The following is a 137086-nucleotide window of genomic DNA, read 5'->3' as shown; positions in this document are numbered from 1 at the left end:
ATATTGCTTTATAGAATAGGCAATAAAATTGCAAAGATGCAGCTGCAGCTGCAGCTGCTGAAACAAACCCAGATTATTTTACTCGGCAGTTCTGAGTCACCACAACAGGACAAATATGAAAGATTCCATAAAAGGCTGGAGACAAAGGAATGTTATATTCTGCTTTCCAATTACTCTTCCTGTTTTATTTCCCAGTGCAAAATGGATTTGGGGCACATGTTCAAAGATTAAGGTGTATTTCAGCTGAGTTGAAATGTCTCATATGCTGTCCTTCAAATTTTTTTGCGTGCTTTTTTTGCTGTTAGAGTGACTGAAAGGTCAATTGTTGCCAGTGAATACTCTTAACTATTTGCTATCTTGTGACTTTGCAGAACATTGAATCTGGCAAAACTCAACTCCTGGAATTTCAGAAATGCAGACTTGAGATAGAAGCTCTCGCAACTGAAACTTGGCTGCCTCAGAATAATCTCTAAGTTCCTCGTGGCACACTATAAGAAAAATGATGTTGAATTCCGTAGTGTTTCATAGTGGTTAATGTTTCATAGTATTGGTTCTGAGTTGTTCCAAGGGGGGGGGGGAGGGGTAACATCTCCCTGGATGACAGGAGGGAGTGATACTCTTTTACTGTGTGCAAGGACCAGTAGAAAGAGGTGCAAGTATTCCTCAATAAATTTTGTTTGCCTAGTTTGAGAGCAGGAGTATTTGTGTCAGCTTATACACCAGGGTCTTCATGTATGGTGGAGGTGGGAAGCAGCTGGGTGGGAGATACATCAGTTGTAGGTTTAATGGCTGCAGTGGGGAAGCAACAAAATAACAGATGACATCAGGTGCGAAACATGAATAAGGTGAAGCACAGCAAAGCTGTTCTTTATGCAGTGCAGGCTGGGTTTGGTTACCGAGTAGGTGTAAGCAGTTCAGAACATCTCAAAGGCCAATTAAAAATAATGTGCTAAGGATTTTGCAATTCAGTGCATGCTGCCAGCAGTACCTGCTCCTCCTCTTCCTGCGATTGCCCATTAGGCCACTATCATTTGCAGAAATACTGGTATGCCAGGAGCTGCTCCTTACTGCCTGCTGCCCTCCACTGTCACATTCCTACGCTGCCTGGTAGTCTGCAGTGTGAGCTGAAGCTCTGCCTTGCCAGCTCACCCACCTCCTGCGCCCAGGCCTCTCTCTTCCCCACCTGGCTTATCTTTGATTGCTCTGCCCCAGCACTAACTTCTGTCTAATTCTCCTATCATCGCCTGTGCTGACATTGCCTTAATTTGTATTCTGGCTTGCAAGGAGAGTGTTCTCAAGGGGCCAGTGCTTATGGAATTCACCTCTTCACTGAGTGAGACAGAGATCTATTTGGAAAGGTTATATTCAGTTTTGTGCTCCCAAAGGGGCTGTAACAGAAGTGGTTGAGCCACAGGGACTGTAGCTCGCAAGAAATATTTTGCCATTTGTGTTTTCGATTAAAAATGATGACAACAACAACAAAACCCAGCAGGTATGTGGGGAGGCTCATCTGAAATCCTGTAGCTAGTCTCTTGAAGCTGATGTTGATCAATGCTGTGGTTTTCTTTCCTTAAGTGTGTGCAACAAAAATGGAGAAAATTATCATGCACTTACACTTGCTTTCCACTACCCTCAAGGGGATTATTTCCAGAATTGTTGGCTAGAAGGACCCTGGATTTGATTACCAATTCTAGTTATTTACCTCATACTTCTAGTTACTCTGTGAAGTATATCACTTTCATGCAATCCAAGTAAATATGTGCACTTGAACACATGTTGGCTGTGGGCAAAGCCTTGAGCAAAATATTGAGGCTTCAAGTCCACAGGCCACAGATTTTTTTCTTCAAATGTCCAGGTGCCTACACGTAACTTTCAGGCAGATTGTAGAGATTTGAATAACAACAAGCACTAACCCTGGGCAGATCATGCTCATTTGCTGCTGAATATTCCCTGGAGCATCTTGATCTGGCATGGGTACTGGCAGAGTCAAAAATGTGTTTGGGTACATGTGCAGAGTGTAATGTGTCATTTTAAACTTATACTAACTGGACATATTAATATTTTCATCCGTACTGTTTACAGTTTCACTTCTCAAGAAAAGGACTGAAATCTGATTCTGTACATTGAGAAATTTAATTTTTTTTTCTGGAGCCCTAAGTAAAAATGATATCTAGTACATGAGAACTACCAGATTTCAGAATCGTAGTTCTTGTGTGCATTTTATACACCACATAATTTGACCTGAACAGAAATTCACTCTCATGCATAACTTATATATAAAGCAGAGTTAACACATCTTTACAATATATATCTCATTGATTTTATCTTTGTTTTTGTACTTTCTAAAACATGCAAGCCACATAAAAGCCATGTTTTTACAGGCTACAGCTTCTTGGAGTTTCATAAAGTAAGTTCTCAGTTTGTGATTTCATCGAAACAGTTAATAAGCAGTATAAAACCTGATTCCTAGATCATACCACTGGCATCTCTTGCTAAACACTAAATACACCTATATATTTTCATGAACATAAGCGCTAAATGTGTTAAATTTATTTCCAAATTTTCAAAATCAAGTTCTGCTTTGCAAAAACCTATAGCAGCTGCAAGCAACTTATTTTACTGGATGTAACACTGGAATACTGCTCTTGGGGAAAATATACTTGAACAAAATAACTCAGTGAAGCGTTACTGTATATAAAATATGAATCATTGTCACTGTCTTTTTTGCCCATTTTATAAAAAAATAATGAAAGCAACATGACTTACCATATACTCATCTTTCTTCTCCCAGGCACGCGAGTTGGAGTTGATTCCAAATAAGTCAAAGGAGCAGTTTCTCATGTCTGTTCTTCCTCCTTAAACTGTCCCATATGTATTTTGTTGTTGTTAGCGTGATTGACAGGCTTGGCATTCATAGTGGGTGGGAGAAAAACATTCTTAAAGTAAAAAGCTAGAATAATATCATAGTCTGAATAAGTCTAAGGAGAATGTCAGAAAACGAAGGCTTACTTACAGCTCTCTGTCTAGAAGTTTGATAAAGTTTTGCTAATTGGTTACGTCTTTATTTTTTCCTTTTTTTTTTTTTTTCATTTAACAGGAAATAAAAATAACACAATCAACAGAAATCTGGTCTGGAAGGGACCTCAGGAGATCTAGGCAGGGCTTCAGCAGAGAGGCAGGATCAAATACAACTAGATCAAAATGGCTCAGTTTTGGAAACTAGTTTGGTAACCTGTTTTTCCTACTGGGGAAACAGGTTCACCATGTCCATGGGTGGCACAGCAGGAGAAAGAACTCTAATATCTGTGCTCTGCTGCTGGAGGGTGCAAGAGAAAGTGTCTGTTTATAAGGATAATTGCTGTCTAAGCTCCAGATAGGCTGGACCTGGACATCTCTTCCCTGAAGAAGCAAACCAAATTTCATTAGCATTTGTCCATATATAGAGATTTAGGAAATTCTTGTTCAGTCTTTTCATTCTCAGCACACTCCAGTTTGGCTCCATCTTAACTGAAAAATAGGGTGGCCAAACCGATCTCAGTATGCTGTTCTTTGTCCTGCAGTAGCCACTTCTGTCTCAACAATATTCCCATGTACTTTTGAAGTATTCTTTCCGTTCAACATCCATGTTGCTAACAAAATGAATATGAGTAAGGCCAAAACAAATCCCAATGGAACCCTACTTGAAAGATGCATTGAGTATGAAAGTGATTTGCAGATATTTTCTCAATGTGAATCAGATGATCATTTAAAATGTATGGTACTTCGATCACATTTCTCTAGTTTGTGTGCAATAATTTTTATATGGGACCCCATCAAAAGCCTTAGTGATAATACATATTTTGTGTACCTTATCTACTAGTTTGCTATCGTATTGAAGAAGGAAATGAGACTGGTTTGACACAGTTTGTTCGTGATGAGTCAGTTTTTCCTGCAGTATTAAAGAAACAATTTATAAGTATACTGAGGCCCAACATTTGTAGTGTATTTGTCAGAATTGAAGTTGGGCTGACTGTTCAGTAGTTCACTGGCCTCCTTCACCCCTGTGGTGGGTTGATCCTGACTGGATGCTAGGTGTCCATCAGAGCCGCTCTATCACTCCTCCTCCACAAATGGATAGGGGAGAGAAAATATAATGAAAGGCTTGTGGGTTGAGATAAGGACAGGGAGATCACTCACCAATTACTGTCACAGGCAAAACAGACTTGACTCAAGGAAATTAGTTCCATTTCATGCCAATCAAATTAGAGCAAGATAATGAGAAACAAATCCAAATCTTAAAATACTTTCTCCTCACCCCTCACATCTTCCCGGGCTTAACTTTACTCCCAGTTTCTTTACTTCCTTCCCCCTCAATGGTGCAGGGAGATGGGGACTAGGTGGTGTTAGTTCTTCTGTCATTGTCTCTGCTGTTCCTTTCTCCTCAGGGGACGACTGCAGCGTGGGGTTCCTCCCATGGGAGACAGTTCTCCATGAACTTCTCCAATGTGAGTCCTTCCCACAGGCTGCAGTTCTTCACAAGCTGCTCCAATATGAGTCCCTTCCACGGGTCACAAGTCCTGCAGCAAACCTGCTCCATCATGGGCTGCTCTTTCCATGGGGCCACAGGTACTGCCAGGAGCCTGCTTCAGCATGGGCTGCCCATGGGGTCACAGCTCGAGTCTGGGCTCCTTCATGGGCTGCAGATGGGTGGATGCCCGACCATGGACCTCCATGGGCTGCAGGGGCACAGCCTGCCTCACCATGGTCTGCACCATGGGCTGCAGGGGAATCTCTGCTCCAGTGCCTGCAGCACCTCCTCCCCCTGCTTCTTCACTGATCCTGGTGTCTGCAGGGCTGCTTCTCTCACATATTTTCACTCCTCTGTCTGGCTGCTATTGCGCAGTTTCCCCCACTCCCACTTCTTAAATATGTGATCCCAGAGGTGCTACCACTGATGGTCTCAGCTTTGGCAAGTGGTGGGTCCATCTTAGAGCTGGCTGGCACTGACTCTATTGGACATGGGGGAAGCTTTTAGCAAATTCTCACAGAAGCCACCCTCATAGCCCCTTGACACACAAACCCAATACAGCCCCTCACCCTAAAAGATGGATGTTTGCCCATCTTTAGTTATTGTCACTTTAGTGACCTACATTATGTGCTGAATTCATACTGCTCAGAGTTCAAGAAAAATGCTTTGGCTAGTTCTATACATAATCTGTATCAAGAATTTCATTATACCATTCTTATTTAAATTTCTAACCCAGCTTAATATCGGTAATAAGTATTCTGATCCTGCTGTGCCTGCTATCAAAATTAAGCATCTGGTTGCAATCTTTTCCGGCGAAGACTAATTAAATACTTCCATTTACTCTCATATTTGTTATATATTCTTTTTTTTTTTTTTTTTTCTGTCAAAGTGTGGATCTTTAATTCCCTCCTGGTTTTCTCTTACTAATATTTCAGGAGCCACAATGACTTCGGTGGACTTTGGATGAACCTATGAGTGAGGAAAGTGTCACAGTCTTTTTGTATGATGCCACAGGTAAGTGCTTACACTGACAAAATTCTTACAAAAATGTTTCTGCAGAGAGTAATTGTGTACTTAAGATAGTTGAGTTTAATTGCAGTCTGCCATGTACTTTTATAATTTAGTTTTCAACATTTGTTTTTTGGAAGTTCTTGTTGAAATTCTAGAAGTTATGCAGCAAGAAGATGTTCAGAATCACTTCTTTGTATACAGCAGTGCTGTGTTGCTTAAAATGGACATCTGTTCTTACAATAATAAAACTGCAATGTCAAATCCATACCAACTTTTGTAATGGTGTGACCTATCTCAGAGCTTGATTTGAAACATGTCAGACTCAACAAAATTTTCCTGGTTTTGCAAGAATAGTAGGAATTAATAGCTGTACATGATTCCATATGACAACATACACTGCAGTGCTTGCAAAATATACTATTGTTTTCTGAGTTCTAGTTGCATAGGGTTTTTTTTTCTGCTATATCGTCCGGTTGCATGAGGCATGAAAATGGAATTCAAGAGTCTTGGGTTCCCTTTATGACTGAAGTAGATTTTTATTTATTTATTTAAAAAAATAGTGATTTAGATAAGTAAGTCAATTAGGGAGTTCTTCAGAGGCCAAAGGGAAATCTGCCTACATCAGTACTTCATGGATCTTTGCAAATCTTATTTTCTGTCCTGGTGTTTTCCTCCCCTTGTAGCAGAGAAAATCATAGGAAGCCTTAATATATCAATGACAGCCCAAATGTTATGAAAGCTTTCATGTTATAAAAGGATAAAATGAGCATATGAGTTTTGTAGATGTCTGTTGCTCTGGTTTTGGTGTGGGTTTTTTGTTTTGGTTTTTCTTTTTTTTTTTTTGATGTATACGTCATGTTGTTTCAGATGAATTTTAATTGTTGCCAAACGCTAGGTTTTCTGTTTTGCTTGGTTTGTCACAGAGGGTGGGTACATGGCATAAAAACTATTCTTAGGGACAGTTGCTTTTTGTTGTCACTCAGCCTTCTAAAATCTTTTTATATGTTTGCTAGTTTGACCTTCTCTTTGAATCTAGCAACAGACACTGCCAGAGAGATTTTCCCACATCTAACCATGCATCAAAAATGTACTTATTCTCACAGGTATTTGTTTGTAACCTAAATTTTGCACCTACTTTTCTTTATCTTTTCAAAAATTCATGTTTTTAACTAGTACAATAAAATACAACAGTAATAAAACCCCAACCTGCTACAAAAGTGACATTGTTCATTAGAAATTCTCTTTGATTTGTGATACTCTTCGCAAGGACTCAGTATTCTTTGCAGTTTAACTGAGCTACTTTTTGATTTTTATTCTTTTGAACACCTTGGCAAAACTTGCTGTCTGTTTCTTTTGATTCAGATACTAGCTTGAATAGTTTGCATTTACATTTTATATAGTTTCTTTATAGAAATTCTCCTTTGAAATTCATCTGTGTGTTGACTATTCTGATAAAATATAGGAAAACGTGTATGAACAGGTTTCTGCCTGGCAACATTCATATGCATTAAAATCTAGTGAGTAAATTTCAAAACAGAAAACCAATATTATTTCAGTGTCTCACCTTATAATTTAAATAATCATAGAATCATAGAATAGTTAGGGTTGGAAAGGACCTTGAGATCATCTAGTTCCAACCCCCCTGCCATGGGCAGGGACACCTCACACTAAACCGTATCACCCAAGGCCTCATCCAACCTGGCCTTGAACACTGCCAAGGATGGAGCACTCACAACCTCCCTGGGCAACCCATTCCAGTGCCTCACCACCCTCTCAGTAAAGAACTTCTTCCTCTTATATCCAATCTAAACTTCCCCTGTTTAAGTTTGAACCTGTTACCCCTTGTCCTGTCACTACAGTCCCTGATGAAGAGCCCCTCCCCAGCATCCTTGTAGGCCCCCTTCAGATACTGGAAGGCTGCTATGAGGTCTCCATGCAGCCTTCTCTTCTCCAGGCTGAACAGCCCCAACTTTCTCAGCCTGTCTTCATACGGGAGGTGCTCCAGTCCCCTAATCATCCTCGTGGCCCTCCTCTGCACTTGTTCCAACAGTTCCATCTCCTTTTTATGTTGAGGACACCAGAACTGCACACAATACTCCAAGTGAGGTCTCACGAGAGCAGAGTAGAGGGGCAGGATCACCTCCTTCGACCTGCTGGTCACGCTCCTTTTGATGCAGCCCGGGATACAGTTGGCTTTCTGGGCTGCGAGCGCACACTTTATCGGCTCATGTTCATTTTTTCATTGACCAACACCCCCAAGTCCTTCTTCGCAGGGCTGCTCTGAATCTCTTCTCTGTCCAACCTGTAGCTGTGCCTGGGATTGCTCCGACCCAGGTGTAGGACCTTGCACTTGTCATGGTTAAACTTTATAAGGTTGGCATCAGCCCACCTCACAAGTGTGTCAAGGTCCCTCTGGATGGCATCCCTTCCCTCCGGCGTATCAACCGAACCACACAGCTTGGTGTCATCAGCAAACTTGCTGAAGGCGCCCTCAATCCCACTGTCCATGTCACTGACAAAGATGTTGAACAAGACCGGTCCCAACACCGATCCCTGAGGGACACCACTCGTTACCGGTCTCCAGCCGGACCTTGAGCCATTGACCACAACTCTTTGCGGGCGGCCATCCAGCCAGTTCTTTATCCACCGCGTGGTCCACCCATCAAATTGATGTCTCTCCAATTTAGAGACAAGGATGTCATGTGGGACAGTGTCAAAGGCTTTGCACAAGTCCAGATAGATGACGTCAACTGCTCTGCCCCTGTCCATCAGTTCCGTAGCCCCATCATAGAAGGCCACCAAATTGGTCAGGCAGGATTTCCCCTTAGTGAAGCCATGCTGGCTGTCACCAAGCACCTTGTTGTTTTTCATGTGCCTTAGCATGTCTTCCAGGAGAATCTGCTCCAAGAGTTTGCCAGGCACAGAGGTGAGACTGACTGGTCTGTAATTCCCCGGGTCATCCATTTTCCCCTTCTTGAAAATGGGGGTTCTATTTCCCTTTTTCCAGTTGTCGGGAACTTCACCTGACTGCCATGATTTTTCAAATATGATGGACAGTGGCTTAGCAACTTCATCCGCCAGCTCCTTCAGGACCCGCGGATGGATGTTGTCAGGTCCCATGGACTTGTGTACGTTTAGGTTTTTAAGATGGTCTTGAACCAGATCCTCTCCTACAGTGGGCGTAGGGTCCTCATTCTCACAGTTCCTGCGTTCGCCTTCCAAGACTTGGGTGGTGCAGTCAGAGCCTTTGCCAGTGAAGATAGAGGCAAAGAAGTCATTAAGAACCTCAGCCTTCTCCAAATCCTGGGTAGCCAGTTCTCCAGATATCTTCTGAAGGGGGCCTATGTTGTCCCTAGTCTGTCTTTTACTCGCTACGTACCTATAGACTCCCTTCCTATTATCCTTAACATCCCTAGCCAAGTTCAATTCTAACTGGGCCTTAGCCTTCCTCGCCTGGTCCCTAGCTTCCCGGACAACATCCCTATATTCTTCCCAGGCTGCCTGTCCCTGCTTCCACCTTCTATAAGCCTCTTTTTTCCTTTGAATTTTCCTGAGCAGCTCCTTATCCATCCAAGGAGGTCTCCTGGCCCTCTTGCTGCACTTCCTTCTAGTTGGGATACAACACTCCTGAGCTTGGAGCAGGTGATTCTTCAATAACAACCAGCAGTCTTGGGACCCCCTGCCCTCTAGGGCTGTGTCCCATGGAACCTTACTAAGCAGGCTCCTGAAGAGGCCAAAGTCTGCTCTCTTGAAGTCCAGGGCAGTGAGCTTGCTGCATGCTCTTCTCACTGTCCTGAGGATCTCAAATTCGACCATCTCGTGGTCACTGCAACCAAGGCTGCCCTGGAGCGTCACATTTCTAACCAGCCCTTCCCTGTTGGTGAACACGAGGTCAAGCATGGCACCTCTCCTTGTCGGCTCCTCTATTACTTGCAGAAGGAAGTTGTCTTCCACACAATCGAGGAACCTCCTGGATTGCTTGTGCCGGGCCGTACCATCACTCCAGCAGATGTCAGGGTGGTTGAAGTCTCCCATAAGAACAAGGGCCTGTGAGCTTGAGGCTGTTCTTATCTGCCTATAGAGCACTTCATCCACAGATTCCTCTTGATCAGGTGGTCTGTAACAGATCCCCACAGTAATGTTCCCCATCGCTGTTCTCCATTTAACTCTGACCCACAAACTCTCTGTCGACTGCTCACCCGTCCCCAGACAGAGTTCCATACTCTCCAGCCTATCCCTAACATAAATAGCAACTCCCCCTCCCCACCTGCCAGGCCTGTCTTTTCTATAGAGCCTGTAACCTTCCATTCCAACACTCCAGTCGTAGGAGCCATCCTACCATGTTTCTGTGTTGCCTACTATATCATACTCCTGTAGTCGTGCACACATCTCTAATTCCTCTTGTTTGTTTAATAATATTCCTAGGCAGCTTGAATTTGAAAAGCTGTGGTTGCTGCTTGTTTTAAATTATTTTGTTTATGTTCTTTTGATGGATTTTGTTAGTATAATGAATTCTTAGTTAAACACTATAGATTTCTTTGAGGTTTGCACATTGATATGTGTAAAAGGTCTTTCACCATGCACATAACTCTTGATATGAGATAAATGGAAAAATGTCAAATTGATACTTCAACTCCCAGTGGGCATACTAAAGCATCATTGACCATTTTACAGTGGGAGATCTCAACATAAGCTGCCCCTGTAGGTGTTGGAATCTGCCATGAAGTTACCCTAAGGACCAGAGTGGTGGGGTTTTTTTTGCTGCATCTGCTTCCCAGGTCCAGAGTTCTCTGTCATTGAAATGAATTTGGCCAACTCCAGCTAAATGTAGTTAGAGAAAATTCCAAATGATGTTTCTAAGAAATCTGCTTTATTATGACTTCCAAAAGAAAGCTAGAATTAAATAAAACTGCACAAAGCTGTGCATTTATTTCAAGTGTCATGTATATGCGTCATGTTTCTTTGAAGTATAGGCACAGAGGTATGTCTCCATTCCCCACTTGCCCCGTACTTCCACTGTGCTCTTTTACAGCCCTCGTAACCTTTGGAACAGCCTTTGATATTACAGTTCAACCAGGTACCAAGAAGCACTTATGCTAATTTCCACAATGAACTATTACTACTCAAGTTCACTGAGATAGTGGCTTGAACCAGAAAACTTCAGTCACAACAGACATCAGAGCCATAACTGAGGTATTTATGGTTAGGATGCATTGTTAACAGGATATGTAAAATATATAATGAGAAACAGTTGCATCTGTTTTTAAGAGGTATTTCTTTCTGCTTAACATACAGGTTTGGAGAAGAAGGATAGCTATTTCTCCCATGCTCTTCCTGAGCTGGGAAACTTAGAAATATGAAAGCAATAGTGAAGCACTAATGTACCCCTGTTATAGTATCATCAGTATTAGAATGTTTGCATAGTATATAGTGTATACAATGCATATATACTTTATATTATAGTGCTATAACTAGTACTACTGACACACACGTTTCATTCAGAAAAATGTATCAGGTGAATTGACAAAGGTCATAGCCTGAGTTCTTCTATTTACTTAGAACGATTGAGATAAAACTGGACAGGGAAAACAACTGGATGGGGAAACAGGACACTGCAAAATGTAAGATTTTTCTGTAGCACAGCAAAAAGTCTGAGAGAAACTGTGGTCAATTGTCATATGAAAGAGGGAAGATCTGGGAACAGAATCAGATACAGTTGTTTGGACAATGTGTTTATTGTTTTTTGTCATAAGGACAGCAGATGGAAGGAAGCAAAAATTGATGGTTTTGGGGAGCCCAAATAGTTGAGAGGAACCTTTTATTCACTATTCAATAGGAATTGGGTGGATCATGTGTGTCAGCTGGCCAGTATCCAGATATTGTTTCAGCCAAAAACAAGCAGACCTCCTGACTTACAGTCAACAGAGCCCCGAAGATGAAGTTAGAAAAAGGAACTTCTGAGTTTGTTTAGATAAAGACATGAGAAAGGAGGAATTAAAAAGGGGAAGGGGGATTAGAAAATGGATAGAGAAATTGAAGGCATTGATAAAGGGGATGGGGTGTAGAAGTGGAAGGGTACAAAAATAAAATGAGAAAGAAGGTAATGGGGAGAAGACAAGCTGTATAACTAGAGAATATTTCTCAAGGTTTTTAGACTCATAAATAGAGCTTTTACATGTCTTGTGTCCTTAGCCTGCTGTCATAGATAAAATTTTATGAGCAAAGTTTATTTGACAGTCAACAGAGAGCACATATGATAAAATCTCAATAAATAAGAAAGACCTTAAGAGTTAAGAGATCTATACGTTTGTTTTTATTTTTTTATTCTGACTGCAGTATTTGTGGAGAACTCAAAAGTATATTTCAAGAAATACTGTGTTTATGATAATAAATTGTAAATGGAAGAGCTATCAAGAAAAAGAAGACAAAGTACTTTTAAATTTTCTCATTTGAGTCACAAAACTGAAACTGAGTAATTTCATAACCTTTTATTCTAGCTCCTTTGTTTATCATTAGGTAATGGTAATGTCATCAAACTTGTCTATCAGCATGATACTATGTGAATTAGATCTAGGTAGAACAAGCTTATAATAACAAGAAAGGTATGGAAGGAACAAGGATTCAGTGTCAAATTCTTCAAACACCAAATCTGGAGGATTCTTCTATGGATATATGCTGCATACAGTCAGAATTTATTATGGTTATGTTAAATCATTTTCCATTTTTCCTGTTAACTAGATTTTGCTTTTGTCAACCTTTCTTCTATAGCTTTAGCATCTCCAGTTCATTTGTCATAGAGACTCTCAAGAAAAGCTGTGATTATTCTCACATGTATGTTCTTTGCGCAGTGCCAAAGTTGGCTGTTGCAGTATGAATTGGTGACAGTACAGAGTTATTTCAGTTGTTATTCTTCTCTTCTCTCTTCCAAAGGCAGAAGCCATGCTAATTATGTTTATTTCCAAAGAAATATATATTGCCTATTTGAAAAATGCTGGGGCTTCTAAATACAATTAGGTAAAGAGTGAATAAAGACATGGGATGTACCAAAGGGCAGTTTTGTGGTACCATTTGGAATTAGTGGGAATGAGGGTAGTAGCTAACTGCTGTTTGTGTATGTTTTGCATGATAAAAAGTGCCATTAAAGTATATCTCAAGATTTTTGCTGTTTCTAAAGAATATGCTGGGGAATGCTGGGCTCAATATCCATGCATGTTGCAACTAAATGGAGAAAACTCCAGTAATAGCTGCTCTCGTGTCGTAAGCATTCCTCTTATAAGCTTTTAAAGGATGTAGATATGAGGTGTTCAGCATGCATCTATCTACTGATATTGTTATAAATATTATATTTCTGACCTTCAGATTTTCCCTCTTGATCTCTGGTTAAATGATACACTTGCCAGTTTGACACTGCTGACATTCTGTCTGCTTGGGTTAACATTGTTATACCATGATTCCTTGTGATCCCATTGTCATGGGAATGATATATCTCAAATGATGAATGTACTTTGAAGCAATGTAGGAAATAAATGCACTGGCTAAGCTTTATTTACAGCAAGACTTTCTGGTGCAAAATGCCTTCTTCAGTTTCCAGTATAATTGATTTATGTAATGTTGATGTATTTAGGAACACTGCTCTTTTATTAGATGAGGTAAAGGATGAGCTACTACTCAGGTGGAGACTATCTCAATTATGGTTTTAGTCAGATCCTCCCCTGCTTTTGATTTCCCATGCGCTTCATTACTGGGCTTGCAAGACAATAAACTGAACAGCAGTGGAAATAGGAGCCTCCTGTTTTCCATCAGTGGTGAATGGTGGTGTTGGAGCAAGTCCAGAGGAGGATCACGAGGATGATCAGGGAGCTGGAGCACCTCCCGTATGAAGACAGGCTGAGAAAGCTGGGGCTGTTCAGCCTGGAGAAGAGAAGGTTTCATGGAGACCTCATAGCAGTCTTCCAGTATCTGAAGGGGGCCTACAAGGATGCTGGGGAGGGACTCTTCATCAGGGACTGTAGTGACAGGACAAGGGGTAACGGGTTCAAACTTAAACAGGGGAAGTTTAGATTGGATATAAGAGGAAGAAGTTCTTTACTGTAAGGGTGGTGAGGCACTGGAATGGGTTGCCCAAGGAAGTTATGAATGCTCCATCCCTGGTGGTGTTCAAGGCCAGGTTGGACAAAGCCTTGAGTGACATGGTTTAGTGTGAGGTGTCCCTGCCCATGGCAGGAGGGTTGGAATTAGATGATCTTAAGGTCCTTTCCAACCCTAACTCTTCTATATGATTCTATGATTGTCTGGGTCAGAAGTTACAAATCAGATGATGCAGTGATGACTTCAGTCAGCTGTACCTCAGTTCATAACCGAAGCACTTAACATTCTGCATGTGTGACTGGCACATGTGAATGCAAAAACTATGGGAGAATACTCTGGCCCTGATATATCTTTTGACAAAATGAAAAGGCACAGCGTATAGCTTATAGCTCGTTACAGATTATGTCATTGTGAAATTGTTTATAACTGTAGTTTGTCTCTTCTCTTTCCTGTTGACTCAGGTGGCTGACCTTAGTTTAGTTTGGTTTACAGGCATGGAAATGGTTTTATCATTTAAAGTTAACATGCCATCACAAAGTGTGCTGGAGGCATTCTGATCCAGTGTCCCTATCACATCAGAGATGATGCCATCAGTGTTGCTTACCCTGCTAGCTCAGCTTTTGAATTTCTACTGACAGTTTACAAGTGCTTACATCAGCTCATAGAGCCATGTTTTTGTTTTTAAAGAAAGCTCAATCACATATAAAGGACAATAGCTACCAAGTAGTTTTGAGATTTATGTCTGAAAAGCCACACAATCACTTACTCATTACTTTCTTTCCTTACTGGGAATATAATTTTTTTCCCCATAACTTTATCTAGCAAGGCTTGATAAATAAATGCAGGTTTGAGCAATGCTTTGATTGAGGGATAGGAAGACTGCAGTGCTGAAAACTATTTTGCATAAAGAAGGAGTCAATAGAGATTCTGCTCTGGATGGACTGAACTCAGGGAATACTATAAATAATTTTTTTCATTTTCTTTCTTATTCTCACAATAAATGAATTGCACTCAGCCTTCTTACCTCTTGCTGTCTCTCTCACAGCATGCAAACCCCCTGTGAGTCAACACTCTGTAAGAGCAGAACAACAGGAGAGCAAGGCCAGAAAAAACACAATATTTTTGTGGGGGTTTTCTTAGGTTAGTCTCCTTCAGATTTCTTATCTGTATCTGAGGAAACTTGAGAGCAAACATACTTGTTTCTCAAGTATCAAGTGCCAAGAAACAAAAGTAGGTTGAAATGGACTCCTACACAACCCTGGTTATAGATTTCTGAGAGGGCACGGTATATCCTAGGAGGCATGTGGTGGCCAGCTTTGGCTGGCTCTCTTAAAGACTCCCTGCTACTGACAGAAAGCTGTCTGAAGAAAAAGACTCCTCATTTTGACGTAAGGCAATATATTAATAAGGATTACCTTTCTCCTTCCTTTTTTTTCTCTAAATTTCTGTCATTTTGTCTGCCTTGAGATTGCAAACTGTCTGTGGGAGTTGGGGATTGTCCCTCTTTTGAAAGATTAGAAACATCTGAACAATAAGGTGATTTTATTGTGGAAAAGCTGCTTTCTTTCTTTGTTCACCCTGTCTGAAAGGCACAGCCTTTGTATTTACGGCATTTAATACTCTAACACAAACGTCCTTGCCTGTACTACCTATAGCTAGTAAGAAAATACTCTTACAATTAGTTTTGGCTATTAACTTCAATTTTAGAAACTCTTACAAGTATTTCTGTGCAACCTCATATAGAAGAATTCTAGAGCATCTGTCCTACAAAAGCAGACTCTGTCCAAACAATCCATCTCAGAGCAAAGTTGAAATGTAGCATTTCATATAAACTTTCAGTGATGTTTGATATCTTCCTAACAGTAGAAGAGTTTAGGAGAAAAGTTGACAGGAATAACTCTCCCTGCTTCAGAAGGTAGCCACCTTCTTTAAGACCTACTTGTAAAATTTCTGCATAACAGAAAAATTTATTTTGTGGGTATGACTTTGGAAACTTGGAAAGCGAAACCAAGTGAGCTTCTTGAATAGAGCTGACCCCCCCACTATTTGATTCTTGTGCATCCTTTAATGTGCTTGTACACAATGGATCTTTAGATTCTCTCTTTGCTTCCAGAGGAGATTAAAATAGTAATGGGAACTATTTATTGAGTGTTATGAGGGAATGTCAGTATTGAGGCTTATTTTTTGGTGAGGGGATATTAGTAGGTTTTTGTCTAATTCCTCAGTGGACTGCATCTGTTGGGCTGTTCGCACACTTTGAGTGTTCTAATAAATCTTCTAAATACATATTTTCTTTTATCATTCACTCTCACAAAATATAATGCAGAAAATTGTTAATCTGATTATTTTGTTTAGAGATTTAAATTGCAAATCCATCACAGATAAACCCCATCATTTTTCTAAACTGAGTAAGCAAAGATAAAAGCACTATCAGAAAGGATGCCTTTCAGCAAACTTATCAAAATGACCCCAGAACTATTCATTTAAAGTTCAGGGAGAAGAACTTGAATCATAGAAAGTGCTGTTTATTTTCAGAGAGGATCTTAATCCTCGTGTACTTTGCTTAACATTACAGGATCTTCTGTAAGAAGTTAGCATTTGCCTTTATTTGAAGCTACCAACCGAATTCTGAAGACTTTGCAAGAGAGCAGAGCACTTTGCTGGACTGATACAGCACAAAGGTGGTGAAATTGCATTGCTGTTAATGAATGTTTTTCAGAAAGTTTTGCGAAAGTGAGTTGGAAGTAAAAAGAAGTGAAGGGATTGGTAACTACATTTCACTGGTTAAATAACTTTTCAGATAAGGATATCAACATAGTTTCTGCAGTTGCAGACATCTGTTATCACAGATTTATTGAACAAAACAGTTTCTAAGATGAGTTGCAATGCTATAGGCTTCACTTAACTTTAATGATATATATATAAAGTGTGTGTATGAGATTCTAACACTTAATCAAGAGGCACGCAGAGCATTACAATACCATGTTGTAACAGACCATAAGGGGGCGTACTTAAATACATTGAACTGTTAGAGCTTCGGCTTAGAGACTGAAAGCAGGAGTTTTAATGCAAGGCGGTTGCTGAATGTAGGTAATCAACTCTTGTTGACAATGAAAATCAATTTCCTAAAGGATGACTTTGTCAGATCTTTAGACTCAAAATAATCAAGCCACACCATGTGCATATAAAATCAAATGCTTTACTGAACCAGAACCAGTAAAATTAATTTTAAAAAATGGAGTGGCATTTTTTGGTCACTTGGAGTGTGATAGTTTCTTCATATATTTAATTGGATGGTTAATTTATTAAGTGTAAAATTTTGAATATTTACACATACAAAATTACACTTTCATTTCCCCCCTATATTTATGCAGTAAACATAGATTCTGTTTGTAATTTTTCCATAGAGAGTTGGTGCACTTCTTTTATGTTGATGTTGTTTACTAAGAGACCTTTTATTGTTACTGCTGTAACAGAGATAGGAATCTAGCCCATAGTAGACATTCATGCAGGAGACACTTGCAGCTGTCAGATAGTTGGCAGCTCATTGGCTTGTTTTGAGATCTGAGGATAAAAACCAGTGCAGATTAATGTCAAGATACAGGATTGTATTATTTTTGCTAACTGACACTTAGCATCGAAGGGGCTTAACTTGATAACTGACTGTTAGTTTATCCTAGCAAATTCTATGTGGAAGACAGCAGTAGAGTAATGCCACACTTTCGAAGGAAAATATCATAGAATCATAACGTGGAATGGTTTGGGTCCATCTGGTTCAAAACTCTCAAACTCCCTGCCATGGGCAGAGTCACCTTCCACTAGACCAAGTTGATGAAAGTGCCATCCAACCTGGCCTTGAACATTTCCAGAGATGGGGCATTCACAACTTCTCTGGGAAAACTGTTCCAATTTGCCTTTTATTTGGGAATTTTCACGTTCTTCGCAAGTGCTACTCATATAATTTAAGCAAGTCATAATTACCAAAGTTAGATGGAATTTGTAAGTTTCCCGTATTTGTCAGCAGTGGAAATATAACAAATACAATGTCAGAACTTTGCTCTGTCCAGGTGTGCAACAGATTCTCACTGTACCTGCATGAATGAAATATTGTGGCAACTCTGGAAGATATTTTTAAAATCTGCTCTTTATTGCAACAAGCATATGAAAAAAAATATTATAGTGCTCAATTTCACCTTCTCATTTGTCTGCCTAGGTGAATATTCCCAAGGTATATACATCATCTTGTAAATAGAAAATATATTCGGTTATGCCAAATTCTGGCTTTGATACACTTCTGGTGAATAGATATTTGCAGATTATATCATTTTAGGACTTAAAGTTTGTTCAGTTTGAAATGAGGTCTTAAGTGAAGGCTTTATTTGAAGATGATATACAGCCGTTGATTGTAAGCCTAATGGATTTTCTCTCTGCTTTGGATTGATTAAACAGTGATTTCTAAGTTAGAGAATTGGGAATAAGTGATATTGAACACAGACATTCCATGTACATTTTCATGCTTCAGTAAGTCAAGTTCAAAGAAGTGTGTCAACAGTATATTGGAAAAGATACCTTAATCTCAATTGAACTATCTCAGAAAATGGCCAAAGTCTGGAGAAAAATTTGTCTTAACAATGAGCAAAAGAGAGTTGTTGCATTTTTGAAAGTATTATTGTTTCTTGCTAGTGCGTTTGTGTTTAGGGGAAACGGAGTGTGTTCTCAGTCAGGGGCAGTAGTTCATATTCCTTTCTCAGGTGAACTATTTGAGCATTTGACATTTCTTCCCTTTCCCACCAAACCTAGTGATCATGAAAATGTTGGAACTTACCTGAGCTGTTCTTAGCACAGAATTGTCCTTATGTAGGATCATCATCCCCTTGTGCTGAAGTAGTTAATCCAAATAATTCACTGAGCAATTCTTTCTCCATTTTAGTTCACTGTTCATACATTTGCTGGACAAAATATTGCTAGACCTAATGCTGGAATCTGCCTTAAAAAAAAAAATAAATAAAATTTTTTTTGCTTGATTTATTTCCACCTTATGGGCAGCATGACTTGGCTTGCAAGCTTAAATTAAAAACTATGAGATTAGTTCCAGAAGAATGTACATCTAGAACAAATCTCATGAACAAAGGAATTAAACATATATGGATATTACTGTCACGAAAATAAGGGTCAAACAAGTAATCAGACTAGAATTAAATTAAGTGTCAAAAAGCATGGACTATGTTCAGGAGCTATGCAAAATATTATGGTATAATATTCTTGCCTGGATAGTATAGTAATAAATAGTTGGATGGAAAGAAAATGTGCCCCAGATTAAACATACCCCTTCAATCTCTGAATCCCGCAGGAAAAAACTGCTGTCTGGAATCTTTGGTGATATAGAACCGCTATATCCAATAAAGTAGTACCGACTGAATCATAAGTGTTTTCAACTTCAAGCATTTGGCCTACTCAACACAGACAATATGTTTTTAACATTCATAGAAGTGAAATGTGCATACATGTATGTGCACACCAGTATGCAGGCACAAAATACATTTTTCTGCACCACTTGCAGAGTAAAAGGCACAGCTCTTCTCTAGCTCTTACTGAATTTTTGTTTACCTGCTTACAGTTCTGAAAATCTTAAATGAATCCCTTATTTAAACACAAGATTTTGCCATCTATTTGATTTAGTTATACTAGCTGAAGCAGAAATAATTCAGAAGACGGCCTTAAACCAGAAATGAAAATGGAAACTACTCAGTGTAGAAGTCACAGTACTCATCTTAGTCTTCTTTTTCACAAAAACATCAGAGATTCATAAATTCATAGGCATTAAGGTGGCAAGTGACTAACAATCATCATAGTGTGACCTTTTGCATTACAGAAATTATTATTTATGTAAATAAATTCTTGCTTTATATCCTATGGCTGTAGTTGAACTAAAACATATAGTTCATAAAAAGTTTCCAGTTTTTGAAAATTTGCCACAATCTGGCTGCACAGAAATTGACAAAGGTGAATGGATCACTTCTGCCATGTATTACTGGTGAGAGCTTGAATTTATCAAGATAGCTGCATATAACTCCCTATTGGTCTAAATATATCTGAGTCTAAGGATATCCCATTATGGCTTGTCTTGATGCACCAAAATATGACTATTAAAAATCAAGATCATAGTTAAAAAAATGGTTGCAACAATAGCATATGTTTAAAAAAAAACAAACCAAAACCATCCCCTACCACAAACATTTTTCAGTGCTGTTATGAAATCTAACAAAAGCCAGAGATCCAACATATGGAACCGTTTATTCCAAGTTTCCTGTTGCTTTTGTCCATTTAAGATTTGATGTTTATGAAACTTGAGATAAGTCAATTGATGTCAGCAGGAGAGTGAGGTGCCTTCTTTTTTCTTCTCATTTAAAAATGGTATTTTAAATTAAAAATAGCCCTAAGATTGAAAAATGTAATACAGAATTAGGAAAACAAGTGTTCTGAAATTGCTTTATGTTGCCTAGCTTCATATCAAATGAAAAACATTGTTCGACCTAAACTGAATGTGGATATTTTTGGATAATTAATAGAAGGAGTTTCATTTTCAGTTGAAAGAACAATTTCAATCACAGAGAAACATTTTCGTTTCATTTCATGGAAAATGTTATGCCTTTTCTAGTGAAAGAAATGTTTCTTTCAACAATTGTCCAGCAAATGAACTGAAAAAGCTTTCTTTACCTGCTTGCATTCCTACACCACATTTGTTCTTCTGCATTTATTATAAGACACTTACCAACTTGCCATATTAAGCCAGCTGAGAAAGTTGGGGCTGTTCAGCCTGGAGAAGAGAAGGCTGCGTGGAGGCCTCATAGCAGCCTTCCAGTATCTGAAGGGGACCTACAAGGGGGCTGGGGAGGGACTCTTCATTAGGTGCTGTAGCAATAGGACAAGGGGTAGTTTAGGTTAGATATAAGGAAGAAGTTCTTTACTGTGAGGGTGGTCAGGCACTGAATGCTCCATCCCTGGCCAGTGTTCAAGGCCAGGTTGGATGGAGTCTTGGGTGACATGGTTTATTGTGAGGTGTCCCTGCCCATGGCAGGGGCATTGGAACTAGATGATCTTAAGGTTCTTTCAAACCCTAACTATTCTATGATTCTATGAACCTGAATAATTTGCCCAAGAATTATATTTAAGTTGGGGCCTAATAGGGTCACTTTACAGGATGAAAAAAAGGGTTAGAGTGAGATTAAACAGAAAAGAGGTGCAAAAGCTCAGCCAAGAGCTCTGCAGAGGGAAATTATTTCCTGTATGACCACAAAACCAAGCCAGGTGGCTTCTTCTAAGTCAGGTCTGACTCCAGTCTGTCAGATGCTGTTAGCCCAAACACAGCTGTTACCTCCCCACATATAACACACTTACACAAACAGGAAAGCTTCATAATTTGCATAGGAATTAATTAGCCATAAACCCTTTTGGCAGTGTGGATAAATAATCCCAGTAATCCCGACCCCTGCTACCCTAATATTGTACACATGCCCAGAATTGCTAGCCCAGCAATCCTTTTAGATATAGGCCATGGGATCCTATTGAATTAAACTCTTAACTCTACTGGACTCTGAACTCTAAAGATTTAACCTGTTCATTAATGTTGGAAAATTAGTCTTTTCAGCCAAATGCCAAGCACAGTTTTCAGACCCTTGCTCTCATCTGTGCTCAATCAATAGTCTCATTTCTAGACTTAGTCTAAAACATAGGCAAATGTGCTCTGTTTCCCAAAACTTCATAATTATCCTGACCTGATTATTGATATGGATATATTGCATCACTCATAATAAATTAAGGCTGCTGGCCCAGCACTAGACTAAATCTAGTCTAGTGACCCCTTTGATACTGATATCTAAGTATACATTATCTGAACTTGTTGAGATCTGAACCCTAGCCCTTATCCCAAGTTTAGGCATTCTTATCACAGCTGCCCTAAATCCAAGATTATCCTTGCTGCCCTTGATTGTAGCAAAATTGTACACCTCTTCTGGCTAAGTACAAACTCAACTTAAACCCTAATATATATTTCTGAACCTACCAAAACCCTTTTCTATTCTCTTTTTTCTCTTTCAGCTTTAGACATAACCTTTATCCAAAACATCATTCAATTCTGTTCAGCCTGGAGAAGAGAAGGCTGCATGGAGACCTCACAGCAGCCTTCCGGTATCTGAAGGGGGCCTACAAGGATGCTGGGGAGGGACTCTTCATTAGGGACTGTAGTGACAGGACAAGGGGTAACGGGTTCAAACTTAAACAGGGGAAGTTTAGATTGGATATAAGGAAGAAATTCTTTACTGAGAGGGTGGTGAGGCACTGGAATGGGTTGCCCAGGGAGGTTGTGAATGCTCCACCCCTGGCAGTGTTCAAGGCCAGGCTGGAGAGAGCCTTGGGTCACGTGGCTTAGTGTGAGGTGTCCCTGCCCATGGCAGGGGGGTTGGAACTAGATGATCTTAAGGTCCTTTCCAACCCTAACTATTCTATGATTCTATGAAAAGCACGCACTAAATTTGGTCTCAGTATAGTCCTAACTTTATCTTATCAGATCCTGCAGAAGCCAGTGCCATTGAGTTCAGGTTGACACTACTTTGGTCATGCCCATACATTTACAGTGGGAACAAAAGCAGTTCCTCAGTTCAAGATCTGTATACAGATGGGCTGAAATTTATGTTTGAGGCACAGAGTTAAGACAGTATCTCAAAAGATTATGAGGCCAGGTACTTATATCTGGGGAAAACAGGATTGCTTCCTAATAATTTGCAACATAGGCTTTCTTAAACATCTAGGTGTTAAGCTAGTGGTATTTGAGTCCTAGGACTGCTCTGGAAAAATGTGTTTTCACTGCTGAAAAAGATTGAAAAACAGTGATCTAAGCGGAAGGTGAATGAGTTTGGAGCTTCTAGTCACCTGTGAAAATAAAAAACCTCAAGAGCGCTGAGTATGCCACGTAAATATACATATGTGCCTATTTTGAAATGTGAGGAATAGGGAGGTTATCAATTACTCTTCAGGCATATTCAACATGAATTAGCATGAAAAGTGATATATAACTGCTCAGGTGTATACAGTTTGTTATAATTCTGAAGCAATCTGAAAGTTGAGCATTTTTAATGTATCCATTTAAAAGGATGCCTGTAAAATGTGCCTTCTTGGGAAAGAAGGCAACAATGCAGACTGTTTCTCATTGCTGCAATGAGAAAATATTCCCAAATTTAACAAGAAAAGAAAACCTGAGCAACCACTGTATTGCTATATGTTTTCTTTTTTGCTCTGGAGATAACTGAGGAAGCTGTATATCCTTTTCTGAAAGGTAAGTCATAAAGCAACTGTCTCTATCATATTGATTATGCGCCCTCTCAGCTGGTTCTTCTAACCTCAAATGGCTCAGGCTTTGCAAGAACAAGGTTTTTTAAGTTTTCATTCATGGTTTACAGAGTCAGGTGCAGCAATTGACTTCTTTTGGCTCAGATATTGCAGGGGGGCTGAGTTGTAAGTTTTCATGTCAAATGCCCAGTATTGGGTTGTGAGGGACAAGGTAGTAACAAATAGTAACTCCATCTGTTATATGTACTACATATTTGAAGTAGTTTATTTCTACAAATTTAATGTGTTGTTATTTTCCTAATAATATTTACTCAATGAATCTGCTAAATTGCTGTGCTAAGTAATGTAAAATAGCCTTGAGAGCATCTTACAAAAACAAACACATATGGTAGGACTGAATATGACTGAAGAGATACTGCCAGTACTTTTTCTTTCCCTAATAGTCCTTTAAACCACTTGTCCTCAGTTTCTGGCCCTCATCTTCACCCTTCTACGTTATACTGCTGTTTGTTTACACTGGTATTTGTGCTGTAGCTTGCTTGTGGTAGCACACCTGTGGAAGTAGCATGAGGTGATCTTGTGTGGTGGCTTGCTGTGGAGCAGCAGGGAGTGCGTGCTATGGCTTTGTACCTCACCACAATGACTGGTGGGGTTTGTGTTTTGTTGTCTGTTGGTTTTGACCAGTAAGTAGTGAAGAGAATATGTATAAATGGTTGCTAAAATTAGAGTGTTTGCCCCAACAATTACTACATCTAACTGTTTAGAACCGTAACTTTAATACTTTGGCAAAATGATTTTCTATGCATACATACATAATTTGCAGTTAAATGCAAATGCTCTAAAGATATTTTGGATACCTTTCAACTTTTATTTGACAATGTCTACCAGAGAATAGCTATTTAGGGTATTTGTTAATCGCCTGTATCATATGCCCTCGATATATACCTACTTCCTTGCCATCATCAAATCTTCTCTACTCAGATACCGCTCTCCTGGACAGAGCCATCTTTTTCCACTCACTGTAATAAAGTAAAGAATATAATTATCTAATATTCTCTCCTTCAAATATAATTTTTTTTACTCCCTCATGGAAACATCTATTCTTACAGTCTGATTTAGGTAGCTCCTTTAACCTTCCCCTATCAGTTTTCATCAAGAAATATTTACGTTTGGTTTCCTTCACGATGTTGTATGCAACCAGAACAGTAAGGGCTGTTGCAAAGTTTGTCTGAACTTTTTTTTTGAGCCCTGTAAACTGAGCACAATCACCCAAAGTCATGTACTCCCTGCTACCCCACCCTCTTCCCATCTTGATTCTTCAACACCTGTACAATGAGCAGGAAAGGATCTAAAAGACGTTTTAACCCATATAAGCTATATACCAGTGAAATAAGTAACCAGCAAGCCACTGAGTCTGCATAAAAGGAAAGACACACACTACGTATAATTAATTGTAACAGAGAATTTTCTGGATTTATCAGTATACAAAAATATACATGGATTTTCACTCTGCAGGTTGTGCAATATGACACATTTTGCACTTGATTAGATGCCTACAGAAGTTAATGGGCTAACTGACCAAATTTTCTGTAGATTCAAACCCACACTATTAGTAAAATGTATTTTTATCAATGTTAACTGCATGGTTTAGTGATTATGACACTTACATATGCAACTTATAATTCTTTAGTAAATTCTGTGTATATAGTTTCTATATTGCATCCCATTTTGCTTACATAAGCTTTTTCTTCTATGAAACGTGAGACACCTTGTATTACTTTCCCATACATTTAAAAACATGACTACATCTTACATGATTATTTTAATCTTAGTACTTCACTACTATAGAAGTCTATTATATTCACTACTGTAAGTCCGCTTCTCTGCAGACCTTTTCTTCTCAATACAGTTTTGATATGCATTCGGTATATGCCTGTGTTGTTATACCCGTGGCTTCTTCATTCTTTGAAGTTTATTGTGCTGGGCATGTTTTGTTGAGGTGTCCAATACCTCATGTTATGTTCAGGTGTTCTGTGTGATGAGTCGGCACAGCACAGACTGGTGAGTAAGATTTTTTTCCTTAGTGCTTCATGTAAGTAAATCAGTGGTCTGGCCTAAGTACCAAAAATCTACAGAAGATTTTCTCCAGCTCCTCCTACCTGACTTATTTGCTTTGGACAGTGAAAGCCTGGTGATAGATTGGTATCACTTCCATGGTGCTTGAATCAAGCTTGTATATGAGCAGCCTACAATAGCTGGAAATGAGCTGGTTGGGTTTTGAAAACACATATGTAGTAATTTTGTCAAAATAATTCTTCTTGGCTATATGATAACTTTGGCATCTACTGGTACCTGCCCTCCATAACCATTAGTACAGCCCCAGGATTTAGGCCTTCCTTTCCTCTAACTTGGCATGATTCTACATTTTTGTAATTCCACATATTACAATACAGATAAACAAAATAGAGGCTAAATCTGTCTATGTATCATGCTTGTATTCATGACATCTTGAATTCTAGTGCATTGTAAACATCATAATGATATGCTGACAACAAAACTATGATATTGAATTGTCTCCTTAATAACATCACATGGTGCAAAGTGACTAAATTAAAATATCTTTGAATTATAAACAGTGTGCATTTTTAGTAAATTTTTGAGTAAATTGTTTAACAAAACGGCATTCAAAATATATTCACCTGCTTTATAACCTTCCTGCAGTCATGCTTCATAATATATGATAGTAATTAGGTGGGCATGGGAATAGAAAATCAGGATATAAGATCCCTTAGTGGAAGAAAAACATTGAAGCTTTCTGAAAGAAAGTTCTCCAGGACCTTGTAATCTTCTGACTCATTTAACTATTGAATTACCAGCTCAATCTATAGTTATGTGATAGTATGTTGACTCTGACTATTCACGTAGCATAAAATTAGCTTTAATTTCGTAAAACTGAATCTTCTCTGCAGCAATAAACATGGAAAAGAGGAGTAAAGCTCATAATACAAGTATTTCAATTAGGTGGGATTATATTGTCTCTTTAAATAGTATAAAAATGTGTCAAAGCTTGTGATCGAATTTCCTAATAAGCAGGTGTGCATCATAAAATAATGGCATGAGATTTACACATGTGATTTAAGTAGACAGAAAGGTGTCTCTGAGGGCTGTCTTCTCAAAAATATCTAGGGACAGTGTGGTTTTCTTATAAACAATGATCAACATATGTTCACAACTAAGTGAGTATGCAATGCTACACTGGGACAGGGCTTGTGGGGGCTATTGCAACTTTGAATTGACTTAGTAGTTTTGAGCTTTCTGCAAGATAAATCAAATGAAGCAAACTTTGACAGAGCCTGAAAAAGCAATTGCCAGTGGCTTTGAGAAGTAAATTTTCATGCGGTTGAAAAAAATTAGCTTTCATTATAGAGAAAGGTAGAGCTATCAAATCCACACTTCAAAATAATGTTTTTTAAATTTAAGTATTTTCTGATATTCTAGGCAGCTGCCAAATTATAGACGAACTCAGTAAGACACAGAAAGGATGCTTTTGTGGAAACTGTGTCAACAGTGGCTTTGGATTAAAAAAATCCATCTGGATAAAGCAAACTCTTTCCTGTTATGAATTAATTGCCCAGCTAGGCTACTTCTGCTGTAATTAGTTCTGCATTAGTGGAACTCAGAACCTCAATAAATCAAAAAGGTGATAATTCTGCTCCATCCCATTCTGTTTTTTAGCTTCCTTCAGCTCAGATTTCTAGAATAAAAAAGGCTTCTAATTGATTTTTCCTTCGCCTGCAAAATTCACAACATGTCACTCAGATGAACATCTGTTTTGTTTTCACTCTTGAGACAGCAAGAAGATATGTGTAATCCTCATCAGCAATTCTTTCAGCTTCTCTGAGACTGGCTCTGACTTTTTTATACAGCTTATTTCAGTGCAGTTGGCAGAAAAAGCTCTGTCAGGACTCACTGTACTGTTAGCCATTGCCTGTTGCTTTTGCTCAATAGTCAGAAAGTGAAATAAACTTTCTTATCGTGGTGTTATTTGCTTAAACTTTTGAGAGGACAAGGGGACATACTCCATAATATTATTCATAAGTTTTTCTTACCTCTGCAACAACATTATCTGTGGTACTTACTCTTATTTACTTCTCTCCTATATTACCTGGTATGATTCTTTCCTTACCTTGATAATGTGGGAATTGCAAGCCAAAGAATCTTTCCTGTACTGCTGAAAATTGAGTATGTAATTGAAAGCTTTATGTGAAACATGGCAATAGCCTCTTCCCATTTTTCATTATTTTGGCTTACGTACATCTATCTTCATTAAATGCATCATGCTTTACCCTCCGTGTGGAAGTGTAGAGGGCATAAATCTTACATGTACTGCTGTTTGTATATTCTGTAATCTAAATAGGTCTAGAACTGCATTTGCAGTGTTACTGCAAGAGGCATCAATTCTACCATTAATAACTATTGTAACAACTAATTAAAAGAACATACATGAACAACTTAGTTGGTATATTAGTGATATAAAGGGTTCTTCATGAGAGAATGAAGGTGGCAGGACAAAAATTTTTGTATAATAGTGTATTCATTTCTACTATTATGTTTTTAACTTTTTTATGTAATAAGTTTCTGAAATGTCCATGGGAACATTATTTGGTCATCACTGAGAGAAAGAATCTTTTCAGCTGCCTGAATATAGGCCATGAAACACAATTTGTGTAGTACCTCATCTCTGAAAGGTTATTTGATATTTGTTAATTAACAGAAATGTCCTTAATACTGGCAATGAGATGAATGTAAGAGTCTAAATAAATGGTACTCAATATCCAGAGACTTTTACCTTTTTAAACTGTGTTTGAAAGAGATGCATAGCTCTCAAAGGACCTGCCTGACAATGTATATTGATGGTATTATGCAGATATGTCTCCACTTGTTGCTTTCGAGGTTCACAAGGCTCTCATGAGACTACAGCATAAAGAAAACCATTGATGCACCAGCACAAAAAAAATCAAAGAATAGTCCTGTAACAATCACAACAAGGAGCAGCAGCTACCATTAACAGAGTAAACAGAGAGAGAAATTGTAAGCTTTGTTACTGAACAGAGAGACTGAGGGAAGAGTGAAAATAATAGTTTCCAGGGAATATAGGCCAGTTGATGTGGGTAGGAAGTAGCTCCTGCCAGCATTTGTCACCATTACTTTTCCCCATGCTGTAAAGGGAAACCTTATTGCTCTATTTAATTATTCAGCACTGTGATATCTCTCTTCCCTAGTTTACTCCGAGGGGGCTTAGAAGAACAAACCCTTTCTGTAATAGCTGTGTATGCAGTCAATTAAAGAAGCTGTTAGCTCTTGGTGTGATTTCTACATGGGCAGTGTTTGAGATATGTTGCTAAATTCGTTCTTCTTTTTGAGCTTTACTGCCTCAATTTGGGGGGAAAAAGAAGAAATAGTAAGCAGTTATTCTGACCACATACCTCAGAAAGTTTGTACATTTGACGGCTGCAACTAGAAGATTTCATGTCCTCTCTAAGCCTACTTTATCTCATGTGCCAAACACCAGGATACAGCCAAGTAAGGATGTTCAAAGCATACTGTCAATTCATCAGTTTTTCAGAATTCTTGGTCATCTGGGTATTTTATAGAGTTTATCATCTGTGATGTGAATAACTCAAGCATGTATACTTTGAAGATGCCTCCTGAAAATGTTCTCGTAGAATATAAACACCAAAGCGGATGAGGGAGGATGGATTTTTAAAAGTATCAGTACTTACAGAATGTACTTTTCACCATTTCCTTGTCTTTAATAATAGTACATTTATCCAAAACTCTCAAATAAAGTGTAACAGCATAATGTTCTGTTTCTTTATTTTGGAGGCTAGCCAGATTGTTTTACCATGTTCATTTTGTAAGAATTTATATGTTAGTATATATAATAAATATATCTAATATACAGGGACTAAAGAAACAGATTCATGCAACATACGTTCAAAGAAGGTTTGCTGGTGCAGGTAGCAGTGTCCAGAAATTCTAGGTACTGATCCATTTTGTTCAACAGGATTGTAACATATTAAGCTTGTTGATTACCTACTGAACAATAGTGAAAACATCCCACATAATGTGACGCCTTCATGAGTCTGTATGTCACAGTTCCCTGTGACAAGCGAAGCAGAAGGTTGAAGTAAAACAAGTAAATAAATAGACGAGAACAAAGCCTGTATTTGTTTGTAAGAGATAAAACTTTACAAAAAAAAAATCTTAAATATTTTATATTTTGGTATATGTGCATCCTTCAAGTTTGTAAGTGGCACAAATACAGAAAAGTTCTATGTAATAACTTCATTTAAAAATATAATTGGATTCCACAAAACTTTTACTAAAACCAGGAAAACCACCTGTAATTATTTGTAAGCTGTGACAGATTAGTAGAACAAGTATCAATAGCAAAGGGAATGCATAGCAACCAAAAAGGTCAGAATTTAAACAAAAGCCAAGTTATGGTAATAGCTGGACAAAAACAACTATCCAAATGATTTTAAAATTTCCATGAAATCATTCATTGGAAAAGGCTGAATTACCAAAGACTTTAAAATGAAAAAGCTAAGAAAAATTAATCCTTCTGAAAAATGCATGTAATGCTGTTATGCCTGTGTGAAATCAGAAAAGGTATCCAAACAATAATTCCTGTTTTTTACTGATGGTGCTTAAGAGATGCTTTCTCTGAAGGTTAGCATATTGAGCTGTGTATTAAAAACACCTTTCACCACTCTTGACAGGGAAGCTATATAAAATGGCAAATAACATTTTATAAAATATTTACAATGCAGTTCAGATGGGAGCAGGCCATTAAAATACTATCTAACAATAATCAAAAAGTGCAGTGAAAGTATGTGTGAATACTGAAATTCAGAGTGGTGAACTGGGCTTTCCAGAAATTGTGTGTTCCTGCACTTTTCCTCCCAGCCAAACACCCTTTGAAGCCAGGTCAGTACTCTGGGCTTCAGCCTGAGGTCTGTATTAGACACTGCTTGAGAACTGCTTGGAATGCTGTTGTTGGCATCGACAGCACAGGTGATGAAAGTTTACTGAAATGCCTGTCAACATTTGTGTGCATCTTGTTTTTAATCCATGCCCTTGAAAGTGCACAAAACTGATCTACAGCAGAAACATCAGTACATGGAAATTTGTTGTAGATTTCCTCCAGGGATGTGAACTACTCTGAACTCTGGGAGATGGAAAAAACTTCTGCAAGTTTCTGTGGTTTTAGAGCACTAATCATAGCTGATGTCATGACACAGATAACAAGGTACTTTTCCTTTGTCATAAATAAGAGATGTGCACTGTATGTGCTCTCCCTCTAATGCATATTCTAGTCTTTATGTTACTATCAAATATTATAATGCAATGTTGGAGTGTAGGTTATTCACTCATCAGGGATATGTAAATCCTGTTAATTTTAGAAAGTATGTTTAATAAAATTGCATCATTGGCAGAGACCTTTTTATGATACTACACTGTGTTTCTTAGAGAAAATCCTTTGCATTAGGTTCAAAGACAAAAATTGTTTTCCAGAGGAGCTGGGTGCCTAGGCTGCTTAGGCACTTTGAAAATCACACTAGGCCTCTATTTACAGCTTTTTGGCACCTAAATACCCTCAAAAATCTGGCTTGGGAGTTATTACAGTAGCACAAAGGAATAATAACTTATGTTTTTCATGCCAGAAGGATTTTATTGGCACTGAGCATCTTGATGTTACACTGGGGGAAATTATATTTACATATTAATTATAACATAAAATAAGACTTTGTTTAACATACGTAAAGAATCTGTTCTCAAATACACTATTCCTTGTGTTTTACCAAGTGTTTTACCAAGCCTAGGAAAGCAGTAAACAGGGAGATGGCCAGTGTTCAATTAGTTGTGGTTGATTAGTAGTATGAAAACCAGACATGGAGCAACCGAACTAGGTTTCTCAGCCTTAATGCCAGATCCATCACTATTATTTTTATTTTTTCTTCCTTGCTGCTATTTTTGTCTTTCAACCTCTTAAAGTCTACTTGTCCAATTTCCTGTTCCTATGAAAATATCTCATATAATTTTAAAATATCCTTGAAGTGATACATTTTGACAATTTAATGTTATGAATCAAAAAGAGGAGCAGATATTTTGGCTTCTGGGTTATCCTTAAGCAAGGGAGGAAATGAATGGAGTCTAGTATATGTACTGAACTATGTATATATTTTCTTCATGGCCTCAGGAAGACCTCAGAGCTGAAAGCTCTGTATTAATTTTTGATGGCTAGTTTCTATTCTCATAAAACTGTTTCTATATATATATATAGTACAATTGAAGCAGCAAGAGTTATAGGGCTGGGAAAATGTCAGTAATACTTTTATAATTTAATTTTAAACTCACAGCCATAATTGCAGAAACCAGGTTTTGACTCATTTTTCCATAACTCAGGTTGTATATCCATCTGTGATAAAATGGCTGAAAATAAAGTTGATAGTTGATCTATCTTAGGCACGATTTTTCCACCTTGCTTCCTCTCTTGAACATGAGCAATGAGAATTGCAAGATATAACATTTCTGACACATTCTGAAGGACTGGTAAAATCCAAATTCTCTGCTACGCTAAAAATAAAAATCCAACTTGACATGGAAATGGGGATATTTACCACTGAAGTAGATTTGTGCTGAAATAAATGCTTGTGCTGTAAACCTGTTTGTTTGCACTCAGTTTGCACTGATGGAAATAGTGACACCTCACTGGATCCAACACAATGTCTGCAACAAACTTTAGCATAGTACTCTGATGACCAATAACCCATTCGGTAGGAAAGGAAGATACATAGTTTCCATAATCTCTCCTGTAGCTGTTTGGAGATCACTGTGTGCTTAAAAGCAGGAGGGTAGTCACCTTTTCTCTACTGTACCTGCCACAGATACCAGTACATATTAGGGCAAATAGTAGAAAGCAGTGTTGGCAGTGCACACCAAAGTTATATTTAAACACATCTCTAATGCTTTCTCTTTTTCTTTTGTTGCCTTACTATCAAAACAGCAAGGCGTTTCTTTTATTGTAAAGTCAATTTCAATAATTTATTTTTGTTTGCTCTCTTAAATCTGTTTTTTAATCAAATTAATTACACGGAAGTAGAAAGTGTACAGGTATAAATGCAGGTACAAATACAACGTATTTTTATACTGTTATTTAGTTGTATTCTAAGACATAGTTCTTAACTAACAATAAGAGGAATTATTCTTTTTTTTTTTTAATAAATTGAAAATTTTTGTGCCCTGCAATTTAGAAAATGAGATTTGGAAAAGATTTGAAAGCAGAAATTGATGGAACTGGGCCATTAATCTAGCTGAAGACCTGGCTGATATTTTCAGATAATTTTGCGATGACAAGTATTATTTGGATAAAGTCTTTACAGGTAATGGCTATTTTGAAGAACAAAAGCATTATTTGCATCTGTCTGGAGTACTTCTGTGCATGAATTCCCAGCTGGTAGAAAGCAAGTGATGTTTCTGCTTGTGTAGCACCTGGTTTTGATTTCAGAGGGGAAACAGAAGAAAATGACTTCAAGGGGTGGTGACATTAAATACAGCTGCTGTCCGCCAGAAAGCATGTTATCTCCCTTTTACCCAAGTGAAAACACTTCTACCTCACATCATGGATAAGATCAGAGCTCCAGCTGTATCCTCCCAGAGGAAGAGACAGAAAGGGATGCATACCCCTAATCTTTCTTATGGTTATGAAATAAAGTTCAATAAGTTTGTAATTTTTATTATGCAGAGGAAGATGGGCATGACCAGAAGGACATTTTTGATGGAGCTGGCAAGACGAAAAGGCTTCAGAGTAGAAAGTGAGCTAAGGTAGGAAAATATTTATATGTGTAAAAATAACATGTAGTAATGCTGCTTGAAACATTCTAATTTGATAAATGCTGTCATACAAGTGACTGTGGTTGAAGTTTTTGCCTACGTATTGGTGAGTATACTTTGCTCTTCTGACTATAAAGATGCTTCAGGATTTCAGTAGGTGTTCCTAAAGTGTGTCTTCTGGGCAGAGAGTAGGTGGAATATAAACAGCAAAATTTCTTATTTTTCCTCTCTAAAATCTGTGGTTTTAATTTGTCTTAAGTCTGTCAATTTTAACGTGTCTGCCTTTTCAGTGTGCAGCTTCTCACATGGAAAATAAAAAATGCAAGGTGTGAACTTGCAAATATTTTTCATGGGATATGTTTCTAAGTATCTGTATAGTCTCAATGGAATCAATGAGTCATGTCTTCAGCTGATTTAAATATGCTATTGTTTATTTTCCCCTGAAGTCAGATTAAGATTAATCTAAATTTAAAGACCAATTCCTGAAATGAAAAAAAGGTTAAACATATAGGAAGGGAAAATGTGTGTGTGTGTTGGGACATTTCTCTAGAACATCTCTGGTATTCTAATATTTAATCTTCCTGTGAGTAATACTCTGATGTGAGTCTCAAGGTTACTGGTTTACACTTTGGTACAATCTGGAAGAGCACTGGAGAAAAAAAATGTAGGGTGAAAATATACTCCACCTGCACATTCATCCCGTGGTGTTTTAATAACCCAACTCATTTTGAAGGAAGCCTTCTTCCAAATAGTGCTCGTCATGAGTGCTAGTTATATAGTTTTGCAGGTTTTGGAAAGATACATTATTATGTATGTTGTCTGAAAAGCTGGAAGAAAACCTAGTATTGATTGTTTCTCAGTATCTGTATGCAGATAGGACACAGCTATCCTTATAAAAGGATAGGTCCTCCTTATAAAAGCTCATTTCCACAGATTTTTCAATCCCATCAAATTTGAAAGCCTGAGGAAGAAGGGAGGATGAGATAATTTGTAAAGCAAGATTCAAGCAGGTATTGAACAGAAATAGGCAATTAGTGTCTGATACAAAACTAATTGAAGTCTCAGGGAAAAAAAATTCACTGGGCTGTTCTGAAACCTACATTAACAATCCATTGAGGACTGAGTAGAGGCTTTATCTGAGCTGCTTTGACACACAGGTGTTTATTGCTAGTATTTCAGACTTTCTGTAAATTGTATGCAAGGCAGGAGTTGCGTTTCATTTCAGCTTAGATGCTACTGGATAAAACTATTTAACTGTTGATTTTTGTTTTTTAAAATACTAGGGGAAATGCTAAATCTGTTATATTCTGTGCAAAGAAAAAAAGCACAGCTGTACAGGTACCAGAGGAAACTGGTTCACAGCAGCAACAAAACTGCTGCTGTGAGCATAGCGATGGCAAAGTTCCCAGATCTGCAGCTTGGTATAAATATATTACATATGAATATTTTATATAAAGTGAAATAAACCACAGGAAACAGAAGTTCTGTGTCCCTAACTGAATTTTATTTTTTCTACTCAACCAAAGATGTGATGGTTTAGTGACAGTCGAATCGAGCAGGGTTAAATAATAATATTAGTAGTATTTCATGGAGATTCACCTAACCTACACTTTTAACTTTTTTAGGTTAAAATAATTTGTGGGGTTATGGTTTGGTGGTTTGTTGTTTTTTTTTTTGGTTGTGTTTCTTGTTTGGTTTTTTTTTTTTGTTTGTTTGTTTGGTTTTTTTTTTTTGCAATGCGTTGTACTTTACAAGTTGTACAGCACAGAGGAAAAAAACATGATGTTTTTCATCTTTCTGAAATGTAATATATTCAATACATTTCTTATGTTTCCAAAATATAGTAGATTTTATGCATTAGAGTATTTGTCATTGTGATTTGGCAATTTAATGAAATCAGTGGTTATTGTTAGGAATCAGGGTCACAGGGTTTTGTTGGTCTCCAGGAATGCAGTTTGCTTTGAAAGGTTGTGTAGCCTGCCTTTAACAGCTACCCAGCTGTCTCTACCAGTGCTGCTCTCTCTGCTTCGACAGGTTAGTGGCTTAGTATCTTCAGGTGTTACAGAAGGGCTGCAAAGCAACCTGTTGGGTCTGTTTACTGCATGCACACAAGGCTGCCACCAGATGGGCTACCAGGAGGTTATGGAAGCTCGCAAATGGAGGTGGCTGCCATCAGGATAACTTTTATTCCAATTCTAGTCTTATTTTTTTAAAACCTAAATAAAATAATGACACTGTCTGTCTGTGCCTTTCCCTCAAGAAGTTTAGGAATCTATTTATTGATACTAGTTATTTTTGGCACATATTTTGGAGATACTGAAGTCCTACAAATTTCATGAAAATGAAGAGTTTTCTCCTTTATTTATTATCTTTGTGGGTGACAGCACCTCCCTGGGGTATTTGTGGAGGCGGAGCCCTAGGAATCACTCCGGATTTCTATCAAGTTATTAATTTTCTAAATTTGCTATGGAACACCAGCAGGTCAGGTAGAAATTTACAGATCATCCTTAATATGTGTGTAATTTTTTCTTGAAGCTTTGTCCCTGTCTCTTACCTTCCTGTGAAAGGTGAAGAACTGTATCTTTTTAATCATGAAGTATCATAGGATTCTTTCTAATGTTATTCTAGGACATCAACCCAAATTTAGTGTAATAACATTTGAGTTACTATATTTTAAGCAATGTACACCATATAATCTGATGCACAATAACTAGATCTGTAAATTTCACATTCACTAAACTAGGATAGCAGTTTTGTGAGAGGCTGGCCTCTTAGAAGCAAGGAAGTGGTCTTTAGATGGAGTGCATAATTCATAAGATTTAAGTCATGAATATTTGACAATGCCATATGTAAAGACCTTAATGTAAGTGCAGAAAAGTTAGATTTACAGAAAGATATTACTAGCTGTAAAGCTTTAAGAATTATTGTTAGCAGACTTTTTAATGCTATAAAGCTTTCATTCATTGATCAGAAATATTCGGAAGGGTCTCTTGGGTATCATAAAGCAGCCTTTTCATTATGGTACTGCTCCTACAAGCCAAATATTTTCAGAGTTGCAAAAAAATGTGTGATCGTATCTTAGGGAAGGAAAATGATGCTGAAAAAAAATGCTGCATTTACAGGGGCCGTCAGACTAAAGTCTTTCCTCAAACTAGATTCAGTGACTGTAATAGATATGTTGTGATATGAAAATGAAAATGCTTCCCGTATCCTAATGTAGAATATATACTACAGTTTTCAGGAAGTGGATGGTAAGTAAATATGAAACTAGCAGCTCTGCACATGTGTTCAGGAAAAATAAGAAAATTTCTTTTTGTGTACTTTTTGACAGTGACTCTGTCACACATATTGTGGCTGAGAACAACTCCTACCCAGAGGTGCTGGACTGGCTGAGAGGACAGGCTGTGGGCGATAGCTCCAGGTTTGAAATACTGGATATCTCCTGGTTTACAGCCTGCATGGAAGCAGGAAGACCAGTTGATTCAGAAATGAAGTATCGTCTCAAGGTAAGAGAGGTCCTTCAGTGCGAATCATAGAATAGTTAGGGTTAGAAAGGACCTTAAGATCATCTAGTTCCAACCCCCCTGCCATGGGCAGGGACACCTCACAATAAATCATCTCACCCAAGACTCCATCCAGCCTGGCCTTGAGCACTGCCACAGATGGAGCATTTACCAACTCTTTGGGCAACCTATTTCAGTGCCTCAGAACCCTCACAGAAAAGAACATCTTCGTTATATCTGACCTGAACTTCCCCTGTTTAAGTTTGAACCTGTTACCCCTTGTCCTATCACCAGAGTTCCTGATGAAGAGTCTCTTTCCAGCGTTTGTATAGGCCCCCTTCAGATACTGGAAGCCTGCTATGAGGTCTCCATGCAGCCTTCTCTTCTCCAGGCTGAACAGCCCCAACTTTCTCAGCCTGTCTTCATACGGGAGGTGCTCCAGTCCCCTGATCATTCTCGTGGCCCTCCTCTGCACTTGTTCCAACAGTTCCATGTCTTTTTTATGTTGAGGACACCAGAACTGCACACAATACTCCAAGTGAGGTCTCACGAGACCAGAGTAGAGGGACAGGATCACCTCCTTTGACCTACTGGTCACGCTCCTTTTGATGCAGCCCGGGATACAGTTGGCTTTCTGGGCTGCGAGCGCACACTGCTGGCTCATGTTTGTTTTCTCATTGACCAACACCCCCAAGTCCTTCTCTGCAGGGCTGCTCTGAATCTCTTCTCTGCCCAACCTGTAGCTGTGCCTGGGATTGCTCCGACCCAGGTGTAGGACCTTGCACTTGGCATGGTTAAACTTCATCAGGTTGGCATCAGCCCACCTCACAAGCATATCGAGGTCCCTCTGGATGGCATCCCTTCCCTCCGGCGTATCAACCGAACCACACAGCTTGGTGCCATCAGCAAACTTGCTGAGGGTGCACTCAATCCCACTGTCCATGTCACTGACAAAGATGTTGAACAAGACCGGTCCCAACACCAATCCCTGAGGGACACCACTCATTACCGGTCTCCAGCTGGACCTTGAGCCATTGACCACAACTCTTTGCGTGCAGCCATCCAGCCAGTTCTTTATCCACCGAGTGGTCCATCTATCAAAATGATTTCTCTCCAATTTAGAGACAAGGATGTCATGTGGGACAGTGTCAAAGCCTTTGCACAAGTCCAGATAGATGATGTCAACTGCTCTACCCCTGTCCATGAGTTCTGTAGCCCCATCATAGAAGGGTACCAAATTGGTCAGGCAGGATTTCCCCTTAGTGAAGCCATGCTGGCTGTCACCAAGCACCTTGTTGTTTTTTCATGTGCCTTAGCATGTCTTCCAGGAGAATCTGCTCCAAGAGTTTGCCAGGCACAGAGGTGAGACTGACTGGTCTGTAATTCCCCGGGTCATCCATTTTCCCCTTCTTGAAAATGGGGATTATATTTCCCTTTTTCCAGTTGTCGGGAACTTCACCTGACTGCCATGATTTTTCAAATAGGATGGACAGTGGCTTAGCAGCTTCATTCGCCAGCTCCTTCAGTGACATTCAAAATACTGTGACAGTACAAAATCCAAAATACAAATAAAAAATTCAAAACACAAAATACAAAAACAAAATTCAGAATACAGTGACATTCAAAATGAATGACTGTGTGATTTTTTTTTTTAACCTAAAAACATATATATTTATGCTGTGACAGCATTTCTGATTTTAAAAACTTTTTTTCCTGAAATTTATATGAGTAAGTCACATAGGTTTAATAGATGAAAAAGATTTTCCATATCTTCTATATCAGTGTCTGGTATTGCAAAGGTACTACACTGTCAGATGTTCCAAAAAAAAAAGGTGGGTGCTATTAAAGGTGAAATATCCATAATATCTATCAATGCAGCACTTGCTGTTGTTATTATACCTGTGGCATTTCGACAAATATTCCAGCATCATGGTAAATGTTCCCCTGAGAACAGTGCATTTTAACTGGCTCCTGATGGAATGCTTTGCCTCTTCAAAACAGTACAAAGTTTGCTGTTTGGAAATGATCATCTAACTGCTGGGCCATTGAAAGACCTGTGAAATGAAGGCTGCTACAGTCTGTGGATATGGATTTACAAACTTGACGTCATCAAGTGAAACTGTGCTAAGAAAAAGTGGTTTTGTTATATTGTATTATCTTTCAATGGGGGCTGTAATTCAGAGGATATTGTGAATGGCAGGCTATTTGATAAATGGTGTTTGACCTTGAAACAATGGATGTTGACATGTTTTCCTCTGATCTATATCTGATAAAAGAATGTGGTAATTTTTCAAACTGGAGCATAGTGTGAAATGGTGGCATTCAGTACCCCCAGTAGAGACTGTTAATGATGAGGGTGTGGTAGGGTTGCATGAGTGCATTGTGCACAGCTTAGTGATAGCATGTGTTGCTAGGCCGTGAAATAACCCTGCAGCACAGCAGGATGAACCTGTTCTCTTGTTCTGCACACACTTGAGCCTCACAGTGATTGATTTAATGTGCGCTGGTGAGGAAATTAATTCATACATCAGGAGAATTAAAGGTCTGATCTAAAGCTCTGTGAAGTAAAGTGAGGAATTCCTGCTGATTTCTGAAGGTTTCTGTGTGAACTGTGACCCCACTGCAAAACGGTAACTGGGAAACCCATAAACAGTGGGACCATGGCAGGATCTGCAGCATGTACTTTCCTGTGAGCCAGAGGATGCCTTAATATTTAACAACAATATTGTGCTGTTTGCTGCTTCTTCATACTGATGCTTAGATTACTAAGGATGATTCATAACTACCACCCTTCCCCAAGAAAAATTGTAGCTCCTGATTTATTTTTTTCAGTCAGCTTTCATTGCCATTTATTTTTCAGGATTTTACATGTAAGAATTGCTGTTTAATGACACTTGGCGGGGGGGAGTAGTGAATACACCAGATGGAGCTGTCGCTCTCAGACTCGGCATAATTCCATGACAGAGTATGTGTTTATATTTGCAGTCCTTCCAATAAAATATTTTTCTGGTATGTTTATACTATTTTCAGTGAATCTGCTAGAGGGAGAATAGACCAAAGAAATCGATGCAAAACAAAAAACTGAAAATCTTGTAACTACTGCATTATGTAATTGCCGGCAAAAAGGTCATAAAAATATAGCTATTCAGAATGCAAAGAAGTTCTCCAAACAAGAAACAAATCTAAAACGCGAGCAAAATCCTGTGAGTTTTGTGGATTTTCACATCACGATTAAAAGTAAACCAAATTACCCTTTATTTACATTATTAATTTCAGCAGTATGTGAAGATCTATAGATTCAGATAGCTCAGAAAATATCTTTTAATAGATTTACTTTTTTTTTTCCAAAGTAATAAATGCCTTTGTCTGTCTCCAAAATGCCTCCTAACAATGCTGAATCTTACTTTATAGAAAAAAAGAAAAGAAAAAAAATCAATGAGAAGTCCACTGCTTTAGTTTTCTTTTTATATATAAAAATCCTTCTCAAATACTGCTGGAGCAGAAACTTCTGAAAAAGGTAACAGCACTGTCAGGAGATCAGTATTATGCTTTGAGACTGGGTCTGCAAGTAGTAATTTCTGGTTTTATTGAAACATAAAGATTTCATGCTAATAAATGTAGAGTGCAATAAGCAAGCCAGTGACAGCTGTACAATTAACTTTAAAGCTTATAGTTAAGAGCAGTCTTAATTATGTAGTGGCTCTAAAGTAATAAACATTTTTGTAAAGCAAACAAGGAAGAAGGAGATAGGATTTTAGAAGTTGAGCAAATTTAAAAATTTTATTGTTGCAATGTCACCATGATTTTTTTCTTTCTTTTTTTTTTTTTTTTTTTTTAATGCCTTGAGAAATGAGGAGGGATTGAATTAAAGGTTAATTTTCTTTTTAAGTAGTAGACCGAGCTCATACATAATGTAATTTAATTGGAGCTTCACTGAAGACAAATTTGGTCCATTATGTCAGACTTGTAAAATGTGAAATGAAAGTGAATTAGCAAACTTTGAACTCAGGCTACATTGTGAAGGCTTTGAGGTAAAAGGAATGGATTACAGTTGGCTAATGTTTTGGGTGAAGTCTTGTCCACGTGTATGTTGGTGACACAATTCCTATCAATAGCAGTAAGATTTCATATTTCAGATCTGACAGTAGCCTGTTTGGAAGGTCATTCTTCATTCAGGACATTTGTAGTAAAAAGAAATGTCCTTCTCAATGCAAAACAAGGGGAACAAAGTCAGAGTCACAGACCATTAGCTAACATACTAATTGCAATTGTCACTAAAGTACATTTTTCTGCTGTTGCGAGTAATCTGAGAGATGCTCTGATGGTGTTGATTTATAGAGTATAAAAGGTTGGGTGACCAGATCGAAGATGGTCTGAATTCTTATTGATTCATTCAGTAACAGTTGACTTTTACAGTTAATAGCTATCATTTAATTTAATAGGCTATGAAAGTGTGGTAGCCAAACATCTGCTTTAAAGGGAAATTCAAACCTCTGGTGGAAGAATGCATTTGTCCAGAGACACCTTTACCACCACAAGCAGATGGGTGTTTTGGACAATAGCAGGACATGGACATTAATATGTATGCGAGGGCATCCTCACATGCTAGATAGTAGTGCTGTTCCCTGGGTAATAAAAAGAAAGGCAGAGGGAGAGCTTTCAGAGGGATAAAAACAAAGCAAGAGAGCCATAAGTGGGTTGGCATGCGCAGCAGCTTTATGAACTCTGTTGTGACTGCCTATCTTCTGCCTTTTCCTCAGTCAGAACACAGAAGTTGTTAGTTATTTTTTTAGAAAGGGAAATATTTTTATTTCCTTGAACAAGGGATTTCCCTTCATATTAGGAAAAGGAAGTAGTTAATCTTTTGATCCTTTGCCCTATCATGTGACAGGCAACTGATATGTAACGTCTCCCAGGGTGTCTTGCTCTGTTTCTTGTGAGAGAGGCTCTAACTGATGGTAGAAAGTCTTCATACTAACAGTCATTTTCCTAGAAAATAAAATGAAACTTATAAACTGGCTTCCTCGTCTTCATAAAATATTGGATATCTGCAGACTTTAGTATTTGAGCAGTGCTGTCCAGACTTCACAAAGCTGCTGGCTGTTGAATAATGTGGCCCGACACAGGCTCTAGTATCTGTACACTTTATTTACTGCTGCTCCATATTCTCTCTCTCTTATTTCCTTATGTCATTATATTTCTTTGTATTAAAAGAATAGATTGACAAAGAGTAAAGTAGTCCCCTACAAGATTAATTCTGCAACTAAGCCTTTATGCTGTACAAGCTAATGCTAGTGGTACAGGCCGGTTTTCCTGCTTATGCCATGTCGAAAATGTCACTGTGAAGGAGTGGCAGTGACATTCATTGTTACTGCAGCCTGCGTTTGGGGTACAAACTCTGACTAGCTCTAGAATTAAGTAGTCTACACATTTGGATACTTTTCAGTGGTTGCCTCTCTGCAGTGTAATGTAATTTCATTTTAATGTACTGGAGTTATCTACAAAAAAAAAAAAAAAAAGGAATTGTAATGCTTACATTTTTTTCATATCCATAGTTGTTTCTTCCGAGTATTACAAACTATTTTGAGGTAGTGTGAGTTTCCAGGACTGCTTGGTCTGCAGTGTAATTGCTACTGGATGAAACTTTAAGTTTGTCCCGTAATCTGTACAAATGATTTTATTCCATCTGGTCTTCCCACCAAAAAGCATTATCAATCCTGTTCTTTGATTCTGCTGCTGATAGAAAATCATGTCTCTAGTTGTCATGCAGGCATTGTAATATCCCCTAAAAATCAGACTATAGTAATTACTGTTTGCTAGATGATTTTGCTATTGTTTTCTAGCTGGAATTTCTTCTTTTGTTATATATAATCAAGTCCTGTTATTTAAAAGCGTAACTATTATTGATTAAGAAATGCTCAAACATCTTTGATAGGGCAGAGACAGGATGTTTATGTGCCAGTTTGTCCCCCTTTTAGACACAGAGTTTCTGTGTTAATTTTGCTCTCATACACAATGCCAGGTAATGGTACATGTAAGACTCTTGTTCTTTGTGTCGCTATGTCCTAATGAAGATAATAGCTTATTATATATTCTATTCAGTAACATTCTGTTTGTTCAGAGTCTTTGCAGCTGGCACTATAATTTCAAGTGTTGTGTTAGAACCATAGAATCAACTAGGTTGGAAAAGACCTTTAAGATCATCAAGTCCAACCATTATCCCAGGACTGCCAAGACCACCACTAAACCATACCACTGAGGGTTTCATCTACATGGCTTTTGAACACTTCCAGGGACAGTGATTCTACCACTTCCCTGGCGAGTCTGTCCTAATCACCCCCCTTTGTGAAGAAAGGTTTCCTAATATCCAGTCTAAACCTCCCTTGGTGCAGCTTGAGGCCATTACCTCTTGTCCTGTCCCTTGTTACTTAGGAGAAGAAACTGACCCGCACACCTCACTGCAATATTCTTTCAGATAGTTGCAGAGAGCGATAAGGTCCCCCCTGAGCCTTATCTTCTCCAGACTAAACAACCCCAGTTTCCTCAGCCATGCCTCATGAGACTTATTCTCCAGATCCTTCACCAGCTTTGTTGCCCTTTTCTGGACTTGCTCCTGCTGTAATCAATCATTGTTTATATGATTTTAAAATCAATTTTAAAGTATAATTCATGAATGTGTGAAAGTGGATGAGTTGTGCTGTTGATCCTGGCTGAAACCCATTTCGGTTATTCCCAAGAGTGGTCTTACACATAAAATAGCCTACTTCCTTTCAGTGTATAGTATAAAAACTGCCATATAATTCACTGCTCCTTCAGCTGTGCAAGCAAAAGCTTTTTTTTTTTTTATGTGTGTGAATACTGTTATTTAACTATTCTGTATCAAATGCAAAGGCAATTTAGCATGAAATTATATGTGGGCTCTGTGTGTGTGTGCGAAGGCACACACACATTTATAATTTTGTCTAGCACAGATTTTAGCTTTATGTGTGCATGTCTTCAGATACAGGAGAGAAAGGGCTCAACATTCCATTATTGGGGTAAAAATTTCCCTTGTGTATCTTTGTGGTATTTTTGTTGTTGAATCATTTCCCTGTGGCTTTTGGATAGTGCAATGCAATATGCTTTTGGCAGATCTGCCAAATGTCTTCAGACAAAATGACAAATAGCAAACAATACCCAGAAACACTGAGAACGTTTTCAGCATTTCCAAAGTATTTCAGATTTGGGCATTTTTAATGAAACCAAATGAATTAAAAGAGTGGGCATATAAAGGAAAAGAAAAGCTGGTGCTAGATTGTCTTTTTCTAGTTGTTGTTGAGGATTTTGAAGACTCATGCTCTTGTGCCAAAGGGGACATGACTAAGTATCTTACCTTTTGAGAGAATTCCCTTCCCACCCTACTGGGGAACTTGGTCAATTTTGCATCAGAATTAGACAAAAAGCATATGCGAATGTAGGTAGCCTGGGCATGAAAAACTCTCATGTAAGATTTGGCATCTGGGTCCTTTTCCTTGCTCAGTGAACACCTAAAAATGATATCTGAATTGGATCAACCGTGTACTGAAGGGACTGAGTGAGAAACTACATCATAAAGTGAATGCTGGCAGTTGGGTGAAGGCATTGAGGTGACTCTGGCTGTCTGTAAATGTTTCCTTAGCTTTATAATGACCCCAAAATATAACATTTAGCTTAATGAATTAAATCCAAACAAAAAATATTTTCTTTCATTTTATCTGGAAGGGGAGGGGGAAAGTGAATTTTGAAGTCATACAAACAGTTTTCCTTCAATACTGAATTCGGCTACAGATCTCAAAGTCAATTATTTGAGATTTGAGCATCTCTCTCTCTCTTCCCGCTCCCCCCCCCCCCTTGATATTATATTGAATAATCTAGTGTTTTCCAGGAAAACTCTGTTCTTTCAAGCTTATCCACTCTTAAAGCTTTCTAGTTTTTCAATCTCACTGCAATAGGATGTAGAGATACTTGCCATTTAGAGAGGCTTTTTTTTCTACTTTTTTTTTAATGACAAAGCCATTGAAAACTCCCTGCAAGAACTTACTGGAGAAAATGAAAAATTCCAGTAATCACTAGAAAAAATGGTATTGTCTGTGCAGCCAATGTGAAATTAAATGTTTTTCATAGGAAGATAGTAGGAGCAGTATTATTCTCTTGCCTTCTTTTTAAACGTACATATTCTGGGCTTGTGAAAAGTATTTTTGTAATTTTTTGAAGGTGTTTGACTGGTGTGTCATTTCCATCATTTCCATCATCACCATCATTTCCCCTGCTCCTTTTTTTTTTCTTGTTAGGACCAAAGCTATTCTCCTCCTTTGAATACACCTGAATCAGAAGCACTGCCATTTATTGCAAGCAAAGTATCTCAGTATTCATGTCAAAGGAAGACAACTTTAAATAACTGCAACAAGAAGTTCACGGTAATATTTATTCTATCCATTAAATAAAAACTAACATAAGTAAAATAATTAATACAGTACTTGCACCAATATTTTTGATACCAAATTCAAGAGTTAAACAGGCAGCACAATGTTAACAAGTTTTAAAAGTTATAAAAATGCCATACTTAAAATTGAGTGCAAGCTTAATTGCATCAAGTATTGCTGAAAGCTTAACGCAGTGGATGTTGAAATAAACTAATAGCTTGTAAACACATGAATTTTTAAAACAAATGATAGACTAACATTCTGAAAACATCTTTTAATCTTCCATCACAGTCTTTTTGAACAATTTGGAAGTAATGCTAAGCAAAACTTTGGTTTAGGTCAATCCAAGGTACTTCACAATTGTGGTGCAGTCTTCTAATTTGCCAAAATGTTTGTTTCTTCAAAATGTGGTTGTAGACTTTAGAGTTTCAAAATTGCTTAGTTATGAAAATAGATTGTGTGATCAATGTAATTACTTTAACATGACCATCCCCTCCCCCTCCTTAAATTAGGCTAGTTAAATAGAAGTCTTAGAGACTATAGTGTTGCCTATTTAATACTCATACCATGACACAGTTCAGTGGGTATGGAAGAGCCCAAGTCATCTGGCCTAAATTCCTCTTGAGCTGTTATTCTTAATGGCTCCTTTTGGCTGGCTGTAGATACTCAGTGACAACTATTCAATAGGAAACATTTGACACGGCGACTCTAATGTAATATATAGTCTGAATAAATCTAGCATAGTTACATTTATGCATTTCAACTACAACATGAAACACCTCCTCATCTTCCTAAAATGTTATTATTTATTATTATTTATAATTTTTATGCTTTTACTTTGTGTGTGTGTGCCTAGAAATACACACAAATCTTTCAAGTAAATAGTATTTGTAAGATCCATATAAAAAGAATAAAAACAGATACCAGCAATGTGAAAATAAAAAAACATTTACAAGGTAAATACTAAACCCTCTGGGAATTCAGAACTAGAGATAAACCTAAAAGCAACTCTGAAATGTCTTGATCTGGGCATTCACAGCTAAAAATTAAACAACCTGAATTTTGCCTTGTAGTGATGCTTTGAAATAATCATCAATTTTACCAAGTATATATTATACTGTTTATAGTACTCAAGTAGGTTAAACTGTTTGCTTATTTAAAAAAAAAAAAAATCTCTTTTTGAGCTACCTGATGGGAATTGAGTTTTGACCCTGCTTTGAGCCTGAGGTTGGATTAGAGACCTCCTGAGACACTTCCACCCCCAATGATTCCAACATTCCCAAAGATGCTTCTTTTGAAATGGCTACCTTGCACCACCTCCTGCTAGAAAACAAGGCTGTGAATGTTGTCATTTAACTTCTTGAAAGCTGTCACGTTTTTTTCATTTGTTACAAATACTAAATACATCCTGCCATAGTGAAGGGGTCAGATCAAATATAGTATGACCCAAAGTTTTTGTAAAACACTGTCCTTCTTGGAGAAATAGGAAATAAGTGCCTTGACTCTATACATCCTGAAAACTGTGGAATGTGAGATGGTGAATTTTCTGTAGTACGACATTTTATCAGTCATTCTAAAAGTAAAAAAGTGAAAGGAATTTTGATGGATAATGGCAAAATACAATGGCTACTCTTTGAAGGCACGAAGTTGTTGATTTTTAATTGTCATTAACATTTTGAGCACAAAAAGGTCTAGAATAAGGTAGCTCCCTTTTAAATAATACCTTTTTATTTTTTTCTTTTTTTTTTGAAACATTTAATATCTTGGAAATTTGCACAGTATTTTTAAATTTTCAGAGACTGAGTACTATAACTCTACTGAATATATAGTTTGTCTTCTAGCTGTTGAATTTCTGAATTTAGTCCAAGATTCAGTTAAAATTAAAACTATGATAGTAGAAAAATATTCATTGAGTGTTTTCTGTTATACCTGTGTTTCACAGAGAGGCAGTTCCTAAATGACTTCCAGGTTTATCATTTCAGCAATCTTAATGTCAGAGTATTTGTCTCTTGTATTTGATACATGAATCAGATTTCATACAATTATATCAAATTGATGTAGTATCAACTTGTATTTGATAAATGAACTTAGCTGAACACATAAGAAGCAGGGCAGTTTGATGACTGAAGCACTGAGACTCCCTTCTGTTATCCTATATATCAAAAGTTTCTGAGTCTGAGTACAAATTAGGTTTCATAGTGACAAAAGTGGCAGTTTTTCATTTTCATATATTGGGCGTAGCTGTTCCAAGTTGTAGTATTTTATTTCAGGAGGTGGTACTGGAAAAGTTGATAATGTGTATGAGTCTGTCTAGCATCTGCATCTTGACAGTCGTAATGTAATTCCTTAGGGCCGTTACTCTTTTCCTCACAACCAAAGCTTGCAATGACAGCTGAAGGCTTGGGTGTTTATGGACTGCAAGAGCTGGCCCATTCTCTGGAGGCCTGCCAGTTAGCCTGCCTAATGTCACAGGAGCCTGAATTTCTGTGTTTTATCAGTCTTGTATTAAACCTGTAATTCATGTTCTCAAATAAAAGTGTTCCAACAGGTTGTTACAGTGTGAGCACTTAACAAATGCACTGAAGCATTGGTATAATTCACTTGTGCATGCTGTGGGCAGCCAAACATTAAATGACAGATTTTTCCTGGATTGATGTCATACATTCTGAAAATATGGTCCAAACCACCTTGAATTATTTGTTGATGGTAGTGTTTTGTTATAACAACTTTTGTTCTGTGAGCCAGGGTGGTTCGTTTTTCTTATAGACTTTGTGTTTGGTTAGCTGAAAGATGTTTTTTGATCTTGCCTATAACAGGGTCCCAAAGCTGCTACTTGCTTATGCATTCTTACGAATGAACACATGGATTCTTCCTTTTACCAGACTTTGCCCTGATACCCTTTATCAAATTCCTCTTTCAAGTGATTATTAGTTATGTTTGAGAAAAAGTAATAGTTATGTTTGACATCTTTTAGTCTCTTCAGAAGAGCGGGTGAACAGTCACCAATAGGCAGTGATGTGTGTACAGTGAGGCTTTGAATGTGCTGATTTCTGGGGAAAGACACTTTTAGAGACTTGATTTATAGATACGTAGCGAGTAAAAGACAGATTAGAGACAACGTAGGTCCCCTTCAGAAGATATCTGGAGAACTGGCTACCCAGGATTTGGAGAAGGCTGAGGTTCTTAATGACTTCTTTGCCTCTGTCTTCACTGGCAAAGGCTCTGACTGCACCACCCAAGTCTTGGAAGGCGAAAGCAGGAACTGTGAGAATGAGGACCCTACGCCCACTGTAGGAGAGGATCTGGTTCGAGACCATCTTAAAAACCTAAACGTACACAAGTCCATAGGACCTGACAACATCCATCCGCGGGTCCTGAAGGAGCTGGCGAATGAAGTTGCTAAGCCACTGTCCATCCTATTTGAAAAATCATGGCAGTCAGGTGAAGTTCCTGACGACTGGAAAAAGGGAAATATAACCCCCATTTTCAAGAAGGGGAAAATGGATGACCTGGGGAATTACAGACCAGTCAGTCTCACCTCTGTGCCTGGCAAACTCTTGGAGCAGATTCTCCTGGAAGACATGCTAAGGCACATGAAAAACAACAAGGTGCTTGGTGACAGCCAGCATGGCTTCACTAAGGGGAAATCCTGCCTGACCAATTTGGTGGCCTTCTATGATGGGGTTATGGAACTGATGGACGGGGTAGAGCAGTTGACATCATCTACCTGGACTTGTGCAAAGGCTTTGACACTCTCCCACATGACATCCTTGTCTCTAAATTGGAGAGACATCAATTTGATGGGTGGACCACGCGGTGGATAAAGAACTGGCTGGATGGCCGCCCGCAAAGAGTTGTGGTCAATGGCTCGATGTCCGGCTGGAGACCGGTAACGAGTGGTGTTCCTCAGGGATCGGTGTTGGGACCGGTCTTGTTCAACATCTTTGTCAGTGACATGGACAGTGGGATTGAGTGCGCCCTCAGCAAGTTTGCTGATGGCACCAAGCTGTGTGGTTCGGTTGATACTCCGGAGGGAAGGGATGCCATCCAGAGGGACCTCGATACGCTTGTGAGGTGGGCTGATGCCAACCTGATGAAGTTTAACCATGCCAAGTGCAAGGTCCTACACCTGGGTCGGAGCAATCCCAGGCACAGCTACAGGTTGGGCAGAGAAGAGATTCAGAGCAGCCCTGTGGAGAAGGACATGGGGGTGTTGGTCGATGAAAAAACAAACATGAGCCGGCAGTGTGCGCTCGCAGCCCAGAAAGCCAACTGTATCCCAGGCTGCATCAAAAGGAGCATGACCAGCAGGTCGAAGGAGGTGATCCTGCCCCTCTACTCTGGCCTCGTGAGCCCTCACTTGGAGTATTGTGTGCAGTTCTGGTGTCCTCAACATAAAAAGGACATGGAACTGTTGGGACAAGTGCAGAGGAGGGCCACGAGAATGATCAGGGGACTGGAGCACCTCCTGTATGAAGACAGGCTGAGAAAGCTGGGGCTGTTCAGCCTGGAGAAGAGAAGGCTGCGTGGAGACCTCATAGCAGCCTTCCAGTATCTGAAGGGGGCCTATAAGGATGCTGGGGATGGGCTCTTCATCAGGGACTGTAGTGACAAGACAAGGGGTAACGGGTTCAAACTTAAACAGGGGAAGTTTAGATTGGATCTAAGGAAGAAATTCTTTACTGAGAGGGTGGTGAGGCACTGGAATGGGTTGCCCAGGGAGGTTGTGAATGCTCCATCCTTGGCAGTGTTCAAGGCCAGGTTGGATGAGGCCTTGGGTGGCATGGTTTAGTGTGAGGTGTCCCTGCCCATGGCAGGGGGGTTGGAACTGGATGATCTTAAGGTCCTTTCCAACCCTAACTCTTCTATGATTCTATGATTTCTGGAGAAATTGGTAGATAGTGACCAGTTTTAATCTTGGGTCCTGTTCTGTATGCATTTTACCATGAAAGACCATTTATTAAAACCAAGTGGTAGATGTATTTGATGAGAGGTCATGAGGACAATTTGGTGGTTTACCACGGTATGTGCAATTTCTGTGCTCCACTGTCCCTTGTTTCCTTTCTGTAAGAGCCAGAAAATAACTTGCAGAAAGGTGCAATAAACCAGTGTTACATTGTGGAAGAAGCTACAGAGGAGTTGGCAAAGGCTGTGCAGATGACAGTTTCATGGCTGTGGTCAGTATGGGGCAAACCCTACCTCAATTACTTTTTTATGAGCTGTTAAGTAGCAGCAAGGCCTGTTGTGTGAAGAATAGACTAAGTATGTGAAATCACATTTCAAGTTGAAGACAGTGGCATTGTGTGGTAGTTAATGTAGAAGAAATGCAACTGCTTTGGACTTGTGGGTCCTCATGCAGTCTTTGGGTCACTGTGCATCACGTACCGTAGCCTCACAGTACATAGGCTGGGAAGCACTGCCATGAGCTTAGCTGATTTGGATGATTCGTGAGGGCACCTGAACACACAGCCCTGACTCCATAGGTGAACTGTTGCTGTTCAGATGGGTAAAGATGCAAAACAAAAGGGCAGACCGTTTCACCAGAGTTCGTACCTTAGCATGTTTCCTTATTTTTTTGTCTTAAACATTAACGTTATTATAGAATATAATATTACAATACTGTTCTCTGGCTTATTTGTAAATAGCTAGTCATCCTCTTCCTCTCTCACTGAAAATATACACTTGAGGGCTGCATTGTGTTTTCTTGTGGTAAAATAAATGCAGTCATTCTGCTGTGCCCAAGAGCGGTTGTTGGATTTGAATATTAATACCAGACTGCAATAAAATTCAAAAAGACATTATTCTGTGAGAAAAATACAATTTAATTCTTACAAAGAAACTAATTAAGTCAAAGGCAAATGGTTCTGTGATTCTGAGGCTTATTGCTAATGCTACTGAATGTTACTCTGCTTCTGCTGTTACTCATCGTAATGTGAATGTGGGTGTTTAGCATGGGAAAAGATGCTTGGTTTCCTTTCCACTCTGTTAGAGGGGAAAAAAGGAAAATCCCTTTTTTATTTTCCCTTCTTTTGTGCCTGCAGAAACATGTATCAGTTATGTCTGTGGCTCAAGCATTTATTATGATTATTCCATTTTAAAATAGACCTCAGAAGAGCCTCAACTTTGATTTTATAATGAACTTGGGAATTCTACAGGTAGAAAACAACTAACTGAATGTGTTGCAGACATTGTAAATGTATGTGAAGTGTATACCTATTCAAAATGAGCTAGTGGTTTGGTCTAAGGAGGTCTATGACCTCTTCTCATTTGGAAGGTAAGTGGTAGGGTGCTCCCTAAAATACAGACAAATAATAAACGTACCTGTACCTTTCAGAAACCCTTGTATGTATACCTCAAGGCTATGCTTGCTTTCTCTCACCATTTTAAAACATGTAATATTCATTTAGCATTTTATGGTTCTTATTACACTGTGTGTTTTAATCCAGGGCAGTGTTATGTGATTGACACACTAACTGCGTTTCTGCGCTTTGTCAGTAAATCTTTATTTTTTCTTTTTTTTTCACAATTGTCTTGTTTTCTTTTACATTATGTGGAAAAATATGGAAACTTCTCCAGAGTACCACTTTTTCTGTTGTAAAAAATGAACCTGTTATTACTGGTTAATATGAGAAGCAGCTGGATCTAACAGATATTTATTTCTAGTAACAGTTTATACAAGGACCTTGGGAAAGTGATGGAACACCTTATCCTTGATGCCATCTTAAGGCATGTCAAGGATAAGAGGGTTATGAGGGGCAGTCAACATGGCTTTACCAAGGGGAAGTCATGCTTGACCAACCTCATAGCCTTTTATGAGGAAATAACATTGTGGATGGATGATGGCAGAGCGGTGGACGTGGTCTACCTTGACTTCAGCAAAGAATTTGACACAGTCTCCCACAGCATCCTCATAGCTAAACTGAGGAAGTGTGGTCTGAATGATCAGGTAGTGAGGTGGACTGCAAACTGGCTGAAGGACAGAAGCCAGAGAGAGTTGTAGTCTATGGGGCGGATTCTAGTTGGAGGCCTGTATCTAGTGGAGTGCCTCAAGGGTCAGTACTGGGACCAGTATTATTTAATATATTCATCAATGATTTAGATGAGGGAATTGAGTGTACTGTCAGCAAGTTTGCTGATGACACTAAGCTGGGAGGAGTGGCTGACACGCCAGAAGGCTGTGCTGCCATCCAGCGAGACCTGGACAGGCTGGAGAGTTGGGCAGGGAGAAACTTGATGAAATATAACAAGGGAAAGTGTAGAGTCCTGCATCTGGGCAGGAACAACCCCAGGTTCCAGTATAGGTTGGGGAACGACCTGTTAGAGAGTAGTGTAGGGGAGAGGGACCTGGGGGTCCTAGTGGACAGCAGGATGACCATGAGCCAACACTGTGCCCTTGTGACCAAGAAGGCCAATGGCATCCTGGGGTGTATTAGAAGGGGGGTGGTCAGTAGGTCGAGAGGGGTCCTCCTTCCCCTCTACTCTGCCCTGGTGAGACCGCACCTGGAATATTGTGTCCAGTTCTGGGCCCCTCAGTTCAAGAAGGACAGGGACCTGCTGGAGAGAGTCCAGCGCAGGGCGACAAAGATGATTAAGGGAGTGGAGCATCTCCCTTATGAGGAAAGGCTGAGGGAGCTGGGTCTCTATAGTTTGGAGAAGAGGAGACTGCGGGGGGACCTTATTAGTGTATATAAATATATAAAGGGGGAGTGTCACGAGGATGGAACCAGGCTCTTCTCAGTGGCAAACAATGATAGGACAAGGGGTAATGGGTACAAACTGGAACACAAGAGGTTCCACTTAAACTTGAGAAGAAACTTCTTTTCAGTGAGGGTGACAGAACACTGGAACAGGCTGCCCAGGGGGGTTGTGGAGTCTCCTTCTCTGGAGACATTCAAAACCCGCCTGGACACATTCCTGTGTAACCTTATCTAGGTGTTCCTGCTGTGGCAGGGGGATTGGACTAGATGATCTTTTGAGGTCCCTTCCAATCTCTAACATACTGTGATACTGTGATACTGTGAGATCATGCCCATCATGCTATTACTGTTATTCTCTCAGCTCCTTTGTTTCTCCAGCTGATCTAAAATGATGTGATAAAATCTTTGGACCTTGACGAGTATTGGGCCTTTCACTTCAGATATCAAAAATAAAATTTAACCTCCCTTTCCCCCAAACATCAGATTAAATAAAAGTGTATCATTTTATTTGTTTGGAAATAACTTAAGTCAACATTATAGGTTGGCTCAAATTGTTTAATTCTCCTTGAAATATGCATCTGAAAGTATTTATTTTTTCTCTCTGTGTATTCAAAAGGTATTCACATGCCCTGTGTCTCTTCTCATTGACATATGAAAGTAGGATTTACACTGGCGAAAGTGAGACGAAAAGTATTTGAATGAGATGTTCATTCTAAATCTCTTTAAAATCACTTTGGTCAATTCTGAATGGATGCCAAACACTGAAAACAGCAATGTGATGAGAACTAGGACCCAGCCTGTGGATTTATGACTTATTACGTAAATTTTAAGTAGAAAACAATGATTGAGAGGAAAAGCAATTTATCTCAAATTGCTGCTTTGCGTAAAATAATCCTTCAACCAGGTATTGTGTAGTATTTTTTTTTTTAATTCAGCACACTCAGCTATTTTAGCTCTTTGGTGGATTAAGTTCAGCTGTACAATGATATGTTGTTGTTTTTCATTTGTGCTGCAGTAGTGTTTGCAGGCTCAAGTAAGATAGAGGCCTTTTTTATAAACGATGCTGTAAAAACGCATTGTAAAAGACAATTCAAGCCCTTAAGAGTTCATAGCCCTAATAGACAGCAAATGAAAGCTAGCAAGGGAAACAATGGCAAGGAGGTTTGAAGCATCTTTCCACTAAAGTGTTATGATTTTTAGCATTTATAATATATTTTAGTATGCATCTTTATATATGCTAGATGCTTACTAATATCTTTGATTTATTAATGATATTTTATCTTATTAGGTCTTACACCAGCTATGAAATGAGCTTCAAATTTTCTTTCGGTACATCTACCCTCTTCCATATTTTCAACATAATGTAACAAAATCTTTGTGTACTTTTATACCTGACTTGCTGGGATCTGGAAGTTCATTCCATCCCCAATTTTTTCCATAGCCCAACATCAACATACATTCCACAGTTTCAGACATAGATGGAAAATTTACAATAAATGAAGAATTGAAATGTAGCCCCACTGTCTTTCACAATCAATTACAGCAGCCCCTGCAGAAGACCCCCAAGGAGTTTGAAAATCATGTTTTCAGAATTTCTAGAAATTTAGTTTTCTGTTAGACTAGTACCTTTTAAATGGGCAGTCTGAGTATTTATTTCATTGATAAATGATGACAAGGTGGTTAATGTAAAAAATATGAAGGTTTAGAATAAATGAGGGGTCAATAACTTTCCTTTTGATATCACCATAAGTAGATTTCACCAGATATCTAATAGATTCCAAGCTTTTTCCCAGCTAATATAGCAATTTCATGTGGTTTTCCCCTCTGGAGTATTATTCAGCCTGAACTATAATATTCAGTAGCTAGCAACTTCACTTGGAGATCAGTTGCTTTTTTTTTTTTAAAGTGGAAAGATTTTATCAAACAGAATGTCAAAAGCAGTTTTATGTAAATGACAGATCTGTAATTAATTGCAGCATTTGCAAGCAATGTTTTGTACAAGGAATACTGAATATTCAATACCATTTAATTGTTTATTTAAAATAGTTTAATGAGCTTTGCAAAGGCAGGAAAACACTGAAAAATGCAAACTAGAATGATAAAAATCCTTTGATTATATTTTCTTATTGGCTCTCAACAGCCTCTGAATAATATGCTACATGAGATTATCTTTTTCAATATTAGTGGTGACACAGTTTTTCTGAAAACTGCCCTCCTGCTAGTAGGAAGGGACCAATACCTCTCTAAAACAGCAGTGGTGCTGGAAGAGGCAGACACATTTATCATGATGGCTGATTATACGGTGTAGAATACATCTATTTAAATGTGCATGAGCGAGGCTACCTACTGGGGGTGAGAAAAAACATCCTTAGACTTTTTGAGCCTCCTAATCAAGAAGATGACTACATAATGCTGAGCAGGTACTTAAGAGAACTGTATTCTCTGGTTTTTGTGTATAGACTATTTTAGCAAGACAGTAGCATCTATTATCTTTTTGGTTCTGTCCCCTGATTAATCCTGCTGTTGTTATCCAGAGTAAGAAATTTCTTACCAAACGCTGCTTTCTTGAGTATTCAAGTGCACAGATTGTAAAGAGAGAAAAATAAAGCAAAAGTAATAATAATTCTGGGAGTGGAATTTTAAACCTCACTTAAAGCAAGAATTAGCATCGTCTACTCCATAGTAGAAAAGAATTTTTGAAGCTGATAAAGAGTAAGAACTTAGAACAACAAAAAAATAAACCCACAGCAGAGGAAGCGTTTAACTCCTATCACCCCACTTGTGAAAGATATTTCCCCATTTGCTTGACAATTCTGTGTATGCTGTGATTTTTTCTTCAATATGCAAGCTGGGATGAACCCATGTTGCTTGTGACCTCAAATTGGTAGTTTCCCCTTTTTCTGCACTAGTTTTATTTCTAAAAGGAAACCATAATGTGCACTTGTCTTTAACCAAAAGGTATGTAATTAAATACAACATAATCTGTCAAGCAAATAAAGATCTTGCATGTGGGGGGAAAAAGAAGAAAAAGGAATAGCAGTTGAATAAATCCCATGGTTAGCAACTGCAAGCACTTTAAAGGCAGCTGTAAGGAAGCTGTGCATTATTTTTGAAATAGAATGGTTTGTGGTGGTTTTTTTTTTTTTTTGTGGTTGTGTTTTGTCTTTTGTTTTTGTTGTTTTGTTTTGTTTTGATTTTGGTTTTTTGGTTTTTTTTTTACCTCAAAGGAGTGTTCTCCCACCTCCCATTGATTCCTTATATCCAAGGGCTATTTGAAGTAAATAGTGATAGAATATTCCAGATCAAGCATCTTGCTAAATAGCTCTCTTTCTCAAGAGGTCTTTCATGAAACGTTATGAAAGTGGAATTGCACAGCACTTGTTAATCAGGGTAGCTGATAAATAAATATTCAGCTAAGGGGAGGATTCTTTCAGTGAAATAGACAGCAGGCGACTGACTGTCAGAGCAAGGAGTGAAGTTATACTGGTGATATGGAGCAAAGCAAATCCTCTGTAACAAGCCCTAATTAATTATTTTGTACAGTTTAGCATGGCAAGATGGGGGAAAAAATATAAAACCAAGGAATGTGAAGTGAAAAGAAAAAGAGGAATTTGTTCAGCTAAGGCACCTATTTCTTCCAAAGGGATAATGTCAAAGCCAATTTAGATCTCATGGTTTTGATTTGTTAAGAGGAAAGTTTTACAGGTCTAGGCTGCTGGTTTTTACTTGGTTTTATCTTCCAATATAAAGCACATTCATGCTAAGATTAAAATCAAAGCAAAATATAAAATTATTTTTCTTTAAACTATGTAATGAAACAATTTAATTACAAAGTCATTTAAATCTGAGCCTAAACGTGAACTTTTTCCTACTGAGGGTAGGAAAAAGCTGTTTAATTTTACTCCTTCCTACTATCCACTACAGTCTTGTTCTAGTAAACCATTTTCCATCTCTTTGTCTGTATCACAAGTTGTTATCCTTATTCCGAAAATATTTCTGAACAGACACTTGGACTACAGCTCTCTGAAGTGAGAGTTGCAGGTAGATGCACACTTACAACCCCTTCTTTCTTATTTTGTAAGGGCTTTTGGTTCAAAGAAGAAACAGGAGTAAGTTGGGACATATAGCTGAAGAGTAAGAAATGGGATCTCGGACAGGAGTGCAAGACACAGTGCAGTATGGGAGCTTATGGTCTATACCTAGACTGCCCTGTGCCATTTGAATGATGCACAAGAGCATCCTGAACAATCAGGTGTGGGATTCATTTTAGATATTTTGAACAGTGAAAGTACCTTCTGAAAATTGTGCACTCTTACACATATCTTAAGAAAACAGTTTTGCAGTCATTTTTTTTTTGAGGATTTGTGCAAGGTTTCTTTAAGAATTCAGATTTCTAACTGCTGATCAGCTGCAAGCCTTCATAACTTCTTTTATTACATTATTCACACACTTCTTCTGCAGCATTTGTTCTCTCTCTCAAAACATTATATTCTGTAATAGGAAACCAACCCCCCTGCCTCTCTTCTACACCACTGTGTGATCTGTTCCCTGCATTTAATTTCTAAAAATTGCTACTCCTATATATATATATATATATATTTTTTTTTTTTTTTTTTTTTTCTGAGAGGGAGGCAGACTCCAAGGTTGCATAAATGACATATGGATAGTTCAAACAAAGATTGTACTGACAATCTCCAGGTAGTTTTGAGTGCAACATTGAATAAACCAACTCATATATCATAGAATCATAGAATAGTGAGAGTGTGAAAGGACCTTAAGATCATCTAGTTCCAACCCCCCTGCCATGGACAGGGATGTCTCACTCTAGACCATATTGCCCAAGGCTCTGTCCAACCTGTCCTGTCAGGGATGGAGCATTTACCACTTCTATGGGCAACCTGTTCCAGTACTGAAGAATCATGACAGCTGAATGAGGAAAACGAGTTGCATTGGTCATACATCTCAAAAATGAGGAAAAAGAGTTTGTTCCCTGAATTACTAAATAGGAACATGTCTACAAGTTCTAAAAGGATAAGGTGGTTTCCAGTATTGTCACAGACTCCTATTTGGTTTTGTCTGGAAATGATGTCATGTACTGACCTGCTAGATTGTGTATGCTTGGGCACAGTTCTAAAAATTATGGTACTATTTCACATTGATTTATTAGATCTGCACATTATATGGAGAGTTCATCTCAGAAAAGATTTTAAAGCTTGGCCTTGTTACAGATCAGAATCTCTTCCTACATTTAACTCTAAAACACAATTTTTATGATACTTGAAAAATTTCAAGTGGTTAGAAAATTGTTGGTTTTGTTTTTGTTTTGTTTTGTTTTTTTGTTTTTTTTTTTTTTTTTTTTTTAATATGAACTACCCTAGTGGAAAGCAGTCATTCTTGAATTAGCAGACAAAGTAACCTTTCTAAGCAGGAGTATACTGAATAGTTTAAGCTTTTATTAACCTTTAACTTTTTTCTACACCTCCCTCCACCCCAGGATGTCTTTGAGATAATGGCTGAAAATTATGAGTTCAAAGAAAATGAAATATTCTGTCTGGAATTTCTGAGGGCAGCTTCTGTGCTGAAATTTCTTCCATTTCCAGTAATCAGAATGAAAGATATACACGGGTTGCCCTGCATGGGAGACAGAGTCAGAGATGTCATTGAGGTAACGTACCTCTGAATTGTCTGTGAATTGATTCTTTTACAGATCTAGTTTTAGAGGTCACAGAGTGCAGCACTGATATCTGAGTGTATTTACACAACCCTCCGTATTTCCTGTAATAACATTATAGTATCTGTGTGACTGAGAACTCAGTGATTTCTGGAAACCTTTTGTAGTAACGTAAGGTTCTGTCATGGAACTCCTGCCCTTAGGAATAAAGATAACTAATGAATAAATACAAATTAATAAATAATGCAGTACCATCTTGGTATGTCATTTGTAAAGGCTTACACTGATTTAGATGCGTTAGGTTAACTGTTAATAGTTTTGTTCATATGACTTCTGCCACTGGCAATATCGTTTTGCTCACCTGAATGCTTTATTAGAAATACTATTTTTGCAAAGCTGGTAAATATTTTAATACTTTAATGTTAAATCCTACGTTGCTATGAGTTATAAGCAGAGCCTTTATCTAGGTGATGGATGAACTTTTACATTCTTACTGGAGCTTTGAGTTTTCCGTGCATTTTTCTTTAGCCTTTTCAGATCCCACACCGAACTTCTGTTATTCCAGCAGGCAGCTGATCAGGGGATCTCAGCTGTCTGGAGAGGTCATTGCTGAGTGATGTGACTCACTCTGGCTCCTTGTTTGCCTCACGCCACCAGAGCTTCTGAAGTGCTTTTTGTACCTACCACCTGGGGACTGGAAATTCAATTATGATGCCACAGAAAATGTTATGATTTGTTGGGAGGGGGATGTTATTGGGATGTTTTTTTGTTTGTTTGTTTGGGGTTTTTTATGTTTTATCAGAAAGGCTGAAACAACAGTACACTCAAGAAAAAAGAGATCTGTTCTTACAATGATCTTTTAAGAGAAGTAAGTTCAACAAAATAATGAAAACTAATTTTCAGGACAACTCATTGATAGCTTATGATAAATAACTGCTTTCTAGCTGTGAATTTATGAGTAAATAAATATTGTGAAATATATTCCATGGTCCCAGTTTCCACTTCATCCTTGAGTAAATTTATGAGTAAATAAGTACTGTGACATTTATTCTGTGGTTCCAATTTCTCCTTCATACTTCAGTAACTGCATTAGGATTTGATCCTAATGGAATAAAACAATATGTTCATTAAGCATGCTCTTTATGTTTGTACAGGTTGATATGCCTTTCTTTTGGATTATTTTACTAAGTCTTATTGTAATCTTGATTTTTTTTTTTAATAATGTCTTTGTTTAGGAAATTATTGAAGAAGGAGAGAGTTCTAGAGCTAAAGAAGTGTTAAATGATGAACGATACAAATCATTTAAGGTAAATCTTTTAAAGTTTATTGCTGTTGTTTAAAATTTCCCTCCATTAGTAGAGCTTAGGCATAACCGTCAATTTTATTACAAAGGAACATATAATATCAAGTATAAAGAAAGATGTTGAATAAAGAGAAAGGGAAAGAGGGAAACTGATAGAGTAAGGAATAATGGTGAAATCAGTTACCTTTCTAATTAATGTGATGCATACACAGTTGCTCTTAAGCTTGAACTAAACAATATCTTTGCTTAGAAACTAACATAATACATACACTTTGCTGTAAGCTTAACCCAATGTTTGGTTTATTTCCTCAATTGATTAACATTATAACACTGCACCATCTCATTTGGGCATTAAGAAAATACTAGATGAAGAAGATGACTCAGATCTATTTTAATTCTCTTTTGTGTAAGGCAAGATGAAGAGGACTGGAGATATTTCTTTGTTAGGCAGATTGTAGGTTCAGAGTCATGATCATATCTCATACTTACATGTAATTTAAACCAAATAAATACTGCAGTTCCCATTTCTTATATGGTCAGTGAATTATCTGGAAAATATATACTGGAATTCTTTTTCCCCAATTTTATCTGCAGTTTTGATCTCTAAAAAATATATTGTTTGTGTCTTCAGAAAAAATTAAAACAAAGAGTAAACCAAATAGAACTGATTAATTCTCTCCTTCGTTACTGACTTTCACTTCAGCTATTGAAAGGTTCTTCCATACTCTCTGACCTGTAATACAGGTATGACAGGATGTACAGTGACAGTTGTTGATGCCATCTTAGCGATAGTCAGAAAAGAGGTGCAGATTCACATGTATAGCAGGATTCAGGAACCAAACTTGCTTATTAATAGTAATGTATATCTAGGATCAGACATTAAATCTTACATTTCAGGATATAAGAACATTTCTTGGAGATTAGAATAAAAATCTATCAGGGGAAATACTATCTCAAATATGCTTTATGCTTTTTTTAGCATTTCAAATTGCAACAAACTTTTGTGGTTCTCATGTTAGCTCAGCACAGTCTCAACATTTTGGCTAAACTGGCTGTAGCCAGTTTTTCCAAATAATTTTCGTGTGTTTCTAAGAAAGCCAAGAAGAATCCCATAATATTAGTGAATTCCTAAATTTTACTGTTTAGCATGGTTCTAGTCACTGCTGCAAATCACTCATCATGACTTAAAAGATGACCACTGGTCCCAGGATCACAGTTCTCAAATGAGTGAAATAAATTACACAGTAGGGTATGACACGCACAGCTTTGCCTCCTTACAGAAGTGGGTGCTGTAGAGAACAAGTTTATATTATTCAGTTTCACCAGCTGAAAAAGAGCAATACTTGTATACACAGTTGAAGAAATGGGCTGCCTGCTACTAACACTGCACTCTGGGCAGGGTCTCTAAATTAACATCTATAAATATACTGAATAATGATGGATTTTCAAATGGAAATTAAAAAATGATGGGCTTTTTTTTTTTTTTTCTTTTTTTTTTGACACACACAAACAAAAATCTGGACAGTGGCATAAAATCCATTTTCTTTAATTCTTTATCCCAATATTAATTAAGTCTCTTGGAATCACTCTAAACTCAGTAATAGACCCTTTTGAAAATCTCTTAGCACTAGCAAAAACATTAAAAGAGAACTATCTAAGTATTTAAAAAAATCACATTCTTTCATAAACACCCACGGTTCAGACAAAGAATAGGTAATTTCATCCATTATATACGAAATGTAGGATAATTGCTATTTAATATTACCATTTTTCTCTTTTCTTTCTCTTAATTATTTCCAAGGAATTAATCTCTTTAGAAAAACACAAAATAAAGCTAGCATGGTTGGAATCCAGAGATTGCAGATTCAATGGAAAACAGCAATTATGTGTCTTACACAGCTACTCATTGAATTCTATAAAAGTACAAAGGCACTACTGACAGCTTTAGTATTGACAAATGGACTATAAGGAGTGTTCTTTTGGGCAAGCATTAAACTTTTCCCTCTTGCTTTCATATCACTGTTCATCTGAGATATTGATCCCCTGCATAAAGCTTACAACTGTGACATTTTTGCTTTATGTCCTTTCTTGGGGAATAAGTTAGTGTACAAAATTACTTTGGAATAGACAGAATATAACCATGCTAAAACTTTAGAAACTTGTACATTTGGGCTTTTTTTTTTGTTTGTTTGTTTTCTTCCTAGTGAGCAAAATAGTGAAATCTGTACTCTAAATAAGACATATAGGAATTTAGCTTGGTTCACATGAGGACTTCAGAATTGTAAGACTGTGTATAATAAGCAAGCAAACAGAAGTTACAATTTATACTTGAAATTGAATTCCATGTCGAAAACCAGTATTGAGTGTGACCTCCAAGCATATATTTTATAGAATGCAGTATAAAAATAGATTAGTTGTCTTTACGTACTTACCATCTGTTTACATGCACCATTGAGAGCCTTTGCCCAGTGCAGAATTTCAAGAGCCACAGGATTCCCACTGACCTCATCTCTTGATAGTGCAGCAACACCAACATCACGTGTACAACTACAGAGCTGGTAGTGTGTATAATACAGAATTGTAACGTCAGTCAAATTAGGACGATAGTCTTGAGACATCATTTATTCTATAAAGTCTGTGTAAGGGAATCTAGCTGCTTAACATTACTTTTGTATTTTTGTTAAGAAATGCAGTAAAAAATAAGACTACTATCCTTACCTTAAACGTTAGTTGAAAGTGCATATTTAGGTAAATTACACAAATATTCTGGAGCCACTACTGTGTTATTGTTTAAATTTCACTTTCATGTGAACTGCCCATGTACAAAACCAATCCGTTCAACATAATTTTTTAAAGAAGGGAAGCTGAATCTGTATGTTTATGTTACACTATTATCTTCAATGTAGGACAAACTCTGCCCAGATTTTTCCCTGTGAAACCTTGTTGTTACCTACTTCTTGTTAATTCACTGCTCCTTCAGAAAACAGCACTGAAATGTGTGTTCTTCTACTGACCTTTAGCAGTTTACTTCAGTCTTTGGAGTGGGAGTGAAGACATCTGAGAAATGGTACAGAATGGGGTTACGATCTCTGGAAGAGGTAAAAGCTGACAAGACCCTGAAGCTATCAAAAATGCAGAAAGCAGGTAAAGTGAAAGTTTCATAAAAACTTCTATCTAAGAATTTGATAGCAGATCAGAGGAGGCAGCAAAGTTCATTTGTACACCCATTTTCTTGCTGCGGTGACTTGAGAATATTAAATCATCAGGTTTAACCAATATTTGGATTAACAGAGCTCCTAATTAAAAATGGTGTCATTCAAAATACATGATTTTTTTAAATTGCTTGCACAGATATCCAATGAAATCTGCCATTATACACAAAATTATTAAAGGGTTATTATTGCACAAGTCATGAAAAAATTTACATTGGGAAACCAGAACTACTTTTCAGTGGAGATGTGTCTCCTCTGAGGCAGTGATAAACCAAGTTTTGTAATAAAGTACTTGTAAAATTACTTCCATAATCCTAGCACATCTTAACTTTAAACTGTTAAGGAAGGTCAAATTAATAATGTTCCTTCCCCATAGATTTTCTTTTTTGTGTGCTGTTTCCCTAAATAAAGGAATTCATTTAAACGAAGAAATCAGTTACATTAAGGAAAGGAGACTATATAAAACTACATTGAAATCACGTGGCTTTTTTATTTTTTTTGCAATAAACCCATATGTTTTATATCACCTCAGAATTCCTTGGATCAGCTTGCCCCCATCTATGCTCCTTTGGCCTTTTTGATTTTACATATAATATCCAAATGTGAAACAAGCTGCAGGACTGGGCACTTTTGATACAAGCTCTGTGAACAAACATAAAGATAGCTGAAATATTTCACATACCTCTGAGCCTTACTATTTCAAGAAGACCCACCTTTTAAAGCAGTACAATGCAATTGATGGGAACTGATAGGGAAGGCAGAGTAATTTATAAATATTCAGGTTGTCAGCAAGTGGAGCAATTATCCTGATTGGTATGTTATAAATTGTTACTGCTGTCACAATTTTAAACAAATTATAATGTCTTAAAAATTATAGATAAACTATAAAGACAAAGATGAGGGAAGGAAGAATCTGTCTCTTATATGTGATCCCCCACATCCAAGGCAGGAGGCTGACACCAGGAACGGTGGAATGAAGGAAAACACTTCTAAAAAGGCTGGGTCATAATATATTTCTTTCTGCAACATGTCTTGAAACAAACCTATAGTTTCAGGTTCCAAAACTGAAACTGAAACCTATAGGTTCAGGTCCAAGATTGAGCATTTCTTAATTCTTGCATTAGATAGAGTGCCTTTGTCCATGGTACAAGTTGTGTGGTTCAAATTCTTGGTAAAAGTTGGCTATTTCACACAAGGCTTACCTAATACTATATAGATGTTGATAATTCCACAGAGTGATTGTACCTTTTTTGCTTTGCTTTCCAGGGTTTCTGTACTATGAGGACCTTGTTAGCTGTGTATCTAAGGCAGAAGCAGATGCAGTAAGCTTGATTGTCAGGAACACTGTGTGTACGTTTCTACCAGATGCTTTAGTCACCATAACTGGTGGTTTCAGGAGGTGAGTGAAAACAAGAAAGGGCATTTGGCTGTTTTATTCAAGTACACAGAAAATAATGTTTCTGTCTTGGAAAAATCAAAGAAGCTTAGTGGGAAAGGATAAAGAGTTTGTTTTCAGTGGCTGGTTTCTGTGTTTTGTTTTTGTTTCCTTTTTTTTTGTTTGTTTGTTTGTTGTTTGTTGTTGTGATTGGTTTTTTGTTGTTGTTTGTTTTTGGTTTTGCTTTTTTTTCCCCCCAGGCAGGAGAGCAATCCTATGACATTCCCAGGTTCCTGTGGTTTATTACTATAGAGGGTTAGTTTGTCAGAACAAAATCTGTCTAAGAATAACTTGCTGGGAAAATGATGTTTAGATCACGTATTTTACTTGAACATTTTTTTTCTTTTTTAGTGTATCTGAATTCCCAAGGCTGAGAATATTGTAAGGCCATGCTTGAAAGAAAGATACAATAGCTTTAAGGCTGTTTTTTTCCTTTTTTTTCTTTTTTTTTTTTTTCTTTAAGAGAACTTGGTCACATGAGAGTGAAATGTGCAGAGTTTGTAGTGTTAGAAATATACTTTGCAGTAAACACTGACTAAAGTGAATATAAAGTGCTTACTAAATTGAACCTTGCGCTAATCTTTGTGTAGATTGGGTGATCTCAGAATTTCTTTCCTTGGTGATTTTTTTTCCTAAAACCCAATCTGAAACTGTTGCTCAGGACATAACACAATTAATTCTTTCAGCACTTGCTTGAGAGCCTTCCTAAAGCCACACAACAAAGTACTGAGACTGGGAATAGACTTCAGGAGTACTGGGTTCCTTGCTCTGAACTTAGTCCCCTGTTATGTCACTACTTGTAGTACATGTCATGCTCATATGCTAAAAATAACTTTAGCAAACACCTTAAGTCTCTTGCTGCTTAATTTGTCTGTAGCATTTTTATGAAAGCAATAGACAGGAGAATGTTAATAGTTAATGTATCACTCGTGTGACATTACTGTAAGCCTAGATAGGCCTGCATATCCCTCCAGTGAGAGATATATATATAAAATAGCATTCATAATTGCTATATACATGCACAGTGATTGTGATGAATATATTTTATCATCTTTGTACCTCCTAATGATATAGAATCATAGAATCATAGAATTCCTCATATGTCCCATATTTATTGTAAGAATGTGTGCAGCCACCAGCTACATAGTTTCTACAGACTAGTGTGCTCAATAGAGGCATTAGGCTCAAGTATGAACCCTGACCAAAGACAGAATTTTATATTCAAAACCTCAAGTGTCATCATTCTGACAGTCCTTGTTTAAGAGGCATGTAATGGCAATATCTTTCACAGTATCACACAGTATCACAGTATGTTAGAGATTGGAAGGGACCTCAAAAGATCATCTAGTCCAATCCTCCTGCCAGAGCAGGAACACCTAGATAAGGTTACACAGGAATGTGTCCAGGCGGGTTTTGAATGTCTTCAGAGAAGGAGACTCCACAACCCCCCTGGGCAGCCTGTTCCAGTGTTCTGTCACCCTCACTGAGAAGAAGTTTCTTCTCAAGTTTAAGTGGAACCTCTTGTGTTCCAGTTTATACCCATTACCCCTTGTCCTATCATCTTTCCGTGGATGCAAATCATTTGGGGAACTTGTGATATTAGTAACTTAAATATAACTGATTAACACCTGTCCAGATGGGGCAGAGTTGCAGGACAGAACTGTTAGCATGCTGAAAATTCCCAGTTTCTTCTGAGATGATGTATTTGTGAGCTTTGTCAGCAGCATAGTTTGCAAAGTTTGAATCTCACACATCAAATTTAAGGTTATTGTTTTGTTTATTATTTCAGGGATATATGAAAGTTAGCCATTCTCTTTTTTAATTAAGAATAAGCTTTTGTATCTCTAACTGGGTGTGTCAAACCAGGAAAGAAATTAAAGTGTCTAATGGTGCCTTCAGTGAGTAATCTTGTATATTAATTACATGCCTTTAAATAGGCAGAGAATATATTATCAAACTAAGTTTCAAAATGTCAGTCCTAAATGATATTTTACCAGCCCATGGAAAACAAATGCTGCAGTGTAAGATTTGTAGAAAGCTTGATTAGATGGATTCAAGTACATTTATCAGGCACCTGTATTTTAGTTACTGACCTGCAATGGAGTTGACTGCATCTGTTCTTTTTTGCCTGTCTTGTATACTGGCAGTATACACTAAGCATGAACTACGTGTAAGCTCACTAGCTCACAGTTTTCAATTAACGAATTATTATCTGTTTGTTTCCTCATTATGTAAATATTTTAATAAAAGAAGTAGGCAAATTTTATTAAACAACTTTACTTCATTCTCTCATACTTGTACATTACTAACATAAGAGAAAAAATAGCTCATGATTGCTTTGAATTATATATTCATTCCCTAGGACCCAGATTTGTCTTGCTTTGTATATTTGTTTCATAACTCAGAAAAAATAAGCAGTTGATTGTGTTCCTCCTGATTTGACTGGAGATTTGAAAGTCGTGAGACTCATAAACCTTACTATGCAGGAGAACTGGATGAATTACAAGGAAGGAATTTGCTATCTACAGTCATGGAGATTCAGTAGGGTAGATATGAACTATAGGAAAGTTACATTCTTTTCTCTAAACTTATCAAACACACACATGGCTTGATATATTTAATGAGTTGCTAGGCATTTTCCATTAGATTCCTGGAATTTAAATCAGATATTTTGGTATTTCTTTTAATCAAAATTAGGAAGCATAATATAAAATCCAAGTAAATAATGGCTATTTTTTAAGCCCTAGAAAACTTGTTCATGGACTTTGGTTTGATTTAGCTTTCACCTTTAGTCTCCTGTATTGCTTCTTGTACTCGTCTTAATGCTAGTGGGAGACTACCGTTCGTGTATTTCTGATTCAGAATGGTGGAAGATTCAAGGGGAAGAAACAAAAAGGCCATAAACAGAAAGTGAAAATCAAATTAGTACTTTGCATTTATGTGGTTGAATAAAAATACCAGACCTACAATTTGTTAGAGTAAGGAATAAAAATTAGGAAAGCTGATGAAATTTGATTGAGGACATACCAATCAATGGACGTACCGTTGTATGAAATTTGTATTGAAGACATACCTTTTTTTCTGACCAGTTGCATACAGTTTATTTCCTCTTTTGCTCTAACATTCTGTAGTTTCAGATTAGGCCCCAAATTCTTTCTTTTACCTCTTGTCAGGGGTCATATTATTGAAGCAGACTTCAACGTCTACTACTTCCTTGAGGCCTTTTCTTTTTGAGTCTTTCATCTTTCTGCTTGTCTTCACAAAACAGCAGCTCATAAAACATCTTTAATCAAAAGTCCTTTTCTTCTGTTTTTGGTTGGAAGTTTCAGTAATACTATCTTTGGTTGAAAGCAACTTTCAATTCAGCTATCTGAATCAATTAAGGTATATAAAGACTTGAAAGTAATTGAAATAAAGGGTTGTGATGGCAACCCTTCAGTATCTCCTTAATTTGAAATCTTCCAGGATCAGAAATTAATAAATTAATGGAATCTGGATGAGATTATTCTTTGTTACACTCCTACAGAAACACTTACCTTTCTGCTCATAAAATATACTCCCTGAGTTTTAGTTGGTATTGTTTCATATGAGAGGCTGGGAGAATCATTTTATTTTTAAAAAATATTTTTCTGACACTGATCTGGGTCATTTTGAAGCAGAAATTACAACACTGAAATGTATGGAAATACAGAAATAAAACAACTGTAGTTATGAAATAAATCATACCCATATGCTGTGGAATGCATTTTGTTGGTCTGTCCAGTGAGGCCTATCAGCTCAACTGTATAGAAGGAATTATTGAGGATGCTGATAGTGCAATATAAAGCATATCATGCGCAATGTTATCAGACTGAATTTGCCATGCGGTCTGTTTGCATCAGGAATTGGCATGGCATTATTTTTCAGTGCTTAGCTTCTCTTATTTTGAATTGCTGAGGTTTCAGACTGCTTTCTTCTTATTTAGTGAGACAAATTCTGAGGTTCAGAGTAACAACTCATATTGCAAGTTGCAAAAGCCACTGAGGGTGAAGTTTCCCTTTCAACGCTGAGATACAGAGGCCCTGGAATGAGAAGAAACCCCCCTTTATTTTAGCATGTGACATCCCTGATTAATACTGTATCTGTCTCAACTATATCCAAGGCAGGAGTGTAGTTTAGGCTAATGTGTATTATCACTTTTGAAGAGTTAAACTGAGGACCTGATAATTTCATTTTTTTTTTTTTTTATGATTATTGTAAATGTAATTTCATTGTATGAAGAGAATTGTTTTTCAATAGTGATAATTTTATCTCATCTTGCATATATTACTGCATTTTACAGAAAATTTGATGCCTATTAGCAATGTGTTAGTGCTGCTATTAATAATATTAGCATTTCTACAGAATTGTTATAATGACAAATAGAAAACATCACACTAGGTTTCATGGCAGGGAGTTTTCTCCCTTTTTCCTGTAGCTTCATGTTAGGACATGGCTTTACAGTGACTTCAAGAAAAGGTTGTCATGGGCTGAATCACTATCACAACACCCTGCAAGAGTCTGTGTTTTTGCTAATTTGATTTAGCTGCTGACCTTTGGTTTTGCACAAGGGTTGATCTAGGGTGAGAGCTTCTTAAGAGCATTGTATATTAGATAGATGAAGCATTATATAATAAATGTACTTTATGGCTTCAATCTCTTTACTGGTTATTCATATCCCAACACATATACCCACAAAACCCAATTGGCTGAAGGATCTGGAAGAAGAATTAAATACAATAATAAGAATAAATCATCATGTTAACTTCATTTCCAGTATGGCTTTCTGTCAGCCTTTCTGTATGCTTTGTCCATATGATTCACAAATGATTTACAAATTAAGTTTCAGGTTTCTTGTGTTGTGTAGCACACTCAAATAGTTGTGGTTAGGTCTGCAACATCGGGGTTGTATTGCAATGATATAAGCACAGTTACTATATCATTTTTTGGAAGTTACCTAGGCATCCTATTAGTATTACAGTTTCAATTCTGACTTACACACACTTTTGTTAGCTTCTCCCATCTTTGCCTTAAGATGGAATGAAATAGACTAAGGAGACACTTTGTTTTAGGAAAGTTTTCATGCTGCAGTTCTTCAGAAGGTGTCCAAGTGTCTTGGGTGATGTATCAAGCAGAATAACTAGTACCTATCTTATTCTTTGTAGAAGGCTAATTCCTTTATCCTGCATCAGTCTTCAGGGAAGTTTTGTCTCAGACTCTCTTATTATTGAATTCAGTTCTATCATGAGCCTAATTGTAGATCACTGTCTTCTTGCTTGAATTTTATCTTATCTTTTGGAAATTGGGATTTGAGGCTCTGTAACATTCAAAGATAAGGATTGCTGTTATAAAAGCAATGAAGAGAGCAAAGGTGTTCTTGTCAGGCAGCACTGCCATGCTTTTGTGTACGACAGTGTGAAAGTTTTCCCTGTGTGCAGTGACATTTCCTAGAAGGTAAAGGAATGCATAAAGGAATGACATGGGACAAGACCCTCGTCTTTCCTGTTGTATCAAGAAAATTGTTTAAATATACCTTCTTTCAGTCTCAGAGATAAAGTAAAATGAAATAGCTCAGAACAAGAAACACTTCCAGAGATCATTTTACAGACTCAGGCTCATGCACTGACGAATAATTAATGCTATTCTGGCACCTTCATTTCAGAAATGAGACTTCTATAAGGTATCTGGAATCACAATTATCAGTGTGGACACATAAGTGAGAGAATGTGAGATTGAATATATGAAGAATATTAAGCTTCCCAAGCATTTGGTATATACTCAAGACTTTGTGGTTTATTTAACAAGCTAGTCATGTGCCTTTGACTATATTTCTTGATAAATCCTGATGAAAAGCTCTATTTGACTTTTACATATTGGATGCTCCTAATCAAAGTATTTTTTAGCAGGCTGTAGAGGCTCTACAAAGAGGCTAGCACACCTGATGTGACATCCGATCTTTGTTAGGTTCTGAGAAATAAATGTATCTGAAGTCCTATTACCCAAATTGTTTTTCCACTCAGATCTAGGATTAAAATAATGCTAGTCTTAAAACTAGTATCAATTATTTAGCAAAGGTTTCTTGCATTAAGTTTTTAAACGAACTCCTAGGCAGAGGTTCCTTATTGCACTCACATGTTGTTACAGTGTATCTTTGCATTTATACGATTCTTAGATATAGCTATTGCTATCCTTTTTTTTTTTTTTTTTTTTTTTTTTTACTCCTAAGCACAAGCTATAATAAGGGAAGATATAAGCTGTACCCAGCTGCTGAAGTCCAAATACTGTAATTTCTTCTTACTTTCTTCCACTGCTGTTATAAGAAGCAAATTTTTTCATCTGCTGTTATTTTGTCAGGGAGAAACATATAAAGGAGCTGCAAGGCAAGCTTCTCACCAAGCACTTGAGTGGATATAGTAGTTTGCACACACTTTAATATAAGCAGACCCTGGAAGAGTCTAGTAGCTCTTCTAGCAACAAACTTGAGACTGTGTATCATTCATGAGTAAAGCTTTGCCTCTGACAAAAGCCTCATCTAAAGTGGACTATAGTTTAACCCAGAGTTGTTCTAATGCAGTGTGATTTATCTTAAAGCTTAGTAAACAAGCTTCATGTTACTGAATTCCTTAATTTTAGAAGCATTTCACCTTGAGGTGGCAGGAGTTAGAGGCACTACAACTGAGCAAGAACAGAGGTTATCACTAGTTTCTGCTTCTAATTTTCTGTAACCCATTAAAAAACAAGCTGAGGAAAGAGAAAATAATTTTATCCATATTAATGGCTTGGCAAGTCTATTTAGAAGATAATCTATTGGAGTAATGCAGACACTTCCTTTTGCCTTTTGATTATTTTTCCACTCATTTAATATATTATTAGCCATGATGAATCATGAAGTAGAAGCTGATGAATAAGGTATCTAGGAATCATGGACAAAAAGAACTTTGTAAGAAACCATGAAACACTCAAGTAATTAGCCCAGTATATTCTTTCAAAGCCTTACAAAAACTTGTTGATTCAAGATTTTTGCATGCCGTATTCTTCTCATACTTTGACCACTTTCACAGGGTTTAGAAGCTCATTGGAAGGGTGCTGTTTAGTTATATGCGTCTTTTGTCTCTAAAACTACTTCAAGTGATGGGTCCAGAGCAGAGGCGGCAGTGTTTTCAATTTCTGCGAAGCCAGTTTTACACTGTATGCGTAGAGCCAGAAACTCCCTGGATAACCTGCACTTCCTGGAATGCATTTGTAACAACCTTAACAGCATTTTCTGTATCCTGTCAACAGTGATAAGGATTAATATTAAGTAAGCCGGAGCAAAACAAATAATGCTTATTCAGCAAGATCTGAGATTCCAGATTATATTATTTCAGGACTATTACAACAAAGCTTTCTCTATTTGCATTTTATTTCTTTTTAATTTAATTAGAAAAAATTGAGAATGAGAACCAAAGACAGGGGTAATGTATTTCCTTGTCAGGCAGTCAATTTGAAATTTTAGTTATGTGCTGGTACCTGATCAGAGTAGTTACCATTTCAATTCTACACCAAGTTTTCATGTGAAACTGCCTAAAATCATTATAATTACTGCATTGATGACTGCTTTGTGCTATTTACAATATCTGTCATTATACAGAGTATAAGGAATATTAGCAGTAGCATTCTCAGATTACAAAGGCATACTTGTAGAAGCAAAGCAACATACCACAAGTACTCTACTAGAAGTAAGGCAAAGTGTTGTCTTAAAAATAAGTTATTTATTTACAGTTCACGTAAAATGAGTGATTTTGTTCATTTGACATCGAAATCAGATGTTCTACGTTAAAATGAAAACCAAGGTGTGCAATTAATAGAAAAAAAATGCAAGAATTTCTACTCCAAGTGTAGCTACTTTTAGTGTAATAACAAAACTAAAATTCACAGAACTCTAGCTGGTTTTGACCACCAATTCTAAGTAGATTGCCTTTTAATTTAAAAAGTTTTATTTTAAAAGAGTGTAACTGGCAAAGTGTATGAGCTTGGGCTGATAACTACATAGATCAATTTAGATGTTATCAGAGGCAGAAATGCCCAGTTGCAGAGAATCCTCTTGATATATGTGGTAAGATACAAAATTTTAAAAATAGCAACAATAAAATAAAGTCAGAATAAGCAAGAAACATGCTGTGAGCAGGTAATTTATGTATGTGTGTATACAATAATAATACATATATATGTAAAAAGACTATGAAGAAAGAACAGAATGATAGCTAATAAGGGTATTCAAAGAATTAATTTTTTTTTTTCTGATTTGCCCTGTAAGATCACTTTCAATCATTTTTGGCACATCAGGGTCAGCCATCTGACAATTCTGTGTTTCTGAATTATATGGAAATTTTTTCAGAATGCTTGCCACTGCATAAAACCAAAATGTTAATGGCTTTACTAAGTCAAATTAAATTTTAATGGGCATGGTTTAATTTTTCTTTTAGCCCATTCACATCCTTTAAGTAGCAGTAAATGTGATTCAGTTGTTTTCTAATATCACAGCTGACCTGAATAGCCTTTTCAATTAGCCTTTTAGATTAAGCAGATATGATGCATTTTAAATAAATAAAGATCTCTTTTTATTGGTTAAATGCTGATATTCACAGCTCATTTAATCCATTTATTGAGATGCAATGTCAAAAAACAAACAGGTTTTTGTACAATGCTGATGAATAATGTGTAGAGATGACACACACACACAAAAAAGGCAACATCTTTGTTTTGTAAGAGAAAGGAATTTAAAGGAAGAGGAGCTCAAAAAGATCTGTTTAAGATCTTAAGACAGCTGCATGGCTGAGAAATTAACAAAATAATTTGCCAAGAATTTACACATTGAAAACAATTTAGGAGATGGTGAGAAAAATAGTGAGCTGACAGTGCAGATTCCTCTCAAATTTGACATTTTCAAATAATGTAATCTCTTTAGTAGATGTCCCATGGTTTTTAAATTGTGCATTCTATAGTAATATAACACATTTTAATCTTTTCATTAATTATTTTGGTGTTTACAATGTAATATGCCTTTTACTTATAGAAAAAGCAATATAAATTGTTACAAATCTACCATAGTTCATCCAAAAGCATCTTTGACGTTTCCATAATTCTGTTTGATGCTTGTTCTCATTTTCGGATGACAGATTTTCAAAATCTTCACTACATAACAGAGATGGCGTACTGTGATAAAACCTTCACTGTGTATGGGGCAGGCATGTAGGAAAAAGGCTTCTGGGTTTACTGCTCAGCATGGGATACAACAAAAGCAATCTGAAGTCTTTTATGTAGAAAAGCTGGGCTGACGGTCATTTGGGTTGTAAATGTATCTTTTCTAGTGGCTTTGGTTATCAAAGTGCAGGAGAATGGTATTGCCATTAGCTAGAGAAGATTTCAGCACTGACTTCAGTTTTGCTGTTTACTTGCTTGTATCAGATTATAAACCTGCCCACAAATAACTTGCTTTCTCCTGATGTAGAGTTTTAGCTGTAAAATAAATACCAGCCTATCATGACAGCTCACTCTTTAAACTCACCTAAGTGGAAAGAAGCTGTGACAGCTATCAGTATGAATAACAGTACTCTCAGCTCGAAACTTCAGTGGCTTGTGCAGTGGCACTCTGAGATAATATACCATTAGAATTCCAAAATGTTAAAACAGATTTTGCATTATTTACACAAGTTTCTAGACAAGTTTGCCAAAGTGAATGTTCTGAAAAGTTTTAAAAGGTGGTTATAGTGCAACTATTTGTACTCCCATGTAAGATGTCCGTGTAAAATACTTAACAACCTATATTTTACTGACCAGGCCCATTTTACTGGGTTAGCAATAAAACCAAAATTGCTCAGTCATCATTTTAGAGCAATTAACATACGTGGTACTGTTTACTATTAGCATTATGAAAATTAAACTTGTTAAATACTAAGTTCTGGTATGACTTATTGAAACACTCCCTTATTCTTTTTCTTCATCTTTTTCTTTTATTTTTTTATTTTCTTTTTAGTTTGGAGGGTGAGTTCTCTGCCTTTCCTCAAACATGATTCTCCCAATATATGAATATGACATTTTTAAGCGAGCTCACATTTTTCAGTGAGGTCTTTTGCAGAGGACACAGGCATTGGTGCTGATGCAGTTTGAATAGGATACCATTTCATCCAAAATATCACATCAAGTCCAGGCATTATTATATCATACAATCTGGGGCTACAGCTGGGGGCAGGTTGCATGATACAGGGCATGTACTAAAATTGATTTATCAGTATAATTTTATAAGGTGGAAAATCACATCCTACACTAAGGGTGAACTATTGCTCTTTGAATGTTTTGGTAATTTGAGAGTAGATTAGTATAGGTCATGGGGGAATAAAAGCTGTTCGGATTAAAAGGAAGCTTTATAAATAATTGGTACCTAACTTTAACATGTACAGAAATGCATTCATAGACTGAATAAGCTTCATTTTCAAAATCTGTGAAGAGAATGACAAGTAATTCTTTGCAAGAAAATCTCAGGCAAGATCAATTATAACCTTAAAATACTCTGTAGAAGAGCTGTGTTATATGTGCTGCAGTTAATTTGAAGTATATAAAATAGGCATCATGCAGTTTGCAGACTCATTGTTTTTTCATGCTACTGAAATCAGATATAATAAGAATATGATAGCGAATATGAATATCTACTTTTCAGTAATTTTTTAATTTTATCACATGCTTTGCTAGGTAAAAAAATTTAAATTCAGTGAAGATTTGATAGCTCTTTTCGAAATTTTTTGTGGCTTTTCACTAATGTTTGGATGGTTGTTTGTTTTTGTTGTTTTTTTTTTTAAATAGTAAAGACAGAAGGATTATGTTACTATTTGGGAAAAGGTTTGATGAAACGGGATGCTGAAAACATGAACATTGCAAGCCAAAACATAGCAGTGGTGTTATGGAACAGATCTATATCCAGAAACTAAAGTAGATCATGCATTTATATTTACGGTTAGTTGGAAAATATGTCAAAATGTTTATAAGTCTTGCTTTTTTTTTCTGTGGAAATTTTTAAATTTAAGAACTGGAGAAATATCATTCTGTTGCCTTGTAGGGGCTATAATTCAAATTACTTTTTTTTTTTTTATTTTCTTTAGTGAAATGAGTTAGTCAGAATTTCTCTTCCATGATGAATCTCAGTATAGAATTTTCATACACATTGTGTAATGTCACTTAAATATGGGGGGGGTGCATCATGGAAGTGGTAATTAGAGGCACAGAAAGCTCTGTGAAGTCTTGCAATGCCTTTTCAAGATTTCTGAAATACTACGATTCAGGTTTTAGCCAAGAAATTACAACAACATGGATTAAAACATTTATTAGTTATTTATATTTTCCTGTCCAACTTAGAATCATAGAATCATACAATAGTTAGGGTTGGAAAAGACCTGAAGATCATCTACTTCCTACACCCCCCTGCCATGGGCAGGAACACCTCCCACTAAACCATGTCACCCAAGGCTCTGTCCAACCTGGCCTTGAACACTGCCAGGGATGGAGCATTCACAACCTCCCTGGGCAACCCATTCCAGTGCCTCACCACCCTCTCAGTAAAGAATTTCTTCCTTATGTCCAAACTTCCAGTGTTTAAGTTTGAACCTGTTACCCCTTGTCCTATCACTACAGTCCCTAACAAAGAGTCCCTCCTCAGCATCCTTGTAGGCCCCCTTCAGATACTGGAAGGCTGCTATGAGGTTTCCACGCAGCCTTCTCTTCTCCAGGCTGAACAGCCCCAACTTTCTCAGCCTGTCTTCATACAGGAGGTGCTCCAGTCCCCTGATCATCCTTGTGGCCCTCCTCTGGACTTGTTCCAACAGTTCCATGTCCTTGGCATGGTGAAACTTCATGAGGTTGGCATCAGCCCACCTTGCAAGTGTGTCAAGGTCCCTCTGGATGGCATTCCTTCCCTCCAGGCAAAGATATTGAACAAGAAAGGTCCCAACACTGATCCCTGAGGGACACCACTCATTACTGGTCTCCAGCTGGACATTGAGCCGTTGACCACAACTCTTTGCGTGCAGCCATCCAGCCAGTTCTTTATCCACCGAGTGGTCCACCCATCAAATTGATGTCTCTCCAATTTAGAGACAAGGATGTCATGTGGGACAGTGTCGAAGGCTTTGCACAAGTCCAGGTAGATGACGTCAACTGCTCTACCCCTGTCCATGAGTTCCGTAGTCCCATCATCGGCCACCAAATTGGTCAGTCAGGATTTCCCCTTAGTGAAGCCATGCTGGCTGTCACCAAGCACCTTGTTGTTTTTCATGTGCCTTAGCATGTCTTCCAGGAGAATCTGCTCCAAGAGTTTGCCAGGCACAGAGGTGAGACTGACTGGTCTGTAGTTCCCTGAGTCATCCATTTTCCCCTTCTTGAAAATGGAGTTGTATTTCAGGATGTATTATATATAATGTTATATTATATTTCAACTTGGCTAAATCCTCATTGAAAATACTAGATTGAGTGAATAGGGAGAGAAAATAAGCTATCAACTGTAATTATCACCCAAAATTTGTAGCAAAATCAAGCACCAGCAAATATTTTAGTTATTACTGATTTTTTAATGGTCGAGGCCTTTGGCCTTATACATGGATATTCTGGGGAGGAATCATATTTTGAAGTACTGCTCTGGAAAGTCATAATAATCAGGATGTTTCTTATAAATATTTGACATGAAGACAGCTAATACCATGCATTGATTTCTGAAATGTTCAACCAGCGAATTTAAATGGACTGATTTTAATACTCAGGCCAGGAAGTATGTTGAAGTATGATACTTATAATGTACTACTTGAAAAGTACTTGCTGTAAATGGATGAGCACTGAGGGTCTTGCAGTTTTACAGGCTGTCTCACAAATAAATAGCTATAAAGTAAAATATATTCATAATAGCACATAAAACTGGAAAGTAAAAGTGTTCTAAAAGTTATAGAGCATTAGGTACAAAGAGGACTATTAAGATAGTGGAATATATTCAGGAAAGATGAAGTAGGAAGATAAAAAGCAAGAGACAGGAGATTTCAGATAATGTGGTAAGATAAAAGAAAAATAAAGAACAAGTTGTCAAATCAAAGGCATACGTGGCCTTGATATATGATAAAGATGCATAGTTTGTTAGATAGTTCTATTCCTTAGATTTTATCTATTGAATAGTTTCATTGGGATCCACCTGTTAAAAAGAGGATGCCTTAAAAAATCCAAGCCACTCAAGGTGGGAACAGGATGAAGACAGATAATGACACTATCTTTGTAACAGGCACCCCTGCAGAAGTCTAAAGGAAAATTGAGTGAAACTGGATCAAAACTCTGACAGCAGCCTTAGACTAAGTTCCCAGCAGTAAAGTCAGCTGTGAGGCAGCATTAATGGGCCAAAGATAAGGCTTGATTATTATTAAGAGATTTAATTAATGTGTTAAGAAAGAACAGTGCTAATGATGCTTCACAATCTTTCCATCAGACATATAGGTGCATCAGAAATCAAGCATTTATTTCTTATTTTGTTTCAGACGGTTATACTGAAACATCTCTTTACCTATTAATTCTGACGCCTGTCCCTAAGCAATTCAGATCAGAAATAGAAATAATTAATTACATTTTGGCTTGTTTGTGGTCTTTCTTGAATGTCTGTTGCTTCCTCTGAGAGCTTCTGGATGCCTCAAAAGTATATTTCTTACTAATCATATGGCAAGATAATCATGTTTGTTAGTTTGATAGATGTTTCAGGGCATCTATGCCAGAGATGAAGATTTTGCTCTCTATTAGTGAGCAGTTACTAAGATGAACATTATTCTGTGGTTCACTGTTTGCAAAAGAGATTTTTGCAGCCTCAGGTGTCATACATTTCAGGGTTTGCAGAATCAAATGCCTGTTGTTTAGAGTCAAGACATCAAAACCAAGTTCTAATTATAATATGTAATGTACTGCATCACTTTTACCATGGTTTTATTCCTAGAAAGCTGGCTTGAAAACAAGAGATTTATAGCAGAGGTTACTTATTGCCGGTTTACTCTTTAGCAGAAGTCAAAGTTTATTATAGGCTAGTTGGTTGGTTTGAAGATGGTTGACAGCACAAGCAAAGAATGACATTTTCCTGGCAGTTAGTCATGAGAAAAGCCGCAAGCATTGGTGACATTGTACTACTGGTGACATTGGTGACATTGTTTAGAGCAACCACGGAATAGGTTTTGCAGGTCCCTGGGAGCAAAAGTAGCCTAAACATTTTAACTAAGTGTGGCATGATCATGCCAGTGTTGTGGGGACATGATAATGAGGAGGTAACTGCTGGCTAGTTTTTTATTTTTCCTTTATATGATATGAGGCAGACAGAATGTTTTCTACATGACAGATAGCAAGGAAAAGACAAAGAAGATTAAAAATAAATCATGTAGGAAATGCCTGAATTATGGGTTGTAGCTGGAAATAGTCCTTTCAGTTGCTTTCAGTTTGGGAATGGTGGAATTTATTATGGATTGTTGTTATGCTGTGAGAGTTGGATGGAAATATTTCAGGCATGTTTTTGAAGAATGGAAAATCAGCATTAAAGACAGAGCAACAAAGCTGATAAGACAGACTTGGTTATAGTCAGCTTTGATATCTGTTCTCTGGTACCACTAGGGGCTATCTTGGAGAACAAAAAAAATGCAAAACATTATGGGTTGCTTCTTTTTGTATACAAGTTTATAAACTCATATTAGTTCATATACCAATAATGTTACACTTTGCATGCTATATTAATGATCAAAGACTGCAGAAAATTTTCCTTTTTTTCAGCAAATTTTACACCAAGACAGTTCTAGTGAGTAAACACAGCAAAGATTCCTGGTTATTTGATCCTATTGCAGAGGTTACTGTGTCTAGTTGCACCTAGTTTGCCTGCGTTAGTAATAATATCCTCATTGAACATCGTTACTTGTGAAACATCTTGATGTTGATATTGTAGTGTGCGTTCGTATCACTACCCTAAATAGTACTACATCCAGACTTAATAAATGTAGATCATATCTCCACTATTCAACTAGCTTGAATGAAATGTGAACAACCTTTTGGTACATTCTAGCTGAAAGGTGGGTGGGAGCCTTGACATTGATTTCAGCTGAATCATGAGAAAATAAAAAGATGCTTTCATCTAATTGTTTTGAGAATTTGAACTGACAAGAAATGATGACCCAGGAAATGCATCTTCACATTTCACCTAAAGAAGTAAAATTAGATAGCTACAATGAAGATCCCTTAAATTTCCCTTTAAGTGAGGTTACACAACAGTGTGGTTGTGTGCAGGTTGAAGGTTGAAGAAATCAGGACTATATTCAGACAGAAGTCAGAACAAGAGTTTAGAGAAATAGGACATGACTGATTCTTTGAGAGACTCTGAAAATACATGGCTAGAGCTTTACAATATGTGGATGAGAAAGAAGGACACAGAGAACACTCAAAAGTTACATTTTCAAACAGTATCTCCTTGTGATGGTTTGGAATTAAGGAAACTGGTTAATAATAATCACAGAAGTTGTCAATTTAGGATTAAATCAACTAAGCCAAGTTCAAGAGCTCCTTAGACTAAGGGAGGATCATGTCTTGAAGCTGAGCAAACGAATTTTTTAAAGGAGGATAACAAGATTTCACTATGGAGCGATTTACTTATGGCAGCAGGTAGTTTTAGTGACAGGCTTGTCTACACTTTAAAAGGCTTTTCTGGTATGCTTATACCTGTAGAATATATTCGCAGCTTTTCTCTGTGAAGATTCAGTGTTTCTTTGCTAGCATAGTTTAAATGATTTTCTCAAACGGAAAAACCAGTGTTGGTCCAAAGGGGTATAACTGTTTCAGGTCCAGGGAACAGCTGGCTAACAGTGTCATTTCACACAACAGTTATCTTGTCAAAACACTGATGTAGCCCAAATAGACAGGTTTTGATTTTCAATTTATGTTTGAACTGATTGCAAAAAACCCAAAGTTGTTGTATTCCATAATTCTGGAGTAAAATATGTTCATTTTAATGGTAAATAATAATTTCTCTGTAAAAGTCTGGTTTTATAAATGTATACCACAGGTTTTCTAAATGTATCGCTTCCCTTAGACAAAATTAGTAGATTATACAATCCAAATTAGCTCTCAAAAGAGAGCAATTCCATTTTCTCTAGAATATGCTTCTGTAAAATTCCCAACTACCTTGCTTGCAGTAAGGATATGCAAGTGTTGTTACAGAACACCCATTTGTCAGACCAATCCTGGAAAATTTAACAGTTCACTCTAAAAATTCAAGTGAGCGAGCAGTGTCATTAAAACGAAATAGATTGTACTCATGCTTGAAGTTTAAACTGTGCATATTTTTTTCAGAAGTGCTAGAGTACAACTTCAGTGTCTTGATAGAAAGGCGAAACTCAAACTCACCATCCTTCAGCTGTGTGCTAGCAGCTACACAACTGTTTAATTTGAAATTATCAGTAATTATATTCTATTGGAGATGGGATAGATTAATAAAATGTCTTAAAGTAATGACAGCTAAAGCAGAACTCTACATATTGCCACAAAAGCCATGAAAGTTTAACTTCAATCAGATTGTCATGTCTTTGTGTCCAATGCAAATGCATGAACACTTGCCAGCAGCTCAAACAGAAGTTTTAATCCTATTTGATGTTACAATTTGCAGGGGATGTTGTTTTTTTTGGTTTGTTTTTTTTTTTTTTTTGTGTGTGTGTCTTTTTTTTTTTTTATTTATTTATTTATTTATTTTTCCAATGGATGTAAGCAATCTATTTTTCACTGCAAGGAATTTTAAAAGAAAAACTGTCATGTTTATATAACTTCCAGTACATCTGAGCAGGAAGCAAATAGAAACCTCTATTTTTATGGTAGCTTGATTCTACAGATTGTTCTGTCACTGCCAAGTGAAGACCAGGCTGAACATTTAATATAATTCAGGAGTTCTGAAAATGCACGTTTCCTTCCTTGCATGAACATTAATATTGTCTTTTAAATTGTTTAAAGTGAATATTTTGAGTTTTGGAAATGCCAAAGTAGACATGCATGAAAAAGAACTTTTTGATGGAAATGTCTGTGATGGATATGACAAAGAAAATTGTTTGAAACTTTGAAGAGAATGAAAAGGACTGGGATTAAATGGACATTTTTAATATGCCACCAGAAAGCTTCAATACAGCAAAAATTGTTACTATAAAGCTATTTGTTAATTCTGTTATAGTGTCAGTATAGAAAAATATCTTTTCCTTTCTTCTTTAAAAATAAAATATGTCTTAAATATTATCTCATATATATTAATGAGCATTTGAATAAGTAGAATAGAAATATAATTTTGAACTAAAAAAATCCCCCTTGGACAACGAAAGTATAAACTAGTAAATAGAAAATGCCTTAGCTGCAAAATAATTTTTTCTAATAAAAAAAAAAAAGTGACAGTTTCATAAAAGCTTTTTTAAAATATACAGCTCTCATAATTAATAATGAAGACTGTTATCTAGTTATTTCAATAAAAAATTTGAATGCAGCTGACCTTTCTGTTTTCTCTGCTGCATTATTAATGATGTTGAAGAGATCACTAGGTTATTGTTCTAGCAGTATGTATTTTGCTTAGCTGAGGTTTTGGTTTCCATGTAATGCTGTTTGAAATGTTGCAGTTGAGTAGATTATGTACGCAGCTGAGATGAAAACTGTAAAGCTTTCTGACTTACAAATCCAGCATGTCAATACATTTCAGCTGTCCAGCTCCACCTTTAGGCATTTGGAGTACATATATAATCCATAGCCCACTCTTGATTACTCCATCTAAATGGCAAACTTCATTCTCTGGCAAAACACCAGCATAAGGTGGACACAGCAGCTGAATTTGCCTTGAATCAGAACAATATCTATATATAATGATAAATGCAGGTCTAGAAGGGTTGAGAGCACTCCCAGTTTGTGGTAACTTGTCTTTAAAAGCACTGGTCACCAACTACCTGCAAAGAAGTCTGGCAGGAGTCCTAAAAACCTTAACCTTCTCCTTTTATTAGCTCAGGTTGCTTTATTTTTGAATACATATATGTTATTTTCTTTGTTTATTTTTTCTTTGTTGTTGCTGTATTTGGGTGGTTTTTTTTCCCCAAAGTTCATCATACTCTCTGAAAGTTCACTGAAATATCTGACATTTTTGAGTGCACTAATCTCTTTGTTGTACTCTTTATAAGTACATGTAGTTGAATTTCCTTGTCTCTGAGTTTGCATAATTTTAAAGTCTTTGTTAAGCCTTTGAATTGGGCCAAAAAATACTAGGTATTTCAGAATATCTGAACAGGTCTAGTCTGATATTCCTGCTCCTATAAATAATAAAACTGTACCTTCTCTTCAGCCAAGATTGATTCTTCTATATTTATTGCATATTGGAATTTGGTTTTGCTTTTTTCATGCAGGTTTCAGAATAATTAAAACTTTACAATTTCTGTTAACCAAAGATACTCTACCACTGCCATACAGACTGTTAGGAGTGAAAAAGCTTGCTCCATATTATCACAGAATATGCTGTGTAGTAGAGCTTACACAGTAGAGTTTACACATGTGAAACTAGATGTTTTAAGTATCATCTGCATACTCTTACATTTCAGCTGAATATACAAGACCCCAAATCCACATCAATTCTCATTGGAGTGTATATCTTCTTCAAATAGTGTTGAAGGGGTTTTGCTTCACCACTGATTGGCACTCAGCAAAATTTATGTATGCAGGAAGTTTCTATGATGTCACTTGAAATGCTTGATTGAAATGGAGTATAATTTAAAAGATTTGCCAAGGCAGCAAAAGGAAAACTTCAGCAATGTATTTCATGACAGATTCGTATGGTACGTTTCATAAACTTTAAAAGCTTGAAATTATAGGGACTGCTTCCAGGTACAGTTGCATTATTTACATGAAATTGAGACAGCACTCTCAGTGATTCAAAGCTTAAGCATAGTTTTGTTTTGGTTGGTGGAATAGGGAATTTACTTCAAATACAGAATACAGACAGCCTAGAGTTGTTAGTGGCGAAAAGTCCTCTTGTGTGCAAGCCAAAACAGGTAAACATTCGACATCAAGGTGTAATTGGTGACAGCCACATTCAGGCATTTATGTCATGGAAAGCTGGAAGACAATAATGCTATCTAGGAGGAACAACTATTATTATACATAGAGATAGCCAGACTTTAATTAAGAAGTAGGTGATGGCAATTGTCCCGTTTTGCTGTCTCAGTAGAAACCAGGCTGGATTTAATTTTGTAACTGTTTCTCCCAGATTTATTTTTTTGTTTTGTTTCCTTTTTATTAATTTTAGCATGTGAATAATAGGTGGTCCTCTTCAAAGTAGATACAAAAAAATAGATGAATCAGATTGTTTACAATGGGTTTGTTTGTGGGATTGTATTTTCTGTTTTTTTGGTTTTGGTGGTTTTTGGGGTGTTTTTTTTTTTTATAAAATCTTTAAATTTTAGCTGCCATTTTTCATAATGTTCCACAACATAATGTTTTTCTTAGATATTCATGTATTAAAAAAAAAATCCTCATGCAGTTTTATTTTAAACTGAATATGCTTATTAATAACCATTTAGCCTAGGGTCTGAAGAAGTCAATAAATAAACCCACCAATCAGCATCTATTCTTTTCACAAGCCAGGGGAAATAAATATTTATAAGGTTATGCATTGTAATATTTTTAACTCATTAAATAATTTTTAATGCAGACAACCTAATAGACCTTTATAAAATCACTGGAGAACTTCAAATTCAGCAATACTGCTGGTCATTTAAGTTTTTCAGTTAAATAACCATTTTCTGATTTATCTTTTCTTACTGCATTAAAGTAACATGAAATACCTGATAAAGCAAAGCTTGAAAAAAGATAGTGTGACATGAAGAGGAGTACCCAGGTGTCTTGTACTCTGAGAAACAGTCACTAGGTTTCTTGTGGGTCATAAAAGACACACAGAGTCAAGCACAGCATGACATACACTTGGTCTTTGAAAGCTCATTTAATGAGAGACTAGGTGAATGGCATGCAATATGAAAGTTTTTTTGGGGCAATGTAGTCACTGAGGGTGAAATTAGGTTTTAAGTAAGATTTAAGTGGTTTTGCACTGGTTCTCCTCACTTCTGTGATTTTTTCAGCCTGAGAGTATAATTTGCAGGAATATCTGGAGATGTGATCCCTTCTGCTGCAGCGGGTGACACTGCTTTATCCTGACTTGATACAACAAAGATCTTTTAAGTAATGCGTTCTCTGCACTGTTAGGTATTTCCCTAAAAGTCTCCTTGAACAGCAGCTGCTAATGCACCATAGTAGTGATATCCTGCTAGATAAGAAACTAAAAGCGCTTGTTTTGTGTATCCAGTATTAAAGCTGTATTCCCTTATGCTGTATGAGTAGAATTTCTGCTCCTAAAGGGAAAGGGATTTTCCATTGCTACTTCATTGCAGAGTTGGATTAACTTTGAGAATAAAATAAATAGCTTCACAGCTATGAAAAATGAGTTCTGCCCCTGGTGAATGAGAATTAGTGTTACATTGGGCAAGAAAAGCAACATTTTAATGAAGTGTCCACCCTCAGGCACCTCTTCCTGACAAGACACCTGTGAATCTTTGTCAAATACTTATGTAGTTCAGTTTCGTGTATGTCGAATTACTTGGTTGGGTGAAGAAGACGCTATATGCTATCTTTGGCAATTCAAACCTTTGTAGAAGCCTGGTTTATAGCTGCCTGGGAGAATATTGGCTCAGTTTTCACAGTGTTCTCATTTCAGAGACATTCTAACCTAATATCATTTTACTCTTAAATCAGCAAGAAAGTAATTCTGCAGACAAAGCTACAACAGCAATTTTTCTTTTACCCCCGAATTGCCTCAAAATGAGTCAGAGTATCTCGCAACTGTATGGTATCTTTTCAGTTAAAAATACAATTAATTCAGTTTTAGTTTTAATTGTCTTTGCTGGTGGCAGAATTTATTTCAGTTAATTTAATTTGATCATTGCTATTTCAGACATTAATCAGCATCCTATTAAACCATCTCACAGATATTAATTATGCCCCAAAATAGCCCTGTGATGTACAGTCAGGGAAGAATTAATCCTCAAGGGACAGGAAGTCCAGAATTTCCTTTGATACGGATTACAAAATTTCCATCAGTTTGGGTTTGGATTTCCAGAAATATTCAACTCTCAATTTTTGCCAGCTTGTGCAAACCAGGTCCAGTGGGGTGACTGAAATTCTGGGAACTAAAATCAGAGCCCAATTGGAGAATGTGCAAGTATTTTCCCACGCTGGCACTTCTCATCTCAACAAGTATTTTATAGTCATTACAAAGAAAGAGAATGAATTTTGACACTGTCTGGGAACCGGTGGAGTCAGACTACCTTCAGAGGCAGCTATGATCTAAGTCAAAGAAACCAGGAGCGCAGAAATTATCTGAAGTAGCCAGATATTCCCATACCCATATCTATCTACCACAGAGCCCTGATCAGATCTTGCTTTTTTGTTTTCCTCATTACTTTAGGCATGTTACTTTATTTTTGAATATCAGGGACTGATTCTGTATGTGAACTGTGTTGGGATTCATTGATGGGGTGAAATACCAGGTGACACCTGCCATAGATACTTGCAATGTAAGGTGAGAAGGATCCTTCAGTTATTATTTTTTTTATAACCATGGGCAAAATGATGATCTAGGATTTGTAATTATCCATTGCATTAAACAAGCTGATGATCTATACAGCTTTCTCTTCCTATGTACCACCACAGTTCTGCAATGGAAGTCTTCCCCTAGTTTTAATTCTGGAATCAGAGCTATATGATTCCAGAAAATACCTTTGGGGAGCTTAGTATGTCTTCATGTGATAAATGATATAGATGAGCCTTCTGACTATCTAATTCGATGAACTATTAAATGGTATCTTGCCTCTGGCATCCTCATCAGTCTTAGGTCCTTGTCATATTTAAGGTGGAGGTATAAAGATCATGCATCTAGAGAGCAAGCGAAGCTGGTGGGAGAGTTTGGAATATTTGAGTGTCCCTAGTTTATTCTAGCTGAATGTTCTCTCATCCACTCACCCTCTGCTGACAGAGTAATCATTGCACAGTGTGAGTAAGGCTTGTGAACAGTTACTTTTTGCATTCTGCTGTCTCTGCTTTCTCTGTGTTAGTGTTTTATGGATTTTTAACTTTGGTTGAGCTGCTTTTGCAGTTCAGTGAGTGTTTATTTTCCTGCTACCTACTCTATATGTATGTGAACCACCATTGAATCGACACTGTTGAATCTAAATGCTGTTTTGAAAATGTGGAGCTGACTTGAATATTAAGGAAACCTGATCTAAAGCTCACAGGGATTTGAAGAACAGCTTATGTGTGGTGTACAGGCTTTAGCTGGTCATTTATGTTAGTAATGGACTAGTGCAGTATTATGCTGCTACTTAGGCTGTTAATGCTCCTTACAGTATTGATTAGAACATGTAGCTGAGGGTTTCTGAGGAAATAACTTCAAATAAATGTTACAGCATTTTCTTGTAATTTGGAAGACCTTTTCTATCACAAACAAGATAATTAACTTTTTTTTTTTGTTTACCTCTTACTCAGTTCTTGTTGCAAATGAAATGAGAATGTTGCAAATGAAATGAGAATGTTGCAAACATTATGTCTGCCATTCAAGAAAATCCTTCTGCATGAAATCACTGTTGCAGAAACCCTGCACAGATATGGTTTTATTCATTTCCTTGTAAAGTGCCTTGCTCTTTCCTGTCAGTGTACTAATTACATGTTTAGCAAAGGTCAATGTCCTTTTCAGTCAATAATGCTACTTACTTTGGATCTAGATATCAGACCTGAAAAAAGGTTTGAAGAAAGTGTGATGAAATAATGAATTTCTGATTAAATTCTGAATTCAGTAAATTTACTCAGGTAAAATATTCTGAGAATTTTACCTATTGGTAAGTAAACTCGAAGTGACTTATACCTCAATACTGACCAATATGGAAGAAAGTTCTGAAATCTGTAGTATTACAGTCAAGAATTATTCTTGCCTGAATTAAACCTATGACTTCTTTGGAATAGCGGAATTTTTCTCCTCTGGCTGTTAAACAGTCCAGGATTTTACCTTTTATACAATAGTTGTAGCACTGTCACATTCCCAGTACTTTCAGCTTCAAGATTTTTTTTTCTCTTTATAATGGGATTTATACAAGAAAAAGGTGTAGTTCTTCATAGTTTGAGTGACGATGACTCAGAATTATTTTAATATCTGGCTGCAAGAAATTGTCTATCTCAGCAAAGGCTGAGACCTTGAAATAAGCAAATCCATAAGCATGCAGACTGCTTGAGATCTAGAATAAAAATTTTTGTTTCTCCTCTGAGAAGGCATATGCTGGTAGGAGACAGGTAGTAGAAGTACCTTCATCAGGACTGTGGTTATTAGAGACAGATTTACCATACCACTTCTATTTGGTCAAACTCAATTGATGTCAAATGATGTTCTTCATTGCTAGTACAGTTAGAGTTAAATCAGACCTAGTGTAGAGAATATCTCCCTAGAGTAAAAATGTGGCATCAATATCAGAATAGTCAGAAAGAAAGCTTTGAACTATGTATGCATGTGTGCGTATGTTTGATTATAGCTGTAATTACATATTTGACTGTGCATGCTACTAGAGGCTACTAGAGTTTTCTCTCAGGAACACACATTTTACACACATTTATTTATTAATTATTCGTCTGCTATATCTAAAAGGAACGATTCTGTTGTTTATCCAAGCTTTCTATTTGCTGCTTAAACAAATGTTCATTGTGCTATATCACAATTTGTCCATACCTTCAGCTGTGTGTAATCTTCTGCAACATTTAATCCCTTTTCCATTGCCACACAATCATCACTTCAGCAATTGAATTTGGTCTTCCTAGATGTTTATGCATATTGTTCATCTATATTCAAGGAAATATTCAAATGGCCTCGCATATTTTCAAATCTCTTGGGGATTTCTGTCTAGAAGCTGTCCTCCCTGTGTTTCCCAAAAGAAGAATGCAGAGATGATGATGCTTAATTTAACATGTAATGAACTCCCATATTTCTTTCCTTTCACAAATAAAGGACTTGTTATTTTTTGTATTGTCTTTCAGACGTTTAGCTAGCATCCAGCTTGCTATACAAATGAATTTCAGATGGCTCACTTTCAATCTGAGCTCTTTGGAAGGAGGATATTTTGTGCATACTCTCCAACATTCTATCTAAGGCCATAGTTCCAGTCTGAGATTACTTCTACTGATTTTCCTAGCTTTCTGTGTCAAAGTGCAGTTATACAATAAAATGGTCAGGAAAGTGAGAGTTTAAGAAATCTTACCAGTTTTATGGTGAATATTGGTTGCATAGCAATTCCTGATGGCCTGATTTTTTTCGCTGTCTTTCCTGATAGCAGTCATTCTCAGGAACCTATTTCACAGCTATGAGGTTTTTCTTACTCAATATAAAGGCTGCAAATTCTATGGGTAAAACAACCATTAACATCTGAATATTCATATTATCATACACTATTTTAGTAAATACAGTCCAGTTTCATCAAACTGGCTGACTCAGAATATGAGCTAATAACCAGTGTTCAAGAGTTCATATGCCCTCTTTCACAATCAATATTTTCCTGCAATTTTAGCATGAATAAAATGTTCAATTCAAATAGAAAGAAGCCTGAAACATCTATGCCAGATCTGTTTCTGTTTTCCATTATTTGTCCTCACTTCATAAGTTCTATTTTGTCAAATATAGTGTATGATTAGTCAAATGAGTGTATGATTTGAAGATTTATTATGTAATTAATTATATGCAATTAAGTTGTTTAATTCCAGGAACCCCACATAAGTTTGTGCTTCTTTATTATTTAATATAGTTGTTCAGATGTTGGAAATGAGCACCTGTTAGCTGTTAGTCTTCCAGGTTCTTAAATATATTTGTTTGACTTCATGCAAGTGATTAATTCCTCCGATATCAGTGGTGGTGTTTTCACGTGTAAAGTTTGTATTTGTGTATAAACACTGAAGGATTTAGCACCCATGCAATCTCATTCAACACTTATAAAGAAACACAATGCAAATGAAAATTTTGTATGAATAAAGAAGTGATAGGATTTGAATAGCCATTATATAATATCCTGGGATTTCAAAATACTCTGTACACAGACGACTATAAAATATTTAATCATGCAGCTGTCCTTGTAGATTCAGACAATATGATTAGCCTTTGCCATTCAGTCATATATTTAAGTTTTAGTTATAATGATAGTTATGTTTGATGACTTAGAATCTAGATTTTGTATTAAAACCATAATAGCAATAAAAAAAAGAAAATTCCAACAACCTTAAATGTAATTAACTGACTTCTAAGAAACACCAACATTATACAAGTTTAATCTGCCAAGAAATGAACACAGTTAATTAGCAGGGCTCTGTCTTTTTCAGTCTTCAGACTTGAATACATTATTAGGACAAAACTTAAGTTGCAATTTGAGTTCCACAAGGTGCTGGTTTTCTTATAGCTCTAGACCAATGAGGATTTAGGGTTAGATTAAAGAAAAGAAAAAGAAGATGTAAGCAGATCTGAATAGAAAATCCAAAACTTGAATCCATGTCCTTTCCTGTTCAAAGCCTCAAAAACCTGAACTTCACAGTCGTGTCCCTGATTGCTCTGGTCCTGTGCTTTTGCTTCATAACAGCTCCAGCATTTTGAGGTATAAGCAAACAATTTCCCAGGTCCTTTGTATGCCCAGGTGGAATCTAGAAACTAGATAGCTTATCACTCTCATCTCAGAGCAAGCCAAGAAAATACACAAGCTAAAATGTCATTGTAGCTGGTTTTACTTTTAAAATAGTACTCAAGTTTTGTACTAAAGCCTTGTGATTCTCATACGTAGGCAGTGACATGCCAGAACAAAATCCTTTCATCTCCCATGATCTATTAGTGTGCTAAAATCACTAGGCCGGGTGGATTTATGACACCCTGTAGTATAAAATGGAGATTTCTGAAGCCAGGAAGAGGGAGTGTGATACAGTGTAGTGACTAGGATGCCTGTTTTCAGTGGAGAACATATATATAATTATATATATATATATATATATAATTATATATATATATATGCTCTCTGCACCAAGCACTGGATTTCTATTTTCTATTTAACAGCCAGTAGATGACAGATAACTTGGCTGTGAACTAACTGAGAAAAATAAGGCAATAAAAAGATGCGAAATCACTGCACCAATCATTGGCTATGAAATGCAAGACAAAACTAGGTATTGATAGCATCAATTTAGTGTTTGTTTTTCGAAATATTTGTTTCATTTTAAGTGAATGATACTCAGTTCAGTCTCTATATCATGGTGGAGCCCATCTATATCCCTGTGTAAGGAACCTGCTATCTTGAATGTGATGGGTTTGAAAAAGACTACAGCCTGCAGCATTCCTCTTGTAAAGCTTCAGGAATGAACAAGAGATTGAGGTTTCATCTCTGAGGTGAATCGGGTGATAAATTCTGGGGTTTTATATCCAGTTTGAAGACCAGATGGCTGGCACCATGGTGTTTAACATTTATATGATAAAGTCCTGTATCATAGCTAATCCTTAGGTATATGGTTAGCTTCAGCTTCAATTAACTGTTGATGTACATGTAGAGTTATTTGTTGATAAACAAAATACATATGTTTACATACTTCCTGAGATGGGAAAAGAGCACCTTGGCACTATCCCATCCTATGTGCTCTTTATGTAATTTCATGAATATCCATGGTTCTAAGTTTATATGTATACACACACAAATATATAAATATATATATGAATAGCCTTACCCTGCCGAAACCAATGGCCACATTCTTTTCAGCTTCAATAGAATAATGGTCTGAATCTACGTGCATTTTACTGCATCTTTTTGCATTATTTACAAGCCTTGAGCAATATGTATTTTACATCTTTTTAATTTACTAGATTGTTTTTCTATTTTAAGGAAGGTAATAAATTTTTCTAGGATGAAATACATTATTTTGTAAAGAGTACTAGTGGAAATTAGACTAAATGTTCCATTAATAGCCTGACAAATTTAGTTAGAAATTAATCCATTGTGAATTAGTTCAAAGAGAAGCTGAAACACAACTGATATTAACAGTGGTTCTATATTCTGTGCCTTTATATGAGATTTAAACACACTAACTTCACAAATAAAAAACACTTCAATAAATGCTCTCTGTCTTGAGAAATAGATGGTTAGTGAAACACCTGGAATTTCTTGGGATTTTATAGATGGACCGATGGAGGATTTTTTACATGTGGTTAACCCGAAATATATATGTGTTGAGTACCAGAGGATGAACTAGGAAGCAGCTCCCAATTCCATCAGCTTCTTGTTTCTTCCTTTGATTTTTTTTCTTTCCTTTCCTTTTTTTTTTTTTTTTTTTAGTAATTTCAGACAAGTTTTCTTATGCCACTTTCTGCATGTCTAAGATGGAAATAGTATATTTCTTCCCTTTGAAAAAACATTTTGAGACATGCAAGTAAAAAATGCTATGTAAGAGCTTTGGATTATTATGGTAATTTAAGAGATAATGAATGTCATCCTACAAAATAACTTGGGAACTGTTACATGGAATACTAAATGTTTTTTAACCTCTTGAGTTTGAATTGCTGTTTGGTTTCTGAGCCTAGACTGGTGCTTTGTTTGAAACTTCTTTTGAAATCATTTCCACCTGTTTAAGCAGTTTTGACTTTGCTACAGACATGGCACAATAGTTGCATTATAGTGAGTAGGCTGCTTGTCAAATGTAAAACCTAGATTTTAATTTCCTTACATCTTGCTGCTAAAGCTGTTCAGCTCTCTGGATAATTTCCTGTCATGCAAATGGCAGTTGACATGTCTGCCCATCAGTTCTGTTCCTACATATTTCCAAATTTAAGAAATCAGATTTAGTTTCAGGTACTATTTTAAGAGAATGAATTATTTAATGAAATAATAAAAAAGCAAATCTTGTTTTGTATGGTTTCCATTTTCACTGCTTCTATAACAATTCACAAGTTCTCTGAATACTGGATATGGTGTTGAACTGAACACACCTGAGGTATAACATCTAGTACTCTTGTGAACATCAGCAAGAGCAGACTTTTTCCATGAACATATGGAAACTATTTGGAGATATGTATCATTCAAGTGCCACCACTCCGGATTTCAGGTGTTTACCCCACCTCCTGTATACTGCACCTAGTAGCAGAAATATCTCCTCCGCCCCTTTCTCCTTAGGCTGGCCTGATTACAGCCAATAAATACATGTGTATGCAGTCACTGTTGCAGTATTTAGATAAAATTGAAAACCTCGTATCGGTTCTGCAATCCTGAGATGAATTGCACTCTGAGATAGATTTTCAGATATTCTCATTTCATAACTCTGAAAGGAAACATTCTGCTAGCACAGTTTTGCCTGTTTTGCAATAATAGCTACATCTTACTCTGACTTAGGTTTAACACGTTTGATAAGATGAAAGGCAAGCTGACTGCTTAGACTTATATGAAGAAAAAACCCAAAAGGTTATGACATTTCCATTAAGAGCGTTTACAATTGACTTTGTTCATATAGATTTAATTGTGAAATCCTTAGTGGGTGTAATGAGCAAGCTTTAGTCACATTAAAGATGAGCTGTTCTCAAAAAAAAAAAAAAAATCAGCTCAATCTCTGCAAAAAGCATTGTTATATTTTGGAAGAAATGTAAAATATTCAAAGATTTTATAACTGCCATTAAAAGAAAAAATAAAATTATTAATAATCACAAGTTTGTTCATTAAAGGGTCCATGACAAGCTAAAGAAGAATATTTAAGGCTGCGGTAGTCAGACTGGCAACTTTATTTGCTGTTACTGCACTGGTTTCGTAATATGTACTACACTATTTAGATTTTTTTTTTTTTTTTCCCAAAGATGACTGAAACCTTTTCTGGGTCTTACAGGGAAGAAAGAGAGAGATCTAACATCAGCAAAGGGACCTGCAGTATCTAGTTGAACAACAGAGGAAATACATTGAAAAGCTTAAATTATTGCTTAATGAAAAACGCTGACAGTCCTGATAAAAGACACAGAAGATTCCACTCTGATTATGTTTCAAAAAACAGTGCTATCACTTTATGCTGCAAACTCTTTATAATGCAGCAAAACTATTCTTTTCGAAAGTAGTGTGAAATTCAGTGGGAATTTAACTTTTTTAGTCTTCTTACTGTTTATTGCTTCTAGGGGTAAGAAGACTGGACATGATATAGATTTTTTGATCACCAATCCAGGACCAAGAGAAGACAATGAACTTCTGCATAAAGTTGTTGACTTATGGAAAAAGCAGGTATGAACTAAATAACGTTTGGCCAAAGAGGAAATATTCTAACAACGCCAATTTAAGCTTATGCAGTGCTTAAAGAATGTTGACTCCATTTTACAGATGACTGGAATATTTTGAAATTGGATAGTGCTCTATTTGGTTATTAATCAGAACGATCTAGGTGCATCCTCCAGCTCTGAATGCTAAAGTTGAAGGTTATATCAGAAGTACTTTGCACACATTCTGTTATATCTTACTCTAAGGCTATGCAGCTAGCCAGACATAAGAATCAAGCTAGGTGGAGTTTTGAGTGTCACAGAAAACTGTTCTTATACTTTGAAATAAAAATGTATTTATTTAATTTCTCATTGAGATGGGAGTAGGTTCTCCCAAAGGGAACCACTGCAGGGAGCTCCAGCTTTAAGTGTAGTGGATTTGGGTGTTGTCATGATGTGAGGTGAGCAAGTCTGAAAGCTTAGATACCAAAGCCCTGGAATTCTAGCTTGCTTTCAGCCCATAGGCCAGCATTTTTCCTGGCTTCCTTTGGAATATTGTAAAAATTGGCATAGTCTTCCATGATGTCTGGGTTTGGAAGAATGCACACATTTCACGGAGGAACTGTTCATCTAAGAGGGCTTGGGTTTTTTTCTATTCAGCTTTCCTCAGTTTCAAGCAGCTCTGAAGTTGGTGGAGTCTGAATTACAACAGATGCCTGTACCTCAAAATATTGCTGGGTCAGAAATATAGTATCTTGGGAAGAATTAGCTTTTGTTTCTTCTTCTACCTTTCTAGCCAGCTAAGACATTTTTCAACATTTACTACCTGTATTGTTCAAAGGAATCGAGTACATTTCAACAAGTAAGAGGCCAATACTCTTGAGGTAAATCACCAAATACTCCACTGCTAAGTCAGCTTTTAGTGCAGATAGCCTGGAAAGAATGCTTTTGAACTGATTCTTGAACTCTGTACTTTACTTAATGTGCAGTGGGTTAACACAGGAAAGACATCCAACCAGACAAAAGCTTAGCTGACTATAAAAAGTGACCTGTTTCAAGGTGGTCAAAATCTTTCAACTGGCTTTAATGGAAGGGCTTCAAAGGGCTTGTTTTATCCTGGTAAAATATATTGACTGAATTCCTCTTTCTTCAGTTGGCTTTTTGTCTTTGAAATGTTAACAGATTATTATTAATTTTTTAGATTTCTGTGACTTCCATCCTAATTCTCCACAGCAAGTGTATGTATTGAAGTAGATTGCTAGCAGGTATAATTTATCATGCTCCAATGAAATGCAATGATGCTGTGACAATTAATGAGTGCTGAGGAGCTACTCTATTTTTATCTTTTATTATTTATGGAAAGTTTCTTTCTCAGTCATTCTACTCCCTTTATTCTGAGAAAAGTTGCATTTTTTTCTTGGAAGTTGTTCTTTTACCTGCTTAAGCAGACTTGAATCTCTAGAAACCCATGTGGGTGCTCCAAAAATCATGTTTCCTATACACAGCAGAAAGGAAAAGTGACAACAGGCTGAGAATAGAGCCTGTCCCGAGTGCAGCCTTTTATTCCTTCTCCCATTTCATCATACTCCATTCACATGAATAAGAACAGTGACTATGGTCTGGCAACTGCTGAAGCTTTTCGGGTCACTCAGAGCTGCTTTCATTAAATGGAATTTAAAGAAAATAAATAGAAAATAAATCATTCTTGATGATTTTTTAAGGATAAAATTTGGCAGAAACGAGTGCAGGGAGAGTATGGGAGGTCAAGGGTAGCCAAGGGTTTGATGAAAAGATTAGGATTAATTTAGAAATCCCAGCATGGCAAAAAATGTCAGAAGGAGAGGTGCACAATGGCCATAGAAACCAAACCCAAACAAGCTGGGAACTGTTTAAAGGTATGGACACATATTTCCTGTGTTCTGTTTGTCCTCCAGAATTTTTATGGCTTATACTGCTAGCTATACTGCTTCTCTGCTGTGGCAGTTGTAATATACAGGCTTTTACTGGTACTACTAAAAAGTAAGCTGCCAGCAAAATCAAAATGCAAAAAAGAAAGACATGAATTACACTCCACTTGTTTTTTTATTACCTTTGATTTCTAAGGGGGAGGGGAAGACAGACAAAACCCCTCAAATCTAAAGCACTTTTATACTTTTTGACAGTACACCTGTAGTCTGTTCCACAGCTTTCCACTTCTGTGCTACTGCTTCAAAGCCCAGATTCATCAAAGAACATCACTGAGGTCACAATGTTGACTTCCTTTCAGCAGCTCTTAGTGAAGGATTCTGCAATGTTTAGCTTCTAAACTACAGACCTCAGTTTTATTTAAATAGTATAAAAAGGCCTTTCTCCTAGTTGAAAAGTTTAATGTAACAAGATCCTTCCATTGAAAGCTGCTGAAAACTAAGTGATTAAATCAACACCATCATGTTCTTTGATGCAGCATCACCAGCAGTAAATGGGCCAAGGAACAGATAATACAAAGTCACCATTAAGCTTCTCAAAGTAGAGCATCAAAATGGAAAAGCTGCAATGTAGTACACAGGTTATGGTTTTAATCATTCCAAAAACCTTCTTAGGGAAACTAAGAAATTACTTCTGTGGGTTAGAGCCTGGAAGTCTGAGGGCAAACAGGCTCTGTTCCTGTTGTTACTTTTAACAAAGGAAAGGTACCATTACTAATGGAATTTCTGCACTTTTCATTTGTTCCTTTTGTATTCATGTAAGTATAATGTTGCATTTTTCTTATGGCTTTTAGGAAAATTAAGAATGTAGATGCCTGCCTGTGTATGCTTATTGCAGTGTATTAGTAGTATGGTTTAGACTCTATTTTTCACCCTTACTGAGGTGAATAGCTCAGGAAGAGGAAGTTTTGATGTCCCATTAAGGTGGACGATGAGGAACAAGTAACTGGTCTCACTTTTTCATTGCAGGAAACATTTTTCTGGAAACAGGGTTCACAGAATAGCAACACTTTCCTTATTGAGTGACAGCTGGATTTTAGCAGCAACAAAGCCTATTTAGAAGACAAGATACAGAAATGGTTAAGAGGCATGGTGCAAAGAGCTTATTTTTTTTCAGATGAATGCTCTGCCCATGATGCAGAGCTCCTTTATGAACACGTATTGATTGTCTCATGTCTCACCTTTTGACTCAATGTTTTATGATTTTATTTATTTATTTTTATTTTTTTTTTTTTATTCTGGCTCATCTTCAGCAGGGGCTGAGGACACTCTTACCTAAAATAGACTGTTGCATGGTGGTTAGAGCACTGGACATGAAAGAACTTGGCTTAAATCACTTTAGGTAGAAGATGGGTTGAATCTGATTGTCCTGCTTGTGAAGTCATTGCATAAAGTAGGCAGAAGTGTTCCATTTCCTGCTCTAAGTGAAGATCCAGACAGCAGTGGCATTTCTTATGGCATTTGATCTTTCTGGTCTGTATTGTACATCTGTATGTAGGAAAGTATCCGTGTATGTATATCTATCTATCTTGTTCACCAGTGCAAATGCTCATGTCATAGAGAGAGGGAAACATCATTCCTGGACTCCGGTGCTGGTCTGTCCATTGCTGTCAAAATCAGGTGGTTCAGGACATGTCCAGAATTAGACCATTCTGACATACAGGGAACTTTAAAATGCAAAAGGGCTCAAGGCAGCTGCATGATTCTGCAACAGCTGCAAAGTTCTGTATTGCTGATCAACCCTTTGATGCCATTTGCTAATGATTTCTCTCCCTGCCTGGTCAGGGAGAGGAATCCCTCCATTCCTCAGGCCTGACTGCTCCCAGGCATCTGTTACTTGAGCTTTATAGAATTCAGTATGTATCACCTAGGTAGAGATATTTCCGAACTAACACGCCTACGTTCTATTTTGGATTAGCTATAGGAATTGAATTACAAAAAAAATCCAGAAAGAAGTAAAGAGCAACAACATATATCCATTTCAGAAGAACATACTGGACTAGATTTTCAGGTGGTATAAAATGTTCCAATTTAGCTTTAAGATAATTAATACAGCTACCAAGAATTTTGAATAATGGCAGCTTGCAACATTAAAAATAGGATAGGGTTTCATTTAATTAAAAGAGACAAAGAATGCTAATGACCATATTTGGATTTATTTTTCAGCTATTAATTTTATATTTTTCAAAAAAATCACACTTCAGTTTGATCATGGATTTACTCCAATATCAATGGTATTGATGTGCCAGCAGTCTATTTAACTAAAAGTCCATAATACTATAAAAAAAGGAAAAATGGTTGCGGGTATTAACATAACTGCCCTAAGCCCATACATCTGGTTTTGATGGTGCTGTAAATTTGAGAAATGAAAACACCTACATTTTAAAACTTGATTGTGTAAACAATGTCTACAGCACTTTATGGTGTATAGATCAAACTGAAATTTGCAAAGAGCTGCATATTCCCTGACACAAAGTAATGAGAAGGCCGCTGGTTTGCAGCTAGCAGTAGCCAGTTTCACACAATCTGCATAGCTGGCTGCTCCTCCAGGCAATACTTTTTCAAAACATACAGAAGTGCCACTTCAGCTTTATTTTATGGGGTAATGGTTATGTCCAGTGCCTAATCAAATTAGGTTAATTAGAAACATCCCAATGGACATGATCTAGGATTTGGCTCCTATTTAAGGGTGATATCCTGACTTTGAATCAGGTTTCAACTGCTTGTTGAACTCAGCACTTGTGTAATTGTTGCCTAACTGCATTTTATTTTAAGTTGAAGTAGATATTTACAGCGGTCTACATCCTCTTATATTCTTCCTTTTAGCTTTAGAAATTCCTCAGCCAGCAAACGAGGATAAAACACTACAGAATAACCCAGAGACAAGAAGTCCTAAAATACCTTTCTAGCCATAAATGCTAACTGTGACCATCTGCGTATACTTAATATGTATTCAAGTAGAAGACACAGCCTAGTCAACAAGGGAAAACAGCAGTAGGAAGGCTCCAATACTGATTTGTTGCAACTGCTTCATGATTGCTTGGTGTTAACTCCAAGGAGTATTCCCCTGAAGTTCCTAAATATGAAAATAGGATAAGGAAAAAAAAAAAGAAAAAAAGAAAAAGACACAACTTTAAATGCTGTGGTTTAACAGGCAGAATTTGTACTCTTCAAGCAGCTGAGAGATATCAAAGGGAGGACCTTTAGTAAGTGTGGTAACCAGGATGACTTCAGATAAAGTGCATTCAAAGACTGATAATGTCGAACCTCCCCCATTTTAATTTACAACTTTGTATTCCTCTATATATACAAGTAGCAAGCTGAAAAAATTACTCTCAAAACTAAGTAAAGCTGATGCAGAAGACATCTATAAGATGATAACACAGCTAAGTGTTAGAATGAACATACTGATGAAAGAGAGGATACAATGTATGACTAAACATTAAAAATGAACATCTTAAAAGGTCTGAGCATTTTATGCCAAGGACGTTTTATCTATTACAGACATAGAAGTAACGCATAATAATATGTCCTCCAGAGCTTACAGGCTAAAAATCCACGTATGGCCTACTGGTGGCCCTATGTGACTGTCCCCAGATCTCACTGAGAAAAAACACTTGCTAGGTGCTCTCTTCTTGCCCATGAAAACAGAAATCACTGCAGGCTGTGGTATCTTGCTGGATTTCTCAAATGATCAGAAACAAAACTTCAACTTGGTCTTTGCACTTACAGTAGGAATTCTATTCCTTTTGTAGTCCAGCTAAAGATAGGCTTTAATTCCTGATTTCTTGCACCAAAATGAGGAGATTTCAACTTCATTTGAATAAAGACAAAAACACTGATACAAACTGTGACAAAGTGCAAAACTGGTGATCTTAGCACACTGTCTACAAACATCATACAGATATTGAATATGTAAATAATTGGAACTATAAAATAAGATTTTACCAAAGCTTAATCTGGTTAAGATTTTGCCTAATGAAAGACATAATTTAGATTTGTTCTGGGATATGCTATGCAATGCCCCAAATCTTAAAGAGCAGAAAGAAAAGTGAAGCAAAAGATGAGAAAGCACTGATGAAGTAGCTAGATGATTTTTATAGAGAATGGGAAGAATGCCAGTGCTTAATCAAAGCTTGAAGTCATCGATTAATGTTCAATGATCAATGAAAATAGAAGTATTTTTAGCATTAAAAGTGACAAAATTAACATGAAGGCAGGCATAGTTTCATCAAAAAGAGTGAGGTAATAAGCAGTTATGCATTAACATTCAACAGCTGGTTTGAGTCTATATTTGGATATAGCAAACATCAGTGCCTTCTCACATTGGAGTAAAATTAAGAACAATTTCCTATCTCTTTTAAAGATGGATATGAAAGGGTGCCTGCTAAAATTAAGCATTTTCAAATAATCAGACTTAGAAACTAGTAATCCAAGAGAATGAGCTATGTAAGTAATTTCCTGTTATTTAGAAGAGGATTTATAAGTTTATAAAAATTCCAAGGAAGTCAAGGAATGTCAATGCAAATCGAATAGTTATCATTTAAAAAGTTGGCCCAATGACCCATAAAACAGCCTGTGACTGATTTGCAGTAAAATAATGGGATTGTTAATTTGGAACAAATCATCAACAAAAACCTGGAGGCTGAAAATATAATAATATCTATCAGCATGTTTTCATGAAAATTATATCTTTTAAAGTGGTTTTGTTATGCTTTTTTGTTGTTCAAAATTATAGCTCTCAGTGACAAAAATAATTTTATTGCTATATTCTCCAAGGTATTTAACATATTATCATGTAAAATTACCACAATTGCACTATATAAAAGAAATAATCAAGACATGGTGTTTAATATTGAGATGTTCTTCCAGAAAATCAGTTCACTGTCGCCAGTGTTTGTAAGAGGTCTGAAGTGGAGACCACTGTAGTTAACCATCAACAGCCATGAAACAAAACTGTTTCTATACACTCTCAGTTCAATATTAGAAAAAAACCCAAACCAAAACCAACACTCCCTTCGCCAAAAAAACCCTCCAAAACAACCAAACAACCAAAACCCAAGATAAATCTAATATGATTCTTTACTATATATTAATGGATATAGTAAGTAAAAATCAGGAGGCATTCTTGACCATGCTTGTTTATGGTATTAGAATCTCTAGTACAGAGGAAGGAGAATGTGTAAACATTTGAGGGTCTTCGAAGCACAGACAAATAATTGATCCAAGAACCTAAAGAAATCCTGATGATGGAAATTTTAGGAAAAAGAGTCTATACATCTCATCAGTGACGAACAGAAGTGGGTTTGATCAGCGTGCAGGTTTTAAAGAAATGTAAAAGGAGATATGAAAAGACGTGATAGTTGCAGGCTTGTTGATCTTGATGGAAACTAACAAATTTGTCTAGTCAGAACATCAAGTTACTAAGTTCAGCTTAGTAGTTTTGCTTCTATTAAACACCTGATAGACTGAAGAAAGTGGTTTACGCACTACTGTTGCTAACCTTTATAACAAAGTTAAATTTCTTTTGAAATCTCTTTTACAAGAACAAATCTCAGAAGTCTTCACTTTCTGTGAAATGTGGGAGCTTAGAGGAGGCAGTCACAGTTGTTTACTGTATTTTATGAATCTATAAAAGCTAAATTAAGGCTGAGTGTACCAAGGCTGAGGCACACATTTAAGTGTTTTTGTCATGTGTAACCACTTTCAGAAAGTGGAATCTTTTTGCCAGCTAAGCCTTCCTGCTAGAGATGGTTTCAGTGACACTGAACATTGTTGTATTATTACATATCAAGCTTCATTTCTATTCTGAAGACTTAAGGATGACTGAAGGAAGCAGTGCGATGGACAGTATCTGCTTTATTTCTTCGTTATTGTGTATTTGATAATTTGTATTCTTAAAAAGTATGTGCTGAGCAGCAGAGAGAGGGAGGGCTGCTACTTGTCCAAGGTGCTGTGCTTTGGATCTCCATGCATAGAACTGGTTGGACTCAATGATCTTAAAGGTCTTCTTTTCCAGCCTAAACAATTCTATGATTCTATGAGAGGTTTTCTGGCTGATGAAGGGAGATTGCACTTTACCTGAGGGCAGCTGAACATGCAGAACTCTAAGAAGCTTTGGAAGTGCAGGGTAAGTCTGAGATGTCCAGGAAATCAGTAGCCTGGGAAGCTGCCTAGAAATGCAAGGAACAGGCACAGAAACAGGCCAGCAGAATGACAGAAAGATGCTTTTCCTAAGGGCCTAGAAGGGATAGTGCAGAGTTCACTGCCAGTAGTCATTGAAAAGGTGGCTGGCTAAAGAGCAAGGATGAAAAAAAGTAGTACCTCTTTCCATTCAACATTTCCTATAGTGCTGGATTAGAAGGAATTAATTTAAAATGCTCTATTACTTCTGTTTTTCTCATTCTGATTGTTCTTTATTATAAAAAAATAATCTTTATGTTTTAATAAAATCTGACTTTTGCGGATCACCAGTTTTTTGGTGCACTTCCTTCAAACAAAAGGCATGGGCAGAGCTCTTCCATCTCTGGAGACTCCAGACCTTGTCACAAGGAAATCTCACACAACAGACACAGTCCAAATGCTCTGTTTGGAATCTGACAGCAAGACTGTGCTCTGGACAAATCTGTTTTTTTCTGTATGTCTGCCAAGTGGGAAAGCATCAATCCTTACTCAGAAATTTCTGTTGACGTAACTTCAAAAGGCTTAGAAGGAAACAAATGAGGGAGAAAATTGCAAATATTGCCTCCTTAGTACAGGGCAGGACTTTGCCATTATCAGATGACCGCCACTGCAGATCTCCCTCAAAGGATTTGCTAATATTTTTCTGAAAGCTGCAGCTGTTTCAAGTTTCTGCTTAGCTCAGTTTTAGCCTGGGACAGTTCTGTGTTTACTGAAGCTGCATTTTGCATGAATTTTTAAGATAACTGACTAGAAACTCTGGAATTGCAGTAAAACCAGTCCAGCAATTCAATGTGAGCAATATCTTGTCTTTAGGGCTTACTCCTATATTGTGATATCATCGAATCAACATTTTTAAAGGAACAGATACCAAACAGAAAAGTTGATGCCATGGATAATTTTCAGAAGTGTTTTGCAATTTTAAAATTGTGTCAGCCAAGAGAAGACAACAGCAGTTACAACACATCAAAAAATATTGATATGGCAGAAGTCAAAGACTGGAAGGCAATTCGTGTGGATCTGATCATAGCCCCTTTTGAGCAATATGCATATGCTCTGTTAGGCTGGACAGGCTCCAGGGTAAGTAACCACAACAGTCCATGTTTCCTTAGCATTCCTAACCTAGTTTTGCTATTGCAGGACCATGCAGAGTTCATGGATTTTTTAAAAAATATTCCTTCTCTCTACATGTCACATTTCATGCTGTCATCAGCTTGTGATCATAGATTGGAACTGATGAAGTCCTCACTGACATCTATGAATAAGTCTCTAGAGGAGTTAAAATCTATTTTCCTCACAGCTTAGTGTTTATGTTCATGAACTGAAGAGCTAGATTTTCAGTCACTTGCATTGTCTTTTTACATCATACTAGTGTTAACAAGCAATTTAAATGGTTACGGAGTGGAGAAATTATTTGGAAAGTGTCACAGATTTTTACAGGAAATTAAATATTTGAGGAAGACGTGTTTGGAATTGGAGCTCAATTTGTTTTGTAGGAAATTTAAAACCATTTGACCTCTTTCTTTTGCGATTAGATAAAATGCTTTGTTTCACTAGTATATTAATTGTTTTAAACCTGAAAAAAAAAAAAGGCACATTTTAAAATCTACACATTATTTTTGAAACAGAATAAAATATGTTTTAATTGATATTTGAAGAAGTTAAGAAAACTTGATACTTACTTTTACAATAGACACATAGGCCAATGGGTATAATATAAAATAGTACAGTATTTTTTTTTTTTTAAAATCTATCTAAATGCAAACGCTGAACTCAAATGATTAATCTCTCCCTGGGCAGAATTAGTTTTTAATCTGTTCTACATGCTTGTCTTCTGATGCTCATTTTCTTAGGGAGTGATTATATGGTAGGAGAGCTCCTGAGCCTGCTCTGAACGATCTTTTTGCTGTGCTAGAAGTAGTACAGGTGCATTGCCACTCTGTTCTACTCAGGTTAATTGGAAGCAGAATGATTTAGACCAGGAGAAATGTTGCAATTGATGTATTGTCCTGCTGAGCTGATGAGTTACTTCAGTCAGTTTTCTTTTTTTGAGTTAATAAAATGTATTTATTTGGACCTTAGATTAAGTTCTGCAGACTCTTTGGTCCTTCTTATCCTGAAAGTGTTTGGCTACTTAAAAGTCCTTCTCTCAAATCTGTTGGGGGGTGTTCACATTGTAAGAGCCCATCACTGGCTTACTTTCTCATACAGTGCCCAACTATTCCCAGACTAACCAACTGAAATCATGGACCATACATAACCTTTCCAAGCATTGTTCTTTCAGGTGATCCACTTTTTCACACTATAGTCATTTAATTTGTAGGTATTAGTTTATCATTTGATTTGGTGTTAGAACCCATAAAAACAGTAACAATTTTGATTTGTCAGAATTTTTGATATCTACAATATTTTTACAGCAATTTGGACGTGATTTGCGGAGGTATGCTACTCATGAAAAGAAGATGATATTAGACAACCATGCCTTATATGACAGGAAAAAGGTACTGCTTATTCTCATAAATAAAGCTATTGTGTTTTTTATTTGAGTCTGCTTTTTGAGGTTATTATTGGTATTTGAGTATGTAGAATAGTTTAGATTGAGTCTCTATCTATCACACAGTAAAACAGTCTCACCTTCAGAAGATGTAATTTTACTGACAGAGCCTGATTAAACCTGAACAAACTTTATTTGGCATTGCTGAGGTAATTTCTGAAATTTAGCAAGAAACATACATTAGACAATGATGTTTGGAAGAAACTGTGCAACCTTCACAAAACTGAGAACAACTGATCTGAAAATATTTCAAAAAAGTATTTTACTGTCCTGATTCAGAATGAAAGATCATTTCTTTGTCCCAGGCACAATTTTAACAGAGATTGTACTGGTATTTCAAATTAAAAATAGATGTTGAATGGTACAGGCACAGGTCTAAGGAAGATTTTCCTAGGATATGATAACTAAGTGGACCTCAGGAATCATCCTGCTTTTAAAGCCCTGCATGTAGAAGTCTATGTGGAGTTCTGTTTTGTCAAGCTTCCCAGTCTTGGTAATAATTGATAGTTTTTCTGGTCTAAATGTTCTTGGCTGCAGTTATACTGATATCTGCATTTATTTGGATTAATGTCTGTATTTGTATTAGGTCATTTTAATAATAAGCAAAAATCAATATTGAAGATCTTTATTGATGTTATTAAATGGGAAGGTAAAAGTACCATGTCAAGATTTTACATTGATCTTTTCTATGTATTCCTTATAGAATGGAGGCTGCTTTTAACATTTCTATTTACATGGAGCATTGTCTTATTGTTTGTGAGACGCAGCAGTACTCTAAGCCCTCACTCAATTTCAGCTGCCTCTGTGTGTGCTTGTCAGGTTCAGATGGCACGGCATCCTCAGTTCATGTAGAAACCTGGGAAAATGATCAGACTAATGATCCATTTAGTCAAATATCCTGTCTCCAGCAATTGTCAACAGTAGATGATTCAGAAGAAAATATAAAGTTGCATATTAGATAAGTATGCTATCAAATGTCCAAAGGGGGTAGTTTTTTCATGAACATAGGGACAGTGTCAGTGTCTTTCTGTCTTCTATAGGTTGAAAGCATTCAAAACATAAACTCTGTGGTTTAATATAATATAGCAAACATTATTATCTGCAAGTTAATATGTGCTCAGTTAAATAGCTTTTAGGCTGCAACAGATAACTGCACTAGGGAAATACAAACAAATTAAGAAATGCCAGTGTTATTTTTTTGTGTGCAGCAAAACTTGCCTGCGTGGTGTACCAGTATATATGTCATTATATCTGCTGCTTTTACCCAGAACCCTAAGGCATTCAATAATGCAAAAAAGACACTGTTCGTTCATGAGCAGCATCAGTCAGTATTACTTTTTCTTCATTGCTTTTAGGCTTTGTATTTGGCATACCATTCAAATCGTTCTGGGAAAGGAAATATGTGTCTCCATGTGTATTTCCCTGCACTAGCCAGGATGTTTCAGAGATAAATGAAGAGTTTATTTTCACAATGCCCTCTGCGAGAAAGGTGCTCTTGTCCTCCCAAATTTTCAAGTAAAGAACTGAGGCAGAGAAAGACTTAAGGCCCAGAAATCCATAGATTTGAAGGGCTCCCGTGTTTGCAGTTGCTGGCCTGAACCTGTTGACTATCTGCCTCAGGACTTTGAAAAATACATAGAAATATGTATAGTCACAACATGTTTTCCACAGCCATCAGCTGTAGCTGTAACTGAATCTCCAGACCTTCTACATGTCCAAATCTCAACTTACATTTCCTCACTAGTGGAGACTAAGAAGCAAGACTTACAAAATATTCCTTATTTCTTATTATAATGCAGGAATTCTATGACAAGGCCAAAGAAAAAAAAAATCCAAACCTTCAGGGAAAGTTTCAACTGTCTTGATCGTGAATTCTTTAATTTAGAATTTCCACATATCAAATGAAGTACATGAATAGATCGACCGTCCCTTTTGGTGGGGAGCGAACTCTGCTTTCAAATGTCTATTTGTTATCATCCTCTCCAATAATATCAGTCTCCCTTTTCTCATTTAATCCCAGACGTAGCCAGTTCACTTCTAAATTTTATTTTCTGCTGCAAACCACAGAATTTAAAACAAGATTTTGTGTTAATCTGTTGATGCAGCATATTACTGTTCTTGTCTCTGCTGCATTCTCAGAAATTGCTAGATTACATTAACTGAAATTTTCCACAAAGAAAGAAAATTCTAAGTCAGATACGTAATGTGAAAAATTTCAGACCATGCAGCAGTGCAGTTATAATCTACTTAAACAAGGGTCTTTTATCAAGTAGTGTCGTTCTAATAAGAAACAGGAGACACACCCTTCCCTAAGTGTTCCACTATTTATAATCTGATGTGTTAAAATAAAATAATTTTTATTTTTAATTTTGCAATTTTGTAGTAAGTTATTCCCATAAAGGATATTTTGAGCAAAAGCCTTCCACACTGTCACCCAGTATGTAAGGAAGTCAAGGATGTGCATAGTACAACAATGGTTCTGTAACTGTGAAACTTGAGATGATGAGCCATAGTGGAAGAGAAGATTGCAATAAGTTGTGTGGCTGCCAAGCTTGATTAATTTTTAGGGTCATCAGGTTAGTCAGTTTAAAATCAGTCATGAAAATAATTATTAACTTTAGTGCTGTTTAAGGGAACATATACTCAAATTGTGGATTGATTTGTTTTTTTGGTTTTTTAAATCTTAATTAGAAGATTAGAGAATCTTCTTTACTGTAATTCGTGTGCTTTTAGGTAATTTAAAAAACATTTGACTAGCACTGATGTTTTATCTGTTAAATTTAGATTGGAACATTGAACACATGTATTTCATAAGCACATTTTTCTTTGTGGTAGGAAACCTTCCTTTCTCAAAGGAAAGCTTTCTCAAAGCTAAAAACAATCAGGAAGCAGATATCCCTTGTGCATGCTACTCAAGATCCCTCAGCACAAACTTAATTAAGTTTAATTAGGCACCACAGGTAAAAAATGAATCACATCTTTCCCATATTTCTCTCCTTGTTTGCTGAAGAGAGATTACCTGATGTCACTGGCTTTGTCCAGACAGACAGACTTTAATGCACAACTCTGTAACAGTCATTGGGTTATAATTCAGGAGCTGGGCCAAAGCTCTTCTACTTCATTCTTCTTCTTTTATTACTCTGTGTGTGTGTGTACAGCAAAAGGCATAGAAAGATCATGGAGAACCAGACTAATTCTTGATCTTGATGAAGACCAAATCCTTTCTTTGAAAACACTTGTCTATCATTATTTAAAATTTTGCAAGCCGGTCTATAAATTAATAAACCATGTAATAGCATATATACTTTGATTTTTTTTTTCCTGTTGGAACATAACAGTGCCTGTAAGAAAACATCTTTCATTATAAAAGAAAACAATTTCCTGATTTGCTCTACATTTCAGTATATAATTTTATATACTTTATTCTTCCATATTAATATTTATCAGCCTTTCGCCACTGAAGCTTCCACTGTGGCACACTGCCTGAAATGTGATGCATGGAAGAGAATCCGAGATTCCAGCATTCAAGAAGTTGCAACAGGAAAAAGTCCTGGTTACTTTCATGTATTTCCGAAGGGATTCTGACAGGAATAGGGAGCATTAACACAGCAGTTAGGAATCAATTATATAGCTTTCCAGAGGGGAACAAAAGAAATAGATATTTCCTTTAGGGGCTCATTACAAAGTTACACTGTGAAATTATTCCTCAGCTTTGATTTTTTTTTTAGTATATATTTTTTCCTAGCATGAATCTTTTTGATATATTTGTGGGGTTTGGAAGACAGTGTGCAACTATCAAACTAATGATTTTTTTAAAAAATTTTTTTTTTGTTCTGTAATAAAAAGGGCATTTTGTAGATCTTCCTTTGATAGGAAAATTGTGACAACAGAAATTTGAACTTACTATCAACTATCTGTCAGCCTTTTTTTCATAAAAAGATGAGTGGATGTCCAAATCTGTGCCTCTTTAGAACTGTGTTCTAAAGCTATGGAAATCAGCACTTGTATATAACAACTTGAAATATGAAATTTCTGATTTACAGCAGCTGGAGATCAAACCTTACAATGATTCCCACACTTATGGAATGAAAGACTTTTTTTATCAGCCATCAGGAAGAAAGAAAAATTGTATATTCACCATGTCTTGTAATATCATTATTGCTGTTGCACTGGTTACAAATGCCATGACACATTTATGAATTGGGTCAATAAAACTGTAGCTGCAAAACTTTCCTGGTTCATGAATGAGCAAGATGCTGTCTCAGTAAAGTAGAAGTGCTTATGAAAAAACCAGGAATATTTTTTGCTGTGTGAACCATAAGTCAGGTCAAGTGAACAATAGGCTTTAGAAAAATTCAGGTCATTAAGCTGGAGACCATGGCATTGCTGGTTGTTTTTGCACCCCTCTGTGATGGCTTATGGGCCTAAAGGGTTTATCTCTTAACCCACTATAAAGAATTTTTGGTTACAACATGCATTGTGTTCTCAATCAGGAGCTAATAAGAGTGCATGCCCTGACCTCTGTTTTTATATATTTATGTAATGTGGTTATATCAGTTCACTGTCTGAACTGCAGTTTTTAGTGTGCATGTATGTATACAGTTTGCTACATACTGAGATCTGAAATGCACTTTCTTTGCAATGATTGAAATTTTGTGGTGTACGGGGGTAGTCTCTGGCAAGTTTCGATAATACCCTGACATCCTTTTAACTAAGTGAGATTGAGAGAGAGATAGTGGATCTAACTAAAGAAAAAACAGCTCTAAACCCTGTTTTATTTTTAAATACCTGTCTTTAACCTAAATAAATATCATCTACTTGCATGAGAATGTAATAAATTTGTGATTTACTTTCACTTTCATGTTTTATTATTTTTAAAATGGCTGGCAAACCACAGACTTTCTATTCTTAAAGGAGTAGCTGTTCTTGAAGTATGAGTGTTTGTCCCCTTTTACAGTGCCAACAACTTGGAATAAGATTCATGAACTTCAAAGGTTGTTGGTTGCTTTTTTTCCAAACTCTGGTGCTGTCAGAGTAGAGCATCCTTGTCATGCAGAAGGTCACTGCAGTGTTTGAAGCTGGACTCTATGATACTGGATTTTTGAACTCTTCAAGAAGAGGGTGGGACTTAATGTGGAATTACTCTTCTCCTAAGAAATGGCTCTAGGACTTAATTGTGTGCTTTTTTTCAGTAAGAACATTACTTAAGGAAAAACTTCCCTTGTTCTCCAGAATATGAAATGCTACAATCCAGTCAGCTTATGAATTTAGCATCATCTTTAACTTTGAAGTCCACGCCACCATAAATATAAAATCTGTCTGTACTCTTCATGCCTTTACTTTGTCTCTATGATTAATCTCATCCAAGACTCCATTTCTTCTTAATTCAACATAGTTTCATTCAGTTTCATAGACTCCAGTAGTTTTTAGACTCCAATGTTGCTGCCTGCTTCCTCTTGGGTACTGTTAATACCACTTCAAAATCCAGGGAATGACTGTAAAAAGGGTGGCTACAACTTAGTGGTGTAAAATGTCAGTTTGAGAAGTTACTTTCCTTATCCTGATTTCAAAAGGATCCAACAGGCTCTAGTGAGTTACCTAGAGAGCTGCTGTAGCTGTGGAAGATGGTAAGCTATGTCTTTCTGCTGAAATTGAAATTAACCAGTGTTAATATAGCTTGATTCCAGTCCTGAAAGCACTAAAATGAAGCTCAAATTCCAAAAATTCCATCATCAAGAAAAGCTGTGTTTTTAATTAAAGATTATTTTGTTTTAACTTCTGTTATTATAACGTTTGCTGTTAGCTGCTCTTTGGCATTGCTGCAAAACTTTTTGTTTCTTGTTACTCTTAAAATTCCACAGGAACATAAGGATGTTGGAATCCTCCTTTTTCCTCCTGACTCTGTTTCTGGATGTTACTGAGGTCGCAGCTTGCAATTCATAAATATTACGCTGTTGTGATCCCAGTCTTCCTTATGGCTCATCCCTTTGAAGATCCAATTCAGATACTCAATCCTTGTTATATACAGCTATAGATCCGTTGTGGTTTGGCTGGTTAAAGCTCTCTCTTCTCCTTCTGGTTCTCTGTGCATTGTTACTGAAAATAAAAGGTCCTTTTTCAGCTTCCAAAAGACCTGACATACTTGGTTGTTAAGACACTATACCTGTCACTGGTATCTGAATTGTTTACAATGATGATTGTGAAGACAGTTGTCCCACAAACTTCCATTTCCACAGCCTACATAACCATTAGCATTTAAAGGAAATGTTGAATGAGCAGGCTGAAAATCATGTTAAGCTTTATCAGTTAGATTCTTCTGGGCTGTGCATTTTCCAGGCTCTGAACTTGGAGAGATGTCTTAAGTGCACAGCCAAATCACTCTGAAATTTATGTGTAAAATTTTGCTCATACTATTGATGTTTTGGCTCAACAGAGAAAACAATCAAGAATATAACTGTTAACATGTATGGAAAGCATTCATATACAGACTGGAAATGACCTACTCTGTGCCTTTTCTTACTCTGCAGTAGGTCTGTTATTGCCTAGTACATATGCCTTTTCTTGTATAACAGGGCATCGTGTCAAGCTGGTAGACTGACATGAGTACGGTTAGCGAAAGGGTCGTGTACTGGTACAGACAGGTGACATCAGAGGGCATATTCAAAAAGATTTCAGGGTATCATGTTCTCTGAACATTTTCTGAACCCTCTCTTAATCCTGATTTGGCTTGCAAAAGGCAACATGAGAAGGAATTTTGACATTTGTCATGAAGTGACAATTGTGTGAGCTGAAGAGAGTGTTCACTTTGTTGTAATATGGCCTGAGGAAGGAGAATGGACCAGAGGTTTGACTTTCAGCTTGCAACTTAAGTTGCACTTTAGAGAAATTTTATCTGTAGTTTTAAGTAGGTCATTTAATTTCCTTGGTCTCACTTCCCAGCAGTAAAACTTCATTCCCACAATGAAAAGGTGCAGTAAGTATAAGTAGCTAACCACTGTAGCAAAACCTAGTTCAGTTTAATGAAGGACTTTCATCACCCAGTGTTTTGCCTTTCCCTGTAACTAGGAGAAAGAATAAATCTTTAATGAAGTATTTTGATCATTCAAAATTTGTTCGTTCTTTCAATCAGGACGCCTTCCTGTGTAACCTCATCTAGGTGTTCCTGCTACGGCAGGGGGATTGGACTAGATGATCTTTTGAGGTCTCTTCCAATTCCTAATGTTCTGTGATTCTGTGAAACTCACATATTGATACTTTCTGCAAAGAGAAATACTTTTTTAATCTCAGCTTTGGAAACAATCCATAGATCAGGCTGTTCCAAACCTCCAAAGCTCAGGTAGCTTTTGGTGCTGCAAGCTCTGAGGCTCTTGTCTGGCTTCTTCAGGCTTATGGAGCCAACAAGCTCTGGGGACCTTGGCTCTGATGTAATTAAAATGACTTATTTGAACTCAGGCTCCTGGTAGCCTGTCAAGCAAGTTGTTGAGAAGACGGGCAAGCTGGCAGGAGCTCAAATAGGCTTAGATTTTTAAAAGTGCCTGGTAAACTAAATTCTATTGGATTATTCTTTTCAGGGCAATATTTTGATAATTATATCTTTTTCATGAAACATACAGATTCAGTTAAGTAGGAAAATGCCAACAAAACAAAATTCATTACTGTTTTGCTGAATAGATCTGTTCACAAGGCAGTGGGATATTATGTTTGTGTGACTATACATGTTCTAAGTAGAAATATCATTCCCTAGAACCCTGGGAAGTTACCTTCCAGTGATTCTCAACCAAGAGAACCCATGTATCATAGAGGCGTTTTTCTCTGTAGAGCTGGATGTGAGGATGCCCCAAACTTAAGTACAAAAGATGCTTCTGAAGGATCTACTGTGCTATGCAAAGCCTAGCCCTACCACTCACACCATGGATAAATCTGAATTTTTTAAAATCAAGTATTTATCAGCCTTTTTTACTATTGCTTCCTAACTGAACTCCCTTATCTGAATTAAAAGTAGTACCATTGCCAAATACTTCAGAACCCATATTGTCAGAAAATAAATCTTCTTTTTGTTTTTTACATTTTAGTAACTCTTTTGAAACAGTTCCTTGTAGCCACAGTAAGGAAGAATGTTTAAAACTTCCTTGCTGTACTTCTCACAGTTTCAGCTGTAGTGGGATTCTCTATTGCACTTTCTTTTCATTCAAGGTATATTCATTATTCTTGATGCCATTTACTGTTCAGCAGTTGCTCAGAGCCAAAGAGCCTGGCATAAGCCTGCTATATTCATCTGTAATCACTTCCCATTTCACAGGAGATGACTCTGCATAAAAAAAGAACTGGTTTCAACTGCTCTGTGCCAGAAAGTCTGAATGGTAGATTCCCTCAAATTGTTATCTTTTAAGCATGTGAGTGGGCATGTCGGAGTTAAGCTGAATGAGAGGTGGGATCGGCTAGATGCATTAAGCTGCTGCAAGTACTTTTCTCTATTCCTGTTTTTTGGAAGGAGATTTCTAGGGATGGCATGTGGAACAGCTTCATGACTGGATCATGGCCATGTAGAAAGTGTTTCTTTTCTGCGCCTTTATCACACCACTACCCAACAGAGATCCTTAAGCTGGTTGAGGAATATGAGAATTGAATTTGTCTGCAGTTCAAGGCAGAAAAATAACATAAATAATTAACATTGCTCTTTTGCAAAAGATTAGCTGGGGTTCCTAGGATATAATAAATTGATTAAATTATTAGCATATGAATATTCTGGCACTAACATTGTAGGTTGTTGGATTTTTGTAAAAGGAGGGTCACAAGCTCAGTGTTAGTTTGAAGAGTCATTGGAGCAGAAAGCAGTTATTAGTTTTATGTCCTATAAAAATTTAAGACGGGAAATAGCTGCCTTAATATTTTTTAATGTTAAAGATATATAATTTTGCATTTAAAAACCACTGTGTGAATTTCAACGATATCAAATGTTACTCAGATGTTGAATAACGAGAGGTGATTTATGTAGCTGCTCTGAATATTAAATTCACAAAATGCTCTGAAAACTTCACAGTGGGACCCAGCTTTGCAAACCCATTAAGTGCTGTGTGGTTACACTGAAAATACTAAAACCCTATGCTCCCAACTTTTATTTTTTTTAAGAAAATATTTATTTTTTCTTTGGAAACCAGTATGAGCATGACATGGAAAAATTATCCTGGGATTTCTTCCATATTGAGAAGATCACAGGCATGCAATAGTCATCACCAGGTATTGCACAGTCCTTAATTACTTGCCTGCAGAATGCACCCTTATTCAGGAAAATCCTTAACTGACTTTTTAGGCAGGGCTTGCACATATCTGTAAAGCCAAACGAAGGTGTGATTGCGGCCCAGGTGAGCGACTATTATATGACTGTGATGCTCTGATGAGCTGGTTCTAGGGTATCTGTAAGAATGTTAAGTTCTGCTACTGCCTATCTTTTGTCCAAGTAGTTGCTTCACAGACTACCACAGTGTTTGCAGCAGGTCGCCCATCCAGTCATGCCTGGCAGCATACTTGAACTTCTAGCCTACCTCATTATATTCAGATTTTAATCTGTCTGAGTCCAAGTCTGTGTTGCTGGGATGCCACTACTTTTGCAGTTGCAGTTACAACCCAGCCAGCTTTGTTTTCCAAGCATTGCTTCTTTTCTGTCACTATGTAGTATGTTATTTCTCAAAAAACATGTATCCCTGTGAAGAAGAGCTGGCTATGATTCTATACCTTCATTTTATTACATAAAGATGTGTGATATTCACATGTGATTAACTGTGTATTCAATAGTTATAGTCTTAAAATCAGTTTTCTTGTATTATCTGAGAATGTTTACACTACCTTTCACTGAAAAAAGATGCTTGCAGAAGTTTACTTGCACAGTTAAAGATTTTTTTTTTTAACAATTTTTTTTTTTTTTTTTAAGCTGGATGTTACAGTCTTATTTTGGCAGATGCTGCTCTAAAATTGTGAAGTTATAACTGTGAGACGGTCAGCCTTGAGAACATCTTGATGAATTAAACATGCTGCAGCTGCAGAGTTTGCTTTAGATGTCTACAATAATGCCTGGATTAAAGTTAAAGTAAACATGAAGATCCAAAGTTTATAATATTGATTTCCAATGTGATCAGTCATTCACATAATCATTACTACAGTCAAACACTGAGTCATTTTAAACAGATGTACATACTTTCATTTACATTCCAATTCTCTCTCTTAGGAATGTGGAAATTGCATATGTGATTTGGGGCTTAGTTCTTTTTGCAGCTGGTCTGTTTTTAAAAATTAAGAATTAAAATAATCTGCTTTTCTTACCTCTTGGTAAATTAGAAAATGATTATGCATTTTCTTCCAAAATGTGCTTCTCCCCAGTGTTCTCTTAGCAATTCGAAAGCTTCACATGTACCATATAATTGTTCACTTTTACAAAGTCTGCATGCAATTCATGTATATATTTAGCTAAATTTAATGTTTTTGTAATAGCAAGCTGTACATCTTAACAGAAAGATAAACGTACCTAATTGTTGTTTCCTTTGCTTGGTGTGTTTTCTGAACAGTTTAGTGAAACCTGTATTGCTAATGAAAAGATAGAGCTCTCAAAATGTGTAAGTAGGTACAAATCCAGAATATTAATTTCTAAGACAGTAGAGAGCTAACCATGTTTAAGTGTTTTAATTAAATTATTCAATCAGTATGCTTGGGTAGGTTATTGAATGTGGGGCAGGTAACAGTCTCAGATTTTCTGTTACAAGAAGAAAGAAATTGATGGAGCAGAAGCTGGGTAGAAGGGAAACTATATAAGGAAAGACCTAAAGATGAGAGAGGAAAATGGGGTATGGAGTGGGAGTGAAAAATGGGAAGTCTGTGGTGAATGTACAGATTTGATAAGGAAGTGCACAGTGGCTAGACAAAATGATGGGGAATGGAAAATGTGTTTTTGATTAATGGCTGCATAGTAGAAAAGAATCTGTGTTGACTGAAGAAACTGACCTGAAAAAGGGCACAAAAAAGGAATGACTAGAGAGAGACACGAGTGGAAGTTTGATGGACTGAAAAATAACTTAAATTCATAAGGCTAATGCTCTAATCTGGGAACAAGAAATGGGTAAACTTTCAATTGCCCCAAATAACTGAGTAAAACCATGCTTATGTCACTTTACTCTGGATATCACATGAGTAGTGTCTGAAGTTACATTAGAAATCTGAGGGGAGAGATCAAGTCTACAGCTTAGTATGGGGAAGTGGGAAAAAGAGGGAGCTAGAGCAGGTATGGATTGTAAAGATATGGATTGCAGATATAGATTGCTAAGACTTGATCCCACAGTGGCCTGCAATTCAAGATCGTTGCATTGCTATCAGAAAATACTTGTTAGCCCTGTGGCACATCATATTTTCTGCCTAGTGAAAGAAGCCTAACTATGTTACAGGAACTAAAGGAAGCAGTATTTCTTTGAAGAAAAAAGAAGTATCTATGCATATACACAGGAAAACTGAATTAAGGTTAAAATTCAATCAACCACATCCTGGGATTTCTTAAATTGCAGGTCTTTGATTTTTCAATCTCAATAATGTTCTTTTGAAGTGTTCTGTTTATAATGATCCCATATGAATTACACTGAACTGTGTTTCATAAAATCCAGGATTCTGCATTTTCCTTATTTCATTTACTCATATGATGCTTTATAAAGAAAAATACAATAATCCAATTTGACAAGCTAAAGCTACTGTAACTAACGTAGACAAAGCAAACCAGTATAGCTAAAGTGGAAAAGGAAGTAATCTCTGTTGATATTTTTGACTTTGTTGTAAGCAAAAACAGAACCAAAATGTATTGCCTTCTGTAGTTCTCTGACAACCTGTGTCCTACAACAAAGTCCTATTTAACATATTAAATTTTTTTGCCTGGGTTGTCAGATGGGAATTCCCATTGATTCCAGATTAATTAAATTATTCTCTTTACTTTGTGTGCCCAAAACTGAAAACATATTCTTGCAGTCTGGATGACAATGTATTATACTCTTTATTTATTGTGGAATGTTTTAATTATTAAAATTGTAATGGGAGGTTAGACGCATAATGCTGTGTAGTGTTTTGCAGCAAAGTAGCCATATATCTGTCATTTTAAACGGAAAATAGTTCCATTTTATTTTTTTTTGCACAACATAGTTTACAAACTAAATTTTAGCAAATAAAAAAGTGCTTGTTAAGTCAAAAGATAATGTTTTTTAATATTTTATTTTTCAAAGTGTCGGCTATTCAGCATTGGTATTTTTTTGTCTCTGACATCAAAGCTACTTGGAGTAAGTAGGCTGCATGTAGAAAGCATGAGGATATTTTGTTACTCCGTGTTATGAAATAGTTAATAAGTGCCTAGAATATCCTAATATTAGTCTGATTATTCTAATTTAGTCAGAGGATATGCTTTTTATTTTTCAGAAATTTAATGCGAATAAACCATAGCTAGAGTTAGAGAATAGTTGTAAAAGAAATATTCAAGTATGGTATTTCTGATTAAAAGCACAGGACATATGCAGTGGTAAAATGAAATGAGAATTTATGGTTCTGGCTTCTATTATCTTCAAAAATTATTCCTGCCTAGAATTATTAGAATAAATTCCACTGCACTATTTTGCATCAATACCATTACACATGACTTTGCCTGAGGGTATTGAGTCAATGGGTGATGCCTGTAATACTGCTTTTTCATCATGGTTTGTTATAATGTCATTTCAAAGAGTCATTTTTTTTCTCTCTGATGTATTTATCATTCCGTTTGTAGCTGGATTAGGAACAGATTAGATTTTATTTTAAAGCAGGCATGGTGATGTGAATATTAGTACAGAAAATACCAGTTAAACATTTGAAGATATTATAATGTCAGAGAAACTTCAGGTTATTTGCAACTGAAAATTGTTATGATATCATCAAAGCAAAAATGCATAATGTCTGCACAGTGCTGTGGAATGTCATTATTAAACTATAAGAAATACTTCACATTTCTAGTACAGTTAGTACTTCTGCATTTATGTTCTATAATTATAATGAAATTGCTTGTACTGCTGATAGTCTTATTCATAAACATAGCATAAATATTTAGCAAAATATCTAATTGCAGGCAAAGCAAAAATCACTAACAACCAGTCTTAAAACAAAACCTATCCAAAAAAAAAAAAAACAAACCCGAAGCAAAAAAAACCAAACCAAGCAAGAAAAGATTGGGAAAAGCAAAGAAGGAAAAACACTTGGAAGTTGTTTGTCATATTGTTTAAGAAAGTACTAGAAGATAAATTCTCAGGTATTATTGCAATCCACAAAATTTAAAAAAAATTGTGTTGACTGTAGTGAAGATAAAATTCAGAGCAAAATATACTAATGGGTAATTACTACACAGTTCCTTAGGGTTAGATTCTGTCATGTTTGTTCTTTGAGCAGTGTCTTATTCTGAGAATGTTGTCTGACTGACTGGTGATGGGATAAGATGCTCTCCCTCTCAGGCTGGCTGGCAGTATAAATATCAGGATGTGGAGAAATTTCATTTTTTGATGTTACTATCTGACAATATTCATACTCCTCAAGACAGTGAATGCAATTATCTGAAATCTCTTGTATAATGACTGGATTGTATGCATTTTTATCTGGAAATTGATTTACTTGGACTTTTTTTTTTTCTTCCTGTATTCCTTCCCTTCGCTCTCCATAAAATTAGTATAAAATCATAACCATAAAATCAGTAACTTTCACAGTAGCTCACTGTGAAAGTTACTGATTACAGTGATTCTTTTTAGCACTTTGTATATCCTAAAGAGTCAGCTAATGTTTCAGAGAAGTACCCACTATTTTATGGATTGATGTTATGTTGTATTTCCATCTTTTCATTGCAGATAGAAGGCACTCAACCTCGTATTGCTCAGTGTATTGCAGGAATTTGTGTATCTTCTGTAGCACATTCTCTACAATTGATTTACACAATTCTGGGTTTGTAACTGGTATAAACTTGCGAAGCTATTTGCTACATTGAAGCTCTGAGCAAATGTGTGTTTTGCACCAAAACTGTACAACATTCATTCTTGTAAAGCTAACAGTAGCGTAGAGAAGGAAAAGAAAATAGCTGGCTTCCTGATCAGTGTTTGCAAAGTATGCTTTCATCTTGGTCATTGCAAGTCAATAAATAAGGAGTGAAGCTGGCTGCAATGCTAAACTGCATGGTAGAATCGGACAGAACTGAATGACAGAAATCCTGATGCAGGGGCTGCACCCTATTATCAATGGCTATAAATACATAGATTCAGGAGGTGCACATCCAGCTATTGAAAGAAAATAGAATAATAGTCCTTGCAGGTAAACACTGATATCTCCAAATTCTGCTACTGAAGTCAGTAATATTTCAGTATTTATGGCAACACAGGGCTCCTATTAGTTATTTTAGTAAAAATCTCTATATACTGCCATGTGTATTCCTTTTTGACATATAGCATATAAAATAATATCAAAGCCTGCTGTCTTGGTTAGGGTGATGCTCAATAACACAAATTATGCATGGTAAGAGTAGAAAATATCATGCAGCTAGATATTTAGAGAAGATTTTAAAGAAATATGCTTGAGAGAAACTAGGTTTCACTTATATCCCTTGTATTTGATAAGCCATACTAGTCAAGAAATGTTGCTTGTCTTTAGGTTACTAAATTCAAGCACAGGCACAAGCACATGGCCATGACCTCAGCAAAATGCTTCTTTTCTTTGAAATCTCTTCCTTTGTACTGCTACAGACAGTTATCATGCATTTCCTCATAGGTTTCTTCAAACCTTTTGGCTTGTACCTTTCAAAGCTATTAGCTGACCCAGTTAATGTACAAGCATGTACAAGCCCTCCCTGCAAGAATCACTCCAGAAAGTGATTGCTTTTGATAACAGGGAAAGTGCACTAAACATGTTTTGAACAGGAAGTGACTGAAGCAGTTTAATTTTGCAGCATCCTTCCTCAACCTCCATTGAGCTGCTGTTTTTTGCTGAGTCACTTTGCAGGCACTACCTGCACTTTCAGAAATCCAATCTCTCAGAAATCCTTTAAGATAAAACAAAGACAGGTTAATGTATTTTAAGACCTTTATTAAGACCTGAAGAAGTTTATCTAGACTATTGCTTTTCCCCCACCTTCTCTTTCCATTACTTTCTATTTTGGGTACCCTTTCATTCTTGCTTTTTGGCTGGCTGGTGGTTGGATTCAGTTTGTGTTGTTCTGTAAATTTTGGTTCAAGTAAACTGTTGACTCATTTTATTAGAGATCTCAGTCTGGGTTTATATCTACCTGAAAAAAAACCAAACCCAAACAGTTCAGAAGTGTCTGAACTAAAATTCCACTGAAAAGTTCTTTTCACTTTTCTTCAGTTTTACCTCCCTTATTTGTTACCTGTTGCACTCATTCTCCATATGAAAGTGCTGAATGCCAGAAGGTCATCAACATATTCAGTATTGGAAGAAATGTTAGCCTAGGAGACACGATTAGGAGGTCATGTCAAGCCAATCATTAACACCTTCCTCCATCCTTTTTTTGTCTTTTACAAATCTTTTACTGACATCCACCCTGTTGTCCTCTCCTCCTTCATTTTTACTTATTTTTAGAAAATGTTACTATCCATATTTATGATTCCAGGATAAACCTAATTTAATTTGATGGGGATCAAGAATATAATCAATTTACAGTGTTTGTTATGGGACTTGCAGTAGCTTAATTGCCGATAAATAGAATGGCCAACTAGTTGTGTCATGGAGTGAATTTGGATAATTTTTCATCAATCTGTCTGTATAATCTGATTACCTTTTTTCCAAGTGACCTTTCTGAGTGAAGATGTAAGTGCATATCTGAAACAGAACATATGTTCTCCCTGTCTATCTTGTCTTCTCTCAGGCTTTCCTGACTCTGTCACTTTGACAGTGGTCCTCATACTTGTCACATCCAAGAATTCCTAGACATCTGCATTCAGTGTATTCAGTAGTTGGTCTTCAAACTCAACTTTTTGTTTGAAAAAATGCTTTCCTTGCCAGAGGTTGACTCTTCTGTGGCCCCAGTGTTTTTCAGTTTTCTTTTGATTATGAGCTGATAGAGGTATTCAGGCTAGTGAGGCAGAGGAGGCTTCCCAGGTGAAAAGCATCAGTGAACTTACATGATTTCATACGCCTTTTTTGCTAAGGTTCACCAGAAATCCATACACCTCCCTGTAATCAAATGAAAAAGCCTGTAGCATTGGACTTCCTTTAATTTTGCACTGAGAACTTACTTTTCTCCTCTTATGGAATTTGTGCATTGTTAATCACAGGAACATTTAGTTGTCAAAAATAGGAAGTAACTGGAATTATATTGATATAAATCATTAGATGTGTGTCTAAGGACTTTAACACCTAGTTGACAAAATTCATGCAGTAGAATTGAATTCTTGAATTATCAGATTATTTTCATATAAAATTGAGTCAGAAAGATGCATGTTTTTCTAATGTAACTTTTTTTTTTTCTGTAAATTTTAACAGCTAGGTTAACAACATATGGTTTGCTTTCTGGATTCTTTGTTTCTTCCACTATGCCCCTCTTCCCTCCCCCTCCCCCACACTTTTCAGGCAGATACAATTTCTGGTTTTAGAGAATTTTGTAGCGCAAACAAAAAAACTCTTCTGTGCAATTCTGATCATAAAATAAATGAAAACATAACTTGTTCAAGCATTTAAATATCTGATTATTTCTTTTTATCTCAGTATTTTGTGCTTGAGGCTATTGTCACATAGTACAATTAATAACCAGAACAAGAAACAGCTGCTTTTTTAGAAAAATTTCACCAATGGATTCATAGAAATTCTCAGTTGTTTGCCCCTATTGCAGCTTCTTTATTTTATTTCTAGTTACTGTTACTTCTAATATTTTCACAGATGAGATATAATTTAATGCTACACCCATTTATTGTCAGAATATGTCTCTCAATAAAACATGAGCATTTTGTTCAGAAGATACCTGCAATCAAACGAAGAATTTCAGGAAATATTACAACAAAAAGACTTCAGTGTACTGTTTTGTGGACATACAATTGTATAGACATTTTTGATGCAACAATCAGACTTCCTCATTAGTGGAATACCTTTGGCATGGTATGCATGAGTTTAGGTCAATATAATCTGAAAGTCATAAAAGAATGAAATATATACTTACACTGAAAAGTACACATTATAAAAGGCTGATTTAGTAAAAGTAGCATCTTCCTAAGAGTTGCTGGAGTACTGGTGTGACCTGTGTGCAGTGGTGGTGCCTCAGTTGGCCCAGTGGCAGAGAACAGATGGTAACAATCTGGTCAAGTAAACATGCATGAACATATCTTGTGGAAAGTACTTGCTATTTGATGTAATGTAACACTTCTGGCCTCACAATTCTTTCTGTAAGCTCATTTTATTAGTTTAATTAACAGCTATTTACATTTTTTTTACAGTGTACAAATGTTATTTGATCACATGGGATGAGAGAAAAAAGGAGCGTGAGCAGTTTAATAGCATTGCACTTTTAATCTAATAAGGCATCGTAGTATATTCTGTCAGTTTGTAGGTCTTTGGTGTTAAGGTGAACTGCTTCAGTGATTGCTCTGGCCTTTCATATCTAAAGTACTTTCACATCTTGGAACCTATTGCAAGCAATGTAAGTAGCATCATCTCCACATTAGTTCCAAATATCTTTAATTAGAAATCTTTAATTTACTTGGCATAAGTGATGACATATGAAGATGTCACTGAAGTGACAAATACATGTGTAAAATAAATTTAAGGGGCATTGTGTTATCTTTTACTATAGTTCACTAAGCAAGTCCTGTTGTTATCATCATTCATCTACAATAGACTTTACCCATAAAACTTATTTTTAGAGTGGCCTCTGTGCAAGCACAATGAACAGCTAAGTTTTAAGTTTGCAAATGACAGTCTGTCCTCTTTTTTCTGTTGTTCATTTATCATTGTCATGCTTACTGCCACTGTAATAATTCCAGACATGTAAAGTGATGGGGGTTTAGACTGCTTGGTATTTATCATTCAGTGTACTGGAAATACTACAAAGTTAGATATGATCATATTGCCATTATAGCTCTATTTTAATAATTTTAAAAAGGGAAACTAATATTAACATAATTAAACTAATGTGAATAGATGTCACATGTGAAACAGAAGTAAGAGAAGACTCTTAACTGAGAAAATCCCTAAATACACTATTTAATAATTTGCATTTTTAAAGCATGCAACATTCCGAGTTACTAGAAGCAAAGTTGTATCAAACAGTTTTGTAATTTGTTAACAAGATACTGTTGGCAATAGTAGGTGTCCTCCCTCCCCCATTTACCTGATGAAACAGTATGTCAGAAGGCGTCCAGACAGACCTTAATGATTATGGCTTTTTGCGAAAGGAGGGGGTGTGCCTCCTACACACTGTCATAGTTTTCCAAAGGATAATAAAATCCATTGGAGTATGATTGCATTCCTTTTGAATTACTGCTGTAGAGCAAATAAAAGTCACTACTATGAAACAAGTAGAAAAAATTGAATATGGAAGTAAATTATTTGGTCTTTTTAAGGCCTTGATATGACTGTGATTTGTTCAAAAATAAATGCTCAAATAATGTGTAAAGCAGAGTTGGGCCAGTAATCAGCTAGGAATCTTCACAGTTAATTCTAGTTTCTCAGCTAATACCAAGGATGATAAGGATTTAAAGAAAGAAATTATCAAGTTTCCACCACATCTCATCATTAGAACAGTGGATTCCACATGTACATATGTTGTAAACACAAACATGGAGTACTTTGCTGTCCAGCAGATTCTGAATATGGGGTCCTACTGGCTTTTATTTTGAGGAACTTGTATTCAAACTAGCTTCCTAAGTTCATCTTGAGATGGGAAAATACTAATGAAATGCCATGGTGATAGGCTGAAAGTTATAGTGTTACTCAGTTGTAATAGATAACTCAATTTGGTATTTTGCAAGACACTTCTTACCAAGCTATTTAGTAATACACAGTAGGATATCAGTCTACTTGGGGTCTGATTAAATGTGTTCTTTTCAAAAAGGCTGAGTTAATACTGATGGAGAGCATGAGTAGACTTGGTTTCAGGAGCTTTGTGTATACAAAGCTGGCAGAGTAGTTGTGGGAAGAGCAACAGCTTCTGTCTCATAAGTGAGCAACTTATTGTTAAGGAAAGTTATTGTTTTATTCATTGCATTAGGAGGTTGCTATCACTGCAGTATTTTTCCTTCCTGACCAAACAATGGAAAGAAAGATGGATGGCCACAGCAGAGCCAAGTGTAAGCTGGGTGTCAGTATATTTTAATTTCAACAACCTAAAGAATTTGTCTAGGCTCACTGAAAGTGCAAGTTGCTTAATACATGAACAGTGCATATCCTGTGGCCTAAATTTTAATGTAATAGCAAGATCCTCTGTGTTATGAAAATCAAGAATTTGTGCACAGTTATTTCTAGTATCTCTGATTTCTTGGGATCTTTTCATCCACTTTACCAGACAAATTGCTAACCATATTTTAAGGTTTCTTATCTTGATGCATACGGTCAACTTATTTACATTGTTAGAAGTAAGAAATAGGTTAAAGAGACACATAAAGGTACTCTAAAAATGGAGAGAAAAAGAGGTCTGAAGTACTTTCCAATGCATTCAAGTTTTTCTGTTATTTAAATGATGTATATACAAAATCAGTAAAATCAGGTTTTGCCCCCAAAAAAGAAACATATCCTGTTGGCCAGTTTTGAATTATATAACTAAAACTAGAACTCTACTGAATAACGGTTTTGTTTTGCTGGCTTTGGTGTATTAAAATGTGAGATGAAACAAACAATAGTAGTGGAACATCTGCTTGAACTTTGGCAGTCCTAGTTAGGATATCATCAAGCAGCGCTAGCTCTGTGCTTCTCTTTCATCAAAAGTATTATTGATCATTAATGCCAAGATGAAAAATAAGAGGTAGCAGTTCACATAAGAAAACATTTGGATGGCAGCTGTTCTACATTAGGTGTAGTTAATGGTCATGTTAGCAACCACAAATGTAATATTTACATCCATTGAAATAACAGAATTGATTAAATGGGATAAGAGCAGAATGATAACAGCTGCTCTGGAGCATTGTTCTTTGTAAATTTGACTGATGTTGCTTGGGCATGTCTTGGATCAGCTAAATCTTAGTAAGAAGCTGAAAAAAAAATCACATCTAGGCAAGCAGTTCATTACTTCTCTTGAGCAAAAAAAAAAAAAAAGGAAGAAAGAACATCAGTGCATTTGCATCACTGTGTAAGCTCAGCATAGATTGACAAAGTAGGAAAGTCATAGGTTATGATTAGCATTAATAACACTTACATTGCTAAAGCAGTTGGCAGATACCAGCTAGAGATTCATTTAGAAACATGGCTTGTAGCTACTGAGAGTGGTATTCAGCATCAGATACTTTGTATTAGGAATTTTTCCTGTCAAGTAAATGAAATTAGTTTTGCTTGCAGAAAAACATGAAGTGACAGAACAAAAGAAATGGGATGCAATCTGGGGTCCCAGAGATATGAAGAGCTTCTATTAAAGAGAATCTATAACATCTATCTACAACTGTAAAATCTTTTTCTTGTTTTACTTTTTTGCAGTAGTGTATATGTATGGATTTTCCTCTCTTATTCTTAGTAATAGTAAAAAAACCCCAAAAAACCAAACAAACCCACACCACCAAAAAAAAGCACTAAAAGCAAGCAAACAAACAAACAAAACCCCTAAAAAGTTGTCCACCCAGGACATATTATCATATTAACAAAATATCCCCAGTATTGTTACCTGACAGGCAGCTATCAATGTCTTCTTTCCTTTTCTATTAGTCTGGTCAATAGCTTGTTTTCTACTATTTTTTTCTATTCCTGTCTATATGAAAAAGGATTAGTTTTTCCCTGGTCAGTGTTTTTTGTAGGTTCCTTTTATTCCAGAACCTGACATTAGAACTTCACAGGAAAAAAGAACATTGTCTGTGCTCTATCAGCAATCTTTGCTATTGCAGACACCCCTTTGAGCTGTTAGTTCATTATGGATGTGTGATTGTTTTCAGCTTTTCATGCTCCAGCAGTGTTCTGTAGTTGTCTGTGGCACTACAGAGTCAAAATATTCATATGTTGAGAACTTCATGGTGAAGGATAAAATACGTGAGAAAACTGGAGACCTCTTTTTTACACTACAGGTGTCAAAGCAAAAAGGCATACCATGTTTGCCCTGATTTGATTAAAAAAACAAACAAACCAAAAAACAAAAAGGCAACTGGCCAAGTTATTCCCTCAAATTTCTGATATGGTGTGTTTGAACCTTAAAATTATAAAAGTAGAATTCATTATGGAATAGTGAAAACAACTTCTAATACCTTATTAAGTACTTTGGCTGTGCACTCAAGTAACAAATCTCAGATACATATGGAATGTATCACTGCCTGAAATCAATGCCTTTTCAGTAGAGCTTAAGACCATGTGTACTGATCTTATTGTGAGAGACTTTATTTCAGTGGGTTTGGCAGTTGATACATGACAGTTTTGAAAATGCAAATCTGGGAAATAAAAATGTCAAGGATACAACAAGCGTCTCCAGAGCGTGGCAATGCCCTATTTGTGAAGTCTGCACTGTACATATTTATACAGGACATTACAGAAATACATACAATTTTAAAAGTTATTTTCTGATTCTGTAATGTATTTTTTTAATAAGACAGTGCACATTACTTCATGTTGCCATAATTACCATTGACCTTAATTATTTGCCTATTAAGATGGTTTTCATCTAATTAAAGATGAACTGTCTTCAAATAAAATAGTGAAAATGTTCTGTATTGCTTCACTCTATAGCAATAATTTGCTAAGAAAGATAAATGACTCTGAATGGTTTCAAGAGGATATCAGCCAGAACTGCTTTTAAATACCTACTTTGCTGGCTGACAACTTTAGAACAGAATTGGAACCTTGTATTCTCTGTCCTTTCTGTCCTTCCAAGCTGAAGGGAACACTGATGGCCTATGGCTCTGTTCACTCAGGAGCATCTAACCTCTACCATCCAATTTAGTCCTTGTAATCTTTCTAGCAGTTAAACTAGCTTTCATTCTACTTTGTGGTACTGAAAAGTAGCTGTTAACAAAGCTGCCAGTTTGACAACTCTGGCTGTTGGAGCTGAGCAGTGTCAATGAAAGGTGGGCTTTCTCTGTAGAGCTGGACTTAGAGCTTCAAGTTTCAAATACCACTACAATGAAATGGGAACAAGTTTCCAATTTGGTTGAATCCCTGATAAAGTTTGAGTCCAGCTGACAATCAGTGTTAACATTTCACTTTACAGGTTTAATTCTTCATTACGCCTTGGTAAAACTGTGGCTCCTGACAGGACAGATATGGATGATGTACTGGAAATAAAGGGACTGATAGAGATAACAGTAAGCCAGTGGGTACCAACTGATGGGGTGAATTTTACTGATCATGTACAAGCATATTTCAGTTACAGCATGAGGCTGTCCTGGGCCCAGTGGTTTTGCTTATGCCCTCTTATTCATTGTTCTTTCTGCTTTCCATATGTTGATGCAGCAGCTTAGACAGCATTACGTAGCCTTCACATATGCTAGTGCCACGCTGCTTGGCGAAGCTGCATCCCCAAGACTTTCCTATCAGTGTTGATCTGCTGATTGATAAGGGGAGTTGAAAGGAAAAAGAATGACATGCCAGTAACCAAAAGCAGGATCTATGTATCCCAGTCACCTGCCTATTTTCTGCTTTCCAAGCCCCTTAAGTTATGTGATCTCAGTGGGAATAAGAGACAGGGAAGATACAGATCACAGAGTGAAGGAGAGCAAGAAGAGAACACAGACAAGAAGAAAAATCTGTGAATCTCTGCTGCCATAAATTGTTCCACCATACCATGGGCACACCCTGATCTAGTTATGGACTTCTCTTCTGGACCCATTCCATGGGTATGTTGGACAGCATAACCCTCCTGGAGGCATTGCTTGGCAGCTAAGAAAGTAGAGGTGCTAGCACAGATATTCCTAAACTTTACAGTAGTCAGAGATTTTCTTGATTCAGTAAAATTCATCAGTGGGTAGTTCTCTAGACAGCATCTCCTCTTTTGTAGTAGAAAGTAAATTTAGAAGATTATGAAGTTTTAACCGTGAAGTTTTTTTGGCACTGGAGTTTGAGATTGTTTGGAACTGAACACTGACTGAGACTCGACTTCAAATGATTCAGGAATTGCTGAAATATTAAGAATCTTTTTTTAATAGAAGTGAGTTCTTTTTTGCACCCAAATTCCTCTTAATGGTGAGGTTTCACTGTTTTAATATTAATCTACCTGAGCAGCCTTTTCAATTAATATTGTACTTCAGTGATGAAATGAATGCATAAGACTATGTACTTTACTATAGCAGTCATCTTAGGGGAGGTAGGCTTGTGAATGTTTTCTGTGTAGGAATACTATCCTGTCTTATCTGAAGTGCAGATATGAAAACTGTGTTTTACTGTAAAACATTCATTATGAGTGTGTCTTAAAAAAAGAAGTTACAATTTTTGATTCTTCATTTTCAGCTACCTAGAAATTTGGAAAGCATTGATGTTTCTAATGCTTGTCTATACATAATTATTGTAACCATTGAATCAGCTTTTGGCTTGAATGCATTTATAGAGAACATTACTATATTTATTAAAAAATACATTAATCATTTTATGAAGAAAGTCAAGCTATTGACCCTCATGGGAGAGAAATGTAGGTTTTATTTGAGTTCTAGTGTGAATATTTGTGCACAGAGTCTTGAAAAAGTAAATCAAAACAAAGTCATAAGCTAGTCATTAGAACTGAAAGCATCAAGCAGCATTAGAATTACTTTTTTAACTCGCTTTCACATTTGAAGGTCAGCACACTGATAAAAAGTGTATTCTGTAGAGTATACAATGGGTAGACCTGTCAAAATTAACTCCTTTTAAACAGCAAAATACATCAATTGAAATTTCTTTCTAACACCCTTATTGACATCCTTTATTTTTTTTGTTTTTAATATTTTTTCACAGAGGATCTTTCTCAAAGCTGGAAGTGAGGAAGAAATCTTTGCACATCTTGGTCTGGATTATGTTGAGCCATGGGAAAGGAATGCTTAAAATGATTTGACAGTGTACCTTAACCACCTGACAGCAATGGTCTTTCTACATACCTAGAGTCTGGTTTAGATATATATATAATATGCATCTCTGTGACAACTAAAAATTTTTAAATATATATATATTAGTTAGAAGCCATTATACATGCTGATGAAAAGGAAGGAAAGAAGAGTTTAAGTTCTTCAGATTCCTTTCTAATTTTTTCTGCTTTGGTTTTCAAAATTTCTACATGGGATTGAAAGATAGTGCTTGCTTTTGGGGGATTTTTGCTTGTGATAGGAATTTAACGTTCCTGTGAACAATACTTGCAAAGCATTTAGTGCTTTGGGACATGAAGTTGCTTACTGACATTCATTTGTCATTCGTAGAATAAAGGTGATTACGAACATCAAACTGGTCAAATACTTTTATTAAATGCCTGGGTTTTTTTTCCTATTAAGTCTGATTTGACATCTTGTCATGATGGAGAGAATGGCAGTGACAGGGCCATCCACAAAGAAAAAGTATGCTGAACTAGTTTACTGGTTCCTTTCAACTGAGGGCTGCATTGTAATCTATTCTAAAGCCTCAGTCAGGGATGTAGAAAAATATGATAACAGCAGGGAATTTTATTCTTGCCTGTGCCGATAAAACCATCCTTTTTAAATGCACTTTTGCTAACTGAGCTGAAAATACAACACTACTTTCTAAATTGATCTAACTAGAAAGCACTAGCATTACTTCCTGCTTTATTGTGCTGATGTATGAAGCACTTTCTCTGTGTTTTGTATCAGGATGCTGACACTTAAGGAGCAATGACATTTTTCAGTCCTAGTGGAAGACAACAAAAGCTACGGTACCTCATCCAAATATTCTTTCTACTTGGCCAATATTTATCAGAAATTATACATTCCAGTTGTGCTTTTTCTGCATACTTCCAGCCACAGAGGAAATATGAAACATTCTGATTTCCACATGAAGAAATAACTCCCATCTTGCCTGCCTATGCATCACTTACACCACCTGTGGGGGAGAAGATACTAAACACAAATTCTGTCAGCTCCTTCAAGATTGGAAGAAAACAGCGTGTCACTTCTTTCCCTCAATTTTTCTGAACTTTTGTTAGAATACATTTTACAAATTACTCACTGTATCAAGTATTATCAAAAATTATGGAACTGTTAAATGAGGGTTGGATTAAACAGAAGGTCAGATTAGGTGATCAGGATGGTTTGGCTATGAAGAAGATAGCTTCTGTTATGAACACCTCCTTTGAAAAGGCTGGTATCGCAGTCATTATCATAGCTACTGTATGCAGGATCATCCCTGATAGCACTCACTAGTCACTGTCATACAGTGGCAGAGTCAGAAAAAACATAAATTCAGTTTTTAGTAAATGTGAATCATAACATGACGCTTCTTGCATCAATTAAATATATTCTTACAGTTCTGAACAGTTTTAGTCCTGTAATGATTTCAGTTCTTGATGGTGCTAGTCAACTGAGACTATAATTAGAAAAGATAGACATCATATAAGAGAACTGGTATGGAACAGGTTAAAGGAAATAAAACCTTTAGCAGCTGAGCATGCCTGGATCCGCCTGCAGTGTGGTGGAACTGTTACAGTCAGTGGTAGATGATGCCTCTGAACTCATGAAGGACAGGTGAAGCCTGGGGCCTGGAAAAGGGCAAACACTTGTAAAAAGAACAGGCCAATGTTTGTAATAGGAGGAAGGGAAGAAAGAATTTCAGATCAGTGCACTTAATATCTACTAAATTGCTAGAATGATTAATAGACTTTATTTTTAAAGCACCTAGAGGAAAATAAAGTGGTAAGTTATTGGTACCTTGTTCATTAGAAACAAATCGTATCAAACTAATTCAGCTGTAAAGTCCCTGGAGGCTGATTCTTAAAATGTCTGTCCCTCCTCCCCTGCCTTCTACACCAAGGCAATTTGGCAAGAACTAAGAGGAGAGGGATCATTGGTTTTGTAAGCATCTACATACTAACTCTCTAAAAACCTATCAGTGACTGGCAAAATAACCCAGGTAAAAGTTAAAAATTAAAAAACTTTCTTTTATGGTTTATGGTAATTTGTAATTTGTCAAATACCCCGATAATATTTTCCAGTGACAAAAATGATATAACATACATTGTATAGGCAACATATTGTAGTCCTAAAAAACCCAAACAAACCCAAATACACAATTATACAAATGCTTTGCTGCAAATGTCTTAAAGCAAAGCAATGAGATATTTAGATTGGTGGGTAACAATGTAGTTAATATCAGTGAATCTTGGTGGCATATTACAGTAAAGGAAGAGCTTATTTTATCTACACAACTCTACAAAATTGTAAATCCAGGCAACTTAAATACTCATACAGCTGTCAATATAATTTTGAAGCCACACAAACTTTCTGGAAATTACTGGAAACCTGAGAACTGCTGCTACTTTACATAAGTAACTCCAGAACTTAAAAAAAAGAACCCTAAACCCAAAGATTTGCATAGGTTATAATCCCCAAATGAAATGTGTTTTCTATAGTTTATGGTCAGAATTGCTTGGATTTCTCAGGTAAGACTATGTTATTCCTTAGTGTGGAGCATATTCTTTCACTTTTTTAACAGCTGTGTCTTTCTTTGATACAGTTTCCTTCAGCAACTGAACTTAAAATAATCAAGTCCTGAGTGTAAAAGGTTAATGGAAGTCATATAAGCAAATGAACACAGGGATCTCTGAAAACCTTCCATAGAGGTTAAGTTTCTGCTGGTGTGGCTGTAAATCTATCTAGGAGACAATGCTTTTGGCTTTGCCTTTTAGACCCCAATAGACGCCATACCTATGAAAATGTCATGTGTATAGCTATAGGTGAGACAGGGCTTCAGAGATTTCCACCTGTAAATTTGTCTAATGGGCTGATCTCTCCCTGCATACATATCAAGCCTCCTCTAAAAAAAAAAAAAAAAAAAACAAACAACAAAATACACACTGAAAAAATTCATTTTACAAAGAGGACCAAGCAATCTTTGCCACTGCTGTGTAGATACACTAAGTGCCTTTTATTTAATCAGAATGATTCAGATGTAACTTGTTTTACCTGGTGATGCTCTTTAGGAAAAAAGATTAGTTCATAGTCAGGTCAGTATTTCCCCTTTAGTTTCCCCCTTAGGACGAATTGTCTCATGCCCGTTTACAGCTTCTTTTGTCTGATTTGTGGTATTTTACATTAGGTCTGTCAAATTCTAACTCTGGATTTGTTCTATTTATTTTAAATTAAAAATCTGGACCTTTGAATGGGGAAATAGTGTGTTTTCAGGTGTCTTATATCTCTGCCATAAGTCTACTGTGAAGCTAGTAGCTACAAGCCCCACATCTTGCTCAGGTGTCTATGAAGTGGGTTGCTCTGGGAATGCCTGCTCTTGATAATTAGATTCCCAAATCTGTCTCCACAGATCATTTGTTCCACATTTCCATTTCACTCTGCCATTTCAGCTCCTCTTTCCTGTATGTGACATTAGAGTGATTTGTAGCTAGAATATGATTCTGTGGTGGCCAAAATAAAGCATCCAACATTAAAACCACAAACCTCACAAACAATTAATCAGCTTCTATTTGTCCCTCATCTTCACCCTAGTTTTTGCTTCTTTCAGTTTGCGTAGTTATTTCCTTGTTTGAAGGTGTGGAATACAGTGAAAATGTATTTTGCGCCACTTTGGCCTAAGGTGCTCTGCTAAAAATAAATGTTCTCTTTTCTGGTATCCCCTCAGACAATGTCAAATCAAAACCAGGAAAGGATTCCCTGCATGAATGCTGTTCAAATCCCTTCAGAATTCTTAATTTTAAAATATATGTAATGACTTCTTCAGTAAAGTGTGTTATAGGCAACCCATAAAATGGAACACTATTTTTCACCTAATGCCTCCAAACAAATAGTATTCTCAAATACTACAGGTAATGCAGACAATCTATATGAGTTGCATTGTGGGGGCTACTGAACTACATATCCCAGAATGCCAAGTGCCTTGGTTAATGTTACATCACTTGATAAGGATCAATCATGCAGCTGGTGACTGACTAGGAGAGAGAGATCATGCTTTGGGGAAGTATGAAGGCTCTCCGTTTGCTGTGTTTTAGCAAGTAAACACACTTACTTGGAAAATAAGCTACTTTATTATTATTATTATTGCTGCAGGTATTTGATTCTAGTTCTTTTGTGACTGCAGCAAGAACTACTGCTAAATGGTACAATGCCTTTTTTGTTGCTTTCTCTCTGAAGTCAACATGTTAATTTAAAGGGACTTTTGGAAATGGTGAAACTTCCCAATTCCTTTGCCATCATTTTTGAAGTTACAAAGGGAAAACACTTATATGAAAGCAACTCAGAAGCATTTTATTAAAAAAAGATAGTCTTTTTAGCAGGAATAGCATTATTTCATGTATTTGTTGCTATATATACACACACTAAATCAAAACTGTCATAAATTTTCTGTTAGTGTCTTTTTCTCTTCAGGGAGCTATATATTAAGATATAATAGAAAATTGAAAGAAAAGTCTCAATTTTTAAACACTAGGTGATTTCTCTGCCAGAGAATGTGTAGATTATATTCCAGAAATTGGTGGTTGCAGCCTTGGGGGAAAAGGAGCACATAATACAAACTTCATCCCAGCACTTAGAAGATAAAATGGTAATCTCTGTATATTTCTAATCACTAAAAGAGAAATGATTTGGAATTGTCTTCACAGCTGGGTAGAGAGGACTGATGATTTTATATAGCTTCAAAAATGGAGCTTGACAAGGTTATGTAATTGTGTGACAATGCAGGAGTGTTTCTACAGTTCAAAATTGTTGCTGATGATACAAGTCTTAATGTTTTTAATTTCTGGAAGCCTAAGGATGGGTTGAAAGACCATATGGTCATGCGGCTTCCATAACTGTACTCTGAATCCAACAGTTCCATATGCAATGGCTAGGAAACTTTGCTTTTGCAGTCCTCTGAAATGCAAAAGATCATAGAGACAACAGTGAGCAGGACAGCAAGGATAAACTGCTTCTGGTGATTCTGAAATCCTTGAGTTCTGGTTTAATCATAGAATCATAGAATAGTTAGGGTTGGAAAGGACCTTAAGATCATCTAGTTCCAACCCCCCCGCCATGGGCAGGGACACCCCACACTAAACCATGTCACCCAAGGCCTCATCCAACCTGGCCTTGAACACCGCCAAGGATGGAGCATTCACAGCCTCCCTGGGCAACCCATTCCAGTGCCTCACCACCCTTACAGTAAAGAATTTCTTCCTTATATCCAATCTAAACTTCCCCTGTTTAAGTTTGAACCCTTTACCCCTTGTCCTGTCACTACAGTCCCTGATGAATAGTCCCTCCCCAGCACCCTTGTAGGCCCCCTTCAGATACTGGAAGGCTAAATTATATGAGTTGGTATTCTTTTTAAACTAAACTAAGGTATCAGAGACATAATTTGGCCTTTTTGCCTTTTACAGTATGCTTTTAAATGTGTTAAAGTCTGCTAGAAATTATTTTTGTGTTGGCATTATGTGAGTGGGAAGTGGTTGTTCTGGAAATCCTTCAAGGCTAGTTTCAGGGCTGTAGATGTTGCAGGACTCTTGACAAATGATGGATGATATAATTTTAATTATTCATGATACCAACACTAAAAAAGAAGCTGAATACCACAAATATCAGTATCTGTTTGGACAAAATGTTGGAATTACAGAAGAAATACGGATATTTCTCTCCCATTCTGTCTTGCCCCTTGCCCCAGTTGGATCTGACTTCATTAGATGAAGATTACACATATCTGAAAAACTCCACTGTCAACCACAGAACACATAGAACAACAAAGAACAAGTGCTCTCCTGCTCTCTGTTGGGAGGGGCTGACAAACCCTTTATTTACCTGCTCACTTGAAGGACCCAGAGGTTCTCTTTGGCTCCATACGATCAGAAAGTGGGAAATTGAACATCTTTAAGCAAACTTCTGTTAGATGCAAATAAATGGGGCCTAACAAATTATATATTTTAAAAATGGTGCTTACAAGCCACTCTTGTACATGCATGTATACAGGAAAAGATTTTCAGAAGTACCGCAGTGAGAAATAGTAGATGAATGGGCTATTCCACTTTGAATTTTATCGACAGATGGCTGCTAAGACAATCCGCACTAGATGATAAATGACAATACATTAAAGCGTGCAAACCACACATAAACACACACACAAAAAAAGCCTCCAAGAAACATTTGAACTGAAGTTTAATGATCGTACAAGATTACTAGCACATAAGAATCACAAGTTCTTAAGAAGAAAGGCTGAACAGAGAATAAACATTCTTCTAGCGTAAATGAGGGATGGACAGGCATGAAGACTTATCAGAGCTGTCAGTGATGAACTTAATATTACAATTATTGCAGTTCCTAAGAAATCAAAAAAGAACCTCAATGAGATGTAGTAAATCCCCCTAGCAGCAAGCACGTCTCATGCCCAATAACATGGATACAGACTAAATACTGCAAAACCAAACTTTGGTGTATAAGGTAAGACAAATTAGCCACAGCTGAATGGGCAAGGATAATAAAAATGAGTAATGATGAGCTATTATGAGATACAAATTGGAAATGGAAAAAATGGAATGCAGTGGAAAAAATAATGCAAGTTGAGAACAAAATCCAGAACAATTAAAATTTGTTTATTTATTTATCAGGACCATCATCATACCCAAGAATAGGGAAGATACTAATTTTATCTGGTAACATATTGTTCAACTTATTTCACTTTATTTGTTCCGGTAAGGTCTTCATGAAGTAAGTTTGAAAAGTTTTATTTCTAAGAATGTATCACTCAGAATTAGCTCATAGCTTAGAAAATTGGAAATTCTTACAAAAGTAATTCCATCTTTGAAGTTGAATATTTAGAACCACAAACAGAGTAAGTGCAAAGTGTTTATCCCTTGTTTTTAATTCTTGTATTTTGATAAATCTTACCTTTCTCTGCAACAGAGAGAAAAAAACATGGTTCCCTGATTGTATTATCAAACTAATTGATTTTTACAAAAATGCTATGGTATTTAAATTATTTTTTCAAAACACAAAACTCCATTTATGGAATGCATTAGCATTCATGACTGATAATGCAAACGTGAATTATGTCATGGTACACTCAATATACCATCTGCTCAAGAAAGAAAAACATCTGTTGGTAAATGTAAACTGTGGAACTTGTGTGGTATGCAATATGTTCAGATACTGTATGGAATAAATAAATTGGATGTTGACAATCTATTGTGTTAAAAGCATTCAATGACTTTATTATGTTGAAAAGAGGAAGAACTCAGCTGCAGTATTTTTGAGATGATGAAGGAAATTATCATGCCATGTCTAATCTAATCTTATAAAATCTAAAATCGAAACCTTCTGAAAGCTAAGGCTTTTTTTTATTTCCCCAATTTTGAGTATCCTGTTTCCAGATTTACTTGTTCTATTGATTTTAAGCACTTAGACAAATAATTTATTTTTTTTCCCTCCACCTAAGCAGGACAGCTGAGGCAGGGGTGAGTCTTGGAACACCACTACACCACTATTTTGCATCCATATGCTGTGACAGAAAATGGAAACACCACGAGTACTTCAGAAATTTCTTTGACAATTCTCCATCCATTGCTTGTCAGCTTATAGAAAGCACAAAGAGGTTTTAACATGTTTAGCGAACTGTTAAGTATGCAGAAATGCATATTTGAACATTAAACTAAAAAGGCAGAAAACTTAAACCTTTTTTTTTTTCCCCCTCCACATTGTGAGAAGGAATTTATCATAATTTGTTGCTAAGCAAGTCAAACAATGTTTGTGTTAGTGATGGTTTGCAGGTTCTGCTTTATGCAGAACACCTTAAAGTGCCAATGTTTATTTGCCAGGGAATAAAAGCTGTTCCGTGGTATGCACAATTCTGGTGTTACAAAAGACTGGGAACCCTTGCTCAAGAAAGAGATTTGGCCTTCTGTAATTCTCTACAAGAACCCTTATGATGCTTTCATAATCGGTCTCCATATTACTTTTGAACAACTCTTAAGATTTTTACTCCAGTGTTGTTCTTGCGTGTCACTGTTTCTTTTCTTCATTTTTCCAGCATGTTCACATTCATTTTCAGGCCATTGATAGCAATGGAAGAATGCTGCAGACAAATATGTTTAAACTGCTAATACCTGTGGTACCTACTCTTCATGTATCCATTACCTGAGAGAGCTTTTTGTCCTTATGGATGTCAACTGAAGTGAGTCTCACAAATCTTTGTATTAGTTAGCACATTTAGTCAATAGCAACAGATGTGACTGACCAAACACATGACGAAAAATCTTTGCAAAAATAAACACTAAACCAGGGTAGATGTAGCAGGTCTTGAAAATGATATGTTAAGCTGTTTCTAAATATTGCTATGTTGTAAGAAGTATATTTTGTGGATTGATATTCAAAGCACTGAAAGGAATCAATGCTATATATAGTTCTAGCAGTGTTCTAGCAAGCGTACCTATTTTTAACCCATCAGCTATGATGGAAGTGAGCCACACAGCTTCTCCTAGTAGGTATAGCTTCATGTTTAGGTTCTGTCAATCTTTGCTGAGACTTGTGGGTTATTCTATACTCTGTTTTAAAAAATTGGGGTGCAGATATATTTTTCATGTCTCCTCTGTACAAACAGTAGAGATAACCTCTACTGTTAAACATTCCAGAGAAGACACAG

At 36.7% G+C, this 137086-nt stretch overlaps 1 protein-coding gene across 1 annotated transcript; it reads left to right on the top strand.

Annotated features, from left to right (window-relative positions):
- Positions 1 to 32639: 32639 nt before the first annotated feature.
- On the top strand, positions 32640 to 128442 carry DNTT (DNA nucleotidylexotransferase; the record flags this gene model as incomplete). The annotated part of the gene is made up of 11 exons (XM_080621162.1): positions 32640 to 32842; positions 36183 to 36357; positions 44664 to 44789; positions 57987 to 58157; positions 59399 to 59470; positions 62487 to 62610; positions 63945 to 64077; positions 93416 to 93518; positions 102451 to 102714; positions 104052 to 104135; positions 128270 to 128442. 11 exons carry the CDS (start codon positions 32640 to 32642, stop codon positions 128354 to 128356), a joined length of 1542 nt encoding a protein of 513 aa, XP_080477288.1. The 3' UTR covers positions 128357 to 128442.
- Between the last annotated feature and the right edge of the window lie 8644 nt (positions 128443 to 137086).

This window comes from Psittacula echo (assembly GCF_963264785.1).
Source record: "Psittacula echo genome assembly, chromosome: 6".
Lineage (NCBI taxonomy): Eukaryota > Metazoa > Chordata > Aves > Psittaciformes > Psittacidae > Psittacula > Psittacula echo.
This window is presented reverse-complemented; position numbering and strand designations above follow the sequence as displayed.